This window comes from Castor canadensis, chromosome 9 (assembly GCF_047511655.1).
Source record: "Castor canadensis chromosome 9, mCasCan1.hap1v2, whole genome shotgun sequence".
In the NCBI taxonomy this organism is placed as follows: Eukaryota; Metazoa; Chordata; class Mammalia; order Rodentia; family Castoridae; genus Castor; species Castor canadensis.
In genome coordinates, this window is record NC_133394.1 from 100707931 (window position 1) to 100827012 (window position 119082).

At 35.0% G+C, this 119082-nt stretch overlaps 1 protein-coding gene across 1 annotated transcript; it reads left to right on the top strand.

The window, feature by feature from the left end:
- The first annotated feature begins 7982 nt into the window (after positions 1–7982).
- Positions 7983–95997, top strand: Tmprss11d (transmembrane serine protease 11D). Its single transcript, XM_074042089.1, has 10 exons — positions 7983–8108; positions 56013–56134; positions 58156–58274; positions 63363–63430; positions 78846–79003; positions 83767–83805; positions 85527–85704; positions 89420–89679; positions 90782–90924; positions 94374–95997. The coding sequence occupies exons 1-10, from the start codon at positions 8101–8103 to the stop codon at positions 94533–94535; spliced, it is 1257 nt and encodes a 418-aa protein (XP_073898190.1). The 5' UTR covers positions 7983–8100; the 3' UTR covers positions 94536–95997.
- The last annotated feature ends 23085 nt before the right edge of the window (positions 95998–119082 follow it).

The following is a 119082-nucleotide window of genomic DNA, read 5'->3' on the forward strand; positions in this document are numbered from 1 at the left end:
ACTAAATAACAATTTCAAGAATTTGAAAGTATTGTAGTGACTATGAGAGGGGAAGTAGACTGACTGTGGGATTACATTGCAGAGGAACCAACCTATAGAAAAGTTAAAAACATTCACAGTGGAAAAAGCCTATAAGCAGAACTAAAACATGATTCCTACTTGGAAACTAAGAAGAAATTTATTGAACGAGGTAGTAGGAAAAGATGATATAAGCTGATAGATCAGATATGAAAGAGATAGAAAGGCAGCATATTATAGCAACTCAAAGAAATTCAATGGATGGAGCATAGAGTTAAAGAAGCAGGTTGGGAAAAGAAAAGAAGGATTAAATGTAGGCAAGGGAAAGATATTCAGGACTTTACATGCCAAACTAAGGGGAACAAATCCCATCTAAAGTACAAAGGAGTTGCTTATAACTTTCTGAAGAGTTTTTAAAAGAATAGTGTCATAACTCCATTTATAACAATCATCCCAGTATATGTGAATAATGACCAGAGTGGAAAAGAGAGGCTAACTGGAAATCTGTGGCAGCAATCCAGCTGAAAGTTTATGGTTATCTGGAGTCATGTGGTGACGGGGGGATACAAAGAAGGAAACAAATGGGTTCAATAAATATTAATGCAAATAAAGGTTGAGAAAAGAGATGAGTCAGGAATGACCTTCAGGCTTCTGGTATATGAAACTGGGTGAATGAGAGGTCTCTTGTGGAGATAGGGAAGACTGGAGAAGCAGGTTCACAAAGAGGAAGAAAGAAGTAGATGCCGAGCATAGGTGAAAAGACTGGCCTCCTAAGGGAAGAGGAAAGCCTTCTCCACTGCACCAGGAAGGATATAGGCAGATTCGTATGGAGATAAAGATAGAATAACAGGAAATTGTGGGTGTGTCCAACTGAAGGCTCCTGGTTTTTTCTCCAACAGTAGAGAGTCATTATTTATTGAAAACAAGTACATGACATAAGGGATGGAAAAATGTTTGGGGAAGAGTGGAAAACACTTAAAATTATTTTCATAAATACTAAACCACATTCTGACCCAGGAAACCTAGCTGCATTGCTAGACATTGACGATGAACCAGTTAAAGAACCAATCATACATTTATACACTGATCAATTTTAAAAGAAATACTACTTATAATAATTATCTCTACTCATACTACTCTTGTTAATGAGCAAATAAAAGCTCACTTAAAATCCTGTTGTGGATATACTGGAAATTTTCAACAGTTGAGTTTACCAGATTCTTCAGTAGGTGAAATGTCTTATGGTGTGATATTGTAAGTATATTTATTTGCTTTGATGGCCTTTCTGGATGTGAAGGAAAAAGTCTAAGAACCAAATTTGAGCATGTTTGCAGAAGGTAGAAATTGCCCTCCATAGATGAGAATGACTCTGTTGTCCCTGGAGAACTTGATATAGAGAAATTAAGAAAAGGGTAAAGGATAGACACATCTTCCTTTAACAAGATAAAAATGTGCTTATAACCAAGATGTTCCTTTTACTTCTTATTGTGAAGATATGATTAAAAAAAATAAATTACATGTAAAAAGAAAAGAAAAATAGCTGACTGCCAACATGAAACCCATCACAGGTTGTAATGAATGTGGTGTTTCTTTAACCAAGCTTGTATGAATGCTTTAGGAATAAAATTGATTTAGAGAAAAAAAATAATAAGTAAATCTAGAAAGGGACACATTTTGGAAACATCCAGGGCCATTTTGAAACAGTAAGGGCTCTCCACCCCTCAGTGATTAGGACCTCTAATATACAAACACATGCCACACACATACAACATTTACAATAAGTACTAAAGGAATAACTACGTTGCAAATGGTTGAATATGCCATTTTCTTTACATTCATTAATTCATCTTATTTAATTTGATTGAATTTAATTTTCACAACTTTGTAAGAATGGTAGTTTAAACTCCATTTCTATCTATAAGAAAACTGAGGATTAAAGGCTAGGCACAGTGGCTCCAAGCTACTAAGTGGAGATCAAGAGGATTGCAATTCAAGGTCAGCCCAGGCAAAAAGTTATTGAGACCTTGTCTCAAGCAATAAACTAGGTGTGATGCTACATATCTGTGATCAGAGCTACGAGGAGGTATAGATCACAATCTGAGGAGGTCCTGAACAAAAATGTGAGACCCTACTTGAAAAATAACTAAAACATAAAAGGACTAAGGGCATATCTCAAGTGGTAGAGCACCTGCCTAGCTAACATAAGATCCTGTGTCCAAACTCCAATATTTCCATAAAAAGGAAGAAGGAAGAAAGGGAGGGAGGGAGGGAGGGAGGGAGGAAGGAAGGAAGGAAGGAAGGAAGGAAGGAAGGAAGGAAGGAAGGAAGGAAGGAAGGGGAGAGAGATGGAAAGAGAAAGAAAGAAAGAAAGAAAGAGACAGAAAGAAAGAGAAAGAAAGAAAGAAAGAAAGAAAGAAAGAAAGAAAGAAAGAAAGAAAGAAAGAAAGAAAGAAAGAAAGAAAGAAAGAAAGAAAAAAGAAAAGAAAGAAAGAATTAAAGCCAAGGCATGAAGAGGTAAATACTTTTTCTATAGCTGCTGGGCAATAAATAGAAAAGCCAAGGTTTAATTCAAAGTGTATTCTACTTCCAAAGGTCATACTATTTTCATTAGGTCAGAACTTCTGAATAGGTAAAAAGTGTTTGGAATATGGTAGTATGTACTTATCCCCTTATCTCCAACTATATAAAAACCACAATCTAGAAAAAATAATTAGGCCACATTTTTTAAATCCAATTATTATCTTATTTTAAAATTTATATTTATAGTGAATATAAATACTTAGACTTAAATAACATTATATAGCATTTGGTTAGTGAAAGCATCCATTTTCTTCTATCTTTATAATAATTCTGGGAAGGAGGCTGTGAAAATTCATCACCAACTCTAGCCATGTACATATGCTGCCCTGGACTTGATGCAAAAAGAAACTCCAAAATTAAAGAAAACACTCCTGGTCCACACCTTCTTAGATCATCTGCTTTCTGCTTTTTAGTTTTTTTTTTTTTTTAACTCATATTGTTATGACAAGTTCCATTGAATGAGTCACACTTCCTTCAATGTCAGGACTTTTAATAAATATTTGCAGGTAAATATTCCAGAGTTTAAGATTCTTAACCACTGTTGCTCCTCTTCACCAATTTCATGGTGTCAGTTTTAAAAGTTGATGAACCCAGTTGCTAAATTTGCATATTTCTGTGAGTTTGAAATTATATCAAAACAGTCAATGTCAAAAGTCCTTATATTGCATGGTTTATCTTCCTTTAAAATAAATGATCTCTACTTTCTCCTCGATGTAATTTCTGGCAATCATCTTAGCTCAAGTTGCCTTAGTTTTGTAACTCTAAAACTGTAAGAAAAAAGCAAACTATAACAGTGAGAAAGCAAATTCCCATATTTTTGTATAATATGTATCTACATTCCTTATTCTTATAATGGCTGCTCCTTAAAACTAGAATAGTTCAAGACCTACCCTGCCACTCCTTGAGGATCTGAAGACTAAGAACCAACATCTTTGTAACTAGCTCCTATTGCAAACAATTCCTTTGCCTCACAAACCATAATTTCAGCCCCACCTGCCTTTCTGTGTTGAGCTCATCATAAGCATGCAGGAAGTCACTTTCATACTGAATTCAATTTTCCCTATGCCAAACCCTTGACTCATTCCTGGGTCCTGTGGTGAATAGAAACAATAATAGATCTGCATTAGTATATTAAGTTATTGATATTCAAAAAGTATACATTGACTAAACACCTACTTGGTGAAAATGCCAAGATTGAGTATCACAGGAAATGTAAAGATATAGGAGAAAGAGCATGTCTACCTGGGGGAACATGCTGTAAATAAACAAAAAAATAAATAAAGACAACACTTCAAATCCCAGAAAAATTATGAAAATAAAAGTAAATTTGTAAACCCATTAAAACATTTAAACTATTTAGCCCAGTAAGGGTCTTGAATGTATTCTGAGTAAAAATTCAACAGTTGGGGCTGAAAGAATCTACAATAGGAAAAAATAGAAAATGTCTGACCATTAGAAAACAAGTTTCAATATTTTGTGATGAACCCATTCATCACAATGATTTGATATAATCATTTTGTGTAATATGATTTGCCCACCAAAATGTAGATATTAAAATGCTTAACAGTTGATGAATATAGGTTCTATATTTGCATATTTTGTGTAAGCTTAAAATTATATAAAAATAAGGAGTTATAAATATAAGCTACTAGAAATAACAATTAGTAAAATGGATATGCTTATGAAATAACAGGCAAAAAAGCATACTGCAAATGTATACACTATAATATGGCATGACTGTTTGAAAAAGATTTGTATATATGAAAGTTACTTGAAGTGAAAATGTTAAAATAGTTTGTTTAGATACTTGCAAACCAAATTCAATAATACAGTTAAAAGATCATACACTATGATGAAGTTGGTTTCACTCCAAGAATGCAAAAATGGTTCAGCTTACATAAATCAATAAATGTATTACTGTCCATAAACAGAATCAAGAATAAAAACCACACAATCATCTCAATTGAGGCAGAAAATAGCCTTTAACAAAATTCAACATACCCTCATGATAAAAGATCTGAAGAAACTAGGAAAAGAAGGAACATACTGTAACATAACAGAAGCTATATAAACAAACCTATGGCCAACATCATATTAAAAAGGGGAAAAATAAAATCACTTCTTCTAAAGTCAGGAACAAGACAAGAGTGTCCACACTCCCTACTTTTAATATAGTTCTACAATTACTAGCCAAAGCAATAAGGCAAGAGAAGGAAATAAAAGATTTCATTAGGGAATGAAATTTCAATAGGAAATTGTTCCTATTTGCAGATGTTATGACCCAATATTTAAAAGACCCTCAAGATTCCACTAAAAGAACACCTAGATCTGATAAACACTTTTAGTAATGTAGCAGGATATAAAATCAATATACAAAAATCAACAGCTTTTTGATAAACACACAATGAGCAGGTTGAGAACAAATCAGGAAAACTATTCCATTCACAATAGCTACAAAAAATATAAAATACCTTAACAAAAGTACATAACAAAAGAGGTGAAAGACTTCTACAATGAAAATTATAAAACCTCAAAGAAAGAAATTAAGAAGACACTAGAAGATGGAAAGATCTCCCATGTTCATGGATTGGCAAAATTAATGTTATGAAAATGGTTATACTACCAAAAGCACTCTACAGATTCAATGCCATGTCCATCAAAGTCCCAATGTCGTTCTTTGCAGAAATAGAAGACTCAGTCCTAAAATTCATATGCAGCATAAAAGACCCCAAATAACAAAAGTAATCCTGAACAAGATGACAAATACTGGAGGTATCACAATAACAGACTTCAAATTATGTTACTAAGTCTTAGCAACAAAGCAGCATGGTACTGCATAAAAAACAGACATGAAGACAAATGGCACAGAATAGAAGATCCAGAAATAAACCCACACAGCTACACCCATCCAACTTTTGACAAAAGAGAAAAAAGCACTCATTGGAGAAAAGACAGCCTATCAAAGAATGGTTCTGGGAAAAGTGGTTATCTACATGCAGAAGACTGAAATGACTCCTGTCTCTCAACTTGTATAAAAATCAACTACAAATGGACCAAAGATCTTAAAGTATGATCTGCAACTTTGAAACTACTATGGTGAAACACTGGAAGATATAGGCATAGACAATTATTTTCTAAATAAGACTCCAATTGCCCAGGAAATAAGAGCAAGTTTTGACAAATGGGATTGCATCAAATTAAAAAGCTTCTTCACATCAAAGGAAACAATTACAGAATCAAGAGACAACCACAGAATGGGAGTAAAACTTTTTCAGCTATTCAATGGGTAAGGGATTAATAGATAAAATATACAAAGAACTCTAAAAATTAAATAGCGAAAGAACAAATAGTCTAATAAACAGGAATATGACTTGGACAGTTCTTGGAAGAAGTACAAATGACTACCATCCTTAGTCATAAAAAATGCAAATCAAAATTCCATCTTGCCCCAGTCAGAATGGCAATGATCAAAAAAACAAACAACAAATTCAAAAGAGGATGTGAGGAAAAAGGAACCTGGGTACATTGTTTGTGGGAATAGTGCAACCACTATTAAAATCAGTGTGGAATTTCCTCAAAACATTAAAAACAGACTTACCTTATGACCCTGCCATACCAATCATATCTGAAGGAGTGTAAATCAATATATAAGAAATATACCTGCATACCCATGATTATTGCAGCTCTGTTTACTACAGCCAAGTTGTGGAATCAGTTGAGGTGCCCAACAACTGATAAATGGATAAAGAAAATATACATACACACACACATCATGGAATATTATTCAGCCATAAAGTAAAATGAAATTACATTATGTGCAAGAAAATGGATGGAACTGGAGATGATTATGTTGAGTGAGAAAAGTCAAGCTCAAAAAGTCAAATATCACATATTTTCACTCATTTTTGACCTAAAATAGTAATGATGATAATGGAACATGAATGTAAATGGGGTACTCTCAGAAGGGGTATCAGCAGGAAGCAGAAGGAGGAAATGATAGGATACTGAGTAGTGAAGAGGTATATATATGTATACCAAATGCTATTTGAAAATGAGGGGAGGAAGGAGGAGCAAGAGTAATAGAACACAACAGAGTATGTGAAATTGCTCAAAGTACTTCAAAATACACTGTTCACACCTATGGAATTATCACAATGAAGCCCCCTCATAGTATCAATGTACGCTAATTAAAAAGTAAAATAAAAATTTTAAAAATAGTATTTTTATGTAATGCTATTCAAATTTTTAATAGTAGTTCATTTTTACTGAAAATATCCATTACAGAATATCAGGCATGAGATACAGGTTCTAAAAATATATTTAGGAGGGGTAAGAAGAGGCCACTTACTCCTGTCCCTGTTATGTGGGTGAATATTATATTTTTAATGAATAAGTAATTTAACATTTTCTTAAGGTGAAGAACTATAGTAAATTCATTAGCTGTCAGTGATTTATAATCTAAAATCACAGAATTTTAGAGTTGAAAGCATCCTCTAAGACTCCTTAATTCACCTTCCTCGTTTTCTATTGGCTCATGAGACGCATGGAGAAACAAATAATTTTTTTCCTTAAGCTAAATAATTAGTTGATAAAAAAGCTAAGACTAGAATTTAAATTTTAACGCTCAAACTACATTGCAAGTTTCAATGCTTTAGTACTTGTTATGTTTTCCAAAGTAATCCCAGCATAAACGTCCAAACATTTCCTACTCCTTCCCAACACTTTATTCTTGGAATGTCTTTTGTCACTTCCACTGTATTCTTGCCTCTGTGTTTACTTGGACCTTGCTCCTAGAAGCAACTACCCCCCCACACCAGCATCCTTGCCCTAATCCTATATACACTTCTCCCTCTACTGTCCACTCATCTCTAGTGCCAGAGTAGTAAAAATGCTTTCTTCAGAAAATAATACTTGGAGAAAGAGTAAGTGGATTTTCATTTCAGCTGTTCTGACTGAGTAGCCCACAATTTTGCGCATCTGCTCAAGTCTGATACATTATGAAGAAAAAGTGTATTATAACAGAGACATAAGAGGTAGTGTCCATTTAAAACATGGAAAGTATTTTCTGATAGTTCTTAGGTTGCTAGGATTTAGCAAGGAATGAGGGATATGACAATATGATAGTATGGTTAGAAGTGCCACATTCCCTTGAATTAAAAATTGACTCTACAACATGTGAAGTAGTCACAAGGTTTTTCAAAAAATACCTTCCCCCCCCCATAATTGTGTTTTATTACAATTTACCGGAATAAATGAAATTACAAATTACTGATTTGTAATATCTCCTGTTTGTTCCTGTTTCTACTCTACAAGTTAAACTATTGGTTGAAGCTGATTTCTTCAGACTTGTTCAACAAGTTAGATTTTAATTACATGGGATTTCCGTCTGACTTTAGCTTCATCCTAGATACACCTAAACACATAAGAATCTTTCATTTGAGTTAGAATCTCAGAGCAGTTGGACAGGCAGAAAAAAGGACCTCATCATCATTCAGGGGAAAAATGTATAGGTAAGTCCTATTTGTGCCTCTAGCTTTAGAAGTTTTACTTGTTAGAGCATGTGAAAAATATAAAGAAGTTTAAGAAATTTTGGCTGTGCCCAAAATTCCTCTAATGACTTCTTTGAAAGTTTCACAGAAACTCTTAGATATTGTTTAGACGGTATACCTGATATTGTTTAAATAAGGTGCTTGGCTGCTTAGCTGAATTTTTTATGAAATGAATAAACCTAAAGAGTTGGCTTAGCATAATGTATATTTAAATACGGAAGTATTTTTGTTTCACGTTTCAGTTTTCAAAAAGTGATGTGCATATTTTTTAATGTTACCAGTAAAAAACATCTTCTGTTGTTTTAGAACTTTTTGAAAATTCTGATTTTGATTTCTATTGCAGTACACTACTGACTATAAAATATGTTATGAATCTTGAAGTTCACTTTAAGGAGTGAAAGGCAGTATTTAAATTTTATGCTGTTAAGAAAATGTTTTTTTAAAAAAACTATTCCTAGTATTTAAGAAAAATATTTGTCTGTTTTTCTTTTTAATGAAAATTTTCATACATCTTTGCATAAAAAGGCAAACAAGTAGCATAATCTACCAAAAGATGTACACTCTCAATTAATACAATGAAAATCATTGCATAATCTGATGTGCTTATGTGGGCAACTGTGTATTGTATATGTCATACATATTGTTTCATATAAGCCCACCAAAACATGATACTGATAAGTCATGCTGAAAGGAGGATCAATAAAAATAAGGAAATGTGTGACGATAAGTGCAGTTAGAAACAGTGGATCAAAATTTAAGCTATTTTAAAAAATAAAAATATCTACATAATATATTCATTTGAGTAAATATACAAATAAGTGAAAAGATGTGGCAGTCTAAGTTTCTATAAATAGCTAAAATAAATTATTTCATATACATAAAGTAGATATAAGGAGGCTGTTAAAATCTATGAAGTAACCTGTGTACTGCATTTATTCTCATTTTATGTGAAAATATAAATTACAAAGTTATATTGGTAGATCAATATAGATATATACATGTAAAAAAGTATAATAAGGAATATAAAACAGAAATCATGTTTATTTTATTTAAGTGATGTTTATGAATTATATTTTACCATTATTCCTAAAATTTCTATACCAGAGCAATATTCTTTTTGGTAATTACATTATATTTTGAAATATATTCTACCGAAACATTTTAATTTTATAGAAATTTCTCTGATTTTTAAAATATTAATCCATATATTCAGCTAAATGTACATCCAAACATCATTCAAAGGAAAATAAAGGAACACATTAAAATGCAAATAATAAAAGAGGTGTGCAATTTCAGAATGCCTTCAATCAATCTAATTTTTAAGTTTTTCTGTCATGTACAGGAAATCTGATATTCAGTCAAAGCTTATCTTGCCAATCACAAAGAATTTTTCTTTGGAATTTTTGTTTCTTCAGACTAACGTTTTGGTACATTTGGCTCTTAAATAGCTTTAATCTACTAATAATAATTAGGTTCCTCTTTTTATTAACCTGAAACACCTGTAACACTCAGCCATTTTTCTCCATTGTTTGGTAAGTTAGTTTTTCTGAGAACAAGGTAATTAGATTTACCATGGTAAACTGATGAAATGTTTTAAATGAATTCTCCTTCATCAATTTGAGGACCCATGACTGAAAAATGATGTGTTCTATCAATCTGAGTAACAATGAAAATTTCCAATGGGAAAAGGAGAAAGCCCATTCAAATGGCCTGGGAATTATTTTCATACTCCAACATTCCCCAATTCTTCCATATGCTTTGAGGAAAGGAAAAGAAATTGAATTATATATTATAAATTTAGGAAATTATAGGGAATTTTTATCTAATTTTAGATAAATTTTCAGGTAATTCTGAAATACCTTTGTTTGAGAATGGGCTTTTTTGGATGTGTGATTTCTTTTATATATAAACTCCCACACCTGTTCCAAGTTGTCATCTTCTCAAGGTTGCACAGACAATGTGTTCCTTTCTTTATCCACCTTGCCCCCCTCTTTTCTAAGGAAAGAAATACTACAAAGGAGAGCACCTAGGCAGCCGTGTAATGTTATAATTATTACTCATGTAAAGATCACTTGATATTCAAGATCTGTATCATCCATCCAGAGTATCTATATCCACCAGATTATTCTAAAAGTACAAGAAGAGGTTTGGGAAGCAGGATGAAGGTTTATAATGTAAAATGCACAATGCGGCTTAGAAAAAGTCTTGAGGTAAACAAACCTCTCTCAACTCAGGAACAGACAAGTCTTAGCAGGACTCCTCCTACCAAAATAAAACTGATTTCTACTTTCTTCTGTTTTGTCTGTGCTGATATGATTAACTGACAACAGAGACATGTCAAAGCCAATCAGATGCCAAGCCTTCTTAGAGACCAAAAGAACATGAAACACAAGTGGCAAGGAATGGGAAGCCATCATTGTCAAAAAATGTATTATAAAACTCCCTATTCTTTCAATCCTGTTTTTGCAACTGCTACTTTCTCTTTCAAAAACTGTGCTTAAAATCGCAAATCATTATGCAGAGGATATATTTCTTTATGGAAAAGGCAGATGGGCATCAATATAATCACAGAGCCAAAAAACAGTGCATTTAAAGTAATACCTAACTCGGCCAACAAGGGTTGCATCTATAGTGAACATGCACAGATTTTATTTTCCTTGTCATTATTCCCTAAACAATGTAGTATGAAAACTATTTACACAGCATTTACATTGTACTAGGTATTATAAGTAATCTGGGGATGATTTAAAGTTTATAAAAGGATAACATAGGTTGCATGCAATTACTACATCATCAACATAAGGGACTTGAATATGTCGATTTTGTTACCCATGAAACCTTGGAGCCAATCTCCCTCGGATAAGGAAGGATGGATGTACAAGTTTTTACCCGCAAACTCCTGGAGCCACATGCTAAATCAATTGCCAGTGTTTTTCTAATGATGGTACAGGATGGGGGAAGACCACTTGCAATCAGTCATCTGAAATAACATATTTTCTAGAAAATTATCTCATATCCACTGCCAATTTGTCCACCAGAAAGCAGTCCCACTAGAAGCTATTTTCTCAGAAATACATTATTTCTCTAAAATCATGTTGTTCCAGCCCCTTAGGCAGACTATGGTAAACACCCTTAAAATAAGTCATGAGGAAGAAAATCAGTACCTACTCTTGTAAGGGAACCTAAACTCACCCAATCTAATTCCTTAACAGGAATTGCTCAAACTTAAAGGGATCCTATTCTCTTGAGCAAAGAGTTGCCGTGATTGCAGTAAATTTAACTTTAGTATATGCTCATGATATATAAAATAAAAGCATAATCTCAAGTCTGGAATTATTTATTGGGCAATAGTCTTCAATGACTGGAATTTATACTGCAGTTTTATACTGCTTTTTAAATAGTTTACATGATGAATAATTCAGCAAAAAGGAAATGGTAGACACTATTGAGTATTTATAATATCTATTTGCTAGAGGTATAAACAAATGCATCAACAATTGATAAAAGGATATTTAAGCTTAAGGTTCAAGCCTATACATCAAAGGCCATTGGATATGTTTTTCTTAACCTATACAAGTTTTTATTTTAACATTCCTAGGTCTTAGTCAGGATATTTGCTTAACTGTAATATTGCAAAGACTGGGCCGGAAGTGGTGGTTCATGCCTGTAATCCCAGCTTCCCAGAAGGCAGAAATAGTAGCATTGAATTTCAAGATCAACCAGAGGGAAAAAAGTTAGTGAGACCCTGTCTCACAAAATGAGCTAGGTGTGGTGATACATACCTGTGATCCCAGTTACTCAAGAGGTAGTCCAAGGCCTGCTTGGGCAAAAGCCTGAGACCTTATCTGAAAATAACTGAAGCAAAAAGGACTGGGAGCTCAGCTCCAGTGGTAAGTACTTGACTAGCAAGTGCAAGACCCTGAGTTCAAACGTCAGTACTGCCAAATGTATATTTTTTTAATATTTATATTATAAAAATATATTACACATAAAAGAATAAAAATGAAGACATTCCAGTTTTCTTCTTTGCTGGGATATTACTGTCAGTAGAAGGATATGCCATACTATCTTTGGTTTTAAAAACAGGGAGGAAGGTGGGGTGGGGGTCAGGGGGGAGAAATGACCCAAACAATGTACTCACATGTGAATAAATGAATAATTAAAAAAATAATAAAAACATCTTTTCCTTAACCCAGATTCCCTTTCCAACTATTGCCTCATTTCTTATCTCCTACTCTTAATAGCAAAACTCTTCTAAATATTTTTTAAATTTATTACCTCTATTTCTCTTTTCTTCCCTCATTATATCTTCTTGGTTTTTAAATTTTTCATTGCAAAATATACAAGAAGTCTAATTTAAAAATTAGCTTCTTGAACTGGGGATGTAGCTCAGTGGTAAAGTACGTGCAAGGTCTCAGGTTCAATCCCCAGCACCGAAAAAGAAAAAAAGAAAGAAAAACTTCTCTCTGGAGTGCTAACAAGAATGCCTCAGAAGATCAGGTTATGATGCATCACTTATAAATAAATATTTTAAAACTAATAAAATAATGTTATATTTAGTTCATGAATATAATAAGAAAATACTAGAAATAGGCTAGAAGGAGAGACAAAATCCTTCATGAGTTATTGACTTTAGCACGGAAGAAAGAAGTCAGACTGGAGATGCAGGATCAAGAGAGTTTTATCTGTAATGTTTTATTTCCTTTATGAAAAATAACAGGCTAAAGTGGCAAAATGTTGGCAATTTTCTATTCTGGATGCTGTATTCAAAATACTTGTTATATAATTATGTTGATAAAGAGTGGCTTACTCATAATAACAACTTACAGAATCATTTCAAGGCCATATGATTTAACACAAAATAATGGCATATGCCTAAAGTTAGTCCTGACTATGTAGTTACAAACTATATACTGATGTGAGCTAGCACAAACCTAGCCTTGAGTAGAATTCAGTCCCTTCAGTGTCTGATGTGAGATTTTTAAATAAATGTACTTGTATAAAATCTTTACAATTTTGAAAAAAATCAGTGATTAGTAATTATGATGTACAGATTCATCAAAAGTGAATTTCTGGGTATTCAGCACCTATTTAAAAGGAAATAACTTCACCAGTATCTTAGAAGTTCCTGTGAGCAGCTCCATAGTTATATCCCATCTACTGACTTCCTTCTCCTCACTGTGTCCAATGCAATGGCTGTCTGTCTGTCATGGTTACCTTAATTCTATTCATTTTCTTTTATCATTTATAGATATATCCCCAAAATATATGATTTAGTTCTACCTGCATTTGAAATCCATAGAAATTAGATCAAAATTGTTTTATACAGTGTACAATAGTACATACAAATGAATTTTCTGGATCTCATAAGGTATGCATGTTTATCTGTGCATATTCTGTCCATTACAATTTCTTATCCCATAGCTCTGAAATAGCTCTTGTTTAGCTCTGGTGTTTTCCACATTTCAACATACAATAGGAGGTCTCCATGCTCATTTTACTTAATCACTCCATAGCAACCCATTCCCTCTTTGAAACATGGTCTTCATAAAACTTTCTGAACACCATTCTCTCTTGGTCTTTCTCCTACTCACTAATCAAACTTTGTCAGTGGCTATTATTAGATCCTTCTCATTTTCCTGTTCCCCAAATTTTGAGTGCTTTGAAGGACAACCTCTTCTCTTTCAAAGCTACACATTTTTGTGACTCCATTCATTCCCATCGTTTTCAGTACTATATGAACTGGTGGTTCCTAAGGGCAAATTCTAGTCCCTTGAGTTCACAGTCATTCACTGAGAAACCTGAAATGCTCTTTCTTGCATCAACTTTAAATATTAAATGGCGAAATAAGAAATTTGAATCTGACATACTCAAGTGCTCTATTGAATACATCTGTTATGGCCGTTATCTTATTCCTCCTTATATTATACTTTATTCATTCATACATTGAACAAATACCTGCTCTTTTGAGTGCCTAATTTGTATAAGGAGCTGTTAGATGCTAGACATGCAAAACTGGAACAAAAGAGTCCAAATGCTGCTCTCATGTTGCTTATTGGAAAGACAGACCCTACAAATTAAATAAGTAAATACCTATCTAATTATAGAATAGGTAAGTGTTACGAATAAAAGCTTAAGGACTTCGATTAATTAAAATGAATGGAAGCAACTATCACTGAAATAATTTATTCTGTGGAAATCTCAGCAAAGCAAGGGTAGTCCTTACTGAAAATCACACCCTTCCCAGACAAAAGACAACCATATTTGTGATTAACATGAGAATGTATAATTTCATTTTGATTTGTTTAATAAGATGGCATGGAGATAAGTATTATAATAGTGAGAACTAAACCAATCTAAGAGTTCATGGAACGCTTCTCTGAAGTATTATTTAAGCAAAAACTTAAACATAGGCAGGAAAAAAATTGAGCTGGTCTTTGAAGACCATAGTAAGTATTTGGGATTATATCTTTACAGAACTATAAACCTGTTAAAGACTTGAGAAGAACAGAGACATCATTATGTTAGAAGGTTTCAAATATAATTCTGGCTCCCTGTAGGGAATGATCCCTGTGGAGAGGGAAGATATTCCTTAAAGCAAGACCAGTCAGAAGCTAGCTCAACATCACAGAAGAGGAATTAAAAAATGAACTGGGCCAAAGTGGTGGGAATGGCAGTATAATTTGAAATATGCCTACAAAGTAGAAAAGACCAGACTGAATGTCTAAGAAGCAGAAAAGACCACACTTGAAGATTCAATTGGATGTCAGCAATGAGAGAGGTGTCACATATCCTTTTCAGGTTTTCCATGTGAGTAACTTGGTGGATGCTGCTGTCATTTACTGAGAAAGAAAATTTCAGAACATGTATTTGATGGGGCAAGGGAAGGTTGTGAGAGTTAGAAAGGAGAAAACAATCAATCCAGAGTTGGAAATGATGAGTCCTAAACATCAAGTGGAGATAATATGAAGGATGTGATTGGATACTACAGTCTAAAAATCATATGTAGATTAGTCATTCTGAGGTTGAAATCTTTGCATTATCCATATTTATCTGAATCCTCCAAGGTGTTTATTAAAAGTACAGATCTCTGAGCAACACAACTAGACCCTACTGTTTGAAATCATCATTTGAGTGAATATTGGATAAAGTAATTTACACTTTCTAAGCATCTCATGTAATTCTTATGCAAACAAAAAAGTGTATTTAATGGCTTAAATGCCAATAAACTGACTGAATGAGATCAACTAGATAGGGAAGAGACACCCAGACAGAGTATGGAACAACATTATACACTTCAAGATGAATAGAAGAGAAATAACTAACATACTTATGCAACTAGATACTTAAAGTGGGAGTAGGGAAAGAAAGAACAAGAGAGTATGGAGTCTTAGAAGTCAAAAGAAATAGTGTTTTGGTTAAAGGAATATTTAAATGAAAAGGAAGTGCTTCTAAGAGGTTATCTCTTACTGTCTCTCAATAAGACACAAGTTTCTGAAGGCAAGAACAATTCTATGAACATATTTTAAAACGTCCCCAGTGCATAGCAGAATATTAAAAGTAGTCAATACTATTTGTTTTTCTAATATTCATTTAATAAATACTACATTTACAGAGCATCCACCATGTTCTGAGTTGCAAAAAAACAAGGCCTCAGAGAAAGAGCACAGACAAAAAAGGTCAAGAGGTTTAAATGGTGACCCCTCTGTAGGTCCACTTAATCTCTCTGCAGATCAGTTTATTCATCTGCGTAACAGAAAAAGCCCTTCAATTGCTAATATTCTATCTTTCTACAGAATGCTATCAATCTTACAATCTATCAATTCTTATGTTATCATAAGAATTACATCATGTACAACTTGAGTATTCATAATTTTAGTCAATCAAGAGTTTTAAAATAATAAAGTTTGTATTGATTTTATCATGCATTAAAATTATAATATATCTAGGGAGGATTTATATAGAATAAAATAGAATTTACAGTTTATTGAACATAGGCCAGGGTTCTAAGTACTTTATAAACAGCATCTCATTTAATCCTTACCACTCCGTGGGGTGTGTGATTATCCTCATTTTTATGAATGAAGAGCTAAAGTTCAGAAAGGTTTTGTCACTTGAGAGTGGTCACACTGGGCTGTCTAATCATAAAACTCATGTTATCACTACTGTACTTTTTGTAATTCCTGTATAGTAATCAAAAATATAGACCTCTGCACAGGCCTAGTATTTCATAGGCATTTTTATGTGAAGCAGAATAAACAGATACATTTGTTCAGAAGAATCCTTGATGTGTGTGGCTCCTCGAGCCCATAATGGAAAGCAGGGTAATGTCCACAGAGTGAACGGAACCTCACTCCCATTATGTCCTCCATCCTCTCCCTGTATAGTCACTCAATGAAAACTGCAAAATGCAGTAGAAAGCAAATCACGTCAGTCCCTGCTTTCATCTATTTGAGCTACCAAACAATCGCATAGGGCCAACTGAGTATCAGATGATTTTCTAGGTGTGTTAATAAAACTTTAATTTGTTTATCTTTTTAACAATGTCAAGGTAAGTTTATTGCTACTCCATTTTGCAGATAAGGAAATCAAAAGTTAGGTGGCTTCTCAGGTTCAAATAGCAAGTAAATGACAAAGGTGGGATTTGAATCCAGTTAGCCTAGATTCTGAGGCCTGTATTCTTAACTACTATCTGTTCTCTCTCTCTCTCTCTCTCTCTCTCTCTCTCTCTCTCTCTCTCTCTCTCTCTCTCTCTCTCTCCTCTTTCTCCTCTCTCTCAATCTCGCTGCTTAGTTTATTGGGGGAGAGGGAGGGAATGGAGAGACAGATAATAAACAGACCCTTTTAAGGGAATAAAATGTTCACAAAGATAGATAGTGTGTAATACAGGTTGAAAAATATCTATTCTGTAGAGTTATCATGAAAGTGAAAAGTCATTTTTTTTATTATTATTCTCTTATTCACATGTGCATACATTGTTTGGGTCATTTTCCCCCCTGCCCCCTCCCCCACCCTCTCCTCCCTTCCTGCTCAGTTTCAGGCAGGTCCTGTTCTGCCTTTATCACTAGTTTTGTTGAAGAAAAGAGACAAGCCTAATAAGGAAGACAAAGCGTTTATGCTAGTTGAGTTGAAGATAGCTATACAGAAATATTCCTAGCATTACTTTTGTGTACATGTGTTATGGCCCATGTTGATTCATTTCTAACTGATCTTTACCCTGGTTACTAACCCCCTTCTCATGATAGCCTCTGTTGCTTTAAGGTGTCTGTACTAGCTCCTCTAGAGTGGGGACATCAACCGTTCATTCTTTGGGTTTTCTACCTATTTCTATATCACCCAAATGTGCTCTCCTCTTCTCATGTTGTCCCAGTCCAACCACATTTCTGCAATTTGCCTTAGATGTAAAGTCTGCATATGAGGGAGAACAACGATTTTTGGTCTTCTGAGCTTGACTGACCTCGCTCAGAATGGTGTTCTCTAGTTCCATCCATTTACCTGCAAATGATAAGATTTCATTTTTCTACATGGCTGAGTAAAATTCCCTTGTGTACAAGTATCACATTTTCTTGATCCATTCATCAATAGTGGGGCATCTTGGTTGTTTCCATAACTTGGCTATTGTGAATAGCGCTGCAATAAACATGGGTGTGCAGGTGCCTCTGGAGTAACCTGTGTTGCATTCTTTGGGTATATCCCCAGGAGTGGGATTGCTGGATTATATGGCAGGTCTATGTTTAGATTTTTAAGAAGCTTCCATCTTTTTTTGCAGAGTGGTTGTACCAGCTTGCATTCCCACCAGCAGTGTAAGAGGGTTCCTTTTTCCCCACATCCTTGCCAACACATGTTGTTGGTGGTGTTTTTGATGATGGCTATTCTACAGGGGTGAGGTGGAATCTTAGTGTGGTTTTGATTTGAATTTCCTTTATGGCTAGAGATGATGAACATTTTTTCATGTGCTTTTTTGCCATTTGAATTTCTTCTTCTTGAGAAAGTTCTATTAAGTTCAGTTGCCCATTTTTTAATTGGTTCATTGATTTTAGGAGAGTTTAGTTTCCTAAGTTCCCTGTATATTCTGGTTATCAGTCCCTTGTCTGATGTATAGCTGGCAAATATTTTCTCCCTCTCTGTGGGTGGCCTCTTTAGTTTACAGACCATTTCTTTTGTTGTGCAGAAGCTTTTTAATTTTATGAAGTTCCATTTGTCCATCCTTTCTCTTAGTTGCTGGGCTGCTGGGGTTGTATTGAGGAAGTCCTTGCTTATACCTATCTGTTCCAGAGTGTTTCCTGCTCCTTCCTTTATTAACTTCAGAGTTTCAGGTCTGATACTTAGGTCCTTGATCCATTTTGAGTTGATACTAGTACAGAGTGATAGACATGGATCTAATTTCAGTTTCTTGCAGGTGGGTAACCGGTTTTCCCAGCAACATTTGTTGAAGAGGCTGTCTTTTCTCCACCATATGTTTTTGGCATCTTGTCAAAAATGAAGTGGATATAGTTATGTAGATTCATATCTGGATCTTCTATTCTGTTCCATTGGTCTTCATGACTGTTTTTATGCCAGTACCATGCTGTTTTTATTGCTATTGCTTTGTAATATAGCTTGAAGTCAGGTATTGTGATACCTCCAGCATTGCTTTTTTTTCCTGAGTATTGCCTTGGCTATTCACAGTCTCTTATGTTTCCAAATGAACTTTAGAGTAGATTTTTCAATCTCTGAGATACAAGTCATTGGGATTTTAATGGGAATTGCATTAAACATGTAGATTGCTTTTGGTAGTATAGCCATTTTTACTATGTTGATTCTACCGATCCATGAGCAGGGAGATCTTTCCATCTTCTGTAGTCATCCTCGATCTCTTTCTTCAGGAGTTTGTAATTCTTCTTATAGAGTTCATTCACATCTTTTTTAAATTTACTCCCAGGTATTTGATTTTTTTTTGAGACTTTTGTGAATGGAATTGTTTCCATATATTACTTCTCAGTTTGTTTGTTGTTGGTGCATAGAAAAGCTAATGATTTTTGTAGGTTGATATTGTATCCCACCACCTTACTACAGCTGTTTATGGTGTCTAAGTGTTTTTGGGTAGGGGTTTTTAGGTCTTTAAGGTATAGGATCATATCATCTGCAAACAGGGATAATTTGACAGTTTCTTTACCTATTTGTATTCCTTTTATTTCTTCTTCTTGCCTAATTACTCTGGCTAGGAATTCCAGTACTATGTTGAATAGGAGTGGGTATAGTGGGCACCCTTGTCTTGTTAGGGGGAATGGTTTCAGTTTTTCACCATTAAGTATGATGTTGGCTGTAAGTTTGTCATAAATAGCCTTTACAATATTGAGAAACATTCCTTCTATTCCTAGTTTTCTTAGAGCTTTTATCATGAAGTAGTGTTGGATCTTGTCAAAGGCTTTTTCTGCATCTATTGTGATGATCAAGTGGTTTTTGTCTTTATTTCTATTGATGTGCTGTATTACATTTATTGATTTGCATATGTTGAACCATCTCTGCATCCCTAGGAAGAAGCCAACTCAGTCATGGTGTATGATCTTTCCGATGTGTTGTTGGATTTGGTTTGCCATTATTTTATTAAGGATTTTTGCATCGATATCCATTAAGGAAATTGGCCTATAATTCTCCTTTTTGAAGGTGCCTTTGTCTGGTTTTGGGATGAGAGTTATATTTGCTTCATAGAATGAGTTAGGCAGTGTTCCTTCCCTTTCTATTTCATGGAACAGTTTAAGGAGAGTTGGTATTAGTTCTTCTTTAAATGTCTGATAGAATTCAGCAGTGAATCAATTGGGTCCTGAACTTTTCTTTTTTGGGAGACTTTCTTGCTGCTTCAATTGCTTTTTGTGTTATAGATCTATTCAGGTGATTAATATCATCTTGGTTCAGTTTTGGGTGGTTGTAAGTTTCTAGAAATCTGTCCAGTTCTTCAAGATTTTCAAATTTATTAGAGTTTAGGCACTTAAAGTAGTCTCCAATGATTTTCTGGATTCCTGTTGTGTTTGTGGTTATCTCCCCTTTTGCAATTCTGATTTTACTGATTTGTGTTTTTTCTCACCTCATTTTAGTCAGGTTGGCCAGGGGTCTGTCAATCTTACTTATTTTTTCAAAGAACCAGTTTTTTTGTTTCATTGATTCTTTGTTTGGTTTTTTTTGTTTGTTTGTTTGTTTCTATTTCATTGATTTCAGCCCTTATTTTAATTATTTCTTTCCTTCTGCTTGTTTTGGATTTGCTTGATTCTTGTTTTTCTAGAAGTTTCAGCTGTAGTATTAGGTCATTGATTTGAGATCTTTCTGTCCTTTAAATATATGCACTCATGGCTATAAACTTTCCTCTTAGGAGTGCCTTTGCTGTGTCCCATAGGTTCTGGTAGGTCATGTTTTCATTTTCATTAACTTCCAGGAACCTTTTAATTTCCTCTTTTATTTCATAGATGAACCATTCATCATTGAGCAATGTGTTCAGCTTCCATTGTTTGCATGTTTTTTACTGCTGTTTTTGTTGTTGATTTCTAGTTTTAATGCATTGTGGTCAGATAGAATGAATGGAATTATTTCTATTTTCTCATATTTGCTGAGGCTTGCTTTGAGCCCTAAGATATGATCAATTTTGGAGAAGGTTCCATGGCTGCCTAGAATAATGTGTATTGTGCAGAAGTTGGATGAAATATTCAGTAGACATCAGCTAGGTCCATTTGATCTATGGTGTGATTTAGTTCTAGGATTTCTCTATTGATATTTTGTTTGGATGACCTATCTATTGGTGATAGGGGAGTATTAAGGTCTCCTATTATCACTGTGTTGGAGTTTATATATGGTTTTAGGTCCTTCAGAGTATGTTTGATGAAATTGGGTGCACTGACACTGGGTGCATATAAGTTGGTAATTGTTATTTCCTTTTGGTGTATTTCCCCCTTTTATTAGTATGGAGTGTCCTTCTTTATCTCATTTGATTAATGTAGGTTTGAAGTCTACTTTGTCCAAGATGAGTATTGCTACTCCTGCCTGGTTTTGGGGACCATTGGCTTGGTAAATCTTCTTCCAGCCTTTCACTTTGAGCCAGTGCTTATTTCTGTCAATAAGGTGGGTCTTTTGTAGGCAGCAGATTGTTGGAACTTTGTTTTTAATCCAGTTTGCCAGTTAGTGTCTTTTGATGGGGGAATTTAGTCCATTAACATTCAGTGTTAGTATTGATAAGTGTGTGGTGATCCCTGTCATATAGTTGTCTTTGATGATTAAGAGTTTGATTATGTGTAGCTGAATCAATGTTACTCTTTACTTTCTTGCCTTTTCTTCTCCTGTGGTTTGGTATTGCCTGTCCTTTCATGGTTTTGTTTGCTCTCATTATCTGTGTGCAGAATTCCTTGGAGAATCTTTTGTAGTGTTGGCTTGGTGGTTATATATTGTTTTAATTTCTGCTTATCATGGAAGACTTTTATTGTTTCATCTATTTTGAATGATAGTTTTGTTAGGTAAAGTATCCTAGGATTGAAGTTATTTTCATTCAGTGCTTGGAAGATCTCACCCCATGCTCTTCTTGCTTTTAAGGTTTCTGTTGAGAAGTCTGCTGTGATTTTGATGGGTTTACCTTTGCATGTTATTTGTTTTTTCTCTCTTACAGCCTTCAATATTCTTTCTCTAGTCTCTGTACTTGTTGTTTTAATGATAATATGTCATGGGGTAGCTCTATTTTGGTCAGGTCTGTTTGGTGTTCTGGAGGCTTCCTATACCTGAATGGGCATAGTTTTCTCTAGATTTGGGAAATTTTCTGTTACTATTTTGTTGAATGTATTACACATTCCTTTTGCTTGCACCTCTTCTACTTCTTCAATGCCCATGATTCTCAGGTTTGGTCTTTTGATGGAGTCAGTGAGTTCTTGCATTTTGTTTACATAGGTCTTAAGTTGTTTGAGTAATAGATCTTCAGTTTTTCCTTTAATTGCATTTCATCTTCATGTTCTGAGATTCTGTCTTCTGTTTGTTCTACTCTGCTGGAATGGCCTTCTGCTTTGTTTTGTATTTCTGTTTCATTCTTTTTTCTGAGGTTTTTCATATCATGGTTTATTTCTTCTTTAATATTGTCAATTTTTGCCCTTAATTCATTTATCTCTCTGCTTATGGTGATCTATGTTTCAGTTTGGTGTTTGTTTAGGGCTCCTATGATTTTATTTATTTGTTTCTGTGTTTTCTGGTATTCTTGAGTTTTGTTGTCTTGGAATTTCTTGAGTGCCTCCTGTACGTTTTAGTTGACCATGTCTAATAGCATCTCTATGAAATTCTCATTAATTATTTGTAGAATTTCTTCTTTCAGGATGTTCTTGTGGTCTTTGTTGGGTTCCTTGGTATAGTTTATCTTTGTTTTGTTGGAGTCTGGGTCTAGGTATGTGTTTTCTTCATTTCACTCTAAGTCCTATGCTGCTTTATTTTGGGGGGGGGGAGAATGGTTTCCATCCATTTTTCTTCTTCCCATATTTCCACTAGGTACACTTTCTGTCCGTGGACTATGTGTAATTTGGTATTAGCTGGGTTACAATATTAATACTAACAAAATCATAAGAGAATGATAAAAAAAGAGAAAGAGAAGAAGAGAGAAGAAAGAAAAGAGAAAGAAAGAAAAAGAAAGAAGAAAGAAAGAAAGAAAAAGAAAGAAAGAAAAGAAAAGAAAATGGGAGAGATGGTGGGTGACCAAACAGTAAACCAGGCTTCCAAACGCTTAAAGAAGGGAGAAAAAAAAAATCATCAGTTCTGGAACAGTAGGATTGCAGGCTTAGTTGTTTTTAGTTCTTTAGTGTCCAGTTCAGTCTGTGTGTGTTTATTAGGTACACTGGAGCCTAATAGTGGTGGCCCGAGCAGGAGCCTGGTGGACCATTTATCTGGGAAGCCGGTGGAGCTGGGGCCAGCTAAGCCCAAGAGGTTGGGTTCCTGGCAGGTTGGTGGATGAGGCTGTCTCACGACAGGCTGGTGCCTGTCCAGTGGTGTGAGGCTCCAGTCGTTGCACACAGCGCTGGAGCCAAACAGGGCCTGATGAGCGGGGGAAGTCCGAGGGGCGAGGGTCCGGTAGTACTATACGTAGCTGGGGCTCAGCAGGGCCTGAGGGGCGTTGGGCTCAGGAGAGGGGCTGGTATCCTGGTGAGCTATGGGACTGGCTCCGGGCTGGGGTCCAGTGCGGACTGGTGGCAGGGATCCCGGTGGTCGTGGATCTGGCAGCATGGCCGAGGGGCAGATATTCTGGCGTGGTGTGGGTCTGGTGCCTGGAGGCAGGCACGGCTGAGGGGCAGGTATCCCACCGTGTGTGGGTGTGATGCAGGGCTGTGGCCTGGCGCAGCCCAAGGAGCGGAAAGCCCAGCAGAATGGAGCAGTGGCTCTGCAGACCTGTGGTGTAGGGATTTGGCAGGCCAGCTGTTTTTCATTAGATGGTGGCATGGAGAAGCCTTCCACAATCTGTGTTTAGAATGCTTTGTTTTTGGCTCTCCCTTGTGCTTTACCTCAGTCAGGTGTGTCTCCAGCTTCTTGGCAGGGTCTGTGGGTCAGGAGCTCACAAGGTCTGTGGCTCTGTCTCATCGCCATCTTGGATCTTCAAGAAGTCATTTATGTGAAAGAGGAAAGACAGAGAGTAGAGTGTGAAGGTAATGAGAAAATTCAATGACTCTTTATTCAATGACAAAGAAGAAAAGTAGAGTCTAGAAAGGGATTTACCTGGTGTGAGACAACCTTTCTATTACAATTCCTCCCAGAATAAGCTGCCTCCCAGGATAAAAAGAACATAGGGGGCAGCCCTTCTCATAAACTCTGATACCCATGCACAGCCTCAAAAATGTTTGTTCCATAGCCCATAGAACCCTTCATTTCACTATGACACAAAATCATCCTGGAAAAATTATACTGAACAACTCAGTTCTTTCCTCTGCTTCTGAAAACCTTCTGGGCAACAAGCCACTAGGATTAATTTCAGAAAGGGTTGAGTACAAGATGTTTTTTTAAAAAATATGTTGATGCAACTAAATATTACCCAACAGCATTTGAAACAGCTAATCGTAGGTTGCTCCATGATTAACTTGAAGTTACCTTTTTTGTTTCTTTTATGAGAACAATCATTATTTACCAAATATAGTAATTAAATAGAACTCACCATGATGAAAACTCTTATTCCAGTCTCCACTCCTCCCTGCTAAGTTACTAGTCATAATCCTCAACAGGTTACCCTGAGAGAATAGTTCCAGTACAATTCTGTTTCTCTCTTCTATCATCTCCTCCCACTTATTTCACTCAATATGTTCTGAAATGTCTTTCAAGCTTTAGGCCCTTTACTGATCAATTTTTTTTTACTTCTAGAACTTATACTTTTAAATATCTATATCTTTTGTATTTCTTCCACTACATCATTCAGAGCACCTCCTTTCTCACCTCCTTGTTTCTATCCCCAACACTTCAAGTGTTATGATCACTGTTAAATGCCTGGTATAGGTCCTTCCACTCAAATTAAGTAAGATTTTTGTCAGTTGCTACAATCTTTTTATATTTAGGTCTATACATAACAATCAAATTAACAGAGGATGTGTACATTTGGAGCAAAAAACATTTTCATGTGCTCCTCCAGCATACCAAATTCCTCATCTCTTTGGGACAAAGTTTGTAGAGAAAGTGATAGGTGGGGAATATGAAAAATTTGATTATACTGACCTGGGTATAGAGGCCCCTAAATCTTTCATCCTTTATTTTGTATAGAAAGTAAACATGTATATTGTTCTATCTTAGGGTCAGTGTATTTTGATAAAGGAATTAAGTTAAAGTTTGAACATTTTACAATAATCCTATGGCAGAATACTATGTACTTGGACTTTAGGAAACAGAAAAACTACTATACTTTGATAAAAATGACTCTGTTTTGTCTCTGAACCACTCCAGTCTAATTGTATCTAACACCCTTGCTAAAAAAATACCAATACTTAGGACATATTCTGGGAGCTTGCTGGGAATGAAGGATCTTAGACCCAAACCCAGTGCCATTAATTTAGACTTTATATTTTAATAGGCAATTCATATGTACATTAAAATGTAAGATTCACAGAATAAACAACTGAAGTTGTAACCTACCAAGTATCCAAACTGGAGAGAGAGAAACGTATAAAGCTTGCTAGTTTACTTAAATGTGAAAAAAAAAATGCTCTCTAACCTGAGTGTGCAGTAGTTCTCCCATTGCTCTTTTACAGAAACAATCAACACCTTAGGCAGCCAGAACTCACTAAGCAGCCTTCTTCTGAGTTTCAGAACCACCATGCTCTTCAAAATGCTAGGTACTTCAGAAATAAGTATATCCAAGCTCAGATGAGTTTGAGAAACAATACTGCCTGATCAGTTTAGGTTGCAGAAAGGAAGGAAGAAATAGAACTGAGGAATGTGCAAATAATGGTTGGCTTTTGTTATTTGGCAACTGGAGCCTAATCATGAGTTTTTCTCTAGTTTTCTAGCCATTTTTTCCACTTTGACAGATGACAGGTGATGGAAATATGTGACACACCCCTATGGATCTAACTTGGTGTATAAGCAATTCTCAATGCACTGTTTGTAACTCCACCCAGAAAAAGAAAATACAAGTGAGTAAGAACATTATCCAAGCATTAAGTGCTTTAAATTGTATAAGTAAACAATTTCAAATCTCTGATGCTTTTAACTATTATGTGTTAACAAATTGGTTGCCATCAACAGTAGCACCCCTCCCATTTAGCATCTCACTAAGAACTGCTGTTTGTGAAATGGCATTGAATCCTGTTCTGAATGAGTTGTTGAGTCTTTTTTGTTTTTGAAAGTTCAAGCCCACCTTCATTGTCAATTACAGAAACTTCAGTAATTTTATTATTGAAATAAGCTAATAATCACTAAAAGATAAATTTAATTTTCAATAGCCTAATTAAAATATATTTATATACCAATAAGTTCACCTATATAGGATGCTCAGGTCAATGGTTTTTAGTATATTTATCAAAGTCTAATTTCAGAACATTCTCATTGCAAAAGATACCCCAGATACTCGAGTGCTTATTTCCCAAAGAGGATTTTGGAAAAAATTGCATATTTATATAGTTATTTATTTATAATTTTTAAGTGGATAGACAAATTTTCATGCCCATAAAGGTCTTAGAACATCTCTAGTTAAAAACAAAGGAGAAAAAAGGGAAGAGAAAAGAGGAAGAAAGTTTACATATTCAAAAACCAAATCCAGATAGGGGAAAAATGCTACTTTGGCTGTCTTGAGGAAAACATGCAAAATAGCAAGTCTTCAAGTAAATAGTTGTTTCTTGCTCTAAAACTAGTGTAGATTTTATGTTTCTTGTCAATGGCTACACTTTCTTGAACTCAGAAAAGGAGAGCATGCTAACATTGAACAACAGTGCCCTCTAGAGTATGTTCTAGGCTCCCCCTAGCTAGCATTACTGATCATCAAGAAGATAGAAGGTAATCTGTGTCAGGGCTTAGTTTGTTACAACTGTGGCTGCCAGAACACTAGGCAAATGTTCTTTGATAACAATAGAGTCCATAAAGTATTGCTCCCATCACTTTGAAAACCTGAAAAGTTGTAGAGAAATATACTTAAAAGATTAGCATCATAAAGTTCCAGAAGAAATATTTCCATTTGTGATGCTGTTTTCAAATCATCTAGGCAAGCTCACTTTTGTAAATGATGCCACCTTTGCTGTAATGCCACTGTGCCATTGCAGGCAGGAGAGGCTCCATAATCTCAATTTTGAAAACCAGGACCCACCCTTTGTGTGGTTATACAGTACCAGTAAAGATTACCTTCCTTATAAATGCAAGTGTATATTACCTGCAACACCCTTCCATTTCTGACTTTACGGGAAATACTCCCAGGTTTTTCCCATTTAGTATGATGTCAACTATACATTTATCATATATAGCTTTTATTATGTACAGAATGTTCCTTCTATTCCTAGTTTCGTTAAAGGTTTTATCATGAAGAGATGTTGAATTTTGTTCAAGGCCTTTTCTATATCTATAGCGATGATAAGGTGGTTTTTTTCTATATTCTGCTTAGGTGCCACATTACATTTATTGATTTGTGTATGCTGAACCATCCTTGTATCTCTGGAATGAAACCAAGTTGAACATGGTGTATAATCTTTTTAATGTGTTATTGAATCCAGTTTGCAAGTATTTAATTGAGAATTTTTTTGCATCTATCTTCATCAAAGAAATTGGTCTGAATTTTTCTTTTTCTTTTTTATTGTTGTACTTGGGGTACATTGTGACATTTACTAATGCTCTTACAATATATTATAATGAATTCACCCTCTCCATCATTCTCGTGTATCCACCCCCATTCCTGGAATAGTTTCAATAGATCTTAATTTTTCCATTTTCATACATGAGTTCATATTTCCACCACATTCACCCTCCCACACCCTTTCCTTATATCCTTCTCCCTTCCACTAGTGCCAACACCCAGACAGAGCTTGTTTTACCTTCCTCTCCATTTATGAAAAAAGACAATTTTATTTGTATAAGATAGTTATACAAGGAGTTTCATTGTGACATTTCCATGCTTATATGTATTATAATCCAAACTGTTTCATCCCCTCTATTTTTCCCCTTTCTACCTTAGTCCTCTTCTTATGGTGATTTCAACAGATTTAAAAATTCTATATTCATTCTTGTATAGAAAGTACATCATCATATTCACCTTCTTAATTTCCTTCTTTTAGTTTCCTTCTCTCATTAGTGACCTTACCTTAGCATGACTTGTTTATCATGACATTGCTTGTATTTATATTGGGCTTATATTTCACATATGATAGAAAACATGTGTCTTGTATTTGTCTTTTGGGTGTTTTTTAGCAGCAATGGCATTTGAATTCAGGTCTTTATGCATGCTAGGCAAATATTCTTACCACTTAAGCTACTCCACCAGACCTGTATTTTTCTTTTTAAAATCATATTCTTAACCGGGTTTTGTATCAAGTTAATACTTACTAGTTTCACATCATGACTTGGTAGCATTCCTTCCCTTTTTTATTTTTGGAATAGTTTCAGGAGCATTGGTGTTAGCTCTTCCTTAAAAGTCTAGTAGAATTTGGAAGTGAATCTATGAAATTGCTTTAGTTTTTATTTATGATTCCATTTCATTCCTTGTTACATTTTGGTTTAGATAAATTATACCTTCTTGGTTCCATTTTTGGTAGGTCATATGCATCTATAAATTCATCCATTTATCATGGAAGTTTTTATTTCTCTTTCAATCGTGAAGAATAACTTTGCTGGGTACGGTAATCTAGATGGGTGGTTATTTGCTTTTAGGCCTGAAATGCATCATTCCATGCTCTCCTTGCTTTTAAAGCTTCTGTTGAAAAATCTGCCATTATTTTGGTGGGTTTGACTTGGCACTTCCCTCTCGCAGTTTTTCCTTATTCTGTATACCTAAAGTTTTAATTATAATATGATGTTCTTTTCTGGTATTCTCTATTTAGAGAGCTAAAAACCTTCTGTACTTGGATGACTACCTCACTCCTCTATCATTTTATCAAATGTGTTTTCTATAACTTTAGATCACACCTTTTCTCCTTCTTCTATGCCATGATTTGTGGAGCGTGGTCTTTTTAAAACGATATTTTTATTGGCATATAATAGTTGTACAGGGGGCACACATGGTGACATTTACATATGTGCTTACAATATATCTTAACTGGATTCACCTTTCCATCGTCCTCCTTCATTCCCCCTTGTTAGAACAATTTTGACAGGTTTTATTGTTCTATTTTCATACACGAATATAAAATACATCCACTGTATGGTAGGTTTGGTCTTTTAATGATGCTCTAGAGGTCTTGCATATTCTGGTGGTATTAGAAAAAACTTTCAGGTTTTTCCTCTATATTAATCTTCATTTCCATGTTCTAATGTATCCACCTTGTGTTTAAGCCCAGATATCCTCTCTTGAATTTGATCCACTCTCCTAGGGAGACTTTCAACTGAGTTTTTCATTTAACTTCTTGAATTGTTCATTTCTAGAATTTCAGTTTGATTTTTATTTTCATAATTTCTGTAAGTTTATTGAATTCCTCTTCCATGTCCTGACTTGTCTTATTTATTTCTTTCAACTCTTTATTTGATTTTCCTTGGAATTAATTCAGGGGGTTATTTATGTCCTCTTAACTTCATTGATCATTCTGATATCATTTTTTAAAATTCTTTGTCTGCTATTTCATCCACTTCACTATCCTTAGTGTTTCCTACTATGAAATTGTTGGATTTTTTAATAATAATTTTGCCTGTTTTTTTTTCATTTTCTGATGTTTCTGCATTAGGATTTGTGCATCTGAGACCAAGTTATTGGGTGAAAGATTTAGTCATCTGTAGTCTTTCAGTTGAAGATTCTCAATTTCTAGGCAGGACAGGGCAGTGATTGACTGAATTGCTATTTCTTACCACTGGGCTAGAAGGCATGGTTCACTACCCAAGCATTGTGTTCAGGGCACTCAGCCTGATCCCTAGCACTTCAGATCATGGTAAACTAGCTGGAGTCTCTTGTAGAAAGGTCACTTGTCCACTTCTGGAATTCTTGCATTGTAGAAGCTTCCCTTCCAGTATCAAACAATAGGCCCACTCTCAAGATGGTGTCTTGCTGTAGTCTCAGAGATGAGAGGAGTGACAGAATGTCTTTCTTTACCAAGGTTAGTCTTCCACACTAAAGCAATCACTGCCTTGCCTCACCAAGTCTCCACAGTGGTTTTAAGGTTTGTGGAGTTGTGAGGTTTATCCTGCAAGTGGGATTAACAGTGTGTCACCAGAGCCACCTGGCTTTCCTTGTGATTGCATCTTCAGCTTCCCTTCTCCCTCACAGGGAACCATGGACTGGACTTAGAACTGTTTCCTGCTTTTCTCTGTTGCCTCTTTTTCCTTCCTTGTGGTTTTCTGCTGTCCTGCTACATCTTTCATGATTCCTGATGCTCTTCTCTTTCTTTCCAGAATATAGTCTCTCCTGACTCCTCATTTATGGAGTCAAAATAATAAATGCATCTAAGTCACCATCTTTTGCTGTCCTCCTCTTTAAGCAGCTTTTAAGCCAGCAGAGAGAGACACACAGCAAAATAAGTGATTGTATAGTATATTAGAAGGCTTTAGTCATCTGCAAATAATGATAATAATAATAATAGTAATAATAATAAATCAGGGGAGATATACAACTTTAAATATGCTACTTGAGAAGCTATCAGCTTAACAATGAATTGCAGAAGTCAAGTGAGCAATGAACAAGCCCCAGAGAAAACCCAGAATAAAAGTATTCTAGTCAGAGGGAGCAGTAAACACAAAGCCCTGAGCTAGAGAAAACCTGTTGTGTTTGAAGAGAAGCAAGGATACCAGGGTGTCTGGATTAGAATACAAAGGTGTTATGGTCATTTTATGTGGTCAGTATTACACTCATCCCAAAATCAGACAAGGACACATACAGAAAGGAAAACTATGGGCCAATCTCCTTAGTGAACATTGACGCAAAAATTCTCAATAAAAAAATGGCAAACCAAATCCAATAACATATTGGAAAGATCATACACCGTGACCAAGTAAGCTTTGTCCCAAGGATGCAGGGATGGTTTAACAATGCAAATCATTAAATGTAATACAGCATACTAACAGAAACAAAGATAAAAACCAGTTGATCATCTCAATAGATTCAGAAAAAGCATTCAATAATATTCAACACCATTTCATGATAAAAGCTCTGATGTAACTAGGAATAGAAGAAATGCACCTCAACATTATAAAGGCTATATATGGCAAGCCTGTAGCCAACATCATACTTAATGGAGAAAAAACTGAAACCACTTACCCTAAAGTCAGGAATGAGACAAGGGTGCCCACTTTCCCCTCTCCTGTTCAACATATTCTTGGAATTCCTAGCCAGAGCAATAAGGATGAAGAAATAAAAGGAACATGAATAGGTAAAAGAATAATCAAACTATCCCAATTCACAAATGACATGATCTTATACCTAAAAGACCAAAAAAAAAAAAAAAAAAAAAAAAACTCCTAGACACCATAAACAACTTCAACAAAATAGCAGGATACAAAATCAACCTACAAAATTCAGTAGCCTAACAATGAACAGATTGAAAAAGAACATAGGAAAACAATTCCATTCACAATAACCTCAAAAAAACCCAAATACCTAGGAATAAACTTAACAAAGGATGTGAATGACCTCTATGAGAACTACAAAGCACTGAAGGAAGAGATCAAAGAAGACTATAGAAGGTGAAAAGATCTCCCATGCTCATGGATTGGCAGAATCAATATAGTAAAAATGGCTATACTAGCAAAAGCAATCTATATGTTTACCAAAATTACCATCAAATCCCAATGACATTCATCACAGAGACTGAAAAATCAACCCTAAAGTTCATTTGGAAACACAAAACACCTTGAATAGCCAAGGCAATTGCATCACAATACCCAAATTCAAGTTATACTACAGAGCCATAGTAATAAAAACACCATGGTACTGGCACAGAAACAGATATAAAGTAGAACAAAATAGAGAACCTGGATATAAATCCACACAAATATGCCACCTAACTTTTGGCAAAGGTGCCAAAAACATACGATGGAGAAGACAGCATCTGCAACAAATGTTGCTGGGAAAACTGGATATCTGCCTGCAGAAAACTGAAAATAGATCCTTGTTTGTCATCCTGTACAAGTATCAATTCAAAGTGGATTAAGTACTTTAATATCAGACCTGAAAATTTGAAGCTAGTACAGGAAAGAGCAAGGAATATATTGGAAGCAACAGGTATCGGCAAGGACTTAGTAGAACTCAAGTGGCTCAGCAACTAAGAGAAAAGATTGACAAATGGGACCACATGAAATTAAAAAGTTTCTGCACAAAAAAAGAAATGATCTCTAAATTGAAGAGACCACCCACAAAATGGGAGAAAAATCTTTGCTAGCCATACATTAGACAAGGGACTAATAACCAGAATATACAGGGAGCTCAAAAAACAAAACTCCCCAAGAATCAATGACCCAGTAAAGAAATGGGGAATGAACTGAACAGAACTTTTTCAAAGGATGAAGTCCAAATGGCTAAAAAGCACATGAAAAAATTCTCAATATCCCTGGCCATAAAGGAAATGCAAATCAAAACCACACTAAGATTCCACCTCACCCCTGTTAAACTAGCTACCATCAAGAACACCAACAACAATGAATGTTGGAGAAGATGCAGGGCAAAAGGAGCTACCATACACTGCTGGTGGGAATGCAAGCAAGTACAACCACTGTGGAAAACAGTATGGAGGCTCCTTTAATACCTAAAAATAGATCTGCCATACATTCCAGCAGAAATGTGAGTCAGGTTACAACAAAGGCACCTACACACCATGTTTATTGCTGCACTATTAACAATAGTTAAGCTATGGGAAGAGCCAAGATGCCCCACTACTTATGAATGGATTAAGAAAATGTGGTATTTATGCACAAAAGAATTTTACTCAGTCACAAAGAAGAATGAAATTTTGTCATTTGCAAGTAAATGGATGGAACTGGAGATCAACTTAAATGAAGTTAGTTAGTCTCAGAAGGCCAAAAGCCACATTTTCTTCTCATATGTGGATTATAGACCTAAAACAAATGAAGCAATGTTATGGTACATAGGTCATACTAAGGGGAGACCACACACGGGAGGGATAGGGCAAGAGAAAGAAACCAAAAACTTGAATGTGGTTGATGTGTTCACTGTATAGGAATGAATATAGAAACCATAAATAGGTAGGGGCCACCATGGAAAGGAGAATAGGGAGGAGTAAAGAGGACTGGTAAAGATGAACCAATTGGGGTTGTAGTACATATATGCATGGAAATAACATGAGGAAATTCACTGTGTAGCTGTCTTTATCTCAAACGAGCAAAACGCCATGTTTCTCTTTTTATCTTTTATGTTTTTTCTTCTACCAAATCGGAGAACAGATTCTGCCTCGGTGGGAGGGGAGTTGGCATTGGTGGGAGGGAGAGGTGGCAGGGAAAGGGGGGTACATTGTAGTATTTACAAAGGTTCTATCAAATATATTATACTTGAATTTACCCCCTCCACTGTTCTCTTTCATCCTTCCTCCCCTGATTCCTGGAACAGTTTCAACAGGTTTTATTTTTGCATTTACATGTATGTGTACACATCATTTGCACCGTATTAATCCTCCTACCCCTTTCCCCATCACCTCCCTCCTCCCACTGGTGCCAGCCCTTTCCCTGCCACCTCTCCCACCCACCAATGCCAGCCCCCACCCAGTACAACAATAAATAAAATAAAATAAAACAGAAAAAAATAAATAAAGGTGGAGTGAAGTAGGAAATAAAGTCAGAGCCAGAAGGAAATATGGGACCATATGAGAATTTCTACACATAATATCTCCATAAAGAACCAAGAGTTCAAGATGAAAAAAGTATTGCCAGATAGATTTGGACATGCCAATGATAGTGATTTACATAGAAATTTCCAGGTCAACCTGGGCTCCTTACTCAAGCCCTGTATCGAAATAAATAGATAGATGATAGATAGATAGATAGATAGATAGATAGATAGATAGATAGATGATAGATAGATAAAACAAGATAAATATCCACATTACCCTAGATGTCTGATAAACATTAGTGCATCAGCAATTTTATTTTTGCACATCCTATAAAGAGTTAAAATATATAGTCATATTTTAAACTATTGCCCCTCCCAAGAAAGCATATGGCATTCAGCAAAATGTCTTTAGTAGGGTGATCAATGTGGCTCATTTGTGATATAGCCTTGTGCCAAGACCATCTTCTTCAATTAGGTATTTCCCTTTTTTTCCTTATTGGAGGAAGAAGAATTAGTACAAAAGGAACACATATATGTGGAAGCAAATAAGAATAGGTGCTCAGTCTCCAGCTAAGAACTAGTGGGGAAGATCTATCCAAAATTAAATATTTGACCTTAGTCTCACTGTGCCAGGCCCTAAGTACCTGAAATAACAAGATATTGACTGATGCTTTAATGAAGTTGTTGTAGTCCTTCTATAAACCATTTAAATAACCATACATCTAAGCACCCAGCATGGTAACTGTATAGCTTTTCATTCACTCAACTACTAATGTGTTTTTAAGAATTACTATAGCTAGCAAAAGAAGTACATACCAAATTGCATATTTCTTTCTTTCTACTTGTAAGCCACAGTATAGTTTCTTTTTTCTGGGTCATGGATCACTGCATTTTAGATCTAACCTGTAAAATGATTTAACTTAGGACAATGGTGTAATACTATGTTTGTAAATATTAATCTATGGCTACTGAAATGGTATACAGTTACACATGCATGTGCACAATCACACATATACACAATCATAACTGCTGAGTGCTGTTATGTATTAATGCATACCTAAGGCCATTATAACAGTAAATTCTTTAAGAAATCAAATTCATTGTATGCACATATATACCTAAAGATTACATAATAGGTTTATATTTTTAAATCCAAATGTAGAAAACACGAGTTGGTCATACATACATTTTGTCAGAGCTTTCAATACTACCTCTAAATGTATTATCTCCAAAAAAAAAAGAAAAAGATACCACCATTCACAAGATCTTTGCTCAGCCTAAACCCACTTTTCCAGTTGATTCTAGGAATTATCACAAAATAATTAGTTAACACAAAAATAACAGTTACTAAAATTATAGATATCCCCTGACCTACAGTGGTTTAACTTACCAACTTTTCAACTTGACAAAGATGTGAAAGCAATATTTTAGTAGAGGCCATATTTTCAGCTTTGAATTTTTATCTTTTCCCACCCATATCCTCTGATCATGCCAGGCATCAGTAATATCTCCCAGTCATCTCCATGATCAGGTGAATAAGTGATTCTGTAGCGTATACTGTGCATGTGTTATTAAGCTATGATAGTGTTCAGTAGGTTAGGTGTATTAAATGCATTTTTGATTTATAATAATGTCAACTTACTTTATAGTGTATAGAATTCTAATTCTTGAAATTTAAGAATTCTGTCTTGAAATTTAAGAGACTGCATTATTTTTAAAAATCAAATTGTCTTTTCCTGTGATGAACATAATTAATCCTCAATCACTGACATTCAGTCCTCAAAGTCTCACTTTGGACACCTACTCTAGCCCCAGCACTGAATCATATAACAGGGAATGGTTCTAATTTTTCATCTTTTGTGCTTGCCTCAAACATTCTCTTTCCACACCCACATCCCTTCCATGGAAAGAGGCCCCTTCTTTCCCAGTAGTAGACTAATATATTAGTCTCCACACTGAGTGTATATGCCTGCTAATTCCAACAGATTAACGCTTCCAAAACGTTGTTGTTTTTCTATATTTTTTCTTTTCATAAAGCTCAATAATGCCTTAAAAGTCAATACAGAGTCCACAGTTAAAACTCTTAGAGCCTTCTATAATCATGACCAACCCTGTTTTTCCATGTGTTTGCCTACAAGTGCCAAACTGGGAAAATAACTGTTTTCCAAACACACTTTTCACTTTCTTTTTTTTGAGGGGGGGCTTCAAAATAAATTTTTATTAGGATATATTCATTATTCAGGGGGGGAATCATACTGATAATTCCAATTAGACTTATATTGTACATGAATTACATTGCCCCTATCATCTATCCCCCTCAACCCTTTCCCCACCCCTCTTTTTTTTCTTATTCATTTGTGCATACAATATTTGGGTCATTTCTCCCCTCTTCCCCCAACCCCTCTCTCCCTCATCCCCCCCACCTCCTCCCTCTCCCCCCCATCCCCTTGCTAGCCAGCAGAAACTATTTTGCCCTTATCTCTAATTTTGTTGAAGAGAGAGTATAAGCAATAATAGGAAGGGCCAAGGGTTTTTGCTAGTTGAGATAAGGATAGCTATACAGGGAGTTGACTTGCATTGATTTCCTGTGCATGTGTGTTACCTTCTAGGTTAATTCTTTTTGATCTAACCTTTTCTCTAGTTCCTGGTCCCCTTCTCCTATTGGCCTCAGTTGCTTTAAAGTATCTGCTTAATTTCTCTGAGTTGAGGGCAACAAATGCTATCTAGTTTTTGAGGTGTCTTGCCTATCCTCACCCCTCCCTTGTGTGCTCTCACTTTATCATGTGATCAAAGTCAAATCCCCTTGTTGTGTTTGCCCTTGACCTAATGTCTACATATGAGGGAGAACATACAATTTTTGGTCTTTTGGGCCAGGCTAACCTCACTCAGAATGATGTTCTCCATTTCCATCCATTTACCAACAAATGATAACATTTCATTCTTCTTTATGGCTGCATAAAATTCCATTGTGTATAAATACCACATTTTCTTCAAGTAGTGGGGCATCTTGGCTGTTTCCATAACTTGGCTATTGTGAATACTTAGTGGTGTTGCTAATGATGGCTATTCTAACAGGGGTAAGGTGGAATCTTAGTGTGGTTTTAATTTGCATTTCCTTTATTGCTAGAAATGGTGAGCGTTTTTTCATGTATTTTTTGGCCACTTGAATTTCTTCTTTTGAGAAAGTTCTGTTTTGTTCACTTGCCCATTTCTTTATTGGTTCATTAATTTTGGGAGAATTTAGTTTTTTAAGTTCCCTGTATATTCTGGTTATCAGTCCTTTGTCTGATGTGTAGCTGGCAAATATTTTCTCCCTCTCTGTGGGTGTTCTCTTCAGTTTAGAGACCATTTCTTTTGTTGAGCAGAAGCTTTTTAGTTTTATGAAGTCCCATTTATCTATGCTATCTCTTAGTTGCTGTGCTGCTAGGGTTCCATTGAGGAAGTTCTTACTTATACCTATTAATTCCAGAGTATTTCCTACTCTTTCCTGTATCAACTTTCCCCACCCCTCTTAAAGCAATTGCAAGTGGTTTCTTAGTTCTATCTCATATAGGTATATGAAGTCCATCTACCACACACCATCACCTTAATCTCCTTCATTCACCCTCTTGCCTCCCACTAGTAACCCCCCCACACACACACACTGTATGAAATTTTACAGTCCTGGGTTTTGTTATTAATATTTAAGTTGATGTTCAAAGGGGTGTCTCAGTGTGTGCCCACTGTGGGTATACTTTTACTTTGGTCCATTCAACCCCTTCCTTACCCCTTCACCTCTCACCCCTCCCCTATTTTTCAACAGCTTTCAGTACATGTCCTTATATCCTCTACCTTCACGTCTTATGTTATACAATATTACTGATGCTCTATCATTCTCTTTTCCTTTCCTTTTTCCCCAGGTTCATAGAGTAGTTCCACTGCTACAAACATGTTCTACATCTGAGTTTGTATATGATTGTACTTATTTTTGTGTATATGTTTATCTTTGGATCTATCTTCCACATATGAAGAAAACATGTGGTTTTTGTGTTTCTGATCCTGTCTTACTTCACTTAACATTATCCTACAATTGCATCCATTTACCTTAAAACAACCTGCCATTACGCCTTATGACTAAGACTCCATTGCTTATAAATACACCACAATTTTTTGATCCATTCATCAGTGATAGGACACCTGAGTTGCTTCCAAAGCTTGGCTATTGTGAATAATGCTGCAATGAACATTGTTGTACAGGTGTCTCTATTGTATCCCGTGTTATGTTCCTTTGGGTAGATGCCCAAGAGCAGTATCACTGGATCATATGGCAGTTACATCTCTAGTTTTTTGAGGAATCTCCAACTGCTTTCCAAGTGGTTGTACTAATTTGCATTACCACCAGCTGCATATAAGGGTTCCTGTTTCGCCACATCCTCACCAGCATTTGTGTTATTATTACCCTTGATTATGGCCATCCTAACTGGGGTGAGATGAAATCTAAGTGTTGCTTTGATGTTCATCTCTTTTATAACCAAGGAAATTGAACACTTTTCCATTTGTACCTTTTCCTCTGAGAATTCCTGTTTAATTCATGTACCCATTTCTTCATTGGGATGTTGATTCTTTAGGGGACTGAGGTTTTTGAGTTCCCCATAGATTCTAGATATTAGTCCCTTATCAGATGAGTAGCTGGCAAAGATGTTCTCCCATTCTGTGGGCTGTCTCTTGAGTCTGGTTACTGTTTCCTTTGCTGTGCAGAAGCTCTTTAGTTTGATGCAGTCTCATTTGTTCATTGTTTCTCTTAGATGCTGAGCCTTTTGAGTTCTGTTTAGGAAGACATTCCCTAGACCTATCTGTTCCAGTGTATTTCCCACTACTTCTTGGAGTTGTTTCAAAGTTTCCAGCCTTATTTTAAGGTCTTTGATCCAGTTTGAGTTGATTTTGTTACAGGGTAAAAGACAGGAATCTAGTTTCAGACTTCTGCATATGAATATCCAGTTTTCCCAGCAGCATTTGTTGAAGAGAGTATCTTTTCTCCATAGTGTGTTTTGGGCTCATTTGTCAAAGATCAGTTGTCTATAGATGCATGGGATTATGTCTGCATCTTCTATTCTGATCCATCAGTCTTCCAGTCTGTTTTTGTGCCAATACCATGCTATGTTTATTGTTATGGCTCTGTAGTAGTTTGAAGTTGGGTATTGTGATGCCCTCAACATTGGACTTTTTGCTCAGAATTGCTTTGGCTATTTGAGGTCTTTTGTGTTTCCATATGCATTTCACAATTGCTTTTTCTATTTTTATGCAGAATGTCATTGGAATTTTGATAGGGATTGCATTGAACATGTAGATTGCTTTTAGTAGTGTAGCCATTCTCACAATGTTGATTCTACCAATCCATGAGCATGGACAGTCTTTCCATCATCTGATGTCTTCTTTGATTTCTATCTTCAGTGGCATATAGTTTTCATTAAAAAGGTCTTTGATTTCTTTTCTTAAATTTAGTCCAAGGTACTTCGTTGTTTTTAAGGCTATTCTAAATGGGATTGTTTCCTGGATTTTTTTCTCAGTCTGTTCATTGTTGGTATATAGAAAAGTTAGTGATTTCTGTATGTTATTTTTGTATCCTGCTACTTTGCCAAAAGACCTTATGATTTCTAATGTTTTATGGTAGAGTTTTTTGGATCTCTTAGGTATGGGATCATGTCATCTGCAAATAGGGCTAGTTTGACTTCTTCCTTCCTTATTTGAATCCCTTTTATTTCTTGCTCCTGTCTTATTGCTCTGGCTAGGAATTCCAAAACTGTATTGAATAGGAGTAAAGAAAGCAGACAGCCCTGTCTCATTCCTGACTTTTGGTGGAATGGTTTCAGTTGTTCTCCATTTAGTATGATGTTGGCTGTAGGTTTGTCATATATAGCCTTTATTATGTTGAGGAACATTCCTTCTATTCCTAGTATCATCAGAGCTTTTATCTTGAATGGTGCTGAATTTTGTTAAAGGCTTTTTCTGCATCTATTGAGAGGATCATGTGATTTTTGTCCTTGCTTCTGTTTATATGCTGTATTACATTTATGGATTTACATATGTTGAACAATCCTTGCATCCCTGAAACAAAATTGACTTGGTCATGGTGTAGGATCTTTTTTATGTGTTGTTGAATTATGTTTGCCAGTATTTTGTTGAGAATATTTGCATCTATATTGATTAAAGATATTGGTCTATAATTCTCTTTTCTGGTTAAGTCTTTCTTGGGTTTTGGAATGAGTGTGATGCTGGCTTCACAGAATGTTTGGTAGTGTTCCTTCCCTTTCTATCTCCTGGAAGAGTTTGAGGAGTATTTGTATTAATTCTTCTTCAAAGGTTTGGTAAAACTTGGCCATGAATCCATCAGGTCCTGGGCTCTTGTTTGTAGGAGACTCTTCATTACTGCTTCAATTTCATCACATGAATAGTCTAGTTAGGTGTTTACTATCTTCTTGGTTCACTTCTTTTTTTATTTTTTCTCAGCTTACCTAGAAGAGCAACCCAACATATAGCTCATATGCCACATGTTTCACAAAGATTGGTAATAGTTTCTCCTCCTTTTAACCAAAAGTTACTTCTCTGACCTCTAAATTCCTATAGCATGTGAAGTGTACATGTGGCACTTTTCATCTATCATTTTGTAGTACTTTAAGGAATTATATCTTATTTACTTTTGCACATCAGACAAGAAATAGGCATGTAAGTATATCTGAGTAAAGGAAGTAGAATACTGGGCCTATGCATGGTAATACGTGCCTGTAATCTCAACTGCTCAAGAGGAGAGGTAAGAGGATCAAAATTTGAGAACAGCCCTATTAATTATGTGAAACCCTATCTGAAAAACTAACTAAAGCAGAAAGGGCTGGTTCAAGTGGTAGAGTGCTTGCCTAGCAATAACACCCAGAATTCAGTTGCAAGAAATTGTGCTTCATAGAAAATGTCATAACAAAAGGTGTAAATTTAGAAATCATCTCTGAAAAAGAATATGTATAGAGTAAGAGAAAAAGTGTAGAGATAGAGTGAAATAGGCAAATCAGTAATAGATAAAATTAAATATTTTAAAGGAAATTCAGTTTTTCTCCCAATATTATAAATTAAAATACAAACTGATAGTAATAAAGTAATAGTGTATAAACATTTATTTTACTCAAAAGTTATCTACTGAGTCCTTAACCCTAGTTTATAAAGAAGTTTTATGTCCTTTAATTCTCACAAAAAAAGTCTTACACAATGGGTATTGTTTACTATCATATAGTTGGGGAAACTGAGACTCCATGATTCTAATAGAACTCATCCAAGACCATGCAACAACTGTAGGCATAGAAAATCCAAAATCTTTGTTGCTGAAGATCTTGCTGCTATACTTCATCTGTCCCTATATTAATGCATTACATTTCAGTCAACTTTAACCTATAATTCAGTCATAAACACCATTTTGACCCTTTTTTGAATGGAGAAGATAGTTTTGCCCATATTAAAATTAAAAATCTGAGGAGGATCCAAGATGGTGACTAGAGGGAGGAAGCAGACAGCATGAGCTCCATAAATCAAAAATCTTGCTGAGACACTGGAACCACACTTGGTAGAAAAAAAACAACAAGAAGAAGCAAAACTCCAACACCCTGAACCTCCAGCCCATACAAAGCTCCTCCATGCCACATTACACTGAGAAAACAGAAGAGCTCCTGCACCAACAGATACCAGCTCCAAACCTGCTTGGGAGACACAGACCAACAGGTGAGCAAATAAGTGGCATATGGTATTCCCACAGCTAACCCTGGGATAAACCAGCATAGCCCCCTGAACAGAATGACCTCCACCCTGCAAAAAAAAAAAAAACTGAATAATAAACAAGGAACTGGAAAGGAACATGCAGCAGAGGTGGCAGGGTGCTCTGAGTGCACCAGAACATGGGGGAGGAGCAAAGAGCTGATCGCCACATGAACTTTCAGTAAACAAAGCCTAGAAAGGCAGATGGGCTGACAGTAAGCAGGTGATGAGCCACTGCCTGAAATAGGGCAGATAGCAGTCCACAAAGCTTGTCTCCTGACCCAACCATCTGGCGAGACTACTACAGAGCTACTGCTTAAATACCAACACCAGGACTGGATGCTGAAGGAACAACACCAGAACTACTAAGATTGAAATTCTGTTGTTATTGAACCTGGAATTTTTTTTATGTGTTTGTTTGCTTTGTTCTTTGTTAGTTTGTCCACCACCTCTCCCTGTTGATTTCTTTTGTTCTCTCTCTCTTTTTTTTTCTTTCTTTGTTTTATTAGTTTTAATATTATAAGTTAGCTAATACTAAATTATGCATAGACCAGGGACAGAAACAGCACCAAGTGAGACAAATAAATGAAAGACAAAAATTGACAATATTAAAGAGGAAGTGACCCAGAATATGGAAAACCAGAAAAAAGAATGAAACAGAAAAATAAGACACAATGAAAGGCCACTCAAGAAGATTAAAACAAGCAGAAGACAGAATCTCAGAACTTGAAGATGAAATGGAAATTAAAGGAAAAACTAAAAAACTAATACTCAATTCAAAACCTGTGAAAGGAATATGCAATAACTCACTGACTCCATCAAAAGACCAAACCTGAGAATCATGGGCATTGAAGAAGGAGAAGAGGTGCAAGCAAAAGGAATTCATAATATATTCAACAAAATAATAACAAAATATTTCCCAAACCTAGAGAAAGCTATGCTCATTCAGGTACAGGTAGCCTCCAGGACATCAAACAGACTTTACCAAAATAGAACTACCCCTCGACATATTATCATTAGAACAACAAGCACAGAGAATAGAGAAAGAATACTGAAGGCTATAAAAGACAAAAAACAAATAACATGCAAAGGTAAACCCATCAAAATCACAGCAGATTTCTCAATGGAAACCTTAAAAGCAAGAAGAGCATGGAGTGAGGTATTCTAGGCACTGAATGAAAATAACTTCAACCCTAGGATACTCTACCCAGCAAAACTGTCATTCAAAATAGATGAAGCAATAAGTCTTCCACGATAAGTAGAAACTAAAACAATACATGGCCACCAAGCCACCACTACAAAAGATTCTCCAAGGAATTCTCCACACAGAAAGTGAAAGCAAACAAAACCATGAAAGGACAGACAGTACTAAACCACAGAAGAAGAACAGGCAAGAAAGTAGAGAGTAGCATTGATTCAGCTGCAAACAATCAAACCATTAAACAACAAAGACAACTAAATGACAGGAATCACCACATGCCTATCAATATTAACACTGAATGTTAACGGTCTTAATTCTCCAATTAAAGACATCATTTGGCAAACTGGATTAAAAAGGAAGATCCAACAATCTGTTGCTTACAGGAGACCCATCTCATTGGCAGAAACAAGCACCAGCTTAGGGAGAAAGGCTGGAAGATTTACCAAGCCAATGGCCCCCGAAAATAGGCAAAGTAGACTTCAAACTCACATTGATCAAATGAGATAAAGGACATTCCATACTAATAAAAGGGGAAATATACCAAAAGGAAATAACAACTAGCAACCTATATGCACCCAATGTAAATGCACCCAATTTTATCAAACATACTCTGAAGAACCTTAAAACATATATAGACTCCAACACAGTGATATTGGGAGACTTTAATACCCCCCCATCAGCAACAGATAGGTCATCCAAACAAAAAATCAATAAAGAAATCCTAGATCTAAATCACACCATAGATCAAATGGACCTAGCTAATGTCTGCAGAATATTTCATCCAACTTCTGCACAATACACATTCTTCTAGGCAGCCCATGGAACCTTCTCCAAAATTGATCAGACCTTAGGGCTCAAAGCAAGCCTCAGCAAATATAAGAAAATAGAAATAATCCCATGCATTCTATCTGACCACAATGCATTAAAACTAGAAATCAACAACAAAAACAACAGTAAAAAACATGCAAACAGTTGGAAGGTGAATAACACTTTGCTCAATGATAAATGGGTCACTAATGAAATAAAAGAGGAAATTAAAATATTCCTGGAAGTTAATGAAAATGAAAACATGACCTATCAGAACCTATGGGACACAACAAAGGTATGAGTGCATATATTAAAAGGACAGAAAGATCTCAAATCAATGACTTAATGCTTCATCTCAAACTCCTAGAAAAACAAGAACAAGCAAATCCCAAAACAAGCAGAAGAAGGGAAATAATAAAAATAAGGGCCAAAATCAAAGAAATAGAAACAAAAAAAAAATACAAAGAATCAATGAAACAAAAAGTTGGTTCTTTGAAAGAATAAATAAGATAGACAGACCCTGGCAAACCTCACTAAAATGAAGAGAGAGAAAACCCAAATCAGTAAAATCAGAAGTGCAAAAGGGAGATAAGAACAAACACCATGGAAATCATCAGAGATTACTTTGAGAACATATATTCTAATAAATTTGAAAATCTTGAAGTAATGGACAGATTTCTAGATACTTAAAACCACACAAAATTGAACCAAGAGGATATTAATCAATTGAATAGCTCTATAACAGAAAATGAAATTGAAACAGCAATAGAGTCTACCAAAAAAGAAAAGTCCAGGACCTGATGGATTCTCTGCTGAATTCTATCAGACCTTTAAAGAAGAACTAATGCCAACCCTCTTTAAACTGTTCCACAAAATAGAAAGGGAAAGAACACTGCCTCACTCATTTTATGAAACCAGTATTATACTCATCCCAAAACCAGACACAGACAACTCCAAAAAGTAGAACTATAGGCCAATCTCCTTAATGAACATTGCTGCAACAATCCTCAATAAAATCATTGCAAACCAAATCCAACAACACTCCAGAAAGATCATTTACCACACCAAGTCAGCTTCATCCCAGGAATTCAGGGGTGGTTCAACATACGTAAATCTATAAACGCAATGCAGCACATTAATAGAAGCAAAGACAAACACCACTTGATCATCTCAATAGATGCAGAACAAGCCTTTGACAAGATCTAACACCACTTCATGATAAAAGCTCCAAGGAAACTAGGAATAGAAGGAATGAACCTCAACATTATAAAGGCTATATATGACAAACCTAAAGCCAACATCATACTTAATGGTAAAAAACTGAAACCATTTCACCTAAAATCAGGAATGAGACAAGGGTGCCCACTATCCCCACTCCTAGTCAACATAGTACTGGAATTCCTAGCGAGAGAAATTAGGCAAGAAGAAGAAATAAAAGGAATACAAATAGGTAAAGAAACTGTCAAAATATCCCTATTTGCAGACTATATGATCCTATACCTTAAAGACCCAAAATATTCTACCCAAAAACTCCTAGACACCATAAACAGCTTCAGCAATATAGTGGGATACAAAATCAACTTATAAAAACCAGTAGCCTTTCTATACATCTACAGTGACCAAACTGAGAAATAATATATGAAAACAATTCCATTTACAATGGCCTCAAAAAAAATCAAAATACCTAGGAGTAAACTTAACAAAGGATGGAATAACCTCTACAAGGAGAACTATAAACCCCTGAAGAAAGAAACTGAGGAAGACTACGGAAGGTGGAGAGATCCCCCATGCTCATGGATTGGTAGAATCAACATAGTAAAAATGGCAATACTACCAAAAGCAATCTACATGTATAATTCAATTCCCATCAAAATCCCAATGACATTCATCACAGAGATTGAATAATCTACCCTAAAGTTCAGAACACAAGAGACCACGAAAAGCCAAGGCAGTACTCAACAAAAAGAGCAATGCTGGAGACATCACAATATCTGATTTCAAACTATATTACAAAGCAATAGCAATAAAAACAGCATGGTAGTGGCACCAAAACAGACATGAAGACCAATGGAACAGAATAGAAAACCCGGATGTGAATCCACACAGCTATGCACACCTTATTTTTGTCAAAGGCACCAAAAACGTATGATGGAGAAAAGACAGCCTCTTCAACAAATGTTGCTGGGAAAAGTAGTTATCCATCTGCAAAAAACTGAATGACCAAAAAACACATGAAAAAAATGCTCACCATCTCTAGCCATAAAAGAATTGCAAAACCAAAATGACACTAAAATTTCACTTCACCCTTGTTAGAAAAGCCATAATTAAAAGCACCACTAACAACAGGTGTTGGCGAGGATGTGGGGAAAAAGGAACCCTCTTACACTGCTGGTGGGAATGTAAACTAGTACAACCACTCTGGAAAAAAAATTGGAGTCTACTTAAAAAGCTAAACATTGATCTACCATATGATCCAGCAATACCACTCTTGGGGATATACCCAAAAGAATGTGACACAGGTTACTCCAGAGGCACCTGCACACCCATGTTTATTGCAGCGCTATTCACGTTAGCCAAGTTATGGAAACAGCCAAGATGCCCCACTACTGATGAATGGATTAAGAAAATGTGGTATTTATACACAATGGAATTTTATGCAGCCATGAAGAACAAAATGTTATCATTCACTGGTAAATGGATGGAATTGGAGAACATCATTCTGAGTGAGGTTAACCTAGCCCAAAAGACCAAAAATCGTATGTTCTCCCTCATATGCAGACATTAGATCAAGGGCAAACACAACAAGGGGATTTGACTTTGATCACATGATAAAGCGAGAGCACACAAGGGAGGTATAAGGACAGGTAAGACACCTCAAAAACTAGATAGCATTTGTTGCCCTCAACTCAGAGAAATTAAGCAGATACTTTAAAGCAACTGAGGCCAATAGGAGAAGGGGACCAGGAACTAGAGAAAAGGTTAGTTCAAGAAGAATTAACCTAGAAGGTAACACACATGCACAGGAAATCAATGCAAGTCAACTCCCTGTATAGCTATCCTTATCTCAACTAGCAAAAACCCTTGGCCCTTCCTATTATTGCTTATACTCTCTCTTCAACAAAATTAGAGATAAGGGCAAAATAGTTTCTGCTGGCTAGCGAGGGGATGGGGTTGGGTGGTAAAGGAGGGGGTGGGGGAAGGGGGTAGAAATGACCCAAACATTGTATGCACACATGAATAAAATAAAAATTTTTTTTAAATGTTCAGTCATAACTATCTTGCTTCTACTGTTCTTCTTTTAAACATTTTGTTATTATATGATAGTTATACAGAGGGTTTTGTTGTGATACCTCCATGTATGCATATATTGAAGTCCAGTTTGGATCATCCCCTCCATTAATCTCTGTCTTTCCCCACTCCTCTTCAAAAAATGACTTCAACAAATTTCAGTGTTCCATATTCATCATATATAGAAAGTGCCTCACAATATTCACCCTCTTTGCCCTCTTCATTTACCCTCCCCATCCTGTTATGGCCCTCCTCTTAACATGACCTGTATTGTATTCCTGTTCCTTACTATCCATTCCCAGTGGGATTTTGCCTTGGCATTTTACCTGTAAATACATTGTACTTCAGTTGTTCAAACCTTCTCTATTACTCTTCTTTATTCTTGTTCCACCCTGTAGTGCTCAACAGTTTTCAGTGTGTTTCCTTGTATATTGTTCCTACACAAATGTGGTGTATTTCAACATTTTTCTTTACTCCCTGTCATTCTTTTCTTCTTTTCATCCTCCCTTAGTCTCCTCTAAAAGTCTCACTTTTGGAAAAAATGTTCTTCATATATAGATATATATGATAATGCTTGCATTTGTATTTGGATCTGTCTTCTACATGTAAGAGAAACATGTGAGCTTTGTCTTTCTAAACCTGCCTTACTTCACTTAACATAATGTTGTCCAGTTGCAATTTACCTCTCACCAACAAAATTTCATTATTCTTTATGGCTAATAATAATCCATTGTGTGTGTGCATATGTGTGCATAATATTAATATCACATAAATATATTCATAATATGTGCATATATAACATATTTATATTTATAATATGTATGTTATATATATATCACATTTTTGTAATCCCTTCATCAGTTGCAGGGCATCTGGTCTGTTTCCATAACTTGGATATTGTGAAAATGCTGCAATACACATGGGTGTGCAAGTATCTTTATTGTATTCTGACTTAGATTCTTTTGGATATATGCTACATCATATAGTAATTCTATTTTTAGTTTTTTAAGGGGCCCCCATACTATTTTCCATAGTGGTTGTACTAATTTACATTCCTACCAACAGTATATGAGGGTTCCTTTTTCCCCACATTCTCACCAGCTTTTGTTGTTATTTATGTTCTTGTTGATAGCCATTCTAACAGGAGTGAAATGAAATCTTAATTTTGTTTTTGATTTGCATTTCCTTTGCAGACAGGGATATTGAGCATTTATTTCTTCATATGATTTTTAGTCATTTATACATCTTCTTTTGAGAAATTTCTGTTCAGTTCATTTGCCCATTTTGTCATTGGGTCATTGATTCTTTGGGAGGTCAGTTTTTTGAGCTCCCTGTAAATTCTGGTGATTAATCCCTTGTCAGATGTACAGCTGGTAAAGGTTTTCTAACATTCTGTGGGCTGCCTCTTCAATCTGGTGACAATCTCCTTTGCTGTGCAGAAGCTTTGTAGTTTCAGGTAGACCCATCTATCAATCATTTCTATTAATTCCTGAGCCATTGGAGTTCTATTTAGGAAGTTATTGCCTATGTGTACATGTTCCAGTGTATTCTCTGCTCTTTCCTGTAGCAATTTCAAAGTTTCAGGCCTTATATTAAAGTCCTTAATCCATTTGGAATTGAATTTATACAGGGTGAAAGACATAGATTTAGTTTGAGTCTTCTACATACAGATATCCAGTTTTCCCCAACATTTGTTGAGGAGACTGTCTTTTTTCCATCTTATGTTTTGCATGTCTTTGCAAAAATCAAATAGCTATAGCTACATAGAGTTATGTCTGAGTCTTCTACACTATTCCATTGGTCTTCCTGTCTGCTTTTGTGTCAGTGTCATGTTGATTTCATTGCTATGGCTTTGTAGTATAGTTTGAAGTTGGAATTGTGATACCTCCAAGCATTGCTCTTTTTTCTCAGTATTGCCCTGGCTATTAGTGGTCTTTTGTGCTTCCATATGAACTTTAGGGTTAATTTTTCTATCTCTGTGAGTAATGTCATGGGAATTTTGAGAGCAATTGCTTTGAACACATAGATTGCCTTTGGTAGTATAGCCATTTTCATGGTATTAATTCTGCTAATCCATGAGCATGGGAGATCTTTCCATCTTCTGATGACTTCATTTTTTTTTCTTTAGAGGTTTATGGTTTTCATTGTATAGGACTTTCACTTCCTTTGTTAAGTTTATGCCCAAGTATTTAACTTTTTTGAGATTATAGTAAATTTAGGAATTGTTTTCCTAAATTCTTTCTGTTTATTCTTTGTTGGTATATTAAAAGGCTCCTAATTTTTGTATATAGATTTTGTATTCTGTTACTTTGCTGAAGAGATTTACAATGTCTAGGAATTTTTAGGTGGAGTTTTTAGGGTCTTTTAGGTATAAGATCATGTTAACCTGCAAATAGGCATAATTTGACTTCTTCCTTTCCTATTTGAATTCCTTTTCAAACAGGAATTCCTTCTTCCTGTTTTGTTGCTCTGGTAAAAGCAATACCATTCCAGCAATACTGACTTTAGAGGAAATGGTGTAAGTTCTTCCTTATTTTAGTGTTGGGTATAGCCAACATTTAGTGTGTTTTTGTCATATATACCCTTTATTATGTTGAGGAACATGGCTTCTATTCTTATTTTCATTAGAACTTTAATAGAGAAAAGATGTTGAATTTTGTCAAAGACTTTTTCTTCATCTATTGAGATGATCATATGATTTTTGTTCTTGCTTCTGTTCATGTGCTGCATTACATTTATTGACTTGCATATGTTGAGCTATCCCTGCATCGCTGGAATGAAATTAACTTGATCATGATGTATGATCTTTTTGATATGTCATTGAATTTGGTTTGCCAGTATTTTATGAAGAATTTTTGTATCTATGTTCATTAAAGAAATGGGCCTGTAAATATCTTTTTTGTTGTAAAGGACAGAATCTTATCTTCCACATAAATCAAGTTTTCAGAATGCAGCATGGTCTATTTAACCAAACAAATATTCCAGGAAGTCAAGAGTGTGGGGCTGGCTGCCATCAAGTTGTGCAATCCTAAGTAGTGGTCCATTCTTTCCTTTTATGGTATATTTTACATGTACCTAAGTTCATTACAAAGAAAAAATTTTAGTAAGTAAAAAGTTGACTAGATCAGCAACTTTCTGGAAATAGGAGACAGAGGTTCCTTTACAATTTCCACAAAGAAGATATTATATTTTCAGATGTTTTACATTATTGGGCTTCCAAGTAAGATCTGTTTGAAAAAAGTGTTACTCAACTTAAATACAAATTAAACCATTACATTGGAAAACCTCTACAACTTACCTAGTGATAACAATCTGCATAGTGTTAACAAGACTGACTAAAATAGAGCAAGCACCTTTAGTTTGGAAATATTTCTCATATACTTCATAACACCAACATGTATGAATATTCAAAAATATGTATTTGTATATCCTGTAACACAAGGCCTGTAAAGTATTTGAGTTTTTCATTTTTAAAGTCAACAATACAGTAGTGATAAGTATCATATAAATTAATAACAACATACAATTAATAGAAAATCTAAAGTAGACATTTGCAATTTGAGCTTGCCAAACCTGAAATCATATGACAGCTCTGTCACTTACTAGCTTAGTAACTTAATCTCTATGCCTCTATTTCCCCATCTATAAATTATGGGTTTTTTTTAATAAGGGTTAAATGATGTAGAAAAACTCAGCATAGTGCCAGATAAATGGTAAGAATTTAATAGATGGTAGAGATTATCTCTGGCCTCTATTTTTACTTGTCAACATTCAAAGTAGAAATGCACAACTTAATAGCTTTAGTAACAATGTCCTTCCACAGAAAATTCTTTTCAACTCTTCTTGCAGAGTCATCTATCAATTTATCCATAAACAAGGGCAGTCATGAATTCTATGATGGGCATTGTGCTAGTAATGAAGCATATACTGATAGACAAAATGTAGCTCTGCCTTTTATAAGTGAACAACTTAGAGGTGAACACAGGCACAAATATCATTGTTTAACACAAAAAAAGTTAAAGACCCTAATAGAGAAATTTTCTAAACATTATTAGACCAGGTGAGGGGCAGAAGTAGAGAGAAGTAGGGAGAAGAATGATGCTTGAATTATCTTAAGGATAAGTTGGAAGCAGCCAGGCAACTGGAATATTAAGACATTTTCCAGGACACAGAATATTACAAATAGAACTGGTTGTAACATTTGATTTGGCTGAAGGTGCATGGGCAGGTGAGGATGCCACAGAAGTCAAAACTGCTTACTTGATTGTGACATGCCTTAAATGAGACATAGAAGGCTCAGCTGTCATCCTAAAGATTTTGAGAAGCTATGTACAAATTTCAAAGAAGGTAGGGGAAAAGGAGAATGTAAGATCCTAAGATTTTCTTTCAAAATATCTCTGGAAGTATTTTAAGGATTGATTGGAAAGAAGCAAAAATCCTAGATTTGATCTTGATTTCTTTTTTTCTCACAAGAGAATCACCAAATCCTCTACTATCTAAACTCAAAACATATTCAGACTCTGACCCCTTCTCACCATCTCTGCTGGTACCACCTTGTCTAAACCACCATCATTTTTCACCTTAATTACTGAGTGACATCTTAAGTGGTCTCCCACTCCATCTCAGATCCATTATTCCCACCCACAATATCCAGAAGTCTCTAGCAAATAAATAAATCTCATGTCACTCCTTTGCTCAAAACTCTCAAATACTACCTCACTCAAAATGAAGACTAAAGCCTTTACATGCACAGCCCTAAAGGATTTGTATCTTCATGACTTCCTACTCCCTATCTTTCTGACTTCTCTTTGTATTACCCCACACAAACACTTGCTCATTCTACTCCAATTGTACTGTCTCCCTTTCTGTTCCTCCAGTTTACTAGGTAATTGTGTTCCCTCTGTCTAAATCATTCCTCTGGTATTTTCATAGGTAGTTCATCATCTCATCTGTACTCAAGTGCTATCTTCTTAGCAAGGTCTTCCATGGTCAATCTAACTTTTTAGCACCTCATATATTCTTTTCTCACCTCTCTGCTTTATCCCTTACTTTATCTGTTTATCTTATTCATTTCTCTCTCCCCCCCCTTCCATTATCACTGGGGCTGGGTCTCAGTATAAAATAATGACATAGAATAGGTGGTTTAGAAACAACAGAAATTTGTTGCTCACAATTCTGGAGACCGGGAAGTTCAAGATCAAGATTCTGGCAGATTCATTGTCTGGTGAGAGCTCACTCTCTGGTTTATGGATGACTATCTTCTCACTGTAACATGAGATAGCAATAGAGATGAACTATCTCTCTGGAGTTTCCTTTATAAGGATATTAATCTTATTTGTGAGCACTCTGGCCTCATGATCTAATCACATCTCCAAAACTCCACCATCTAATATCATCATCTTAGATTTTAGAATTTCAATATATGACTTTTGAGAGGGCACAAATATTCAGTCCATCACACCAAGTATGTTTGTCTGTTTCTCTTTGCTGTCTCTCCAGTACCTAAAACATTGTATAGAATGTTGCAGGCATTCAACAAATGTCTCTTGAATTAAATAATTGATTATTTATGGAAGCAAGGAGACTTGGTAAAAGGTATTTCAAATATTACAAGTAAGGTAACGATTGTCATAGCTAAAGTTAAAATACAGAGACAGAGAGAAAAAAAATTAGATGGTAGGATAAGAATTGTTAGGTGACCTGTTGTATGTAGGAAGTAACCAAGAGGGAGCAGGTGCAGCTAACTCCTAGCTCCCTAATACAGGATAATAGACAGATGGTACTGACATCCACCAATATTTGAAAACAGTGTTGCTGGGGGGAGTTGAATATAGGCTGGGGAAAGAAATACCAAGTTCAGTTTTGAACTTCTCATTTAAGGTGGTTATAAAACATCCATAAGATATTCACTGAATAACTGGAAATAATGAGGTGAACGTCAAAGACATATAGGCTGAAGATGTATCTTAAGTATCCTTCTGAGTGGTTGCTAAAACCATGACACTGGCTAGAATCATTGGGGAAGACTTCATAGCAGAAGAGGACTGTGGACCAAATCTTTGTTAATATACATGAAATCTTACTTAAATGGACACAATATTGTCTAAAAGTTCTATACATACATACCGTGTATATCTGAATTTATAATTGCCCTGTCACTGATTTCTTCTATTCTTGTAAATAATAAAGAATTTATTGCTAAAGTGCTGTATTATTCCATAGTTAAATATTACAAGTAAGTGTATCAATAGAAGAGGTTAAATAACATTCTTGCATAAATATATTGAAATGTACTTTCAAATTACTATTAAAACTATAAATATTTTATTGCATACTTACTGTGTGTGAGACAAAGCCCTAGACATATAAAAAGAAGTAATTGTTCACTCCCTTTGCATCTCCAGAGTGAGACTAAGAGAAACAGGAGACCCAAAGCATCCTATCCCCTGCAGTGTGTGGTATCTTCGGGAAGAAGTGCATATGAGGAAGTTCATGTTCTTTGATTCAAACCTTCCTAGATTCCATTGCCAGCTCTGTCACTCTTGAATAACCATGAGTTATTTAGTCTCTTCACCTCACTTTCCCTACACTCAAGATGGAATCATAATAGAAACTTTACAAAATCATTGTGAAGATTGGCAAGATACATGTATAAAGCTGGATACAGAACTTTTCACAAAAAAAGGTAGAAAGACAAATTCCAACATTCATGAAATTTTTCAAGTCAATAGAAGAGAGGAGAGGAATTGGGTAACTATTTTACAACTGAATGTTTTTCTGTTTTAATGCAAGTGTTAAAAATCTCATTGATCATGATGCCACATTAGAAGCAAAATATTTTCTCATCCAGATTTTTACTTCAACATAAGTCAGAATTCAAACAATGTTTGCAAACATATTCTCTTTAATTTGCAAAGCAAATGCTGTGCACAGTTTAGTTTGTCTTAGCATAAACTTTAGAATCAGCAACATGCAGGGTTTAACTGTGAGTTGCACTGTCAACAAGAACAGTAGATATTTCCTCAGCAATTTCTGAGGGTGGAACAATCAATTCTTATGTAATTATCGCTTGTGAGATTAAGGTGATTTAGGCTCCACACCCTTGGTTTATTGAGTCATATGTCTCTTGGTGGTTTTCAGCCACTGAGTTGAAGATGTTTTCAGTGAACTGGAAGCAAAGTTGGCTTGAAAGTAGCTCCCAAGCAAGACTCATCCAAACTAAAGCATATGCTGGTGCTAGCTTTTATTTAGCTTTTGGTTTGGGGAAGTTTTTGCCTCCAACTTAACCCTTGTTTTTCAGTACTTTGGAACTTCTCACTTCATATCAGATTTCATCTCTGAAAACATAATCAGCCCTTATTTATTCCATGGGGGATTAATCAGTTGGAGACTTGTTTAATATTCGGATTTAACTTTACCTCAACTCTTTCTCGCAACCACTAGCAGTAAATTTGTAAATCCCAAACATTGTGGATTTGTGATAGCATGTAACTGGCACAAAAACCTCATAAGGAACAAATCAGTCAACTGAGACTCCAAAAGTTGGCAAATGTCAACAGGGCATTCTTTTCCCAAATGTTAGATCCTGGATCTGTGTCACAGAAAGTCAGTGTTCTCTATTATAGCCAAATAAACAAAAAAGAGTAATGAAATAAAAAGACATCACAAGGTTAAAGCTACATTATCCATCTCCTTTTTTAACTTTTCTTAGGTTATTTCCTTCCTACTTTGCATATTTTTATGGACTCTTATTAAATTATTATGCTTGAGCACAGTCAACTTTTGCAATTTATAATGTAGTTGTTGAGTAAAATTTAAACATGGCAATAATCTTCTGAAGTGTTACTGGTTGCAAAGCCACAGTATATAATGTACAGATTACACACTGCAAAATGCCAAAAGGTGCCTTTTATAGATCCATGAGGTGAGTAGGTTTCAAATACTATATGTTTCAGATCAGGCAACTCTGCTGTGAAAACTAATGTCTGAGAATCACTGACCAGAATGTTAGCAAAACAAGTAGAGGCCTGGGGGAGTGAATCAATGGTAAAGCATCTACCTAACAAGTGTGAGGTACTGAGTTCAACCCCACTATTATCAAAAAAGAAAATAAAACATGAAATCAAACTAGAATCTGGCTAAAAATATCTGCTTCCCATCTTTGTTAAGGCTTTTTAATCTGATATATACTCAGGAGTTAACACATACAACAAATATTCATAAATATTTATAAAACACTTACATATGCCAGGCACTTTATGGTACAGGAAAAAACATCTTTACTTTTAAAGTGCTCAAAATTTAGTGGATAATAATATTTAACTGGAAGTATTTACTTTGGGGCTGGGAATGGTGGCACACATATGTAATCCTAGCAACTTGGGAGGTGGGACAAAATTGCAAGATCCTATCAAAAGCAAACTAAAGCAAAAAAAGACCAGGTATATGGCTCAAGAGGTAGAGTCCTACCTCTACTAGCAAGTGCAAGGCCCTGAATTCAATCTTCAATATTGCTAAAACCAAAAACAAAAACCAGAAATATTTCATTTTTAATGCCTAACAAAACCTCATTTAATCTTCAAAATAGCCTTGTGAGTTAGAAATTATTATTCTATTTTTTCAGATAAAGAGTCTCATATAAATGGAAAACAAAGAGTAGAACTGAATTTCACACCTAGCTTCTCTGGTAACCACCCATTGTGAGTGTGTACAACTGTGTATGTAGTGGAGGGATGCCGGCAGTAAATGAGATTTTCCTGTATGATATACCAAATGTAATATGAAATACTACTCCAGTACAAATCTATTGAACTACACAGCATTTGATGAATTAATAAGGAAAAATTATGTCACATAAATCCTCTGGTGTTGAAGCAGTTCTAATTCATTTCAGGTGCTTGCTACTTTCCTGGTTCCAGTAATATTGAGAATACCATAGTAAGGAATGCTATTGTTCTGACATCACCCCACTTCTTTTCCCTCTTCTACCCTTCTTCCTACTCAAGACTATCTATCTTGAGTACAGCCCTGGAGATATTGCAGGTTGTTACACTGATATCTAGTTAAGGCTCTTGGAAAGTGAAACAGAATGACTACTTATTATTCTTCAGAACTCTGTCATTTAGTAGAAGAAGGCAAAGCAATTCCAAACCACAGGTCATATTTTCCTTATTCTTCCATCAAGCTACTTAAATACTCAATAGTTTTGTACTGAAACCAAACAAACAAATGTTGAGAGAAAAACCATTAAGACAGCTTTGTTCAGTTCGGATTCATTTCCCAAACTACATTTCTATAGTTACTCCCATGTGCAAGCTAAGATACTGAAAAAGACAGATGGTCATGAGCACTGAAATAGTAGATTTTCTGAGTAAAACAATGGATTTTCTTAGTAAAGTGGGTGACCTTTTGTCTTTCCTCCTGTTCTAAGGCCAGCTCGAGTGTCATCAAGTTCAAGATTCCTGAACCCATTTGTCGTAGCTCTTGTCGTCATTGGAGGGGTGGCAATCCTGGCAATGATTGCAGGTCTACTTATTCACTTTTTAGCTTTTGGTAAGTGTCATAAATTATTACTTTTCAGACTAAATATTTAATATGCTTTCAGATTAAAATTTGGTCTTCTCTCTTTGGTTGCCATATTTATTTCTGAATATAAAGTGATCTTACTTAGAATTTTTCTCTAAATATATATTCATATCTATATTTCCTCTCAATAAGCATATCATCTCATTTTTATTGTTTTTAGTATACAGAGCAAGCATAAACACACCAAATATTGTAGACAAAGAAAAAAATCTTCCTATTTTCATGATGGATGTTAACATTTGATCACCATTGTTTTTGTTAATGTCATGATTGCCTTCTTCATTTAATAACCTGATAAAAATCATAAGAGTAAAATATTGCAAAGAACCTTAAGCTTCACTACCTAAAATGTGGGTGAATCCAAGTTTTTGTTATTTCATACTCTGCACAGGTTCAAAAGCAGAACAGCTGTGATGATCAGTACATAAATTTACAGATGAGAAGTGAAAAGGGGGAAAATACCAAACTCTGAAAAAGTTTTATTGTTTGGTTCTCTTTTAAAGTTTTTATATCACCAAAAAAACTAGAAAACATAGACAGGAAAACACATACCATGCTAAGTTTGCTTAAACTCTTGGTGAATAGTCTTTCAGATGCTTTAATATGCAAAATGTGTCTGATTTTACTACATCATATCATACTTTGTAATATTTTTTCATTTAAAAATATAATTTGAGTCTTTTTTTTTATTTTGGATGTAATCATATTAGATTATTGAAATTCTGTGTGTAAGTCTGGAGATGAGGATATTATGGGGAAAGAACATAATTTATGGTATTTCCTTTTATAAACAGGCAAAAATGCTTAACTATGCAATAGGTTGAAAATTTCCCAACAGTACAATAAAATTATCAACATTAGAAAAAACACTAACAAGGAATCATCATTTAAAACCTCATCAAATGTAAACATTGTGAATAAATTTTGCTCTTGAAAACATTTTGCTATCCCTAAGATGAATTACAGAGGTAGGAAAAAGAGACATTGAGTTTCAGATTAAATTAATGAATCCAGTTTTAATGACACCCTATTGTCACACTTAAAGGCAAAGAAGAGACCCCAGGTAAATAATGTTGCCATTATATCCCATTGATCACTGGTGAGCCAAAAATGATTTATCCCTCTACTAAAAAGAACAAAGCTCCTCCAATGATTGCTAACTCTTTCCTCTGAGTAAGGCCTTTTTCTGTGTAAATTATGTGTACAAATGATCAAAGAAAAGCAGGGATTTTTCCTGAGATAGGTTCTACTAAATTACGTCCATTTTCATTATGTTTCTGAGCTATGTGTAGATACGTTTTAAGGATTTTTTTTAATCCCCTTCACACAGCTGAATATGAATTCTGGAAGACCCGTTTTGATGAAAATAGTCTGTAATGGACAAACAGATTCAATATGCTATTAGAAGATTTACTGTATGGATTATTCCAGAAACACTAATGTCAAATCACTGATTCCTGTATAAATCACTTGAAATTATTTTAAAAACTATTAGTACCTGAATTTTTCCTTAATGATAACTGAACAATAGCATATTATGGATATTCACTAACAGTTATTGAATGCGTAAACCACAAACCTCCCTAAGACATGGTAATAATGAAAATCATAGCAGCAATTTTTAATATCTCAAGTACTAATACTACTCTAACTTTAATACATCTTTAACAGTCCTAGCTTCAAAAAAAATGCTGGGCATGGTGGCACACATCTGTAATTGCAGCACTCTGGAGGCTGAGGCAGGGGGATAGAAACTTCAAGACCAGCCTGGGTTTAATACTGAGACCCTGTCTCAAACAAAGGAAAGAAGGAGGGAAGGAGGGAGGGAGGGAGGAAAAATAATTTTGTAGTTAATTATATTGTCATAGAGTGTTCTTTCTTTTAAGGAAAGCATATTTTAATCATGTAATATAATGTTCCATAATCCTGAATAAAATATTCAACTACTTAGTAGGTAAGACTAATCCTGCTTTTTCTTTCCTTTCCAGATCGAAAAGCCTGCTTTTACCATAGCAGCTTTCAAATACTAAATGTGCAATATAGTGATGAGTTAAGTTCACCAGGTTCACAGGCATTTAGAACTTTGAGTGAAAGAATTGAGTCTATGGTACGTTAATATTTATCTTTGTTCTTTATTCCATTGTAAAGTGACTATGATAATAAATCCAGTATTTTAAGATGTATTTTCAATTGCTAGAAACTGCATATTTTCAAGGGTGAAGGATGTGTTTCTTTCTTCTCTGAGTTAATTTGCTAGTATACCAGTTCTTATTCACATTTTTCATATGTCATGAGTGAAATGTGTTATAAAGGCCATGAATAAATATGCATTTTATTTGACTATGACTTCAGAGACTGCAAGTCTATTACTTGTTTGTGCTAAGTACCGAGATTATCTTTTTAATTGCCTTTCATTTTTACCTTCTTTTTTTCTTCCTCTGTTTAACTAAAGAATACATAAGGTAATATGTGTTAAAAAGATGTTTGTAATAACATAATTTGGACAACATTACACTTTGGTTCTATGACAGGCCTAAAAGTTTACATTTAAAAAAATGCAAGGCAAGCTTTGACTCTCACTTGAAAAGGTTCTCACAAACTGACCTTACATATTCATGTATCGCCACAGACCAGGGTCTGGCCTTCATCCTGAAGAATCAGAGTTGATCAGTCTCAAAGTTGCTTACTTACCCTTACCTTTGATAAGAATCCTAAAAATATAAATCATTCCAGTGGTCCTAAAACTTTAGCATGCATCACAATCACCTGACACTCTTACTGAAACTCAGATTTCTGGGCCCCCAACAATAGTTTCTGGCACAGTAAATCTGGGCAGCCCCCAAAAGCTGCATTCCTAACAAGTTCCAAGATGATAGGGATGCTGTAGATTCAGGGACCATACTTTGAGAGCCACTAAAGTTAATCTTTAATGAGCACTATCGCAGCAGGGGGACTAAATCATCAGTTTGTCTCACACATGGCAAGCTTCATTGGAAATCAAATTATGAGAAGTCAAGTTATGGAAGTTTGAATGGAAAATCACAAAGCAAGCTTTGGCTTTCTCATAAAGAGGCCCATTGGTTACCTGCCAGGTCCTGCCAAGAGGACCCTACACATTCATGTATTCATTTGAACATGGAATAGAGCAAAGGAAGTGTTTATATATATTCATATATACATATATGTGCATATTTAAGAAAAATCATATATATGTTATGTATACATATATATTTGTGCATAATTTGAATATTATGAGATCAGAATGAAGTTGAATTGGAGTGATTTGGAAAGTGAATCTAGGCCAGGAAATAGAAGTAGAGTTAACATTGGGGAAAAAAAGTCTACATGTCAGAAGTGGGGACCTCCTGTACCTTCAATAAACATTTATTAATTATTAATCTTGTCAAATGTAGGCATTTAAAAATGGAGTAGCTAGGGGTCCTGCCTAAATTAAACAAATGTACAAATATTTCTAATACAAGATACATAGACCGTATGTGGCATAAAAACAGAACGGATATGAGTTTGGGATGAGGAAAGTTAGTTATAGCCAGTCATGGATACCAGAGATAGTTTCTTATAAAAGGCAACTTTTTAGGTTGGCCATGAGAAAAAGTAGGGTGAACAAAGAGCAAAACATCAAAGCATAGAAGTGAGAAGGTGCTTTGCAAACAAGTTTGGATTCTATTTTATAGACAAAAAGTCTTGAGCTGGAGATGACATGATGGAAACAGGATCTGATACATTCCTGTTATGAAGTATTATACATTAAGTTAGAAAGAGAAAATTCTAAACACAGAAAGCCTAGTTAAAAGCTCATTGCAATGGACTAGAAAAGAGGCCGAGTTAAAAGCTTGAAATAAAGAATACTCTAGACAATATGGCAATGCAGATACAGCTTCATCTTGGAATCACCTAGGCATCCCTCCTCCCTTACTCACTACTTTCTCCTCTCATTCTGTCAGAAATTCAAAGGACTGTTTAGTTGTATCATTTGTACCATGGGACCACACTGTTCAGTGATCAAGTCAATGGGCATTCCTAAATTTCTTGAAGCTACAAGAGATACAAACCCTCAAGAGAACAATGGGGACAGCTATTCTTAATGAAGTCCTCACATCCATACCAAATTCCTGATTTGGGGGTTATGCTGCTTTTCTCACAATTAGACTACAATGACAGATTTGGGGGAGAGTGATGATAGACAACAAGTGTCATTTTGACCACATTATATCAAAGGTGTTCATTATTATCACCATTACATCACTGTTGGCCTTAGTCACTGGCTGAGATAGTACTTGTCAGGTTTGTACACTGTAAAATTACTCCTCTGCTTTTTCATATATACTATTTGGAAGGAAATCAATAAGTGCACCAACATGTAATAAGTAAAGCAGTGAATAGTTATGCTTTGAATATTTGAAGAATATTTGAAATTTTTCTGTTTATTCTTTCTATTTGACCATGTGTTTATATCAGTATAGTGATCTATGCGCTTTAAATATTAATTTTAACTTCTAAATTGCACTCTGGAAGTACCTAAGTACAAACTCCCACCAGATATTAATATGCATAATTATATTTATGTCTCCACAGCATTAACATGAGGCATTTTAAATCTTTTTAAGCATTGTTAATTTAACAAGCAAGATGTGATATCATTATTACTTTGATTTGCATATCTGATTACTAATGAAATTTAACCTGCTTCTATACCCTAATCTGTTACTTTTAAATTTTCATTTGTGAATTATTGGTTACAACCCTGCCTGTTTTTATTGGAGCCCTTGTTTTTAATATGAATTTGAAAAAACTATTAAAATATTGAAATTTGTCTTTCATTCAGGTTGCACACATTTATCTAGTGATCTAACTTCCTATCTTTTTTAAAAACAAAATAGAGGTTTTTATGCCAAAAAGAAGACAATTTTATGCAGCCAAAATTCAGTTTTCTTTGTAATTTCTCATTTGTGTGCCAAGTTAAGAATGGCTTTCTTCTCCCTGTATAGTCTTTAAATATTTATTTGAGTTTTCTTTTTGTACTTTCATTATTTCAATTATTGTAATTTTATCTTTGATTAGAATTTTTGTGATTAAGGTAGCGATCCAACTTTTTTTTGAGATCCAACTTTTAACCAAAAATAAATAGATTATGGTCCCCAAACAGTTTGTTACATAGTGCAATTGACTTATCTGCTATGTCGCCTTTATCACATGATAAATTCCTCCTTTCTTTTTTCCTAAGCCCTATTCTCTTCCACAGGTTAATCTTTGCCTGCACTTGTAATAGATTATTTTAAGTACTGTGGTTTGATGATTTAATTAATATTTCAATACTATCCTTGAAATTCTTCTGATGTATAATTTCCCTGCTAAATCTTACATATTTATCATACCATAAAAATAAACATTTGAATACTTAAAGCATTATGTGAATACTATGACCTGGTACTTTATAGACCAAAAAGCACTTTCATGTATATTATCTAACCTTTATCTCACAATAGCCACAGGAATTAATACTTCGCTTGCATAAATGGGTAAGTAAAGATAATGAGGTAAAGAAACATGTCAAAAGATATTCAACTGTAACAGAATTCAAAAAGGGTCTCTTGAGTCCAAAAACAAAAGTTAAACCATATCTCAATGATAGCACCATTATCCTTGTCCTGTTGACAATGTGATAACACCGAATGAGCAGTGGAGTAGTCCCAGAATTTTCTGTTTACTGATCCTCAGTTTATTCATCAGTGAAATAAAACAGTTGATTTTTTTTGGCTCTTCTGGGGTATGAACTTGGTGCTTCATGCTTGCTAGACAAGCACTCTACTATTTCAGCCACACCTCCAGTCCAATATTTGAAATAGATGATTTTTGTTGTACTTCCCACTCAAGTCTATGCTTTTGTGATTTTCACGGAAGATATCTATGCCACTCATTCACCTGTTTTTTCTTATCCTGTTTCTCTCTGGCCACTCCTTTGCACTCATCCTCCTCTAATACCATTAAATGTTATCATTGTTATAATGTTAATTCCCCTTCTCTTCTCACACTATTCTATTTCTAGATGATTGCCTTCATGCCTGCTACTCACTATATCTTCATCTTAGACTTTTCAGAGTTTTTACCTAACTCTCAGTTTCATATCTCTACTTGGCAATTTCCAAGCATCTCAAACACATTATATCTCAAAAATCAAACTCATGAAATTCACACTTAGCCTTCCTTCAATAATCTCTGTCCCTATTAATGACAATACTTTCTATTCAGTTATTCAAACTGGAAACCCAGAATTCATCCCATAATACTACTGTCATTCCAACTATCTTACCCATCACCAATTCCTGTAGATTTTATCCCTTGTACTTCCTCACTTCTATCTCTCCATTTCCACTGCTACCATGCCTACCCAAGCCACATCTTGACCCTGAAATTCCAAAATATCATCATAACTAATATGTCCATTTGCATTATTTCTTCCCTGAAACTGATATTCATATGCATCATTAGCAATTTTCAAATTGCAAATCTATATTATCCTTTTGTTCAAAACACTTCAGTGGTTTATTTATAATAAAGATTAAATGTTTCACATGCCAACAATACCTGAATGATCTGGCCTTTATTACCACCCTAACCTATTTGCCCTTCATCATGCAGCTGCTTTCTTCCATTATTTACACTCCACCTACTTGGTCTCACCTCAGGATCATGCATGTGTGCCATTCACTCCACCTGGGAGAAATTTCCTTTCTCTTCAGCCGGCTAACTGTGATTCTTTCCCAAAGACCTCATCTCAAATAAACAGTCATTGGGGAATTACACTTCATGAGTTGTATGAGTGGACTTCCCAAGTACTAACTTTGCTCTTGCCCTACCACCTTAGCAATAGCCATCAAGTCATATAACATAAACGCTCATGGAATAAAACAGCTGCTATAATTGGAATGACTTCTAGAAAAGACTTATCCTGTCCAGGATTATCTCTACTTAATAACTGAAAAAATAGTCACCTCATCAAAAGGTTACATGGCTTGCCCAAATCAATCCCCTGCTTTGTGATGAAACTAAGCTGAACCCAGCTGAAACCTTAGGTCTCTACTCTTCATTAACATAAACTCTATGTTGCAAGATTAGGAGAAAAGAAAGGAAAAACTGTAATTACAGAGAGACTTCCCCCCCTTTCTTTCTACAGATTACTAATACATTTCAAGACTCAAATTTAAAAGGTCAGTTCATCAGAGCTCATGTTGTGAAACTGAGGTAAGTGAAACTACATCAAAAACTATATAAGCATAGATGTAATTTGGCACTTTTGACTTTTGTTCACAGCATGGATAATAAATGACATAGTCATGAAATTTTCTGTGGCAATATGAAAATAGGGCAGATTAAAACAATGTCAAAAGATATATATGATTTATTTCACTACTATGCAAATAACCACATTGCTTCAATTATTAATTGAAAAAGGAAGAAAAGGTACAGGAAAAGTTGGGGTAAGAATATAATAGCAGGACCATCCTGTTGTACAAATGCAATGAATGTCATTCACAATGCAGTGTGTGTTAATAGTACCCCCTGGTGTTGCATAATCTTCATCAAACTTTTTGGTTTCATCTGACTGGAATGTTATAATAAAATAAGAATGTTGTGGACAAATGCATGACATCTCTGTGAGGGACTAGTAATAGGAGGATTAGCAGCATGCATTCTTTTCAGGAAATTGCCATCCCTACCTTAGTTAAATATGTACCTGTCCATGTGATGTTATAAAATAGGCCCTCCCAACTAAAATAGTCACCCTGACTGACCCTCCCTCCCACAAATGTCTTAAATGCTCACAATGCCCAATACTTCAAATAATATGCAACACTTCTTTGGTAAGAAGAATTGTACTAATTCTTCTCAACTGCACATCACAAAAAATAAACACAGAGCTTTGTATATATGTATTCTGAATATATAAACACACACACATATACACATATGTGGCATATAGCATATATATAGATATAGATAGATAGATAGATAGATAGATAGATAGATAGATAGATATAAAGAATCTGATGAGGATTTAGAGGAATAGGGAAGGATATTTTCCAAAATACATTTCAGTTAATTCAATGCACATTCCTTTTAGTATTTTGTTATAAAAGTCTCTGTAATAGCTACTAATGTTCAGTGTTCTCAGCCTTCAAAACTTGAAGGACTGAATGAACCATCTGCATCTTCTTTCCTTTTGTTCACTTTTCATTTACCATTCAACCCAGTGCACTCTGGCTTGTGACCACTCTATAAAATACAAAGTGCTCTTACTAGTTCAACAACAACCTTCAAATCATAAAATCCAAAAGAGCCATATTAGTCCTTTTCTTGAACCTATCAACAGTATTTGGCACTATTAGCTGGTCCTAGAAATAATGTCATCCTATACTGGTTTGTTGGTGCATGCCTGCAATCCCAGTATTCAGGAGGCAAGTCAAGAGGATCACAAGTTCAAGGCCAGCATGAGCTACATAGTAAGACTTAATCTCAAAAGAATAAAGGGCTGGGCATATAACTCACTGGTAGAACACTTGCCTAGCATGCATGAAAGCTCCAGGATGAAAGAAAGAGAAGAAAAAAGAAAAAGAAAGAAAGAAAAGGAAGAAGGGAAGGAAGGAAGGAAGGAAGGAAGGAAGGAAGGAAGAAAAAGGAAGAAAGGAAGGAAGCAAACGGGGGATGGGGGAGATCCAAAATGATGGCTAAGGTAGGGAATCAGATCTCCTAAGCAACATGACTCCAGAAACTTCCTTGAGACACTGGAGCCACACTTGGGTAATTCTGATTGGTCCTAGACAAAATAATAACTGCCATCACATCAGGTGATGTTGAAGAGATTGTCTTTTCTCCATACTATGCTTTTGACTAATCCTGAAATCAGCCTTTAATTGCACCTACAGACACAAAAATCCTGTCCAGCACAGCCAGCAGAGGCAGTCAGCCTCCGGCCCTGGGAAAAAAGCCACTGGCCACTTCTCTTTTTTTTTCCTTTTCTTTCTTCTCCCAACAAGAAGACAGAGCATCAATCAGAATCAAACTCTGTGACATCCTGGACCCCTAGTGCATGGAAAAAAGGCCTCCCTACACAGGCCACACTGAAAACAGTGGAACTATTTCTCCCTACCAGCTAGCTACAAAACTGCCTGCATGAAACTATAAAAGAAACATGTGAGCATCACACACTACATGCATCTCCACTACACACCCCTCACCCCACCCTACCCCCAGAAAAATAATTCAGTGCAGCCTCTGGGCAGACTGAACCCCCCTCCAGCAAAACTGAAAACCATGAACAGTGAACTTTAATCTAACACCTACATCAGAAGTAAGGGTAGAATGCTGAACCCACCCTGGACTTCAAACTATACTACAGAGCCATAGCAATATAAACAGCATGGTACTGACACAAAAATAGATGTGAAAACCAGTGGAATAGATTGGATGACCCAGATATGAATCCACATAGCTATCCTAGAATTAAATGACACCATAAATCAAAGGACCTAACTGATATCTATAGAATATTTCATCCAACAACAACACAATATACATTCTTCTCAGCAACCCATGGAACTTCCTTCAAAATAGATCATATCTTAGAGCATAAAGCAAGCCTTAGCAAATATAAGAAAATAGAAATAACTCTCTGCATTCTATATGATCAATGCATTCGAACTAGAACTCAGCAACAAAAACAGCATCAGAAAACAAATAATTGGAGGTTGAATAACACATTGCTCAGTAATCAGTGGTCATAGTAAAAATAAGAGAGGAAATCAAAAGGTACCTGGAAGGTAATGAAAATGAAAACACAACCCACCAGAACCTATGGGACACAACAAAGGCAGTCCTAAGTGGAAAGTTTATAGCCATGAGTGCATATATTAAAAGGACAGAAAGATCTCAAATATATGACCTAATGCTATATCTCAAACTTTTAGAAAAGAAGAACAAGCAAAACCCAAAACAAGCAGAAGGAGAGAAATAATAAAAATAAGGTCCAAAATTAAAGAAATACAGACAAATGAACCATACAAAGAATCAACGAGACAAAAAGCTGGTTCTTTGAAAAACTAAACAAGATTGACAAGCCCCTGGCAAATCTGACTAACATGAGTGAAAAGACCCAAATTAGTAAAATCAGAAATGCAAAAGGGGAGATAACAACAAACAACAAGAAAACTACTTTGAGAACCTATATTCCAATAAATTGGAAAAATCTTGAAGAAATGGACAAATTTCTAGATGCTTATAACCTCCAAAACTGAATCAAGAAGATATTAAATACCTAACCAGATCTATGACACATAATGAAATGGAAGCAGCAATAGTCTCCCAAAAAAGAAAAGTCCAGGACCTGTTGGATTTTCAGGTGAATTCTACCAGACCTTCAAAGAAGAACTAATATAAACACTCCTTATACTTTTCCATGAAATAGAAAGAGAAGGAAAACTGTGCAACCCATTCTATAAAGCCAGTATTACAGTCATACCAAAACTGGACAAAGACATCCAAAAAAAGAGAACTACAGGACAATCTCCTTAATGAACATTGGTGCATAAATCATCAACAAAATAATGGCAAATCAAATCCAACAACATATCAGAAAGATCATTCACCACGACCAAGTTGGCTTCATTCCAAGGATGTAGGGATGGTTCAACAAATGCAAACCAATAAATGTAATATAGCACACTAATAGAAGTAAAGACAAAAACCACTTCATCATCTCCATAGATGCTGAAAAAGCCTTTGATAAGACTCAACACCTCTTCATGATAAAAGCTCCAAGAAAACTATAAATGGAAGGAATGAACCTCAACATTATAAAGTCTACATATGACAAACCTATTGCCAACATCATACTTGATGGGGAAAAACTGAAAACATTCCCCCTAAATTTAGGACGAGACAAAGGTGCCCACTTTCCGCACTCATATTCAACATAGTCCTGAATTCCTAGCCAGAGCAGTAAGGCAAGAAGAAGTAATAAAAGGAATACAAATAGGTAAAGAAATAATCAAACTATCTGTATTTACAGACAACATGATCCTATACATCAAAGACCCAAAAAGCTCTACCCAGAAACTTCTAGATACCATAAACAGCTTCAGCAATGTAGCAGGATACAGAATCAACCTGCAAAAAGCAGTAGCCTTTCTACACCAACAATGAACAAATTGAGAAAGAATATAAGAAAACAATTCCAGTTACAGTAGCCTCAAAAAAAACCAATACATAGGAGTAAACTTTACAAAGGACATAAATGACTTCTACAGGGAGAACTACAAACCACTGAAGAAAGAGATTGAGAAAGACTACAGAAGATAGAAAGATCTTCCATGCTCATTGATTTCCATTATCAATGTAATAAAAATGGCTATACTACCAAAAGCAATCTACATGTTCAACACAATTCCCATCAAAATCCCAGTGACATTCATCACAGAAATTGAAAAATCTACTCTAAAGTTCATTTGGAAACACAAAAGACCATGAATATCCAAGGCAATACTGAGCAAAAAGAGCAATGCTGGAGGTATCACAATACCTGACTTCAAACTATACTACAGAGCCATAGCAATATAAACAGCATGGTACTGACACAAAAACAGATGTGAAAACCAGTGGAATAGATTGGATGACCCAGATATGAATCCACATAGCTATGCCCACCTTATTTTTGACAATGGTGTCAAAAGCATAGTATGGAGAAAAGACAATCTCTTCAACAAATTTTGCTGGGAAAAATGGCTATCTGCCTGCAGAAAACTGAAAGTAGACCCATGCCTGTCACCCTGTACTATTATCAACTTAAAGTGGATTAAGGACCTTAACATCAAACCTGAAACCCTGCAGTTTTGAAAGAGCTGGAAACAATAGGTATAGGCAAGGACTTCCTCAGTAGAACTCCAGAACTCCAGAAACCCAGCAACTAAAAGAAAGAATGGACAAGTGGGACTACATGAAATTAAAAACTTCTGTACAACAAAGGAAATTGTCTTCAAATTGCAGAGAGCACCCACAGAGTGGGAGAAAATCAAAGGCCTGATAACCAGAATATACACAGAGTTCAAAAAACTAAACTCCCCAAAAATCAATGAACCAATAAAGAAGTGGGCAACTGAATTAAACAGAATTTTTTCTAAGGAAGAAATCCAAATAGTCAAAAAACACATGAAAAAATGCTCACCATCCCTGGCCAAAAAGGAAATGCAAATCAAAACCACACTAAGATTCCACTTTACCCCTGTTAGAATAGCTATCATGAAGAATACCAACAACAACAAATTTTGGTGAGGATGTGGGGGAAAAGGAACCCTCATGCACTGCTGATGGGCATGCAAGCTAGTACAACCCCTTTTGGAAAACAATATGGAGGCTCCTTAAAAAACTAAACATAGATCTGCCATATGATCTAGCAATACCACTTCTAGGAATATACTCAAAGGAATGCAACTCAGGTTATTACAAAAGCACCTGCATACTCATGTTTATTGTAGCACTATTTACAATAGCCAAACAAGCTATGGAAACAGCCAAAATGCCCACAACTGATGAATGGCTCAAAAAAATGTATTTATACACAATGGAATTTCACTCAGCCACAAAGAATGAAATTTTGTCAATCACAAGTAAATGGATGGAACTAGAGAATATCTTCTTAAGTGAAGTTAGCTAGGCTCAGAAGGCCACAAATCACATGCTCTCCCTTATATGTGGATTATAGACACAAAGGAAATGCAGTAATATTATTGAACATGGGTCACACACTAAGGGTAGAACACACACAGGAGAAATGGGGAAAGGAAAGGAAACCTAAAACTTGAATGCGGTTGGTATGTTCCCTGTTGTAGTGTGAATAAAGTAATCTTAAATTGGCAAAGGCCACTATGGGAAGGGGACCTGGAAATAACATAGAAGTCTGGTAGAGATGAACCAATGTGGGTTGTAATACACAAGTGCACAGGAGCAACAATAGGAATCACTCTGTACAGCTATCTTTATTTCAAACTAGCAAAAATGTTATATCTTTCTTATTATCTTTTATGTTTTCTCTTCGACATAATCAGAGAAAAAGAGGGAGGAACAGGTTCTGTCTGGAAGCGGGAGAGGGGCAGAGGATGTGTAGTACAAACAATGTATACACATGTAAGAAGTAAATGTAAAAATGATAAAATAAAAGGAGAAAAGGGAAGGAAGTAGGGAGGGAGAGAGAAATATCCCTTGGTTGCTTGGATCCTACACCGCCCTAATTTTCCTCTTACCTTTGTAGGTACTCCCTCTCAATTTCCTTTGCTAGCTCCAGCTCCTTCTCTGTACACTCCCAAATATTGTTGAGCATCAGTGTATGCTGTGAGGCATTCTTCTCTGTTCACATTCACTCTTTTCAGTGGCTTCCTTACAACATATATGCTGATTAGTCTTAAAGTTGTGTCTTTGGACCAGTCCTCTTTCATCTAAAGACATGAATATACACAACAATCCACTTGGTAATCATCGCATGGATGTCTTGCAGACAACTTAACTTTAATATATCCAGACTTAAACCTATCATCTCCTTCTTACTAAGTATATAATTCTACTAGTGCTGTCTGTCTCAGTCAGTGACATCTTCATCATCCTAGATGCTCAAGAAATAAATCCAAGAGCCATCCTTACTTCTTGCTTCTCTTTCAAATCCACACATCAAGTATCTAATGTCACAATTCTACTTCTGAATTATCGTCCAGCTCTGTGTTTTTCAAACACAATGCCATCATCCTTCTCTCTCTTGAGCGGCCTCCTAATGAGTCTTCTTGCTTCCAGGCTTCTTCACACACTGTATAGCAGACAGAAATATTTAACAAAAAGACAAACATACTATTCCCTTACTTAAAATCATTCTAATGGCAAATTGTTACCCTTATTATATGCTATATTTTATATATAAATATATATTATATAGTATTAAGGACATATGCATTCTCGATATATAATGGATATATAGCTATAAGTGTACCATGATACATAGTAATATCGGTGGTATATATACACACACAACATAGGAGACATATATCATCTATACACATATACCAAGAGTCTGTATGTCAAAGTTTATTACACTTTCCTTTATCTGACTTTCTCCTACCATCTCCATGATCAGAATTATCTTCCATTACTTTCCATCCTGTTCTTTATTTACCAGCTCCACTACACTTCTTTTAATACCTCATCTCCCTAACCTCAAGACCTTTGTGTAAGCTTTCCTCCTGACTGAAACATACATACATAGACACATACATACATACAAGCACATACATACCTGCAACACTTACTCTTCCTTATCTTCTGTTTTATAATACGGTGTGATAAGACAACTTGAAAAATAATAAGCCCAAAAATTCAGGAGACAATTACCATGGAATAAAGTTTTTTACTAAGTTTCCAGGAGGGGACATACTGTATTTGATTGGGCTAGAGAAGCCACATGAGGAAGTATAGGTTGGTCAGGAGGTAGCAGGGAGGGGGAGGAACCATAGGCAAGCACCTCTACTGAAGGAATGGGTGAGGAAGGGTAAGAAGGTGTAAGGTTGGATTGTTTAAGTAATGTCAGAAGGCTCTGAAATTATTACAGAGCTGAGGTGTAGAGACCACCCCAGTTTTCTAGTGCCTAGCCTGGGTGTTATTAAGCATATGGATAGTGGCTTGGTGCAAAAGTATAATAAAGAAGTTGAGGGCGTGGATTTGCATTACTTGGCTTTCATTTGAACAGCTGACTAAAGGTCAGGTTGTTTACTAGCAGTAGGAACTGGCTAACCCTAGGAGGAATAATCCCTAAGACAGCAAGGTCCCAAGATGTCAAAGCAACAGAATACAGAAAATAAACAACATAATTAATATAACTTCATCAGGCCATTTCTTACTCATGCTTCAGATCTCAGGTGAAATAATCCTCCATTGCCACTACTACTCCAGAACCCAATTTTTATTATGAAACATTTTAAGCCTATAGAAAAGCACAGAAAATAGCAAATCTATACCTTGTATTAACCACTCAGTATTTATCAAATCGACATTTTGCTGAATTTAGACCTTTTAGTGAGAAAGAAGAACTTACAGATGAGACTGAAGCCTCCACTGTACCCCCTGCAATGCTATTCACCTCTCCTACCATGTTCACATTTATTCAGTAACTACTTATAAGTGTTGCTGTGTGCCAGATGCTAGATGCAGTTCTAAGTATGAAATTTGCATTCAGCAAAGAAGAAAACTGAATATCTATCCTGATGAAGAACATGTTCCAGTGAGGGAAATCAGATAATAAACAACAACAAAAAACATGTAAATATATGTTTGCCAGATGTGATATGTGTCCTGAAGAAAAATAATAAAGGATTTTTATATGAGATGAACAGGGAAGGTTTCTCTGATGAAATGATACTTGAGCAGAAACATGAGGAAGACAAAGTAAGCACTGTAAACATATGAGGAAGGAACATTTCAGGTAGAGAAATCAGCACACTCTATATGTAGGGATGTACATGGGGTTGACAAACAGAAAGAATGTGGTTAGAGTGGAGTTAACAGCAATAATGAATAAGAGATGATCATAGTCAAAAATCTACCCAAAACCAAGATCATGTAGGCCCTTAGGCCATGGTAAAAAACTTTGGGTTTACTCTGAATGAGATGGGAAGTCACTGAACTTGTGTGGCACATTCCAACTAAAGATTCTAAAGGATCACTACAGTGCTGTGGGGAGCATAAATTAGAGGAGCATGACTCAAAGCAGGAGACTTCTTAGGATTAACTACACTAAAATCGAATAGGAACTTTGGTGACCTTGATTAGGATAATAGCAATGGTGACAAAATGTCACCAAAATGAGATGCCAGATAAGCATTTAAGGTAGTATTGACAGGTCTAGATGCTGAATGCAAAAGATGATGACTTTCTCATGCATGCTCATTTATATTTATATATATATAATATGTAAATTTATCTGTAACTGACATATAGAATTGAATCCATAATGCACATATGGAATTGGTTGAAATGCTTTCCAACTTTACATATATAGAATCATACACTATCTTCCTATAAATTTGCTTAAATTTTTTTATGAGTCCACGTTAATACAGCTAAACCTAGTTGATTCATTTTAACTATTGAACATTAATTTTATTATGTTATTGAATGAACATACCAAATTAGTCACTCAGCATTTGATATGTATTAATATTTCTTCAATCTTAATATTATAAACAATCCTATAGTAATAATTCTTCACATATGAACACATGAGGGAGTTTACCAATAATGCATATGTAGAAGTGCAATTCCTAGATCCTAAGATTTGACTATCTTCAAGTTTGCTAGATATTGATAAAGTACTCTCCAAAGTGGTTAAGAAATTTATACCTCAGCTAACAGTGTAAGAGAGACATTATTGTTCTCATTCTCAATAAGAGTTGATATAATCTGGTTTAATTTAATTCTTACCAATCCAATGGGTGAAATTGATGCTCTTTAGTTTTACCTTTATATTGATATGGTAAAACAAAATAGACTTTGTGTGGATTCATATCCAGTTCCTCTATTCTGTTCCACTGGCCTTCATGTCTGTTTTTGTGCCAATACCATACTGTTTTTATTGCTATTGCTTTGTAATATAGTTTGAAGTCAGGTATTGTGATATCTCCAGCATTGTTCTTTTTGCTGAGCATTGCCTTAGCTATTCTCAGTCTCTTGTGTTTCCAAATGAATTTTAGGGTAGATTTTTCAATCTCTGTGATGAATGTCATTGAGATTTTGATTTTGTCATTGGGAATTGTATTAAACATGTAGATTGCTTTTGGTAGTATAGCCATTTTTACTGTGTTGATTCTATTAATCCATGAGCATGGGAGATTGCTCCACCTTCTGTAGTCTTCCTCAATCTCTTTCTTCAGGGGTTTGTAGTTCTCCTTGTAGAGGTCATTCCATCCTTTGTTAAGTTTACTCCTAGGTATTTTGATTTTTTTTTAGGCTATTGTTATGCCTACCTTATTTTTGACAAAGGCACTAAAAATATTTTATGGAGAAAAGACAGCCTCTTCAACAAATGTTGTTGAGAAAGTGGTTAGCCAGCTGTAAAAAACTGAAACTTGATTCATGTTTATCACCCTGTACTAGTATCAACTCAAAATGGATCAAGGACCTTAATATCAGACCCCAAACTCTAAAGTTGGTACAGGAAAGAGCAAGAAACACTCTGGAACTAATAGGTATCAGCAAGGACTACCTCAATAGAACCCCAGCAGCCCAGCAACTAAGAGAAAGTATAGACAAATGGGCCTTCATAAAACTAAAAAGCTTCTGCACAAGAAAAGAAATGGTCTCTAAACTGAAGAGACCACAACAGAGGGGGATAAAATATTTGCCAGCTATACATCAGACAAAGTACTGATAACCAGAATACATAGGGAATTCAAAAAGCTAAACTCTCCCAAAATTAATAAACCAATAAAGAAATGGGAAACTGAACTAAACAGAACCTTCTCAAAAGAAGAAATTCAAATGGCAAAAAAACACATGAAAAAATGCTCACCATCTGTAGCCATAAAGGAAATGCAAGTCAAAACCACACTAAGATTCCACCTCACCCCTGTTAGAATAGCCATCATTAGCAACACCACTAACAACAGGTGTTGGTGAGTATGTGGGGAAAAAGGAACCTTCGTACACTGCTGGTGGGAATGAAAACTAGTGCAACCACTCTGGAAAAAAATTGAAGGCTTTTTAAAAATCTAAACATAGATCTGCCATAAGATCCAGCAATCCCACTCCTGGGGATATACCCAAAGGAATGTGACACAGGTTACTCCAGAGGCACTTGCACACCCATTTATTGCAGTGCTACTCACAATAGCCAAGTTATGGAAACAGCCAAGATGTCCCACTACTGATGAATGGATCAAGAAAATGTGGTACTTGTACACAATGGAATTTTACTCAGTCATGAAGAAGAATGAAATCTTATCATTTGCAAGTAAATGGATGGAACTGGAGAACATCATTCTAAGCGAGGTTAGCCAGGCTCAGAAGACCAAAAATCTTTTGTTTTCCCTCATATGCAGACTTTAGATCTAGGGCAAATACAGCAATATGATTGGACTTGGGCCACATGATAAGGTGAGAGCACATATGGGAGGTATGGGGACAGGTAAGACATCCTAAAAAACATGATAGTATTTGAGGGCCTCACTGCAGAGGAACTAATACAGAAACCTTAAAGCAACAGAGTTCAAAAAGAGAAGGGGATCAGGAACTAGAGAAAAGGTCAGTAAGAGATGAATCAACTTGGAATGTAACACATTTATACATGGAAGCAATGCTAGGAATCTCCCTGTATAGCTATCCTTATCCCAACTAGCAAAAATGCTTTGTCTTTCTCATTGTTTATACTCTCTTCAACAAAATTAGAGATAAGAGCAGAACAGATTCTGCCTGAAAGCGAGGGGGGAGAGGAGAGAAAGGGAGGGTGCGGGGGTAGGGGGTAGAAATGGCCCAAACAATGTATGCACATATGATTAAACAAGAAAAAAAAAACATAATAGAATTTGGAGTCAAACTGCTTAAGTGAAAATTCCAGTATTGATTCTCAGCAGTTATATCACTTCTGGCAATTATTTAACTTTTCTGAACCTCAGTTTCTTCTAATAATAACAATGCTTATTTGATAGTGTTTTGATGAATATCAAATAAATTAGTTGATATAAAGCAGTCTCATTTGAGCATTTATTTATAATTTTTACCATTTGCTCTGGATCCCTCCTCTTTGAATCAACACATTCATATTTTTCCTGCTTTCCTATTGTTTGCTGGTCTTCTCTTATTTATTTGTAGCTATGTACTTACTATAGGTACCACTTTCTGAATTGTAAATGTATTTTCCCTGTATACAACATATCTGTGTACTTTGTTTATAACATCTTTTGCTATAGAAAATCAGTTTTAAAATGTCTTAATTAAGAAATCCTTTCTCTCCAACCATTTATTCATATCTTCTTATTAAAATTTAAATTTTTGATACTCATGTTCAGGTTTTAAGTTTGTGAATGGTATGAGGTAAAGATCTGATTTAATTTTTCCACTTGAGCCATTTTCCTTCAGATTTCTAATGCTGTCCCATGATACATTGTTTACATTGGCCTTTGGGTCTGTTTCTGGATGATCAATTCTGTTTCTTCCTGGTAAGCTTGATAATTATGATGATCACATAAAATCCACCTCTATGATTTGTCTGTCTTTCCTTGCTTAATATTTTTCAGGACGTATTATTAGGTACCTATATGTTTAGGATGGTTTTACCTTCTTCATGAATTATTTCTTTTATCCAGATATTTTACTTCCCTTTATCCCTCATTAATGATTGTTCATCTTAAAATCTCATTCCTAACATTAATATGGCACCTTGTCTGTGCTGTCTTGTAGTTATAATTTGTTCCTTTGTTTAATATATCTTTTTTTATTTTTTGCAGTACTGAGAGTTGAACTCAGGGCCTTGCTACAACTAGGCAAGCACTCTGCCACTTGCATCATTCTCCAGCCCTTTTTGTGTTGGTTACTTTTGAGACAGGATCTTGCTTTATGCTCTCCCATTTGCACTTCCCTATGTAACTGGGTTGACAGGCTGCAGGAGTACACCTTGCCATAGATTGAGATGAGGTCTCATGAACTTTTTGCCCAGGCCAGCGTCAACCATGATCTTCCCAAGCCTTGCAATCCAAGAAGTTAGGATTACAAGCTTAAACAACAGTTTCTGGCTGGTTTGGTAAATATTTACCCTCTTATTTTCATAATTTACATGTTCTTATAGGTTACATAATTCTTCTACAACAAGCAGAAGTGACATTTTTAGTGCATTCTAACCACCTTCACCTTTAGCTGTCAAGCTTACTCAGCTTTCATTTATGTGATGGCTTTCACATTTGGCTTTATTTCTTCTATACTCTTTATGTTCTTTATCCTGATATTTTTATCCTTGTTTTTCCTACTGTATTGCCCTTAAATAATTTTTTCTTCATTTTCTGCATTTTTTCACTAGTTTAGAAGTTATCCATTCTATTTGTTTTATTCCAGTGGTTAACATTAAAATTTGAACAAGGAGAGTTGCCTTACTACCCTAAACTTCCTCCAAATAATACAGGGAACTTGGAACTCTTGTTTCAAGTTATTATTAACTATGTTTTAGTTCTACGTTATTTTAATGTCTCTAAATTAGTCACTAAAATTATTACATCACTGCTAAAGCCCTTTAAGATTACTCATAATTTGAAATTTTCTTTGTTTCCTATTTCTTCTTATACCTCAAGCTCTCTGGGTTCAACTTCCTTTTTACTGAAGCATCCCCTTTATAACTTCTTTCACAACAGTCAGTGGGTGATAAGCTCACTTTTTGTTTAGTTGTGATCTTAAAAAAGTGGCCTTACTGTTCTCAAATAATAATTCAGTATAGATCTAAAATTCTAAATTAATAGCTGTTTTCCTTCTTTCTTACTGTTTTCCTACTTTCTAAGTGAGATCCTCTGTAGACTGGATTGAATTCACATTCCTTCAGAATCCTCCAGAGCATTTGCTTCTGTGAGACAGTGCATGGATTTGTTGTTGTTAATTTCTCAGGTTAAAGATTCCGGGAATAACTGGGCACCATAGCTCATACCTGTAGTCCTAGCTCTTTGGCAGGTTGAGATCAGAAAGATCACAGCTGAAGGCCAGTACCAGGCAAATATTTTGTGAGAACCTCATCTCCAAAATAACCAGAGCAAAACAAACTGGAGGAGTGGCTCACACAGTAGAGCACCTGCTTTGCAAGCATGAAGCCCTGAGTCCAAACCCCAGTCCCACTGAAAAACAAAACAAAACAAAAAGATTCGGAGAATATACAGAAAGTACTGATGCAAATCCAAATATCATATACCCAGGTTCATGATTATGAATTCTCAGGAAAAACATCTTTTTTGCATTTAGAGATTTAGAGCTGAACTTTGATTACAGATAAACTTTTTCTTTAATCAGGTGATGAGCAGATTTCTTTTCTTTCTGATTTATGCTTTCACTGGGTAGTTAGATTTTTTTTTTGAGATACCTGGCCTTATTTTGAAACTTCAATCTAACTTCATATTTTGCACTAGCCCAAGGCCTTCTCTAAGAAAGCCTGTTGAATATTCTGGTGCATATCACATAATATTAATGATATTTATTTTGATCATTAGAGATTTTCCTCACTTTCATATGGTTTATGCAGGAAGTTTTTTAATATACTTTAAAGTCAGTTTAAAATTTTGAAAGTACCCTGAATGAGGAAGGGGGTATGGATGTGACAATATTCCATGTTGAAAATGGTTGAATTTACCATTTGGTCAAAGATTTTATGTAATCAATATGAACATTACAAATGTTCTAGATATTAAGAAAAAAGAAAATTGTTTAATTACTTGAAGAAGGGTTATATATACAAGTTTAAGAAGAAAGGTACATACCACCCAGTCAAGTCAGCAGCAATAAGAGTGGTGATTGGAGGAGGTACCTTGGGGTACTTGGATAAGCCTCTCTTAAGATTGGCATCACTTGGCAAATTCATCACAGTCCCAAGCTTGTTTCAGTTTTGAACACATGCTTACAACTTTGTAGTAAGTTCAGACTCATATATGATGAGTCATACTAAAATCTTCATAAGTTACAGCTTTATTTTTAAATAGCCAGAATTGTACTTAATTAACAATCAAAATTAAATTATCAATAGATTGAATGTGTTGTCATGCAATATTCTAAATATAGGAAATTAAACTTTTGGGATATTGCTTAGTAAGCATGGATTTATAATTTAGGTAGTTAATTGTGCAACTTGAATATTTAAAAAAGGAAAGGTTTTTTTATGACTTAGATTTTCATGTTAACATGGAATTTGTAATTATATGTTCAGTGTCTGCTTCTCTAGCTACATTTCCAGATCCATGATACTGTCAACTGCAAAACTTGGCCACAAATAATTCCTGAAACATAATTGTAATAGTGTGTAGCACATGAAGGTACCTATTTAATATGTATTAAATAAATTAGCATGTGGAATAAATACCAAGTCCAAACTGGCAATTGAAATGAGAAGGAACCGAGAGGCAAGTGAGAGCATCAAACTTTCAGGAAAGGGAGTCATCAACACCAGGTGAAAAAAGTGGCTTAGGTAGTTAGCATGGAAGAAAGTGGAATTTATCTAGGTTTTAGATCATTAAAAGTTCATTGTTAGGAATGCAATATCTGTGGCTAATTAAAATGTGATATAAAATCTTAACATATGACTACAACAGTTTAAAATTTGCTATTGTACCCAGAAGAATGGGTCTAGGTACCAGAAAATTAACTTGAGCTTCTAACTTACATAAGTGTGGAACCTCATCACTTTATAAGTTTCTTTAAGCACACAAAGATTTTTTTCAGATTGGTGAAGTCTTCTAATAGCTAATATTTATTATAGTGTACTTACTATATGCTATACCCTCTTTGCAAAATATATATACATATTAATATAATCTTCATAGCAATCCATTTTATATGTGAGGAGACTTGGATATGAAAGATTAAGAAAATTAAGTATCTTTATGGTTTACAGGCAAGATGGCAGTGGTGTGATAGCAGATATTGTCATGAAATTTCGATTCAGCAGACGTAACAATGGAGAATCAATGAAAGGCAGAGTTCAATCTATTTTACAACAAATGCTGAATAACTCTGGAAACTTGGAAATAAGCCCTCCAAGTGGGATAACAGGCAAGTATCATTTTTATACCATTTTGTTTCAGTCTGTCTCTCAAGATTACTCATTCAAATTCACATCTTAAATGTGATACAGACTCCTCTTTCTTTAAAATTAAACATGATTAAAACAATATATTAAAAACTCAAGATGGTGTATAGCACTCTAATATAAAATATTCTAAGATATTTTTATTATCCAAAAGATTATATTTATTTTAAAAAATACTTTGTTTTTCTTAAGCAGAATAGTTTCAAAATGGGAGGAGAATTAATTCCTAGTACAATATATTTTAATTTATTTTTAATATATTTTAATTTATTTTTAATATATTTTAATTTATTCTAACATGTCTTTTTCCATTCTGCTTTGAGTCCTGCACACAATAACACAAAAAGAAAAAGCAAGCTCAGTAGGTTTGCAAATTCACTTTCTTGCTGAAATTGCTTAGAGTGATTCTTTAAGGGAATATTCCAATAGCAATGAATTTTAGATGTTGGGATCTAAGATTTTTGGCTTCAGTTTTCTCCTTCATATAATGGGAATAATAATTCCTGTCCAGATAGCTCAGGGCCACATGAGGAGAATGTGAAAATGCTTTTTTAAATGTTTTTATTTTTAATTAACACATAGTAATTATACTTATATGTGGGTTCAGTGACATTTCAATGAATTTATATAATGCGTAAAGTTTAAATTAGGGTAATTGGCACTTCTGTCATCTCAGACATATAATATTTCTTTGCAATGGGGAGATTTAAAATCCTTTCTAGTAGCTATGTTGAATAATTAATTTATTCTTATCAACTATAGTTATCCTACTTCTGTAGAGCAGAAGTTACTCCTTCTATCCCAAGGCACCTCTGAACCCATTGCCCATCTTCTTTCCATCCTCCCCTACCCCATACCCTTGCCAGGCTCTGGAAAAAGTTATTCTAGTCTCTATTCTTTAAACTCAACTTTTTAGCTCCATAGCTAAGTGAGAACATTAGAAATTAAACATATCAGCCAGTTCTATGTTGCTGCAGTGACAGGATTTCATACTTTGTTTTTGGCTGAATAATATTCCATTGTGTTTTTGTGCTACTTTTTGCCTATTCATCCATTGTTGGGCATGTAAGCTTATTCAATATCTTGGCTATTGTGAACTGTGCTGCAATAAACAATAGGTCCAGATGTCTCCCTGGTTTCAATTCCTTTGGATGTATACTAAATAGTGGGATAGTTGAATCACACAATAGTTCTATTTTTAGTTTTTGTTTTTGTTTTTGTTTTTTTTTTTTTGAGACACCTCCAGAACAATTTCCATAGGCTGTGCTAATTTACATTCCCACCAGCAGCACGTGAAAGTTTACCTTTCTCCAGATCCTTACCAGCGTTTGTTATTGCTTATCCTTTTGATAATTACCATTCTAACAGGATTGAAATAAAACATTCTAAGATTTAAGACTCATTTATAATTCATATAGTGAAATTTTTTTGCTAAAAATTTTTCTCTTTTTTGTTGGTATTGGAGTTTGAACTGAGGGCTTCATTCATACTTGTAAGGCAGTCACCTTACCAGTTGAGCCAGGCTTCCAGCCCTTTTTTGGTTATTTTGTAGATAGGGTCTCACTTTTTGCTCATGCAGGCTTCTGCCACAATTCTCATATTTTAAGTTTCCCACCAGCACTGGGATGATTGCCACACCACCACACCCAGTTTTTATTCATTGAGATAGGTACTGAAAAATTTTTGCCTGGGCTGGCCTGGAACCATGATCCTTCATATCTCAGAATTCCAAGTAGCTAGTCTTACAGAAGTGAGCCACTGGCTCAAAATTCATTATTAATTATCTCTCTAAGACTTCTTATGAGGGATATTATCAGATGTCCAATCTATGGACCTGCTATAAGAAAAGTAAATAGATACTCAAGGTCAAAGAGCAATTTAATGAATGCTTCTTCTCACAGACTCCATCTTCTGCTATAAAACTAATTTAAAATAAAAAATTATTTATGTGATTTCTGTATCGTATAGCTTTCTCCTATTCTGTAAGCTTCCTAAAGGTAATAACTACCCTGCCTTTTTCATTACTACCCAATGTCTAATGTATAATAGATAGTCAATTACCAATTATTGCATGTTTGAAATGATTAATAAAGAGCACCCCTCCAACTTTGCAATGTACTGCTAGCTTAAGAAGCTATGACTTCCTCATAATGACCTCAAGACTAAAAGAATTTTTGTGGGTCCAACACTAGACTAGTTTGTACCTGCTATAGCAGTACTAGTTGTTAAAATACCAGAATGCTTTCCTCTTTCTAAAATTTTCTTCCCAAATCCTCCAAATGCTCCCATTCTTCACCCTAATCTCTCTTCTTCTACCCCTACAACTAAAAAGTTAATGCTTAGCATAGGAAAGAATTTGAAGATACTGCTTCAACTCCACAGCCTTACTGTATCCTGACTTGCTGATGCCCACACATCACAGTTTGTTAAGTCTCTGCTCCCACACATTAAAGAATTCTTCCAAAAACACTTCTCAAGTGCTTGGGTATTTTTTAGCATTGTGCTAGACAATGTGGTGATATAATGGTGATTTCTACCTCCCGGGGTCTCCTAATCTAGCTGAAGTGAAAGATATCCCAAATGCAAGACAGTGATCCAGACAATAAACTTGACAATCAAGAGAGAATATGAGTGTTGGGATGAAGCTCAGAGGTAGAGCATTTGTTTACCATGTACAAAGCCCTAGGTTGGATTTCAGTTTCCAACACTAGAGAGAGAGAGAGAGAGAGAGAGAGCAGTGACTGCTGAAGAAATCAAGAAAGGAAGAAACTAGAGTGCTTGGTATCTATCTCTAAACAAAAGCTTCATGGAAGAGAATGGACAAACTTTGATTTTAAAATATAAGTAGGATTTCCATATTTTGAGAAGAGAGAAAGAAAACTTCAGGAAAAGGAGAGATGAAAAGAAACAATAATCTGTAATAAGCATGATGTTTGGCAGAGCATGGAAGAGAGAGGCTACTGGAATAATTGACTTGTGCTATCATAATACTTATCAGTGCCATTAAAGCACTTACTGAACTGGAGGTGTGGCTCAAGCAGTAGAATGCCTGTTTTGCAGCCTGCTTTGCAAGTGTGAAGCCCTGAGTTCAAACCCCAGTCCCACCAGAAAAAGAGAGAAAAAACTGGGCTCCGGTGGCTCATGCCTATAATCCTAGCTACTCAGGAGGCACAGATCAGGAGGATCACAGTTCAAAGCCAGCCTGGGCAAAATAGTTCACAAGATCCTATCTCAAAAACACCCTTCACATAAAAGGGCTGGTAGATTTGCTCAAGGTGTAGGCCCTGAGTTCAAACCAGCAAAAACGTCATGTTTTTCTTTTTATCTTTTATCTTTTTCTCCTATGAAATCTGAGAACAGAATGGCAGAACAGGTCCTGGCCAGAGGGAAGGTTTGGCACCCATGGGAGGGAGGTGTCAGGGAAAGGGAGTAGGAGTATGAATACGGTGCAAATAATGTGTTCACATGGATGTAAATGCAAAAATGATACCTGTTGAAACCGGTCCAGGAATCGGGGTGAGGGGAGATGAAGGAGAGCAGTGGAGGGGGTGAATTCAAGCATGATATATTTGATACATTGTAAGAACCTTTGTAAATGCTATAATGTATCCCCACCCAGCACAACAATAAAGGGGGAAAAAAGGGTTAGAAGTTACAGAAACTGGTGATCAATAATATGTGAGAATGATGAGAAAGGGGAAATTTGAGACAATTGCTAGCTGCCTGTTGGTGTGATAACATAACTAGCAAATTTCAGATAAAATTTGGTCAGGTTGAGTTTCAGATGACTGCAGGACATGCGGAGAAAACTGATCTGCATGCAGACCTTAAATTGAAATACCCAGACCATCACCAACTGATCCTGACATAATTTTCTTGCAAGTCTTCACACATCCCAACCTGCCTCTACCCGCCCCCCCATGCAACATAGGCACTAGCACTACAGATTTCATTGCCCAATGAACATCTTATACCTCCATGCATTTATGCCCATCACACCTTCTCTTTAGAATGTGTTTTCCCCTCTTGTCTACCTGAAACTTTCCTTTTAGGTTTTCAAACTACAGTGCAAATGTCATTTCCTCCATTTTTACTTCAGTTATTCTCTTTGATAGCATTGTTACCCTTTTCGTCTTTCCACATTATGTTTGAATTTATTTGAATGGCTTCTTGATTAATTTCTATCTTTAAATGATATGTGGACAGAGTTCCTGTGTTTTGCTCACTGTTAAATCTTCAGCACATAGAATATTATCAGTAAAGTAACATACATATGTACCAATGTATACTTACAGCTGTATTTGAAAACATGAACAATTAACTTCTCTTACAATATTTATCACATTGCGTCTTGAGGTCTTGCATATGTCTTTTTCATACTATACTGAGTGACTTGAGAGCAAAGAAATGTTTTAAGAATTTGATGAGAAATTTAAGCACAAATCATGTGCATAACAAATAGGGGCATGGTTGTAAACAGATTTCTGGGGCACATGACTCAGAAGTTCTTTCAGCAGACTTGGGGTGGAGCCTAGGAATCTGAATTTCAGCAAACCCTCCCAGTGATTCTGATTCTGGTTGTTCAAGTACTGCACTGTAAGAAATCAAGGTGAAATGACTTTCAAGTACTGGTTGTTCAAGTACTGCACTGTAAGAAGTGAAGGTGAAATGACTTTCAGCTGGCATTTTGTTGATCTTATTCTCACTCTTTGTTTTTTAATGCTAGCAATTACTGACCAGGATACAGAAAATATTTTCACTCAAGGTAAGCTTTTAAATTATTTTATAAATATAGTTTGCTAAAACATAAGGATTCAAAGTGTAAGTCTTTTGTGCTCTTTGCCAAGGTAGTGTCTATGAAGTTAGTGAGTTCACTCAGGTGGTTTTATTCTGAGTTCACTCAGGTGGGTTTTTGAAATAAGACACTATTGATCCCACTGGCCTATGAGGGGGTGTTTAAGTTATTTCTCTCCCTTAAAGAAACAATGAAGTAACAAACAATGAAGTAGTGAGTACTACCAACTTGGTACTCAAGATTAGCCTTATGGACATTTTCTTGAGAGTTTGGGAAGGTTTTATGGCCTTGGTTCTATAGTGGTGTTTCTGTAGACTTGCAAATTACCTTTGATAACACCATCTGTGTAGTTTTTCCTAACTACCAGAATAGCTTGCTTTTTTGTGGTTAATCATAAAGTATACTAAAAAGAATTCTAAAGAGTCTTATTAGTTTTGGATCTATAACTTGAAGGGAAATTCACTATATTCCAGTGTCATCCTGTACATTCTCAGTCTAGGACAGGAGAAATATAATTTCTAGAAAAATGCATTTTACTTCTTTAACCTATAGAACACAGTTAGGAATTAGTTCACTATACCTGGATTGCTGGCTGGCCTATCTTGGATACTTAAGCAATTTTAAGGTGGCGTTACCTCTATGGGTACAACTTTATTATATATTTAATTCTTGATTATTTTTAAACAAAAATGTACTAACTAATTCGTGGGGAATTTGTTTGGGAATACAACAAAGGAACCTATATTCCATGGGTATTCGAACCTATGTTCCATGGGTATTCTTAATAAAAGTCTGGTCTTCCTCTACCCTGGAAATGTCCAAGGAAATGTGCCAGTCCAGCAATGGAAATTGTTATTGGTGGTTCACCCCTAATTTCTTAATAATAGACTAAACAAGAAAGAAGAATTATAAGAATTAAAATTGAAAGGAATTCAGTGATTAACCCACCCTAACCCATTTCAGCTCTAGCCATTGGAATGCTCACTTGCTTCTTAAGATAATTAAGTAAACCTAGATTCTAGAATCTAAAAACTCCAGTCACCTTGGGGAATATTCAGGAGCCCTACAGCAACTCCTTTCCGAAAGCACATTTGGTCACATAAAGTCAGGACTGGAGGTGGACTGGAATGACCATGATGAGCTGCAATGCCCCTAAGGAGGTCTGTTGGTGAAACAAGTTTTCCTCCAACCTCAATATGTGTACCCATCTCTCTCAAAATGCTGCTTCTGATTTGTTCCCTGGTGTGGCTCCTAAAATCATCATTTCTAACAGACTTGCAGGGGGATGCCTGTGCTGTAAGGCCACAAACCATACTTTGAGTAGCAATCTATTGAGAAAAAATGAAATTTCCCAGGAGTCTGTGGCCTGAACTGTAATCTCCAGTACTGACCTACCTTAATTCTCACTCATGAGGCATTCCAGATTATTCTGAAGCTGTCCAGAATTCAAAGTCCCTGGGCCAGTGAGTTCAGAAATGTTCTCTAGAATGAAGTCAAAGTCAACTACAGTAGTCATAGATGGACTCTCAAAAAGTAATACATTGATCATGCTTTTGGAAAATTTAGCATGTCTTGGGAAAAAATATGTAAAAGACATAAGAATCTTAAATGATGGAGAAGTTCTACAGTAATCTCCCAAATGTAAGTGAGTTCACAGTCTTCCCAGAACATTAATGTCTTTTTCACATTAGAATGTGGGGCCCGTCCAGACTTGTTAACATTGTCTGAAGAAAGGATCGTTGGAGGCATTCTAGCAGAGGAGGGTGACTGGCCATGGCAAGTCAGTCTACAGGTCAATAATGTTCACCACTGTGGAGGCAGCCTGATCAGTAACACATGGATCCTGACAGCAGCTCATTGCTTCAGAAGGTGAGACCACAGATACCCTCTCGGGTGGGAATAATTAGAATAGAAAGGTGTGTGAAAACACCCACCACCTCCACAACTACATATAATTGTATTGAGCCAGAAATAATCTAATTCAAAAAAATTCATAGTCTTTTCTTCCTATACATGGAAGCAAAAATACTTCTTCTCCTTTAGCTTACTATTTGCTGGTAGTTCTCTACTTCAGCAAATACTAGAGCAACAGGGTAGAGAACAAAGAATTATACATCAGAATGTTTAACTTAAATCCTAGCTATGAGAACTGAGGAAATTTACTGAGTTTCCCACTGTCTCCTCCCTTTTTTTTTTCCAAATTAGAGACAATACTATTATCTATTTCTTAGTTATTGGTAGGGCTAAGTATGCTAATATATATACATATATTAAATTTTAATTGTGGTAGATTTTTATGTTATATCATGGATGCTGATGAGAAGACTAATGGCTGACCAAGAGACTATCCAGTGCTGTTAATTTATTTGCCCAAAACACTTTTGAGTATCTATGATGTGCACAGTATTGTGTATTATAGATGCAGCTAATATAAACAAAACATCACTCCTGCTTTCAGGGAGCTTAATTCTAATGTTTGAGGTAGAATATACAAAAACAATAATCATTTATACAGAATAGTATAAATAAAATGAATTAGGACAACTTATAAGTATTCTTAATTGAGGTAATTAAAGACTGTTGCCTACACTGGGATAATAAATGGCAAGTGGAGAGTAGACTGCTTCAACTTATTGTTATTGCATATTGATATAGATAAAAGAGCACACTGCTCATAATAGATGGATTTTAGACTTCAGTATGATGAAAACTTGCTATTTTCAGACCTATTTTATTTTTGGGGTATCCTATTTTATTATTAATACTAACACTTGTTGAGAACTACACTCAAAAAGATCACCCAAAAAAGTGATAATGAACTCAAATGTGTCCCTGATCATATTTATTCTCTTCTCAGGCTTTTTCAATAACTTGCTACTGTCTATAATCCACCCTACTTATTACATACTCAAAGTTCTCCACAGTCAAATTAATCCAAACTTATTTCTCAAAGCATGTACCTTGAGCTTCCAGCTAACAGAAGTTTTCTCTTCTGGACTCTTCCTACATTCTCTGCCTGCAAGCCCTGCTCAACCAGCTAGTTCTCCCTGAAATACTAATATACTTTCCAAATCTCCATTTCTTCCTATTGAAATTCCAAGAAATCCTCACAATTTCTAAAAAATGCTACTGAGATTTTAGGGTACTCTTTCATTATAGTGTCTTATAAAAACATGCTCATTAGATTAAGAAAAATAAAGGTTAATAGGACGGACAAGTGTACACTTTCTGAACAAAAATTTTAGAAAACCCCCAAAAACTAAACTTTTCTTATACTAGTTTATGACCCATTTTATAGGCAATGAATAAATTTGAATTTTAAGATATATTCCTAAAATTATATAATTTCTGATTTAGATTGGCAGATTTATTGCTATACCCCAGATAACACAAAAATCAAAATTCACAAAAACATTTCAATCATCATTGCTACTTGAAATTCTAAGAATAAAAATGATACTAATTGATTTCAATTACAATAAGAGTGTGGGGACCAGAAATGCAAACATCTGGTCTTAGCAAGCACTTAACATAACCAAGGATTCAATAGAAAAAGGATTGGATCATTAACCTATTAAGACCCAAGTATCAAAAGCTAAGTAAAGCATATCTCTATAATGAAAGCCACAATTGTAAGAATTACCAAGGATTACCAAAGCAGGGAATATCTTTGAATTTTGTCACTACAAATCCTTCTATTCTTTATCACATTCCCAGAGACTCAAGGAATAGTGTTCTTTGTGCAAAGTAGACACTTAGCAATGAATTGTTGAGCTAAAATTAAGGAATATCATAGCTTTGTTCAGTGAGTGTTACTTTATGCCAGCAACTGTGTTTGACATATTTCACTTGTTTCATTAATATCATGTGAATTATCATTAATTCACTATGATTATTAATATTATTTTCATTATCATCAATCACATTTTATACACAAATCTAGAATCAGAGATATTAACTAACTTGTCATAAATAATAATACTAATATGTGGCATAGTCAAGATTTAAATGTACATAAAACTGGTTCCAAAACCATGCTTTTATTCATTTGCTAGAAGAAAGGAAAAGAGAGACAGAAAGAAATAGGAAAGAGAAAGAAAGAGGAGTGAAAGAAGGGTTTCTTTAGAATCTTCCCAGGAAATACCCTGATCAAAAGAAATCCAATGCAAAGAAATAAATCATGGATTTGCTTGCATTTAAATTTTTTCTTCAAAATTTTTAATTATGGTTCACTCTTCACAAGTTACCATACCTTGAAAAAGTATTTTCTAGACATACAATTTTTTTAATTAACCCCAGTATCAAAACTCCATAAAATTCTTAAATTATTATTGGCTTACATTTTATTTTTATTCAACCTGAGAAATAATGTCAAGTTAATCAGCCTTCTAAGTCACAGACTCTTATTTTCCTCAGTATGTACAAGAGCTCTCTCTTAACTCATATTTTTTCTTCTCTATTCCTGAATCCAACTTCTCACTGTCCTTCCTTCCCCCAGAAGCCTTGCACTAATATACTCAAAACATGACTTTTAATATGAATATGCTTCCAAAACCTATAATTTTGTGTGTACTTGCTTTTAATTTATTAAATTAGTATATGTATAAGTCTCATATTGTTTTGTACTGTTTTTACTGAAATCTGAGAATTTTTATCTGCTCCATTGCTTCATGGCAATCCATAGTAAGCAGCCATCATATTTCCTTTATCCAACCAGGTTTCTCTACCTTCCCGCTGCCAGAAAAGCATGTACACACACACAACATGCATGTCTTTCTTTAAACCTTGAGGAATTTTTCTGAGATGTGTACCCAGAAGTGTGTATGCAATCTGGTAAAAGTACCAGAATGCTTTGTAAATGTTTATATCTTCACCAGTAATCCAAAAAGAGACCCTATTTCACTCTTCACCAACACTTGCTATTAAGAAAAGGGGAAAAAATAAGAATAGAAAGGCATGAGTTAATGCCTGACACAGTGACTCATGCCTATAAGTCCAGCTACTCGAGAGGTAGAGATCAAGAGGATTTCTGTTCAAGACCAGCCAGGGCAAAAAGTTAGTGAGATCCCATCTGAACAAACCTGGCATGATGATGAAGAATAACTAAAGCAGAAAAGAGAAAGCAGAAGAAGGAGGAGAGGAAGAGGAAGAAAGAAGAAGGAAGAGGAAAGAAAGAGAGGAAGAAATGGAGAGAAGCAAGGAGGGAGAGACAGTAAAAAAAGAAGAAAAGAAAGAAGGAGGAGAAGGAAGAAAGAGAGAGAGAATGAAAGAAAGAAAGAAAAAGGAAAATGAAACTAAAATGGTCATTGTTTCAGAACTCTTAGTTGCTAGTGTGGAAGGGTAAAGAAAGGGGAGAGATCAAAGAAGATACTTATGTTATGGTAGTTATCATTGAAGTATTAGAATATCCTCATTGAAACCAAGACAGTCATCTCTCTAAGACATGTTTTCTAAAATCTTTATTTCTTTAGATAAATGACACATGTATGCACTTATAATGCAGGGGAAGTGGCAAACACGATGTTCAAATATTGGGAATGCTTACAAATTCCCCACTCAAAAAGCATGTTTTCATATTTTTTAGCTACCCTAATCCTCAACAATGGACTGCCACCTTTGGAATTTCCACGATATTTCCTAGACTGAGAGCAAGAATAAGGTCTATTTTAGTCCACAACAATTACAGACCTGCAACTCATGAAAACGACATTGCAGTTGTGCAACTTAGCACAGCTGTCACCTTTACCAAAAACATCCACAGAGTTTGTCTCCCAGAGGCTACCCAGAATATTGTACCTGGTTCTACAGCTTATGTAATAGGATGGGGCTCTCTAACCTATGGAAGTAAGTGTCTTTAAGAAAAATAGAGCAAAACAATCTAACAATGCAAATATCCTGTTCTTTGCTATTACATAATTTTAAATTAGGAAACATCTGGAAGACAGGTTCTTCCGACAGAACCATTTTATATTATAGTGAGCCCTGAGCTTTGTGCTAACTCTCAAAACTATGGAGGATCCTTAAGCACAGCAATAAGGAAATGTAAATGAAAGCAATAAAGAAACATGAGGTTTTAATAATTTAAAAATTCTATAGGATCCAAGTCATTTCTCTATAAATAAAAAAAGGGGGAGCCTTTCTATATAGATATTGTCTAAGGACTTTCACAACCCTTCAGGTATTGACTACCCCAAAAGGTATTCTGGGATAAAATGAACCCCACCTCCAAGGCAAGGAACTCCATGTATACATGATCATTGTTCATATTTATTGAATGAACAGAACGAAAATTAAGATGAGGACAATGTGAAAGAGTACAGTATCAGCCGGGGATGAAAGTAGCACTAATGATTTACCTGGGATTTTACATATATTTATTATCTCTCCAAGGCATAAAACAAAGCCTTAAAATTGCCCCAGAAAAAAAATGCTTCATTGTGTTCTTTTGCCCCAAAGTAACTTGGTGAAATAGACAAAATTTGTGCCAGTTGTGCAAAACTGTAAACAGTGCTATTTTGAGGGCGCATCAATATAAAATTCAATAGTTCTTTAACCTTGAAATCAAACTGATTTCTCTTTTGCTGCTAGATGAAAGGTTAATCAATATGAAATTTTGCAATCCAAAGTCAATCAGTGGATAATTTAAATGCTCTTAGTCGATTTTAAGAAAGAAAAAATAGTTTTTTCTAAAGTTGTAAGGGGCAACGCATCACAAAGTAAGTGCAGAGATGGGGGAGAAAAAAAGAAAAGGCTCATGTGTCTAAAGGAGTTAAACTTCTCTCCTATGAGAATCTTTGCTAGAAAGAAATTCTTATTTACATCTTCAGGTACCTTCCTTTCTAAATAGGGAATAATGTTTGGTGCATTTATTCCTTCTCAAATTCAGCTCAAAGTTATTAATTGATATATTCTGAAGTCCATCGTTTTCGTCTTTTTTACTAAACAGGTAACACAGTCTCAGATCTACGGCAAGGACAGGTCCAAATAATAAGCAACAATGTGTGTAATGCTTCAAATAGTTATAATGGAGCAGTCTTGCCTGGAATGCTCTGTGCTGGCCTACCTACAGGTGAAGTGGATGCATGCCAGGTAAATTCAAGATGATCTTATCAATATCATCATTCAAGAAGTTTATAAGCATTTACTAGCATGTCATATGACAAGCATAAAGGAAGTACAACAATTTTTAAAAAAGGTAGCAGTTACAATACACAGAATTGACCCTCTAAAAATTTATGATGTAATAAAAGCATTGACTTTCAGTTTTTAACTGTTATGAAAGATTAAATAAAATGCTATTGCACATCATGGTAAAATAGTTAATAATAGGGTATTGTACATTTCAAAATTGTGAGAAAATACATTTCAAATGATTGTGCCACACTGGGATGTAGCTCGGTGGTACAGCGCTTGCCTAGCATGCGTGAGGCCCTGGGTTCGATCCCAGCACCAAAAAAGAACAGACAAAAAAAAAAAACCTCTCCCCTCAAATGATTGTGCCACAATGTTAAGTATTTGAAGTGATGGAGAAGTTAACAAGCTTTATGTAATTATTCCATATTATATTCATAAATTATAGCAGCATTTTCTACCTTATAAGTTAAAAATAATAAATCACTCATATGAGGTTCCTAGACAATAATTAAATTTTGACATAAATAATTCCAGAAGCATCTTGAATATAGAAAATTTATGCAAAATCTTAATTATTGAGTCATGAGCTCCCACAATTATGTAACAGCATAAATGGAAAAGAAAAAAATTATTATTTGAATTCAGCCTATAATTTTAACCAAATATATAAAAGGAAATAATAAAAATGCAATTCTTGCTTTATGATAATTAGAATAAAATTTTAATGTTAAAATTTTTACTAAAATACTTAAACTTGATTGATGTAATTATAACATGTAATAGATATTTCTGTTTCTGAAATTCAACCCAAATAGTCACAGGAACAACTAGTTAGTGTCAGCAAATAAATATTATTTTAAATATTTCATTTCTTGAGGAATTAGCTACTGTTTTCCTGGGTGAACAGTAAACAAAAAGATGCTTCATTCTTTGCATTGAGTGTTACTGACTTTCATATTTAACAGTCTTGAAAAAGTAGATGAGAAGTGATGCTTATTGTTTATGCAAAGACCCCAGTTTGTAAGTCCTTTCCCCCAAATGAAGCGTCTCATCAATTTCAATTGCTTATAGTGGAGGAGATTTACTTCTCAGTCTTCTAAATACCATTGGTTACCCACTCAGACCTTTACAATCCCTTTAAGTGGAGATGTCTTTGTGGTGCAGAATGCTTATTTACCTTCCTGTAACAAGTCCTCAAGTTTCATGATAGTTTTCAAAAGAACTCATCAATCAAATCATGCACAGTGAGAATTTCAGATCTACCAAGAATATTAGTTAGAACCGACTTAAGGATACGTATGAAAGCTAAAATGGTATAAGTCTGGTTTTTTCCACTTCTGCTTCCCTTTACATACTGTGAATGCAAACTCTGCTCTTCTTTTGAGCTCAGTTCAAGCCATAACTCATCATGAAATCTTCTGTGCCTCACTGATTATCAGGTGAAATACCATAATGTATACAATTTGTACTTCAAAAAATAAGTAAATAAATATTCTTCACAGAAGCTTATAAGATCCTATTTGTTTATTTCACTCATGAATTCATTCATTCAAAAGCATTGTATTCCTTGCTTTCTATGTACCTTTCACTGTGTTCACATAATAATGCATTCCCTGCACTCAGCAGGTCTGTGGTCTACAAGACAGGGCACAGCTCAACTGTCTGCACTTAGGGTAGTAAAATTAGCTAGGTACAGGAAAAATTATATGCCTCTTTTAGTTGAGCATTGCTTGCCCATTCTTGATAAGACATCTTGGAGAAAATTTTGTCATTAAAAAACAGGTATGGTGGTGCACACCTGTAATATCAGCTAGGGAGGGGAACATCAATAGGATCTGCCAGCTCAGGCAAAAAGTTAGCAAAATGCCACCTCAACAAAACAAGCCACAGGCACGGTAGCATGCAACTGTGGCCCCAGCTGTGTGTGAGGTGTAGATAAGGAGGATCATGATCTTAGGCCAGCCTGAGCCTGAAAAATAACTAAGACAAAAAGGGCCAGGGGGTGTGCTTCAAGTGGTACAGTGCCTGCTTAGCAATCTTGAGTCTGAGTTCAAAAGCCCTAGTACTATAAAAAAAAGAAAAATCACAATGACAGGGAATAATTGGGAACTGGTTAACTAGGTTGTGCACACATCATCCAGAGGAGGGAAGGACCAAAGAGCTCCATATGGTACTTACCACACAAGTTGATGATTCACACACACATATCCTTCTCCCTATCTAAGCAAGTAAAGAAGCAGTTGTGGAAGAACTAACTACTAAGAGCAGTCAAATGCATGCTTGGTAATAATAGCTGACTTCTACTAGTACTAACTATATGCCAGGCTGTCCTCAAAGTACTTTGTGTGTTACACACATTTAAACTCACAGAAACATTATCTACTGATGAGAAAACTGAGGCACAGAGAGTTGGATTTTTTTTTTTTTTTGGACAGCACTAGGGTGTGAACTCAGGGCCTCAAACTTGTTAGGCAGGCGCTCTTAACACTTGAGCATTCTACCAGCCCTTCTACCAGCCTAAAAGTTGTTAAATAGCTTATTGAAACTCTCATACCTGGTAAGTAAAGGATTCACACCAAGCTTTCTAATACTGGAACTCACAAAATTAACCCATCCTGCAGTGTGTAAGAAACACTAAATTTATCTCCCCAACTGGACTATTACATATATAAATATTTACTCATTGGTTGGCTATTATAATCGGTTGGTACAAAAGGAGTGTTTAACTTGTTGCCCTGTTCATTTCTGTTCAATTATTTACCAAAGGAATACTTCTTGATGATATACTATGATGATATACTATAGATATTAAAGATAGGTAAATAAGACTTCTAGAAACCCATTCATTCAACAAATATTTCTATAGCATCATCTGTGAATGAGAAGCTTAGGTTTCTGCAGTATCAAGAACAGGTATGATCCCTTTCCTGATGGACCTTATGGTGGCACTGGGAAAGCAGACACTGAGCAAACGTCATACACTCAAAGTGCGCTGCAGAAACAAGCTGCTGCTACAAGAAGGCTGGCCAGTGGGAGTGAGTTCAGTCATATCAAGTTTCTAACACAAGCTGTGAGAACACAGTGATAGCCCAAAAGTGGAGTGAAAATGGAGAAAAAAGGAACAGTTCAGAGAAGACTTCCTGGGTGAGGTCAAGCCTAAGATGTGTAGGAGGGAGCCAAGTGATAACTCAGAAAAGTCTGGGCAATGTGTTTCACATCTTCTTCACAGACTTGCTGAAGGGACAACTTGGACAAATTTTGGCCTGGCTTGGTATAATATTTCAATAAAGAAATAAATTGACTTTATTGTTTAAGTGGATATGACTTCCTCTAATGCCATAAAATAAACTCAAAATTTTGGTTTATCTTTGCATTTAAGTAATCAATCATTTTGTTTCCTTCAGGGTGATTCTGGAGGCCCGCTAGTACAAGAAGACCCACGGCGGCTTTGGTTCATCCTGGGAATAGTGAGCTGGGGATATCAGTGTGGTATTCCAAATAGGCCAGGAGTGTACACTCAAGTGCCAACCTACCGTGACTGGATTAAACAACAAACAGGGGTCTAATGCAATAAATGCATCTCTGTGTGCAAAGTCTGTATGCAAGTGTGCCTGTCTAAACTTCCAAAGCTTTACTTTTCAGGTAAAAAAGAATCGTATAGTAACATTCTGTTACATAACTGTGTTTTAGCAAACACTAATCTTTCTTTATTACTAGGATTTTATATTTTTTCAAGAAAACTATACTGTTGTTTCATAGCACTATGATTGTGTAGTGAGAAAAAAAGTCATCTTGAGAGTATATCCTTTAAAAAAAGTCTGGACAATTCTGAAAGGTCAGATGAATGTTCTCTTAGGAAATCTCATTGAAACTGATAAGTGAACAAAGTGTAGACACCTGCAAAGGAAATGACAGGATAGCATTCAAGACAGAAAGAACCCAGAAAAATACTATTTATTTAAGATTTCTTGTTACTCAGTATTTTATAGAGTATGTGAGTCCTAAAACTAGAAATATGAATTTATTGTGCAGTCCTGTAGCAACCCCAATTATTCTGAGCATGCTCCTAGAGGAACTTTCTGTGTATATGCTCAGGGATTCAACATCAAAGCTCAACAGTTTATTCTCAACTAAGACAAAATAATTATAAATAGTTTGGATGAGGACTTTTACTTAAAATTTTTTTCTTACTTACATAGAGAAGAAACTATACATCCTCCATACAGAAGTGAGGAAATGTTCCTACATAACCCTCAGGTACTTTTACAACTACATAGTTCTTCTTAACAAATAAGTAATAGTAATTTCCCACTACTTACTAACCATCACTGGCAGTTGGGTATTTTTTGTTTGTTTGGTTGGTTGGTTGGTTTGGTTGGTTTTTGTTTTGCGGTGTTGGGGTTTGAATTCAAGACCTCACACTCACTAGGCAGCCACTCTACCACTCAAGTCACTCCCCCAGCCAGCAGTTATTTTTTAGAGTAAAAGGATGACCAATGGCTAAGCCTAAGTAATGAATCGACAATTAAAGAGGAATAAAAGGGGAAGAGTTGGTTTGCAAAGAGAAAGGTTATATAGCTTAATATCTTAGAGAAGACTTTCAATCTCTGTATCTCTTTCTCTCTCTCTCTTCCTCTCTCTCACACACACACATATACATCACCCACCACCACCACCACCAAGAGTATAAATTAAATAAAATTCATTAAAATGTAATGTCACAGCAATATATATTATCTGAATACTATGAGTTTTTATGGGCTCCTGTTATAGCTGAAGCTTGGTCACACATGACCATCTATGCGTCAGGGCTTCCTCCTAAAAGCTAACTCTCTGCACCTGGATATCAGAACAGTTCCAGTTGTTATGAGAAAAACATGTTTCTTTTCCTGATGTAAAAGTGTGATCTATACTCAAACAATCTACTTCTAAGGAAAAGGAGTTGAAAATGTAACCAACTCTTAACAAAATGTACAAACAAATCTTTGATATACTTTATTTCATCAAATAAACTCTTTTACAATCCTTTCCTGCCTAATTATTTATGGAAGTTATGATTGCTGAAGGACAATCCAAAGCAATTTATTTAATTGGTTTTCCAATGAGAGAACTGCCAACTAGCCTCTAAAGGCTTAGCACTTTCTGCTGCCTTATAATCAAGCTCTATAAAGAGGCAAGCGTCCAGCTTGACACTCCCTGGTTGCACCCTGTGAGGACAACATTAAACTGGTAATTTAGAGCAAGCCTCAAGGAGAAGGTGTCTGAGCAAGGGTGTGTTTGTGTGTGTGTGTGCGTGTGTGTGTGTGTGTGTGCACCAGTCTTCATATAATCACATATTTATGTTTATCCCTATTTGTTAAAAGCTATGTAAAACATAGTATTTATTGGGCAGAAAATGAGTAAATTCAAATTGAAAACAATAAAAAGCTATTGAGAAAATATATACACTTTATGAAAACATGATTGAAAAACACAGGGACACTTTTTTAAGAGCTTCTGTTTTTTTTATATCCTGAGAGGTTCCACTTCCTGATACCTGCATGATTCATGAAAGTATGAATATTTATGGAGGGGTGGTGATTTATAAATTCTTCCAGCCCTTTAAAATCTTTATGAATACTCACAGAAACTTTCCAGCATCACAATTTAGTTGGAGAATGAGTTAATAATGTCAAGAAGAATCCTACTCAGCATATAGAAAGCATATATATTAGCCAATTTTTTAAATTACAAATAAACATTTGATATTCAAACTGGGTTTAAAACAGTGAACAGAACTAAAGAGAAGAGAATTATACAATAAATGTCAGAACAAATCATTGACTATTATACTAATTGTAAATCTTAATTAGAGTGTAAATTGTTCACTTAAGAAATTTATTGAGCTCTGCCATGCTCCAGGGTCTCTACTAAGCACAAATGAAACAAAGATAAATAAGACATGGTCCTTGCCCTTAAGACATTCAGATAACAATAGTTTTGACAAACATAATGTAATATAATACAGTAAGTAAAATGATAAAGAGTAGTACATTTATTACAGGATAAGAAAAGATCCTAAAAAACTAATGGAAATATATTTATTTTCTAATAAAATCCAAAGTGAGTCTTCCAGAGCATCAATTTTCCATGAACCATGATAATTACCCTGTGGCTAGGGAAAAGGGAGCTAACCTCTCAGATCATGGATCCTAATCTTTCTCAGGCTCTAACTTTCACTATTCATTCCTATTTTTCCAGTTTGCTAAGTGCAGCATGACTCAGAAAATAAGCATAAATTTTTCTTTCTATATTTTTTACATCTCTACATAATTCAAACCTCAAAAGTCAACCCTTTCCATTTCTAAACACTTGACTAATCTCCTAAAGGAATATTAAGTCTTATTTCTGGTAGTTCATTTCAAGAAAACAGCAGTTGTTTTGAAGGAAGAAGTCTATCATCATGGAATATTTTTAAACAAAAGCTGGATAATTACTTGCGGAAAAGTTACAGAACATTTTTGCAATGTGTTAGGCTTAAAATCAGATATTTCTAATCTAAGATGCTACCCATAATAAACAAATAGTTTTAAGGAGTACAGGATCTCAACAAGAAAGAGGAATTTTTAGAATATTGGAGGCATTTGTTTAGTTAATCTGGAGTACTACCATGAAACAAATCAGGTGAAGAAATCAAACCAATCAGTTTGAGTTAAGTAACAATTCATTTTGAGGGAAAAATCAACTGAGTGAAATTGCAAACTTAACTCAAAAAGCAAATAGGACATTTTTGAGGGCTACCTATTCCAATCATATAAATTAGACTAAGATTGCTAGTGAGAAATCCCTTTGAACATCAACTTAAATATTAATAGTGAATGCCAGGACTGTAAAATAGTACAGTATGGGGGATGTACTAGTGAAATGGGCGGAGGGTAAATGATGAAGACTAAGATAAGGTCATACAGTTGAAAGACATTGTATGCTTCTATGAAATAGAACAAAGAAACCTCTTGCAATTGCTTTAAGTGGGGCAGGGAGGGAGTTGAGAGAGAGAGAGGATGAGAGTGATCTAACCAATACACAATATAAGCCTAATCAGAATTGTCACTATGAATCCTCCTCTGTATAAAAAATTTTATTAAAAGAGAGAGAGAGAGAGGATTTCTGCCCTGTGAAATTCATCCACCTATCCATTCATTCATTTTTTTTTGTTCATCCATTTGTTTGTTTATTTGTCAATAGTTTTTTGGGCACTTACCATGTGACCACACTATTCTTGGTAGTCAAGCTGAGTTCTAGGAAAGAGCGAGACACAAAAGGAAAAGCCAGTGTACAAGTCCTGAGGTGACTACAAGTTTGATAGGTTTGGGGAACAGTAAGAAACCAACGTGACTATAGCAAAACTAATAAAGGAGAACTGATAATAGATGAAGAAATAGGAATGTGAGACATGTAAAGAAATATCTATTTTATTCCGAATATAAAGGCAAGAGTTTGAAGACAAATGCTATGATCAACCTTCCTTTTTCTAAAGATTAATCTGGTTTCTCTAAAAAGAAAGAACTGGAAGAGGACAGTAGAAAAAAGGACCCTAATCAGTGACCATTTTCAGTCAACCATGGAAAAAATGGAGTCAACTTGATTAAGGAACTAGTAATGAAGATGGTGAAAAATAGCTGAATTCAGGAATTATTTATAGAGAAAAACAACAAAAAATTCTGATTGATTCTTTAGGAACTAAAGAAAAGTGAAAGATTGAAATTGACTCAAGTTTAGGGCTTGAACAACTGAGATATGAAAGTTTTGGAGAGGAACCAGGTGTAGGGATAAGGAATATTTCCTTCTGAATCTGCTACATTGGAAGTACATAAGCAATGGGGTCAGATAAGCAACTGTCAACACTTATTTGATTCAGGAGAGATATTAAAACTGAAAATATAAACTAAGCAGCACTTGGAAAAACAATTTCCAGGAAATAGGAAACAAAAGCCAAGTTAGAGTGACTAGAAGTAAAAATGGAAAAGGTAGCTTTTAAAGAATATGATATCTTGATGGCCTCAAGGTAAAGAGCAATGTTATAAAGATTTTTAAAAATTAGTGTTATGAGAAAAAGTAATTATTATATTATAATGAGGAACTTTTTATTCAAAAGATGCTACTACAGCAAAAAAAAATAGACAAAATAACAGAGTAGAAGATATTTGTAAATGTACAGTACACAAAACTTATTCCCTCTTAGGTGTTTTTTAAGCTAAGTCTGAGAATTAAATTGTCATTGAGACAGATCAACAGGAGAGAAGCATACAGCTTTATTTAATACAAGTTATGCATGCACAGGAGTCTTCAAAAAGAAATAAAGGACAAAATATGCAATTAGAGTTAAATATTCATATACTGAATTGGACAAAGAATAGTAAGTTGTGAAAAAGTAACTAAATGATATGGGGTTGGAAGATAAGAGTTATTTTAGTAAGGTCTACACAAAATTCTGTTTATCTTGGCTTTCCGTTCTTGATGATAAGGATGCTTCTTTCCTTCTAGTATAGGGTAGACATTAGTCCCATAGGAATTTCCTACTGTTAAAGTGTAACACAAAGGACAGAGTGATCTTCTTGCAACTACTAATTTTGAAATGACCTTAATCCAAAACAGTCAATATGCCGCAGTGACAAATTTTTAATTCTTTCCCAATATACATAACTAACAAATAGTTTGTATTCATAATATATAAAGAATAACTATAAACCAATAAGGAAAAGATGGATAATGCAATAAAAAAATAGGCAAAAGACTGAAACAGGCACATCAGGAAAAAAAAAGAAAAAGAAAATCCAAACAGCAAATAAATACAAAAAAAAGGCTTGACCCCCCCATTAGAAAAAAAACCTAAAAATTAAAGTCAATAAAACATCACCACAACACACTTATAAGAGTGGGTTAAAATAAAAGCCTGAGCTGGGAAATGGTGGCTCACACCTGTAATCCTAGCTATTTGGGAGGCAGAGATCAGAAGGATCACAGTTCAAAGCCCAGCCTAAGCAAATGGTTCATGAGACCCTATATCAAAAATAGGCAACACAAAAAAGAGCTGGTAGAGTGACTAAAGTGGGAGAGTGCCTACCTAGCAAATATGAAACCAGGAGTTCAAATCCCAGTATCACCAAAAAATTTCTTTTAAAGTCTGCCAATAACAAGAACTGGAAAGGATGGAGAAATGTCAAAGCTGGAAAAACTTTGCCATTATGTAATAGAGGATATCATATGCATAGGCTATGATCTAGCAATTCCACTCCAAAGTGAAAACTCTATGGATGAATGCACATGGGAAGGAATATTCAAAGAAGAATTACTCAGATAAACAATGGAAACAACCAAATGTCCACCAATTATATCATGGATAGATCTTCTTATATTCATACAATAGAATATCACACAACAACAAAAATGAATAAACTAGAGATACACCTAATGACATAAGTGAACCCTTAAAAACACAAAGTCAAACAAAATAAGCCAGTCACAAAGAATACACTTAATATAATCCTACTTATATAATGTTTAGAAACTTTATTGCTTAGGAACTCATTATTACTCATAAAAACTATAGAGAAAATCAAGGAATTTATTCTTTGGACAAAGATTACCTTTAGGAAATGGATGAGTGACAGAACTGTAATTTGAAGGGAAAGGAAGGAACTGTCGTTTGTTAGAAAAGTTCCATGAATATTGCTTTACCATAGGTTGTTCATCTATATTTTATTACTTTCCTATATGTGTATTGTGTTCTTATTTCTAATACAAAATATTTGTGGTATCCCAGGCACAATGAAGGGAAATAATCAATACTTCTCAGGTCAGTCAGGAAAGAACCCTAGAAAGAAATCCTTAGAACTCTTTTTTTTAATGTATATATTATGAGGGGTTAGCAGAGAAAGCATTTTATTCTTATTCATGATTTACATTAAACTTTTAATAATTATTTCCATTTGAATTGTTAACAGTATTGCCTATTAAGGTAACACTATTGTTGTAGTTAGGTATTTCTTGTGTTCATGTTTCTATTCAAATTTCTAGTTATACTTCTTCGACTGTTGCAGGAGGGCTCAGACAGAGACAGAGAGAGCACCAAAGCTTTCGGGAAGCAAGTTTATTAAGCAAGCTGACTCAGTGGACTCAAGTCCAAAGGCTGAGCCCCAAGAACAAAGGGGGTTTTCCTTATATACCATTTAGAGCAGGTGACAGAAATGGGGAGGTACAGCTTGTCCCATACATAATCACATCTTATTTCATTGGTTGCTTTAACCTCGGGGGCGAGGTGACCCTTCTCTGGTCTCCAGGTAACATTCTCCAACTCAGGTTTTTCTTTGTTTCACTGTAGCACTCATTAATCTCTCTTCCCCCTCCCTGTCTTCCTGCGATACCACAATTAGTAAGTTTTCTAAAGTATTAGTTTTTGAGGATAATATAAATAACAGACATACATTTATAATCCTGTTTTGTAACAAGACACAAGTTCAAATGATTCAGAGAGATTGTTAAACAGTTGTATTTTTCAATACCCAAACAAAAGTTAAAATAGTTTAAGAAATAAGAGGTTGAAGTTTTTTGGTAAATAAAATAATGGTTAAAAATGCAATTATGGCCTGGGTGTGTAGCTCAGAGATCAAGCATGTGCAAGTTCCTGAGTTCAATACCCAAAAGCACACAAAAAAAATGTAATATGTGTATTGCCTTTGGATCCTGATTCCCACAAAGAAACTTTAAAATAAGTATCTTAATATTTGTGAAACTAAAAAAAAAAAAGAAAGAAAATGACTTGTCCCCAGGTTTTCTTTGTAGGGAATTTTCTACCATTACATTTTCAGTCCTTTTCTATAAAAGATTATAAGATTAAGGCTGGGCATGATGGCTCATGCCTATTATCCCAGCTACTCAGGAGACAAAAATCAAGAAGATCATGATTCAAGACCAGCCTGAGAAAAAAGTTAGTGAGACCCTCCTCCCATCTCAACCAATAAGCCATGCACCATAGCTCGTGTCTGTGATCCCAGCTATGTGTGAGGCCATGTATAGGTAAATCGTGGTACAGAACAGCTCAGGTAAAAATGTGAGACTCTATCCAAATAAATAAATAAGTAACCTAAAAAAAGCAAAAAGGACTGGGGATGTGGTTCAGGTGGAAGAACCTTGCCTAACAAGCTCAAGGCCCTGAGTACCACCACACACACAAAGAAAAGTAAAATTAGGATTTGCATGCTACAACCTTTATACAATGATTTCACAAAGAAATCAAAGTCCTGAAGTAAACATCTTTTAATATTTTAAACATCTATATTTTTAGGACAATAGCCATTTATTTTCTTGTTTTTATTATACTAGACTCAGGTATAGTCAGGGGTTTCTATGCTAATAATGAGTTGATTGAGGTCATTTTCCCTAGTCAGATGGAAATCATGAATTAGACAAGAAGTTTTTCTTCTGGAATTGGTCATTCTGGGCCATTAAGTGCTGAAGGCTTATGGGCTGTGCTGACAGACTCAGAGGCTTATACCTCCAAACCCCAAGAACTAGAGACTTATAGCTCCAGATCAGAGGCTTATTGTGCTGACAATCAACAGCTAGTGAAATCCTCAGCTCCAAGCAGCACCTCGTGATAGCAGCAGTAGGCAGCAGGCAGCACTAGCTAGGGTTTCAGCTCTTGATCCTTGGGTGTTTACAGTGGCTAGTGTTGCAGCGCTCAAGCCTTCCATGCTCAGGACCCTCAGCCTTCAAGGTTTGGCAGCTCCCAGAAACTTTTGCAGTGACTAACACCTGGATCCTTTTGTCCACCACCTTCTGCCTTCTACAGTCTTTGCAACTTCAATGACTCCACCACCTTTGCTCCCACTGCTTCTGCCATTCTCTTCAGCTGCCTTCTTCCACTACTGCTTCTGATGCCACTTCAATACTGTTACCGCTTCCACTGCCTCTCCTCTTCTTATCACCAGCTCAGTCCATTCTACTTATGATAAAAATCCCAAGTGGGCAAGAAAAGACCACTAAGGAGAAACATATTTGTGGGCCTAATGTAACTCCAGGAAGCAACAGTGGCTGACCTGTAAAGTGAGCTGAATAATCTGGTTATATAGCCGAAAACAGGGTGAGTAGCATGGGTGTGGTGTGCAAATAAAGGATTATATTTACACCAATCACAGCACAGCTTCCAGTTCCAACAATCACTTAATTCTTGCTTCTTATTGAATTACTCCCATCCTGATTGAGAATAGCTTCAGGATCATCTAAAATGCACTGGGGCCTGTCTTGCCTGGGATGCTGCTTTCCAAGGCCATTGTAGGTTAAAGGTAACTGAGGCAAGTACTCATGGAACAGGAGTTTTGGATTTAGTCATTGTGGTCCTTGCAGCTGAAGTGTTCTGAGTGACTAAATAAGCAGATAGGAATTTTTACTGTGAATATATATAATCGGTTAAGTTACTTCACATATAGTACACATCTAAAAACCCATTTTATATTATTCCTTGATTATAATAACTAGCACATCTCTTTTGAAAGATCTAATTAGTACTCAAAAAAGATGTGTCACTCTTCAGCAGAAGGTTCAGATTCTCTCATGTTTGGAAGTTCCAGTTTTATTAGGTGACAGATTTCACATACCAGTTCACAATCTCTTGTTACGCATTTCTAGTTTCTTGTTAAATGAAATTAACATTAAGACTATTTTTAGTAATTGAAAGGGTGAACATACCAAAATACATTACATGCATGTATGGAAATACCATAATGAAACCCTTTTGTACAATTAAAATACACTAATTTTTTTTTTAATTTTTAAACCTGACTTTAGGAGGCTGAGGATATAGCTCAGAGGTAAAGTACTTGTCTATTGTACATGAGGCCATGGGTTTAGTCCACAGCACTAGGGGTGGAGGGAGAACCTCTCTCTTTACACAAGTCAGGGAAAGTACTTTTCTCAAGTTAATGGGGAAAAAAATTAATTCTCAAAAGAAAAAAGCCTTCAAATCTTTTTCTTTTATTAAAAATGAAGCATACTTATTATGAAGTAAGCTTTTATTACATGATTGCAGAACTCATTTGGGTAGAAATCATGAAGTTGACATAACTTATCTTAATATGAACATTAATACATTGATAATGTTGTAGTTAACATTTTTAGGCTACACTACTGTTTATTAAAAACTTCTTCTATGGTATCTGTTAAAATTTGTTCCATCTAACACACTTTTATAAGTCAGATGTGGTGGTTCATACCTGTAATCTCAGAACACAATGCTGAAGTAGAAGAATCAGGAATTTGAGACCAGCCTGGGCTACATGTTTAGACCCAAAAACAAAGCCATTTTTATAAGGATCTCTTTTTTTTTAACTTTTTTTTTTACTGGTAGTGGTTTTACATTGCCATATAAGCTGTTTTTCTGGGTTACTCCAGTGCAAATTATTTTTAGCATCTTAACTAATTTTGAAGTAAAACTTTACTTGAGTTTAGAATTTATCCATGATTCCTCACTAACTGTTCTATTTCATTGAATGTTAAGTTTGCTAAATAGAAACCACAAAAAACAGGATTTTTGGAAGAATAATGTGGCAGTAGACTAAGCAAAGGCAACTTACACAGTACCCTGTTTTCTACAGTCAGCGGTATCCTTCACAATGCCTGAATATCTATCTGTTCAAGCCAATCATGTTGGTTCTGTATCAGGTGGCCCGGATTTGTTTTTTGTACAGTAAAGAACAGTTGACCTGTTCATTTTCAACCAGTTGCTTTGCCAGTGTGTTCACACGCACATACATAAGTTATATCTGCTTAATATTGCTGACTTTTAAATTAGTAGTTTTATGGAGCCATGTCTGCTATTTCTTCCTTGAGATTGTTTGTTCAAGTATTCATGCCTACCAAGTGTGTCTTATATGTTAAGGAATGAAGCTTAAAGGAGTGTGAGAGCAATTCTCAGTCAAGTGTAAGTTCAATTTCACACAAAAAGAAATCATGGCTTCCTAAAGGTAAAAACCCAATCATTAAAAAATATAAACTGAAATAAGAAGAGTAATAATAACAATAGTTACAATAGTTCATATATAGGAATCATTTGTTAACTACCAGGGTTTCTTTGAAATAGATCCAGAAGTATTGTCACTAATACTACTATTTTTAGGAGGAAGCACTGAGATTCAGAAAAGGGAAATACCATGTCTAAGATCACAGCTCTGGTAAAGTTGGATTTGCAGCCATAATTTTTTGTTGTTTTTTTTGCATTACTAGGGTTTGAGCTCGGTCTTACACTTGTTAAGCAGTGCTCCATCACTTGAACACCAAGTTAGGCTTTGAAAACAGGTTTTAAATTCTAAAGCCTGTGTACTTTTCTTTAAAAAAAAAAAAAAAAAAGCTGGAGGCATGGCTCAAGTGGTAGAGTGCTTGCCTAGCAAACAAAAAGCCCTGAGTTCAAACCCCAGTGCCACCACCACCAAAAAAAAAAAAAACAACAAAAGCTAATTGTTGGCATTTTTTGACTTTTTCATATAGAAACGCTATTTTTGTTTTCCAAACTTTTGAGTTTTCAACCTAAGACTCAAATCGAATTTCCTCTACACCATAATGATCAACATGCTCTCTTTAGCAGCCTCCTCATGATGGGAATGACAATGTCCTATGCCTATATGTTCAAGAAACACTATTATTCATGTCCCTTATTGCTGACAAATATACCGAGGCTTATTAAAAGTGGAACCTTCAGACTCATGGCACTCACATGGTTAGTGCGTTTCTGCAGGCTCTTCCACCTGGCTCTCTAAACGTATTTCTCCCTCTCAATGTGATGAAGTACCACATATGCCTCTTTTTAGACTATGCTGCTTCTGGCTGTAGGCATGACATGAAATCTGGGCTGTTTCCCTTTTGTTCCCAGGGTCAAATATGCTGACACATGTGCCCATATAGGTTGCTCATATAAGTCTCACCACTGAGATTACCAGTTTTCCAATCCAAGCTGCAAATGATGTCTCTGGAGGAATCCTATGCTTTCAACTTTCAGATGACAGAGATGTCTGTGCAGAAGCAGAAAGATTGGAAATCTATGCCACAGCTTTTCATAATAAATAATTCTAATAGAATCCAAAATGTTAAAAAAGATCTCTTTAACATTTCTTTCAGCTTTTACTAATCATTCTTTCCACAAAAAATCTCATCAAACCCCTCATTCTAATAAAATGCCCTTCTGTTTGTGCCTTGACACCTCTGACATTAGAAACATTTCCAGGGACCCTAGTCAACTCCCATACTCTCCTTGACTACGGCCTCCACTAAAACTCATCTCTGAGGAAAGAAATCTAAAGCTTCCATATATATCAATGCAACAAAAAGAGATAATTCCTCAGTGGAAGCAGGAGAAAAGTATGGGAGCATTGCAAAAGCTTCTGGGCCCAAACCAATCAATCAGCCAAAAGTAGTGTTCTCCTATAGTCTTTTATATTGTTGTTGTTCTTAAAATTCCTACACATGTGGTTAACTAAATCAAATACTACCTTTTAACTCCTCAGCGATCTTCTAGTGCTAATGCAGGAGAATCACAAGTTCAAGGTCAGTCTGGACTACATAGTAATACCTTGTCTCAAAAACAATAACTAGGCATGCATCTCATTTCTGTAAAACTAGCTACAGGGGAGGCAGAGATCAAAATGATCATGGTTCAAGGCCACCCTGGGCAAAAAGTTCCTGAGACCCCTCCCACTCAGCCAACAAAAAGGCTGAGCATGATAGTGCACACCTGTCATCCCAACTGTGGGAGAAAGCTTAAATCAGAGGGAGGAATGCAGTCTAGGCCACCCGGCTTAAATGTGAGACCCTATTCAACAGATAAGTAAAGCAAAAAGGGCTGTGGGGGTGTGGCTCAAGGGGTAAAGCACCTGCGTAGAAGTGCAAGGCCCTGAGTTGAAATCTCAGTACTGCAAAGAAAAACAAACAATAACTTTTTCTTAAATGCCATCTAAACATTACGGTATCTCTTTTTTTCCCTTTATTTTGTGGTACTGAGGTTTGAACTCAAGGCCTACATCTTGAGCCATTCTACCAGCCCTCTTTTTTATGGTGGGTTTTTTTGAGGTGGGGTCTCTTAAACTATTTGCCTGGGCTGGCTTCAAACTGCGTTCCTCCGATCTCTGCCTCCTGAGTGGCTAGGATCACAGGTGTGAGCCACCAGTGTCCCACTAAACATTGAGGTATCTGTATGTTTTATTCTGTTTAGGTTCCATACTGCTAACAAACTTTTCCTCTATAAAATGTCTTCTATTTGAAAGGAAAATGCATATATATTACTCAAAAGACATCTATTTTAAAATTCTACCTGAGATATTCAAAAGTGGCTATAAATGAATAACAAAGTAGTTAAAATAGTCCTTCATTTTATAAAATTCACTGTGCAAGCAACATAGTAGAACTGAAAGAATTTTAAAACTTTTTTAATCAGTAAAACTGTTGATAATCAGTCATAACAATTTTCACTTCCCAAATTCTCTTTCAGTCCTCATCTAAATACACATATAATTTTAGTCATTTGTAGTTATAACATAAAACAAATTTTGCATTCTGATTTATTCACTTTATATTTTATGTTTACAATCATTCTATGCTTAGTCATGATAATTGTCAAAAAGGTATTAAATTTTCATTTAATTTATCAGTTAATGCATCAGCTAATATTAATATAAAGTTAGGTCTTTCATATTTTAATTTCAATCTAATGGTCAGTTGGTTGGTTGCAATGGCAGCCTTTTAAAGTAGACATTAAAGTTATAATAAAAAAAAGAAGAAAACTATTTTTCATTCTTGAAAATGTTCTAATTTATATCATCACAAATGTTAGATTGATAGACAAATTCAAATATATAAAATTATGAATTTAAGAGGAATCTTAGAATTACAATTTCCATATAATATCTTTCTATAGCTTCCTGCTAAAGAATCTCTTAAAGGTATCCAATAACCTTAACTACTTCTAAACATCTTATTTCCTGTCTCCCACACCAGCAGGGGGATTAGGTTTCAATTCTAGGTTCATATAGTACTTCATGTACACTCCATCTAGTGTTATCTTTGATATCTTTTAATTGCCAGCTCATTTGACTGTGTACACCATAAAATTTGCAAGGATCTAAGAGTATTGTTTCTAATTCTATAATTAGACACTGCCACTTGCACAGTAGTCACACAATACATATTTTTTGATCAATGAATGAAGAAAGTATCTCTATCAGGATTTTTGAACTCTAAATAGGACAATAATTCAGTAAGTTTTTCATCTGGTCCCTGACCTAATATATCCCAAGCCCTGTGTACATTGTGTTGCAAGATCCTGTGAGTTTATTCGAGTTTATGAGCTTCAGATGATAAAGCAGTATGTTTTGAAGAACCCACATGAAGAAAGTCAGATTAGGCTAACCTCGAAGAATGAATACGATTTAATTTACACAGAAAAATTGGAATCCCAGACACATGTACAAAAGTATAGTGTCTGGGATGATGAATTAAATACAATTAATGTAGAATTTTTTAAAGACTGTAGCTAGATATAAACAGGGTTTCCTTGGTAAGTGAAACACAAAATGCCATCATGTTTCTTTTTATTCTGATACAAATATGATTTCTCTGATTATCATTTTCCATACATGTTTTGGGGGAAAGGGAGGCAACACAGGTAGGATGATGACTTTAATTGATCATATAATGAGATTAAGTCTCTTTCACAAAGACTGTTAACACAGAGAAGTCTTTTCTCTAAGCACAAAAAATAGAACCTTCCTTACTGTGATCCTTTGTCTCTGGCAAATTCTTTTCCTTCTAGTTGTCTAAACGTTAAGGTATGTCCTATCTAGTCTCCACACCAATATCAAAATTGACTCCTAAGGACCAAAATCTTGTCCAAAATTTTGGAAAATTGCTGGTTAAATTCATATATCTTTTTAATTAAAAATCAACACCCTGTATATTTCAAGGTATCAAACATTCTTTAAAGAGCACTAGTATTAAAGAGACAGTAAAAATTTCAAGAAGGAATTCATGAAAGGATGAGACATGGTTGGAGGAAGCAAGAGAGTTACGAGTTGGAAAGAATTCAGATCCTAATGGAGGGTTAGAGCTTGAAGAGCCAGTGGCTTTTTTGTTGAAGAGCAAAAAAGGAATTACCATAATTTTTGGAAGTGGATTCTCAGAAGAAAAGAGCCACTCATCTACCAAAACAAAAAATACAAAACCGTCCTTCTCAAACTAGCTGTGTCTACTGCTTCCTTAGTCACAACTAAGTTTTGCCCTCACTTGGGTCCTATGAGTATTTATTATTTATGGAGTGGCACATATACAGCTCACATTTTACTAATGTTTTAAAATTAATTAGTAAATGTTAGGAAAGCACTTTGAAGATGAAATGTTGTGTAAGTGCTAAGTATCATCATTATGCCATTATCATAAAACACATAAAAGTCATAAAATCTTGTAAGCTGGATAGGTAAAGAATGACAGAGTTGTGCAGCACTCAAGGGGAGGATGGCAAAGAGACAGCCTCGGCAGAGAGAGGAGGCCTAGACATCTCTGCAGAACAGGTGAGAGAGGTGAGGCCCAAAGAGGGTCGGTGGCAAGAGGGCTTGCCATTGCTTTGCAGGTAAGTTTTCTTCTAAAAAGGACCAAATTTGTTAAAGCTAGTTAATTTATATTTTAAAGGTCTTAAAAATGGTTGCTCCCTCATTGTTTTTGTGGAAACAAGTGCAATGCAAATCCAAAGCAAAGGCAAAACAAAAATTATTAAAATGGATATCTTTAATCATTAGAGTTAGTTCTGTCAATTTTTCTGAAAAAAATTTTTCAATTACAATTAGGACATTTGTGTAAAGTATGTGTATAATTACTGAAACTTGAAGATGTTTAAGGGATTTTATCTTACTTTCACTAGAAATATCAAAAGGGACACAAATAGTTGCATCTGTTTGTAGTGACAGATGTTGATAGTAGAGACATTAATATTTAGGTTTGTAATATGTCATCTCACCTGTAGGAAATGGTAATCATGTGAGAGTGCCTACTATGCAAGTGCAAAGCCCTGAGTTCAAACTCCAGTACCACCATAAAAAAAAAAGGAACTGGTAGACTGAAGTTAGGGCAATAATTTAATCATTGGAATACTGCAGTGATTTACTAGTATACATTCTCAGTGGTATGATTTAACATTTAGTTGGAAACAAGAAGAGAGGACTTTGTTCCTTTCCATTAACAATGTCATATTTATGTGTAAATAGCAATTGGCCTGAAAGTCAAAGAAATCATAGCACACACAAGTAGACAAATAAGTTTTGCATTTTGATCCTTAAGCTAATCAAATTAACACAAAGATGCGTTCAATACACATTAGTCTTTCCTGACACCACAAAATGGGTGCCTTGATAAACCCATTGAGACTGACTCTTTTTTAAATTTATAGACAAATTTTCCATTTGATATCATGCTGTCGTCTAGAGTCAGAGTGAACAGTGTAATGAGGGGCAGATGTAACTTCCCAATAAAAATTTTTAATAATGTCACTTTTCACATTTAGCTTAATTAACTATAAGAGAAACACTGAAATATTTCCATCAAATGAAGTTACTGTTAATCCTTGTGACTCAATTAACAAAACTCTAGTGAAATACCTCATCTCAGCTTCTAAGTAATGTGTTTTATGCTCTTCATATCAACTTGCTCAGTTTCTTATGCTCCATAAACACTATTTAAGAAATAATGTATAGACAAACCCTTGTTTCATTTCAAGGAATTAATAATTTTAAGAACAAATCAACTGCAAGCTATTGTTTCTAAAATCCATAAATAATCTTTTATATCATTACCATTTTACCATTACTGAACCTGAATGGCTTTGGTATATACTCTGTGAGTTAGTAAGACACATAGGGAAAATTAATGTATGATGCCAAAATAGAAGCAGCTTTTTCTATTCCTCACCTTAAATCCCACACAAGACTCTTGTGTTGAATATTAAGCAATCTGTTTGAGTTGGTGTAGTGTATTCTTGGCTATCAAAACTACAGTTTGGTGATTGAGTTGGTGAGTATTCACAATGTGTGGAAAAGCATGACACAGACCATAAGATCTCAGTTACCTAAAATGAATCGTTGTGTGTACACACTGCTTGTGGCTATGGATGATTTTGTTCTTTGCTTCATGTGTTTGTTTCCTATAATGCACATGTTAACTTAATAAAGGTTATTTTAAAAACCTGTAAAAAAAAAAAGCAATTTGTTTTTTAACCGACATTCCACCTAATAATGAAAAATTAGGTAAAATGAAATTCATGTCTGACATTGTCTTTACAGAAAAGAATTTGAATACTGACAAAGTTAAAATTTCTTTTTAAATTTAGGAACACACACACACTGGAGAATCATTTTCTAAATCAAAACTCGTTGCAATTAGGAACAATATCTGAATCGGAAAGGAGAACCTTAATTTTAGCTCTAACCCAACCCCTAGATATACTAATAATAATTAGAGGATAAATCTCTAACCACAATACTAATCTTCTCTAGATTCAAAATATTCCAGAGAGAAAATACTGTTCTACAGTTTCCCTTCTTTAAAATTGGGAAGACAAGATGGGTGGTTGCAAAGTCCCTTCCAGCTCCATGCTAGGAAAGACTCTCATTCTAGGAAAGTTATATGGAGGGAAGCTGAAGTCAAATCATGCTCCCTACTAGAAAAATTGTTATATATAAGAATCACTTTTATATCACCTTATAGACAAATCAGATGGCAAAACAATAAAAGGTTTCTGAGTACCCATAGATTAATTGTTATAAAATTGTCAATATTCAGTTTTTAATCTTTATATGATTCAATCTATCAGAAGGGCACAATTGAAAAGAATAGGTAAATATATCCCAGATACTTATATCAGATTTTTCACTTATTTATCACATTTTCATTGGGGTATCTTCCAATGAAAGAAAGCTGTGTTGAGTAAAATACACAAACATTTACTTATGGGTACGGAAGAAAATGTCTAATAACACACTCATGTGTAGGAAATTAATGTACTAGAATTTACTATAGCATTTAGTCAATTCTTTCATCCAAAACTTTAAACACTATTCTGGACTCAATGTGTGAGTTGTTCAGATTGAAAAAATGCTTTCCATTCTGTAACAGAGAAATATTCTGAGCCCAGGAGTTCAAGGCCAGCCTGAGTAACATAGCAAGACTCCATCCCCGCTCCCCACAAAAAACTGTAGGAAAAATGTTTTTCTCAGAGCTTTTACATAGATTTCTTTTAGAGTTCATGGGCATCAATGTATTTATACAAACATTGAGATACTAATTTTCATGTACAATGTTTAATTTGGGCATAATTCTTTTACATGGCCAGAATTGTTTCTTTTAAGTGAAATAAATTTCAAAAACGATTAAGACTTGGAAATTTCAACTGATTTGGAAATCCAGCTAATACTGTATATATAGAAAAAATACCTATTCAAGGAATGACTTCCAACTAACTAAAAAAAAAAAAATCTTGATAGATACTTGATTTTGTTTACAAACAAAAATCAAAATAATATAGTTGCTAATATAAACCTATCAAACTAAACAATATTTAGTGTAGTCATTTTAATGTTCATTGATTTTTCCTTATGTATATAAAATTATCTTACACACATACACATACATATATCAGAGTATTTAATATATGTAGATATATGTGGTATATAGTGCTTAAAATGTATTACAGAAAGGATAACAGTATAACATATATTTTGTTTTATATTAATACAAAATATTGATACATATTGATAGCTAATAATAATATAATATGCAGAACTAAAATATGTTATGGGACGAATTTTGCACCCCTGAAATTCATACACTGAAGTAGTAACTCCTAATATCTCAGAATGGGACAGTATTTGGGGATAAGTAAAAAGAGATAATTGAAATAAGGTTATTAGGGCAGACTCTAACATAGTTTGGCTGTTGTCCTTATAAAAGGAGGAAATCAAGACACAGATATGTAGGAAGGGAAGACACAAAAAGAAGATGGCCATCTACAAGCCAAGGAGAGAGGCCTCAGAAGAAACCAAACTTACCAAAACCTGAATCTCAGTCTTCCAGTCTCCAGAACTGTGAGAAGTAACTTCCTCATGTTGAAGTCACTCACCCTGTGAGAATTCGATATGGCAGCCCTAGCAAGCTAATATGTAACATAATATATATCATTTAAAACAAAACTAATTTTTTAAAGTTCTTGTATTTCACACTGATTAATAATCTTATTCATCACTGTGCTTCTCTTGCCTAGTACAGTGTTTTGCCCATTGAAAATGTTCAGTAAACATGAGCAAAATAATGATTTACTTAACTCTTAAAGACACATTTCCTCCACATCTGTTTATATCAAAGTAAAATAGTATTTTACAATATTGAAACATACATACATTGGAATAAAATTTCATAAATTCATAAATGACAATTTATTCTACAAGTTTTAATGTAATCATTCTCTTTCTTTGTCCAACTATTGTTTCCTTTCTATACTTGTCATTTAATGTTAAAGATTTACAACCCAATGAATCTGTGAATAATAACGAATAGACCACTGGAGCTGAGTGAAAAGAGAGCAAATCCCAAAAGGTTGCAAATTACATGACTCTTTTCTAATTTTCTTGAAATCCAAGAAAAATATAGAAAGCAGGACCAGGTTAGTGGTTATTAGGGATTAGGAGAGCAAGAAAGCAAGAGACAAATGGACAAAGCTATAAAAAGGTAACATGAGGGACTCTTATTGTGATGAAAATGTCCAGTATTTTGAATATATACATGTAAATATCCTGGGTGGGATATTATAGTTTTGAAAATCACAACCAGCATAAAGGATATAAGGAGTCTATATTACTTTTTACAGTTGCATGCAGCTCTATAATTTTCTCAAAATAAAACAAAACTTTTAAAAAATAAATACACAAACTTCTCTTAGGTAGAACTAAATTCAACAAGTCAATGTCATAAAGGAAAAAGTTAAATATTGAAACTGATTTAGATTAAAAGAGAAATAAGAAATATAACAACCAAGTGAAATTAGGAGGTTTTCATTTTAGCATTGGTCAAGCAAAAACTTTTAAAAGACATTCGGAGAACAAGTAAAGTTCTTGTTCTTCTTTTTAACAGAACTGGGATTTGAACTCAGTGCCTCATGGTTGCTGGGCAAGTGCTCAACCACTTGAGCCACATCTCCAGTCAAGTAGCAATATTCAACTGTGAAATTGATAATAGAGGATAATTAAGAAATTACAGAAAGATAGAAAAGACCTTGTCTGAGGGTCAGTACCAGTGGGAGTGGGGAGGATATATGGGAAGGGAATAGGAGGGTGAATATGGTAGAAATACTATGTACTCACATATGAAAATGGAAAAATGAGACCTATTGAAACTATTCTAAGAATGGGGGAGAGGAAGTAAAGGAGAATGATGGAGGGGGTGATCAAATCTTAGTTTTCTCTTACCTATACTTACTCCCTTGGTAATTTCATCTATATGTTGGCAAATGCCAATTTATAGGACCATCCCACACTTCTGTTCCAAACTTCAAATTTGTATATCCAACTCATGTTTTCATTTGAGTACCCCGTGAACATCCCAAAAATAAACAACACTGAGTTTACACCCTTCCTCCCCCATCCTGCTCCATCAGCAATCTTTCAAGATCAGCTGATGATAACTTTTAAGTTTTCCAACTGTAACCTAGAAACCATCCTTGACTCTTCTCTTCCACACCAATTAATCAGGATAACCCTGTCAATTTTATACTCAAAATATATCTAAACTTCAACCTCTTTCTTTTCCTCCACTTTTACTACCTTGATCTAAGACATCATCATCTCCTTTGATTACTATAACCATTTTTTCATGTTGCCACTCTGCTTCTTTTGCACACTATAGTTTATTCTTCACAACAGTAACAGATAGTCCATTAAGAAATTGTATTAAATGATCACAATTCTCTGCTCAAAGCTGTACAATGCTACCAATTCACTCAGAGAAGAACTAAAGTTATTATCATAACACACAAGGCTCAACAAAATCCAGCCCTTGATACTTCTCAGACTTTCTTACTATACTCTCCTCATTCAGTGCTCTAGAGATACTACCTACCATACCAAGCATTCCCTTACCTCAGGGCCTTTGTCGAGGTTGTTCCCTCTGTCTGGAATATTGCAAATATTTATAGGGATAACTTCTTCACCGTTCTAAATATACTTAGATTTTATCTTCTCAGTACATCTACTCTGGCCACTCTATTTAATATGCCTCTTGCCACCACTTCTATCTCACACAGGCACTTGCATTTCTGATCTGCTTTGCCTAGTTCTATCTTTCTCCTGCAATATTTAACACCTTATTATAAGTTATATATCTTATTTATTATGTTTTTTTTGGTTATCTATATCAGTGAAATGTAAACTCCATAAGGAAAGAAACAGTACCACATAGCACATAATAAAATATCTACAAATATTTTCTGAATGAATATTGATTTAGTATTACCTTTATTATTTACATGTATTGAAAATAAGCAGACCAAATACTATATTCACTAATTCTAACCCTGTTCTCCAAGCTCAGCAGTGCATGGAATCCATAATTAATGTAAAATAATACACTTTCATGCTTAATATTAAATCTGTATTTTTAAGAGTCTTATATCAAGCTCATATTAACACTTGCTTTGCTGTTCTTTTTTGCTCAGAAGAACAGAATCAAAAACAAAAATGAAATTCACAAGGTGTGGAAGGATTACCCTGGGTATCTTAATGATAGTGATTGCTGCCTTAGTCATTGGACTAATTGTCTACTTTGTTACCTATGGTAAGTACTATGTTTGGATTTTCAGTAACATGGAGTTGTTGATTTCATATTAGGAAAATTAGGATTTTTGAAAACTGTGGAAAGAAAGGAATCAGATGACTTTTTTTCTTAGGTCACTAACATTTACTGCAGCCTTTGTTCTTTTAAAACTTTATTGAGGTATAATTTATATACAAAAATTGCATATGTTTAATTTACACATTTTGGTATATACACTTAATGTACACATATATGTTTTGACCTATGCAGACACCAGGATACCAGCATCACAATTACGGAACTAAATATTTTCATCACCTCCAAAAATCTTATCAGACATTGTCCTTGAGTGATTGTTAGCTTAAGGATTCTAAAATTAGAGACTTGATATACTTTCTTTTTTGATGAATAAAATACACATATCCCTACTTTTGATAAACTTAATAACTCACTAAGGAGATAATCAAAGAGTTAACAAATGTAAATATAAAAGTCTAGAATCTGAGATTTCTTACTCCAAAGTCTATATTTTTTCTATACAATGTTTTCTTCCCACAAAATTCTTTAAATGAAGAATATTCTCTAACATTGAATGGTAAAAGAAAAATTAAGCCTGTACAGACTTTTTCCATATATATTTTGCATAAAACAGTAAAAACTATGGGATCACTGTGTTAAGTTTTTCTTTTTAAAGAGAGCTATCTTTAAAATAGCCCTTTGTGCTAGGTTCTCTGTGTCCTGTTCTTATTAATTTAACTTATTCTTTCTTAATCTTTTCAATGATGAGAAGATCTTTTTATCATTCAAAGTTATATTTATTTGTACATATTTATTGGGTACAGTGTGATAATTTGATACGTTTGTAATGTTTAATGATCAAATCAAGGAGATTATCATTTCCATCTTCTTAAACATTTATTATTTCTTTGTGCTGAGAATCTTCAAATACTCTCTTCTAGCTCTTTGTAAAATATATAATTGTAAACTATTATCATCTTACTGTGTAATAGAACACTAAAGTTCATTCATCCTGTCTAATTCTATTTAGGTGCTTACTATCTGATCTCCCTCTGTTTTTCCTTCCTCCCTACCCTTCCTAAACTTTAGTAATCACAAGTCTATTCTCTTCTTCTCCATATAAGTTAGAACATGCAGTATATGTCTTTATGAATGAAAACATGTTTATACAAAAATTTTTTTCCTTCATTCCTACAAGAGAATACTTACTTGCTAAGTAAGAAAATACATAAAGATTAACAAGTATTGTAAATCTAGAAATATTTTTAAGTTAACCTGTATTTAGTTACATCTACCTATGCTTACAAATAAAGAACACATGCATGTGTATGGAACTCGTTATACTGGAAATAATCTCTAAAATGGGGAATCATTGAATGAAAAGATGAGAATGTAATTCAGTCTTTTGATTATCCATACCAATTGCCCTCCAAAAAATGTGTTCTAATTAGCAATCTCATGGACCAATTATAAGAGCTTCTGGATTTTTATTTTTATTTTTATTTTGTTGTCTTTGCTAAATTAATCCAAAAAATTACTATTCTATTTTACTTACCATTTCTTTAATTATTTGTGAAAGGATATGGAATATTATAGCAAATAATTAACTGCAGCCACTGACATGAAAGTTTTTTTCAGAACATTGTAAATGCTTTACCTCTTTTTCTTCTTTCTTTTTCTAGCTGATATCTTCTCTCTTCTTCTTCCTCCACTTCTGTCCACTTTTTCTTCTTCTTGTTCTCCTCATCCTCATCCTCCTCTTCCTCCTTCTTCTTTTCTCTCTCTTTCTGTCTCTCTCTCTCTCTCTCTAGAGTGGAGGAATGCAATGAAAACTGAAAAATTAACAAGAATTAACAGAATTTCATTTTCTGTTAGATGATCAAACAGTACACTCTAACCTAGTTATCATTCTATTTCTTTTGCTTTACTTTTCTAAAATCCTTTCATTTCTTTGTTCTGCTTACTTACTGTGCAGTACTTACAAGTCATGCCTCATATTACTTTCCCCTTTATTCATTTTTATTTCCTAGACATTTTGTGGACAATAAACCCTTTGGCTTTACTGATTTTCCTAAAGGTAATCTGCAGTGATCACAAAGACTAAAATGATTACTGTAATTTAATCTAAATTCTTTTTATAACATATCTGTCTCCATATTTCCCAAAGTTGAAAATTGGCAGATTAAAACTTTACTTTAAAAATCTTAATGCATTTTTGGGTAAGGTTATAATTTAACATTCATCTGTCCAAGCAATTTCAATAGTCACTGTGTATCAAGACCATTTAAATGTCAAGGAACCTGATATTTCATGCATGTATTCCAGTTCACATGATTTTCCTGAAATGACAGTAGTTACACAACGCACAATGTGACAACTATTTTTTTCTTTTCTCTCCTCAGGGAAGACACCTTTCTACTATCACATCAGCTTTAAGGTCAACAATATTGACTATGACAGCAATTTTGCAAAACCATATTCACAAGAATATATGGACCTAAATAAAAGGATAGCATCTTTGGTAAGTTGAACTTATTTTTTCTGAGAATTATCCTTTAAATGCTATGCTCCTAGAAGTGCTGGGATCCCAGCAGTCATCCTTCAAGTTGGAAACAATTCTAACCATGACCTTAGTTCTAGTTTAATACAGTCAGCCCTTTCAGAAAGTCAGTTAGCATGTACAAGGAAAAAAGTAAAAGGCACACATTTGAAGAACACCTAAGAAATGTGACACATGAGAGAAAGTCAATTAATATTTCAAATGAGTTAATCAGTTAAATAAATAACATATATTCCATCCCTAATGAACATGACCAAGGCATCCTGTTTCTGCTGCCAAAAATTAAGCAGTCCTTTGAAGAAGAAGAAAAGCCAATCTGAGAGAGGACACAGCCCAAAATAGAAATCACTTTGCAGATCCTCATTGTTAAGTAAAGATCATAAAGCACTTGTTTATGAATATGCTTTCAGTTAATGTTCACCTGATTAAAAACATAATAAAGAGTCTTGACTGTGCCTTGGACATAAGCTTTCATTGTCACAGATACCATATAATGAACTCAAGTAAATCAATCAATCAAACCAAACTTGTCAAGAGCAGTGGTGACTTCATTCATCTCCCACTTCCTTAAGCAGATTCCTGACAGGACATCAGACCTCACTCTACCTCACTCTAAGTGTGGCCTTTCTATGACATTCCTCTGCTTTCTAGTTTCTTATAAATTCAAA

Coding starts and splice junctions, on each gene's coding strand:
- Tmprss11d (XM_074042089.1), top strand. Junction 63,431..78,845: donor GCTCATGTTGTGAAACTGAG/GTAAGTGAAACT, acceptor TATGGTTTACAG/GCAAGATGGCAGTGGTGTGA. Junction 85,705..89,419: donor GCAGCTCATTGCTTCAGAAG/GTGAGACCACAG, acceptor CATATTTTTTAG/CTACCCTAATCCTCAACAAT.